General features: G+C 51.8%; 3 protein-coding genes and 1 long non-coding RNA gene across 5 annotated transcripts; 2 read left to right on the top strand and 2 right to left on the bottom strand.

The window, feature by feature from the left end:
- Positions 1-3,455: 3,455 nt before the first annotated feature.
- On the bottom strand, positions 3,456-21,959 carry Pmm2 (phosphomannomutase 2). 2 transcript variants are annotated; one of them, XM_027940492.2, is made up of 8 exons: positions 21,794-21,959; positions 18,660-18,771; positions 16,767-16,843; positions 15,266-15,357; positions 11,653-11,752; positions 11,458-11,533; positions 9,816-9,931; positions 3,456-4,609 (listed from the first exon to the last, which is right to left on the bottom strand). In XM_027940492.2, the coding sequence occupies exons 1-8, from the start codon at positions 21,857-21,859 to the stop codon at positions 4,508-4,510; spliced, it is 741 nt and encodes a 246-aa protein (XP_027796293.2). In that variant the 5' UTR covers positions 21,860-21,959; the 3' UTR covers positions 3,456-4,507. The 2 variants fall into 2 exon arrangements, with proteins under 2 accessions (XP_027796293.2, XP_027796294.2); XM_027940493.2 differs by lacking the exons at positions 16,767-16,843; positions 18,660-18,771.
- Positions 21,960-22,102: 143 nt separating this feature from the next.
- Positions 22,103-26,440, top strand: Tmem186 (transmembrane protein 186). The gene is made up of 2 exons (XM_027940953.2): positions 22,103-22,130; positions 24,089-26,440. Exons 1-2 carry the CDS (start codon positions 22,128-22,130, stop codon positions 24,725-24,727), a joined length of 642 nt encoding a protein of 213 aa, XP_027796754.2. The 5' UTR covers positions 22,103-22,127; the 3' UTR covers positions 24,728-26,440.
- Positions 26,441-31,201: 4,761 nt separating this feature from the next.
- Positions 31,202-111,083, bottom strand: Abat (4-aminobutyrate aminotransferase). The gene is made up of 16 exons (XM_027940726.2): positions 111,001-111,083; positions 68,065-68,176; positions 61,897-61,994; positions 60,408-60,437; positions 58,878-58,995; positions 52,922-52,971; positions 47,685-47,765; positions 46,997-47,089; positions 46,482-46,544; positions 44,226-44,289; positions 43,579-43,727; positions 42,079-42,216; positions 41,095-41,262; positions 39,654-39,800; positions 35,345-35,456; positions 31,202-34,308 (listed from the first exon to the last, which is right to left on the bottom strand). The coding sequence occupies exons 2-16, from the start codon at positions 68,132-68,134 to the stop codon at positions 34,187-34,189; spliced, it is 1,503 nt and encodes a 500-aa protein (XP_027796527.1). The 5' UTR covers positions 68,135-68,176; positions 111,001-111,083; the 3' UTR covers positions 31,202-34,186.
- LOC114097005 (uncharacterized) lies at positions 62,995-71,737 on the top strand. The gene is made up of 4 exons (XR_003583531.2): positions 62,995-63,121; positions 64,768-64,873; positions 64,954-65,033; positions 70,856-71,737. It is a non-coding gene; the product is annotated as an uncharacterized lncRNA (long non-coding RNA).
- Positions 111,084-123,665: the final 12,582 nt, after the last annotated feature.

Genomic DNA, 123,665 nt, shown 5'->3' with positions numbered 1-123,665 from the left:
CTTCTAGTCAAGCAGTCCCCATTGCAGCCGTTTCCCAGCCTGTCATTATGGGGGTGATTGGAGGGGCTGATGGGGGTGGAAGATGCCTTAGAGAGGGGAGGGTCTTTATTTAAAAACAGAACTTTTCCTGGGCAGGCATGGTGACCACGCCTGTAATCCTCGTGACTCAGGAGGCCAAGGCAGGAGGATTAGAAGTGTGAGGCCAGCCTGGGTAACTTAGTGAGGCCCTGTCTCGAAATAAAAAAATAAAAGGGTTGGGGAGGTGGCTCAGTTGTAGAGCACTCTGGGTTCCTTCCCCAGTATGAGAAAACAACAACTCCAAAACAGAACTTCCCCCAGGTCCATCCAGAGAGTGGAGAGCTTGCTTCCTGACGGCCTGGGAAAGTCCGAAGTTACAGGTGGAAATGCACATAGCTGAGAGGTGCTTAGGGACGGTCTTCAGCAGCTGAGGTTGCCCACCGGGCCTGCCCCGTTTCTGATGATGTGGCACCTTGGGTAGGGACTTCCAGTAAACGCACCCTTAGGACCTTCTTTCAGTACTTTGGTTTGGCTCTGGTTGTGATTTGAAAGTAGAAGCAGTTGAGTAGGACCTTTGGAAGTGCACGGCCTCTGTGTAGTCGGGTGTTTGCTTGTTGGTGCCGGACTGAGGGGCCCAGGACCCCACTGCAGACGAGAGGGAAGACCAGTCCATGTGGGAAGCAGCCAGGACTTCATCACAGGCCTTAAATCTGGACTGGGGGTTACATTTTGACTCTTCCAGCCGAAGAATGCTTCCTTTGAGAGGGGATGGAGGGCTAGAACTATTTGCTGGTGACCAGTGGAGTTTTTTTTTTTTAAAAGGCAGGTAAGCCCAGCACAGTGGCGTGCACCTGAGATCCCAGCCACTTTGGAGGCTGAGGCAGGAGGATCAGCAAGTTCGAGGCCAGTCTGGGCAACTTAGCAAGACCCTGTTTCAAAATAAAAAATTAAAAGAAAAAGCTGGAACTGTGGCTTGGTGGTAGAGTACCCTGGGTTCAATTCCCAGTACTGCAGAAAGGCAAAGGTGGTGTTGATCAGGTGTGTGCTGTGACATGCATGTGGCTCCATCCCTGTTAGGGTGACCTCCTTTGTTGCTTGCTGTGCCCTTGTAGGGTCCTTCCACTCTTGCCTGTCCTCTGCTGGGTAGAGGGGCTTTTTCCCTCCAAGTCTTGGCTTGTTTTCCAGGTTGCTCCCCTGGGTTGTGTGTTGGGCGCAGACCAGGTTTCCAAAGCCACTTGCTTCCTCTCAAGCGACTCTGGCTCTGCCCTCAGCTTGGTGGCCAGCTGGGACTTGGTGTCCTCCCACGTGCTGGCGCCCAGCGGCTGTGCCCACAGTAGCCTGGGAGCTGCTTTCTGCTGTCAGTGGACTTTGGATTCTCTCGCTTGGCAGAACCCTTTGTAAACGGTGCTTCCTGTGTGACCACATTGTTCAGTTGATGAGCATTCTAGAACCGAGGGATATCAGAGCTGGAAGTGACCCCTCTCCACTCAGACACAGAGTCTCAATTTGCAGATGGGGAGGGACGCAGCTGGGAATAGAATGCAGAATTCCCAAGAAGGGATCTTGCCTCCCTAAAGCCTGCTGGTGCGAGGCGGTGTACACGGGGTCTGGCGCATGGAAGCCCAGGGTCAGAGGCCGGAACCCTGCCCCCCCGCAGTCGGTTCTGTGGAAAATGGAGCTCTGATCCTCATTCTCCTGAGCGGGAGAGCTGTGCTGTAGATGTGGCCTCATGAGGTCACAACACATGTCGTTGGCTTGGTTGGCGGTGGATAAAGCTCTGTGGCCGTGTTTTGGGGTTGTGTGAGCGGGAGGGAGCTCTCATTCTCATTGTCCCCCTGCGGATAAGAGAATGGTCTCAGGGTTCCTGCTGCGGACACCTGATGGGGCTTGAAGTTCTCCAGATGCCAACGGGGTGGGGGGCTGGGAACAGATGAGGCCAGCCTCATCTTGGAGGCCGGGGCTCAGGAGAGAGTGCTAGAATAGATCTTCTAAGTCTTGGTGGTCACATTGGTGGAGAGCAGCAGGTCACTTGTGGGACAGTTGTGGGGAGGCAGCCAGATTCAGAGGGTGCAGGGACTGAGGTGGGCAGGGTGGCAATCCCGGGTGACAGGGCAGGGGCAGCTTGGGGAGGGACTTTGTGCCTGGCCGGGTGGGTTTCACTCTGCCTAGTGTTCCCCAAGGAGGTGGATGATGATCTGATGCGGATGGGTATTTGTATTAATATGATTTTTGAAGTGTTTTGGGGAAATTAGAACTAGTCCCTCCATCCAGTGTGTTCAGAAAGAGGTTGGAGTTGGCCTAAGCTCAGAACCAACCGTGAGCGAGTTGCCTTTTTACACCAAGGGAGTGTTCTGTGCAGGTGCCTGGGGGAGGGAGGGCTGGAAGCTGCAGCTGGGTCAGGAGCAGGCCGCCTGGGAGGCTGTGAAGGTCAGCGAGTTAGGGCTGTGCAGGTGGGAAGAGCCTGGGGCTGGCTGCTCACTGGGCTGTGATGGGCCCAGCCTGGGCTGGGCCTGGGCTGGGGGAGCCTGGGAGTGGGGAGGAAGAGGAAGTGATTCAGGGCTCCGCAGGCCTGGGCTGCGCCTGGGTCTGGTGCCATTGCCCAGCTCTGGCAGTGGGGTGGGAGGGAGCCCTCCAGCCACCCCCTCCCCCATCAGCTGCAGGACCTCCCGGAGGCCTGACACAGAGCCTGCCTGCCTGCCTGCGGACCTCCTGAGGCTGCTTAGACCCAGGTAACCTGGAGTCCAGGGCCAGCAGTGTCTTCAGATTTCTGAACAGACCCAGGCTGGCTTGGGCTTACTCGGTGCTTCCCTCTTGCTCAACTCCTACTGTATTTAAATGTCTTGGGTTGGTGACTTTATCCTGCCAACTCCCCAGGGCCAAGGGAATGACTGTGCTGCCCCCGGGCTGCTGGGAGGCATCCAGAGTTGGGACTGCTCACACAGGGCAGGCCTACTAGACTGCCATCAGCTCCTTCAGTGTACCCCGCACCATGTGGCAGGGGCCATCTCATTTGGCAGATGACACAGCTGGTCAGCAGAACCAGCCTCACACCTGGGCAGTCTGCGCCCACTTGGCCTCACAGACCCTGCCGTTCCTGGGCTTGCTCCATCACAGCCGACACCGTGACCACTTACTCCCACTGTACCCTGGGAGGGTCAGACTGGGGTTCCATGGGACACAGAGACCACAGGAAGAAAGGGGAAGGTAGGAACCCCAGGTCCATTTCATGCAGGAGGGTCTGAGGCAGCCGCCTGCCCAGGAAGGTTTACCAGTGAATTCTGGACCTCACCCCAGAGCCACCTGGTGTGGGAGCCACTGGAGAGAAGCACGGAGCAGAGTGGTCTCAGAGCTAAGGTGGGCTTCTTCCCGGAATATGGGGTGCAGCTGCCAATCCCTCTTCACCACCCACTGACAATCAGGAGGAACAAGCATCAGAATGAGAAACAGGAAACGTCACTTTAGTGTGCTCCACTGTGTTTTGAAAGGTCGTTACAGTACAATTTCAAAATTCAACAAGGGCAGGTGACAAGATGGCTGGTCCTGACAGCTGCTCAGAACCTGCCTGTGTGGGACAAAGGGCAGGCCTACAGCTGCTGCTGGCCCTCACCCCCATGCAGCCGGGCAGTTGGGCTGACTGGGTGGTAAGCCTCGGGGTGGAGATGGCCAGATGCTGGAAAGTGGCACAGGAACCCGTTCTCGGAGGGCTCTTCCCAGTGCTCCGGGGGCTGGGGGCGTGGAGCTCCCTCAGTCCACAGGGAAGGGTGGGCAGGAGCAGACTGTGTGGACGCCTGAGGAACCAGGTCCCAATAGGAGGGCCCTCTTGGGGAAGTCTGATGACATCCCTGGGAGCTGCTCTGGTGCAGGGGAAGGGCTGCCGCCAGTGTCTTAGCAGAGTCTGTCCTCCCAAGAGCAGCTAGGCTGTTCATAGTGAACGCAGGGCCGCCCGAGCACTGGGCCTACCCAGTGCAGACGCCAGGGGTCACTTGGTACCAGGCCAGCAATCTGTCTGGCAGGCCACAAACAGGAAGCAGGCTGGAAAACTGCGCATCCCAGCAACTCCCCCCCACCCCCTGGCTCAACTTGGGACGGGGCTTCAGGAGGGAGGGGAGCCCAGCTGTGTTCCAGGGTCATGCAGAGGCTGTCGCCCTTTCTGGTAGCTACGCCAGGGTCCAAACACTAACAGCAGTTGTATTTGAGACCCTTGAAGAGGGCGAGCCTCGGCACATTTGTTCTTTCTGAATCCTCCTTGAATGAGTTTCCAGAGCCCATGTTAGGGTGAAAACGTGCCAGTGCGAGGCAGGTCTGAGGCTGGGGATGGGGTCTCATCCCCTCCCTGGATCCTTCTGGCACTGCAAGAGGAGCATGACCTGCTGGGGGTGGAGGCTGATCCTGCTGCCCAGTGTGGTGGTGTCCACACCGTGCACAGCTGGGAGTGGGTGTGTGTGAGGAGGGGCCGTGGCTTTGGCCAGGGACCCCCTCCCCACCCTCGTTACGAGAAGAGCTCTTCACAGATCCTGCGTGTGTCCTCGGGTGCTGTCACAGTGTAGCCCACGGTTCTCGGGTCTGTGAAGATCTCGTGGTCATTGCCGCCCTGCAGAGACACAAGGCCCAGATGTGTTAGGCTCTGCTGCCCAGGGTGCGGCTGCGCGACCCTGGCACTGAAGGCCGACAGAAGTGAGGGACCAACACCTCACCAGGGCAGGGAGACTTCCAGTTACTTCTTAGTTTGCAGGGGAGGAACGCCGCGGGCACTCTTGGGAAGGATTTTAACCTCCTGTTGAACCCCAACTGGGCTTGGAACATGTAATTATCCTTGTGAAGGAAATCACGATGCTCTTGTGAAGATCTAAGGCTTATTTTGCTATAAAGCAAGTGTAGGAGTGACAGCAGCCTCATAGCCATCAACTCGTCTTACCTATCTATGCCCAAGCTTCTCCATCACAAGGATGGGGCAGGGTAGACAGCCTGGGCAGCTAGCTGTGACAATGTGCACAGTTGTCTCAGTGCTGACCATAGCCACATGGGGTCACTGGGCACTTAAAGTGTAGGTAGGGCCACAAGGAGCCGAGTTTGATTTTGATCACATTTAGATGGCCCCATGCAGCTGGTGGCTGGCTAAGGGTATGGCCTTTGCAGCGGGTGGCCTGGGTTGGACCTTGGTTCTGACTGAATGAGGGTGTGGCTACAGAAGGCTCTTCTGCCCAGAATGGGGTAATGGTGGGACCTGCCCAAGGCCAGGTCCGGGAGACGTCAGGTGAAGCACAGCTCTGGTCTTGTTCCTCACCTGGTGTGCCTTCCTGCAAGTCTCACCCTGGCCGGGATCAGGAAACAGCCTAAAAAAGGTGGCGGTCTGAGGAAGCTGGGCACACACTGCGATGGGGTGTGTCCAGTGGCTGGAGTAAGGGCCTCCACAGCCCTGCTGGCCTTGGGCTTCTGAGTCAGGCTACCTGCTGCCCCAGAACCCCCAGGACCCTGGCATCCAGCCATGTGCCCTGCAGCTCTGCTGGCTGCCAGGGCATCTTCCTCCCAAGCACCTTCCCAGCCACCCCAGGCCTTCCTTTCTCCACCAAGGGACCCTCTTCCTTCCAAGTCAGTTTCAGGGCAGGGGGCTCCTTCCCAGGCGCCTGAAGTCTGCAGCTCAGACAGAACCAAGCCCTGAGCTCCTCAGAGGAAGGCGTCTAGAATAAGGCTTCAGGGAATCGGAAATTTCAAATGCTCGATTTGCATATGCACCAAAGGCTAGGGTTCCATTAGGGGAGGCTCCAAGAATAAAAAGCCTGTTCCCTGAGGAAAGGGGGAGGAGGGGAGAAAGAGCAGCATATTTCTGTGGCAATCTGTTACAGGCCCAAAGGAGGGGAAGTTCGCCCCTTAACACTCAAATCCCTAGAGGCCCAGGGTTCCGTGTTCAGTTCCTGGGGGCTGGCACTCCCCACCCCATCTGCACAGGCTGCTGCTGAGCCCCACAGTCAAGTGGTGAACCCTGGAGACCCTCTGACTCGAGGGCCAGCGGGGAGCGTAGACGAGAGCCTGGAGTCGGTGAGGACCTGTCTCCTGGGACCTGGCAGGTCCCAATCTCTGAGACCTCAGTAACGGGGGGAGGGGGGGGGGAGAGAGGCTCTTGCAGCCCTAAGGGGTGCTCCACCAGTGAACCTCGTCCCAGACCTTTCGGACACAGCTTTGCCACGTGGCTGGGATTCCAGGCCCGGCCCAGCTTTTCCAGTGTCTCCTAAAGGAAGCACAGCTGGCTGCAGAGCAGTCCTCTGGTGGGAGAGGGCACACCCTGACCCCCCCTCTGAGCCAGGGGCTTGTTACCCCTCTCAGGACCTCACTGTGTCCAGGTACGGCTGATTCACAGGGGAACTGAACCTCAGAGAGACGGAGGCTTGTGTGTAGTTACTGCAGGGGCAGGCGGCAGGGCCACATCCATCTTTTTTGGTTTACAAATCTCTTGACCCATGCTCTCAATTTTTTTGGGGGGGGGCAGTGCTGGGGATGGAACCCAGGGCCTTGTACAGGGGAGGAGGCACTCCACCAACTGAGCTGATCCCCAGCCCGCAATCCAATATTAAAGACAGGTGGTCTTGTTCACGTTTCAGGAGAGTAAAATGCTGCACATTTAGTGGGAAGGGGAGGAAGCCGCTGGCTTGCAGAGGTGGTGAGGTGAAGGGCAAGATGGGAACTGAGGGGCCCGGCTGTCGGCCGAGAGCCCAGCAGGGCCCACGCCTCCCCCGCGTCCTGCTCAGGTCTGAACTGAGAGGTGCCCGAAAACTGCTGCTTCCCCTCTCAATCTGATATTTTCAAAGTCTACTTTCAACAGATAGAACATTCTGGGATGTGGCTGTAGTTCAGTGGTAGAGCACTTGCCCAGCTTGTGTGAGACCCTGAGTTCAAGTCCAGGCACGACGACAAAAAATCCTCAGAAAACAAACAAGATCCCCATATTCACATAGTTCAAAACGAAGAGGGGTCTCCTGGTGCTTCCACAGGCTGCACCTCAGACTGCCCAGAGAACGGCGGCCAGGGGACACAGCTGCATCCATCTGAATCTCCCAGACCTCGGCCTGGGGTGTGCCTGGAGCCAGGTGACTTGCGGGAAAAGCGTCTAAAGAGGACAAGAGCTTGGTGGCCAGTCTCCAGGCCCCTGCTCGCCCCTCTGGTACCTGCTGAGTGTTTCTTTACCTTTCAGGCTCCCTTCACACAGCGCAAGCTGAGGTGAGAGATTATTTCCCCCACTTTAGACAAAGACGTAGCACTTTACTTATATGGTCCTGCACTTTGCTTCAGGCACTAAGGAAACTGCAGAGATGTGTCCCCAGGACCACTGTGTAAGGGCTGGTCTCCTCAGTTCCCAGGCGCACACATGCCAGGACACCCAGAGCTCAGCTGCCCAAGGTGGAGCGCGGGGCAGTCACCATGAAGTGTTTTCACATTTCTAATGCCTGAAAGCCACGGTGCTGCTCGCAAGCAGCTTTCAACAAACCAGGGTTCTGGGAGAAGCCAGAGTGGCTGGGGGACTCAGCAGGTGGACCAGGCTGGGTGTGTCCCTAGGCTCTCTCCCCGAAGGCACAGGTGGGCGTAGGCGGGCCCAGGCCCGTCAGCTGAACTCAGAGCCAGGTCTGAGTGCGGCTGCTGGGGAGGAAGAGGGGTTTCTTGGAAAAGCAAGCACCGGCCTTCAGTGCCTGCAGGGAAATAGCTCTTTACTGACAAAGAGCTCGGGCTCCTTGCCTGGGAGCCAGCAAAACTCATGGCTCAGCAGGAACACAAGCAGCCTTCTGGGCGGTCACAGTATGGAAGGGTGACACCAGGAGCTGGAAGTTCTGAGCCTGAAGTCACAACTGCTTTCAGAGAACATTCACTAATATGGAGAAAACATACACATTAGGGGACAGAAGCTAAAGATGAAGTGGCCACGCTGCAGGGAGCCGCCTTTGGAACCGCAGCAGGGAGAAGAGGCTGGGGGTGGGGCTCAGCCGACGAGGGGGATGACAGGTGACCCCCTTTCTTCTTCACTCTGCTTCTCATTTTCTTTTTCAACCCCCAGTGCTCATTTTTGGCACTGGGGGTTGAACCCAGAAATCCTGCCACTTGTGACAGCACAGGTGAACTGGGGGACAATATGCAAGTTAATAGATCAGTTACAGAGGACACACGTGCATGATTCCACTCAGTCAGTACATTTTAAATGGTCAGACCAACAGAAGCAGAGTGGAGGAGTGGTCCCCGGGCTGGGAGGTGGCAAAGGGCAGCAGTTGTTCAGTGGGCACACAGGGTTTGTCAGCTTAGTTGAGGGAGTTCTAGAGACCAGTGACAACATGGGCCTCCAGTTAACAAGGTACAGTACAACTTTTTTTTTTTTTTAAATTTTGGCAGTAGTGGAGGTTGAACCCAGAGGCGCTCTACCACGGAATCCTTATTTTGAGACAGGGTCTAAGTTGCTGAGCATCTTGCTAAATTGCCAAGGCTAGCCTTGAACTTGAGATCCTCCTGTCTCAGCCTCCTGAGTAGCCGGGATTACAGGTCTGAGCCAACATGACTGGCTTCTATAAACTTAAAATTCTTTTGAGAGGGCAGATATCACATTAAGTGTTATAAAACAACCACCACAACCACTAAACCCACCCCGAGAATCTCCCCAAACCAAAGGCACAAAGATTTCCAAACTTATCAAGCTGCATATGTTACATGTGTGCAGATTTTCTGTGTCAATTATACCCCAATGAAGTCATTTAAAACAAAAAAAGCAGACAGGCATGTTCTGGTGCCACTGGCTCTGCCATTAGCTATGTGACCACGGGTAAGTCAGTCACCTCTCCAATTCCCAATTTTATCACTTAAAAAGCAAGAAGTGGGTCTGGACTCCCCTGCACTCCCCTTCATGAAGTGAGGACCTTGATGCAAGGCAGGCCCATCACAGGGTGGATCACGGCGGAGCAGCAAGGTTGTGGAGTGGAACAGAGATGAGAGGAATGAGTGATTCTGTACTTGCAGCATTTATGATGCACCTGCTGGGTGCACAATGTCTTAACAGACTAATGGGGACTGGGAAGTTGAGGTCATAAGACACCTGGGGCACCGTGTGGGAGGGAAGCAGAGGGGTAGGAACGAGAGGGATTTAAAGAGACACAGCCCCTCAGATATGGAGCCCCAGGACAGGAGTGGACAGATGATGCTGAGGCTCTTGGGCCCTTGATAGTGGCAAGGGAATTCTCCAGTCTGGGGCAAGCCTGGCCCCGATGCCAAAGTGGCTCTGGGGAAACTGCTGGCACTGGCCTTCACCACTGGGCTACCCTCCAGTTTCCAATTCAGATCTGGTACCAGGCTTGGGATTTCTGATACCCACCTCACTGACAGCCTGAGTGTGATACCCAGGACCCACTCCTACCTCCCAACTGTCCCTGATGCTCTGAGTCTCAGGCAATTCCTTGTCCTTCCAAGGCTTACGATGCCTCAGTGTATAATGTACACCTCAACGTACAATGTGGGGAGGATACAGTAGAATAAGATAAAAATGATAAGGGCTTTGAAATCCAGAGCATTTCACATTAGCCCCAGAGGCCCTGTTCTGAAAGGGCAATATTTAATTCAAAAGCCAGTTGAAAAGGATTGACTGACAGGCAGCTGATCCTCTCCTCCACTGGGGCACTGGGTGTCTGAGCTCGGAGGCTCGCTCACGTCCTCCAGGACAGAAGCCATCCCTCAAACTGAGCTGGGCCAGTGGGGAGAAGACAGCTGGTCACTGCCCTTCCCCTTCAAGCCCAAACTGAAAGTGAAGTTGCAAAAAACACCTTCATACTTACTGGCATGGTTTTGTCTCCAAAGAAATAAATGGTTTTATAACCGTCATTTTCCACGTGTCTCAGGCAATACCTCTTGTCCCATCCATCAGGAAAGACGTCAAAGCTGATCTGGCCTCCTGCCAGGGGACACACACACACAAATTAACAATGATGCCGGGTGTGGTGGTGCATGCCCGTAATGCCAGCAACTGAGGAGGCTGAGGCAGGAGGGTCATTAGTTCTAAGCCAGCTTCAGCAACTTAGCAAGGCCATAAACAACTTAGTGAGATCCTGTTTCAAAATACAAAATAAAAAGGGCTTGGGTTGTGGCTCAGTGGTTAAGTACCCCTGGGTGTTCAAACTCCAGTGCTCGCGCGCGCGCGCGCGCACACACACACACACACACACACACACAAGTTAAAGGGGAAAAGGGGCTAAGGAGGGTTGAGGTGTGGCTCGGGGGCAGAGCACTTGCCTGGCATGTGGAGGCTCTGGGCTCCAGACTTCATTCCCCCAAAAGAAAGAGGCTAATATGTCACTGAAGAAGATTTATAACTCATTCTTTGTCAGCAACTAGATCGCCAAGGCTGTTTGATACCCTAATCTGCAACTTATACCACTTTAAGGACGGGTGCTAGAAATTAATCTACGTGATGTTTTTTCCAACATTATTTCACCTGGGTCTAAACATAAGGTTTAGAACGCCAGCTCACGGTGAGGAATCTGTTAAGCACATGGGTGCAAACAAAGCCCACCTGGGAGAGCCTGAGGAGAAGCCTGGCAGTGGCTCCTTCAGATGCACTTCCCTGCACTTCCCAGTGCCCCTGGTAGGAGATGCCGGGGAGCAGGCTGCATCCAGTGTGTCTTGCAGGAAGTATGAAAATCACGTAGAAGGTGACTGGTTCATAGGCAGCTTCTCCCATGCCACAGAGACCCTTTCAAAGCTCTGTCAGAAACCTGTCCATCTCAGTGTCTAGGAACACGCATGTCTTACACCAAATCCCTTGGCGTCTAAACTTCCTACAATCTATTCATCATCCATCCATTGATTTACAATAAGTAATTGCTTATTGTGCTTTACCATTGAGCTACATCCTCCATCCTTTTTATTCTGAGGAAGGATCTCACTAAATTGCCTAGGCTGGCTTTGAACCTGTGATCCTCCTGCTGCAGCCTCCCAAGTAGCTGGGATCACAGGTGCGTGCCACCACGTCCAGCTCAGGCCTTGGTTTCTTGCTCTGCAAAAATGACCCAGTTGACGGTGACAGTCCCTTACTGGTGATACACTGAACCACGTTTCCAAGACATCTTGGTGTAATGCATCTCAGAGGCTCACAGCCCCTCCCTCTCTTTTGGAGTTCTCTGCAGAGCGCCTCTCCTGTCCAAAGGCATGAGGGCAACTTCTCACTCTTCCAGCATCAAGAAACTCCTTGTGACCACGAGAAGTGCAGGCAGGAAGAATCCCCAGTGAGGACTCAGAACCAGACCTGACAGTCTGGAAGCCATTTCCTGGGCAAGTCCTGCTACAGCCAATTGTGCAGGAGAGAGTGGCTACTTTCCTTACAGCCTGGACTGCCCATGTCATCCCCCACCCAGCTCAGCAGCCCATACCCAACTCCTGGCAAATGGGTAGCCACGTCTTGAACGTTTGGATATACAATACCTATGGAGAACGTGAGGCCTCTGCCTGCAAACTCCTTCTGCAGATCTGCTACGAAGTTTTGTCTTATATTTTCTTTCTGGCAAAAAACAACAAAAACCTGTCCATTGTACTGCTTTGTAGAGGAGCACTTTAAGTCCTGGCCACAAAGTGCATGTCTACCTGATTTCCATCCCCCACGGCCAGTTCAGGACTCACTTTATCCAGTTCGTAGAATTCAATGCGTTCTTCTTGGCTGCAGCTTCTTCCAATAGGGGACACATTCAACATCCCGTTTCGGAATTCAATGAAAGTACCCCTAGGGAGGAAAAGGGACCGAGGTCCCCCAAATGTCCTTATTTATTTGGGCAACATCGGTAGGTAAATAGACTAAAAGGTTGAGTGGTTTTATGAAGTAGAGGGGATGTAATCCATATTTCATTTTGTTTTTTTCTTCTTTTTTTGTGGTGGTGGGGATTGAACCTAAGAGCATTCTGCTACTGACTACATCTCCTTTCATTATTAATTTTTTTTTGATATTTATTTTTTGATTTTTAGTGGGTACAATATCTTTATTTTATGTGGTGCTGAGGATTGAACCCAGTGCCTCACAGGTGCTAGGCGAGCACTCTACCACTTGAGCCACAACCCCAGCCCCTCATTATTAATGTCTTAAAAAATTTGAGACAAGGTCTCACTAAATTGCCCAGCTGGTGTTGAACCTGTGCTCCTCCTGCCTCAGTCCCTCAAGTAGCTGGCATTGTGGAGGTGCGCGCCTCCCCTGGCCAGCGGTCCATGTTTCTCAGAGCTGTGCTGTGCAACACAGTAGGCCAGGAACCACAGGGGGCCATTGGGCCCTGAAATGCTGCTACTCCAGAATGAGATCAGATTTGAAATTTAGTATTAAAAAGGAACATGATTACCTTTGTAATGTTTTATAAGGACTACTTGTTAAAGCAGTTCTGATACATTGGGTTGAAAAAAATTTAAAGCTACATTTGTGGCTCAAGTTATATTTCTATTGGACATTGTGGCTGCTTGGCAGAGAATTTTAGAGTTAATGAAGAGCTGTGAAGATGTCTCCAGCACCACAAGAGCAATCCATTCCTCCCTACGGAGCTGGAAAACACTTCCAGACACCTATGTTGCTTGTGAACTCTCAGAGATTGACTTCCCCAAGCAGAGATACACAGAAGGGTTCTGAGAACTGCTCAGAGCCCAGTAACAACCGAGGAAACTCAATTTACCCTGTGGCAGACATTCCTAAGGATTTGACTTGATCACAGAAAATAAGAACGGCCCAACGAACGCCACCTCAGTGACTTAAATGAAGATGTTTAAAAACATTTTTTTTCCAGGAATGGGGATGTAGCTCAGTGGTTGAGTGCTTGCCTAGCATGTTTGAGGTCTTAGTTTTATCCCCAGAACCTGCCCCAACAGAACCACCACCAACAACCAACCAACCCCATTTGTGCCCACCATGTTTGCACTTTCAGTCTCAGAATAGTTTCTTAAAAGCTGAGATAATTTGGAAGATAGACATTCATCTTGACAAATTAAATTTCAATATTTTGTGACAAACATGCACTGACACATCTTCCAGCTCTCAAAGGCGGCACTTGTGAACCTACGGAACATTTTCCCCGTCTCTTTCCATTATTTAATTACACAGCGTTGATCTCCAGCCACCTGCCATGGTAGATACTGAGAGGCCACCTGCCAGGTGCAGAGTGTGGATGCGATTCAAGGCCAGCTGGCCTCTTACTATGCTGTCTGACTCTGGGCACCTCTCCAGGCCTCTGTTTGTTCACCTACAGAGAGAAGCTAATGGCACTTGCTCTGGCTGCCTCCAAAGGGTCTAGTGAAAAGCAAACAGACAGTTTATGTAAAGGTACTTTGTAAATTGGGAATGAACAAGTACTTATCAAGTAAAATAGAAATATCCAAGTCTCTAGCAGATGGATCTGGGCCCCTGCTATGCACGACTCATGGAGAACACAGCAAATGATACAGGAAGTGTGAACACCTAAGAAATGTTTCTAAAAATCCCATGTTTGGAGGTCAGGGGTGTGGCTCAGCGGGTGGAGTATTTGCCTAGCATATATGAGGTCCAGGGTTCAATCCCACTGCTGAAAAAAATAAAAAACCCAAAGACTCCATGTCCAGGTTGTCCTGAAACGGACAGAGACCTAGCCCTGTCCCTGTTGATACGGGGTTGGGGGGTGAGGGTGGGGACTGATTCCCAGGGCTGACCCTAGGGCCATGGGGTAAGCTATCAGAAACAGAGCTCAGCTATTTCCTCTCAACTCAGACATTGTACTTATTCCCAATACACAGAGGAAGCTGACACATTTCAGAAAGTCTCTCAAAAACAGGGATTAGGCTGGGCATGGTGGCATAAACCTGTAATTCCAGTGACTCAAGGGACTGAAGCAGGAGATCAAAAGTTTGAGGTCAGCCTAAAACTCTGTCTTAAAATAAAAAATAAAAAGGGCTAGGAGTGTTGGGCTGTGGCTGTAGTTCAGTGGTAGAGTGTTAGCCTACCACATTCAAGGCCCTGGGTTCGATCATTAGCCACATATAAATATAAATATATAAATAAAATAAAGGTATTGTGTCCAACTACAACTAAAAAATAAATATTAAAAAAAAAAAAAGGGCTGGGGGTGTAATTCAGTGGCAAAGCACCCCTCGGTTCAATCTCTAGTACCCCTCAAAAAACAGGGATTAGGGTGGTTTATCAATACTCAGTTCTCTTGTGAAGACTGGGCCGTGTAGGTCTTATGGCCTCTGCCTGAACTAGGCCGAGCACACAGTACTGATGCAAAATGTGGAAAAGCTGATCAACTGGGTCTCAGTTCTGGTTTCTTTCAGTGTTCTGGAACTATAGCTCTGTACTCCATTCTGCCTCACTAGATGATAAACTCTTTGAGGATGGGATCATGTCTCATTTTTTTAAAAAAAATCATGCTTAGCCGATAGTAATGAGGTGATGGACTTGGGACATGGGTGTCTGACTTTTTACTATGGGGAACTTAAACTTAGAAGCAAGCAGAATAGGAGAAGGAGCCCTAGGTATACAGCACCAGCAGCAGCAGCACCAGACCAGCCCGTTTCACCCATAGCCTCTCTGGGGGAAGGGACCTGCATGGGCTGGAGGTGCGGCTGCTCTGTGGATCCCAACAGGCTGGAGCAGCCTCTGGAGTGCAGCCCTGAGACCCAGCTGCCCCTTAAAGATGCAACTCCCCCATGACAGTGAAGGTCTACCCAGGAAGTCCTGAAAACCGGAAAGAATCAGCAACCTCACCATCAGCCCCCGTCAGCATCTGGATCCACTGCCTGCCCATCTTTGTATTGGGGGCACTGAGACTGGAGTAAGTGCTCTAGGGTGGGGTGGGGCAGGGCAGCCCCGTGGGACCCAGAACAGCCAGGGCCTGATTTGCCACAAAGTCAGAATCCAGATGTTTCAAAATCAGAAAACCAAATGTGAAATGATGGCAATGAGTGTGGTTTTATTTAACACTGTGGGCCAGCCACACTTGGCTCTGGGCAGGCTCCGCAGGCCTCCATTACATGTCCAGGTCTGGAGCCTCCCTTGCTCTTTGTACACGCCCTCTAACAGGTGCTCCCTTTCACGACAGCCTTGGAAGGTGTATGGTGTTCAGTGGCTGCACGAATGGCCTTCATGTGGACAGGCCATTTGCGTCACCATCCTACACTGTTGGCCTCACACACCGTTTCCAAGTGCTGGGCTTTGCATGTAAATGAGCACTCACCCCACAAGACATCGTTCCCTACTGCAGTAGCGCCTCTTTGCTGAAGGCAAACCTACCTTTTCTTGGGAAGTTTAATTTTTGCAATGTAGCTCAGACAGTAGTTGATCAAGTCTTGGATCAGAGCCTCACCCAGGTGACCTTGAATATTCTAGGTGAACAAAGTAGTGGAGTTACTTGGTTTAGCAGGAAGCATTTTCAAGACAGCTTTCCAGCAAGCCCCATCTTCAGCCACTCCTGCTGGGAAGCTGCGAGGCTGAGGCAGCAGGGCAGGGCCACGGTCCCTGCCGTTTACTTCTTTCCCTTTTCCTCTGGCTGAAGACATGGGGCAAGCCACAAAAGCACCAGCCAAAAGCATTTTCTCCTCACTGCTTAGAGATCTGTGTTCATTATCTTTCAAACACTTCCTGGAAGTCCAAAGAGTTTAATGCTCTAGCTTTTATTCAATTAAGATATCTACAGTGATGGACCAAAACACACTCCTCTTCTGTCTGAACAGAATGATCCTAGACTCTTAAGAGCTATGTACTACCTTTTTTTTTTTTTTCCCTTTTAAATTGATCTCAGGGATGCTCTACCACTGAACAATAACCCCAGCCCTTTTTATTTTGAGACAGGGTCTCACTACGTTGCTGAGGCTGGCCTTGAACCTGTGGTCCTCGTGCCTCAGCCTCCCAGGTGTCTAGGATTATAGGTGTGTGCCACCACACCAGTTTATACAGTACTTTCTAAGATGCTTATGCTGAGGCAGTCTGCCTAGTTTTTGCTATCATAATAGAAATATTAGATATAAGTATTCTTTTTTTAAAATAGCTTTTCTTCTTTTAATATTTTTTAGTTGTTGATGGACCTTTATTTTATTTGTTTGTATGTGGTGCTGAGAATTGAACCCAGTGCCTCATGTGTGCTACGCAAGCGCGCTACCACTGAGCCACAACCTCAGCCCATAATTTAAAATTTAGTTGTAGTTGGACACAATACCTTTATTTCACTTTTTTATTTTTATGTGCAAGGTGAGCGCCCTACCACTGAGTCACAACCCCAGCCCTAAGTATTCTTTTTTTTTTTAGTTGTAGTTGGACACAACACCTTTATTTCACTTGTTTATTTTTGTATGTGGTGCTGAGGATCGAACCCAGAGTTTTGCACATGCGAGATGAGTGCTCTACTGCTGAGCCACAACCCCAGCCCTCTTTTTTTAAAGAAAAAATATTTTTTGTTGTCTATGGACATAATACCTTTATTTTATTTATTTATTTTTATGTGGTGCTGAGGATTGAACCTAGTGCCTCACACATGTAGGCAAGTGCTCCGACACTGAGCTACAACCCAGGCCAGATATAAGTAGTCTTAAAAACCAATTATAAAAACTTAAATATTACTTTGTAATATTTAACAGTCATATGTTTCAACATTCAAAACTTAATGAAGAATGGAGTAAAGATTCATTTCCCCCATTAATCAGCTCCCAGTGTCCCGCCCCAGAGGCATTCAGCTTCAAATGCCCTTTAGACATCATTTTAAAAGTGTTATGTAGTTGTTCACATACTCAGAACCTACCTGTTTACATAATAGTTTCCCATCTTTGTATGCTACCAAGCCATTTTCTGGAAACACATAATCATATCTTTCAACCACTACAACCAAACCGAAACAAAAGAAAATTCAGAATGAATGAATTAAAATCTGTTTCTACTTCTTGACTAACATGCACCACCAATAAAACTACTGACCTCCAGTAAGAACCATGGAAGAACTTCATCCTAACCAAGCTCCCCAAACGAGGAGAGCAAGAAAGAAAGGCTCTTTGGTTATATTTAATGACAGCAGGCCTGGAGCCGGCCACAGGTCCTGTTCTGTACTTGCCTTCATCCCCTTGGTCTGGCCCAGTGGGCTCCCGAACTTGCCATGAGCCAGCATCACTGGGGCAGCAGGTGATGTAGGTTTCTAAACTCTGACTTTGGGCTTTCTAATCATTAAGTGACAGGCTAAACATAAGATTTTTTTTTTTTTTAAAGAAAAAGCTGTTTAGGTAATTCTTATAACCAGTCAGATTTGAACACTACCACACAGCCTTAATGAAGGGATTCTCAAACTTTAGGCACTTGTTCAAATGCAGACCCCAGGCCCAGCGCCCCTTGTCCATATCACCACGTGCTGAAAGAGACCCTCGCACCTGTAGTTTAACATGGTGACTGTGACAGAGGTGGGTTTAACTTTCTTCTAGTTTGTGTATCGATTCTTGCTGCACATTCTGACTATGCAGACCCCTCCTGTACCTCTTGTACCAGGAACAGGAGAGAGGGCAATCCCAACCAGGCAACAGGGTTTCCAGGCTAAAAGTGCCCTGTTGTGCTGTTTAGAGCATTTCTAAACAAAGCATCTACAAGGAGAATTAAACATAAGTGGAGTACAGACTCTTAAAGGAATCGTGTACATTATTCTTCCAGTAATGATAACCCAATAAATACGGCCTACACGGATTTGGAGGGTAAGATATGATATATGGAACAGGAGTTCCAAACAGGGGTGCCGCCACCAGGGGGTATTTGGCAATGTCTGGTGACATTTTGGTTGTCAAAATTCTGTGTGTGTTTGTGTGTGTGAACTCTGCTGACATCTAGTGGGAAAAGGCCAGGGAAATTGCTAAACATCTTCTAATGCACAGGAGGCCCCTATAATATAGAATTATGTGGCTCAAAATGTCAACAGTCAACAGTGCCAAGATTGAAAAGCCTTGCTCTATCAGAGCTGGTTCCAAGATGTGGGGACTCTGGGGAAAACAGGGGTTAAAGAAACAATTTATTCATCATTTCTCCACCCACTATTTCTCATAGGCCAGGCACCCCAGAGGCCCTGGGAGCACAGAGATAAACAATGACCGGTTCTGGTCTTCAAGGCAGATTCCAAAACTAACAGAGCACTACACTGGCAGGGCTTTGCTGCATCATCCCACAGAACTACTGAGTCAGAATCTCCAGGAAAGGAGTCAATATGGTTCTCCAGCTTCCAGGGTTCTGTGCTGGAGACTCTGGATGGGGGACAGGGAGAGCCTGTGACTCTCCTGAGTAGGGAACACTGATGAAGGCACTGGGGAGGAGGCACCAGCCCACGGGGCACTTCCACACCTGGGCGAGGAGTCAGAGCTGGGGCCTGGGCTAAGGCTAGAAGGCAGTGAGCAAGAACAGGCACGCGCTCGAGGCAGAAAGGTTTCTAAGTGCAGAGATGTGGACACCCACCTTTTTATGACAATCTACCTACACATCGAGTAAAGTACTTTCATCAGTCAACTCTAGAACTTTATGGACAGGATTAAAAGCACAGGAAAAATAAAGGAAGAGAAAATGTTTCCTCAAAGAAGGAAGCAGAAAGCTGACAACAGGTGGCTATAGTTTCCAATGCATCACGAGAAGCTCATCTTTGACCAAGCATAATCGGCAATGCGTTAGTTACCATCATTTCCCAGTTGCTCCTGCACTTTTTCAAAGTCTGACCCGCCTACCACTCCAATTTTGATCTTCTGCCTCAATTTCTGTAGAAAGTCATCCATTTCTTTGGTAATTTTCTGCATTTCAAGAAGAAAAACACATGTCAGGAGCCACAAAATAATCAACAGACTAAAATTGTAAGAAAAAGTAATTCTTATTTTTATACATGCTTACTCAGTTACTAGTCTGTAGATAAGTTCAAATGTTTTAGTTGTAATTTTAGGTGATATTTTATCAGAATAAACCTATTGACTTTTACTTACATTTACCAAAATTTATTCACATAAGCAATTTATGAAAAGCCGTATGTATTGTTACAGCTATTTTACTATGAATTTACTAGATATAAACATGTAAAAATAGTCTATTTTTTTCTTTCAGTACTGAGGATTAAACCCAGGCGTTCTTTATCACTGCACTATATTCATAGTCCAGATTTTTACTTTTTATTTTGAGACACAGTCTTGCAAAGTTGCTGAGGAGAGCCTGAAACTTGCAATCCTCCTGCTTCAGCCTCCTGAGTTGCTGGGATTACAAGCATGTAACACTTTGCCCAGCTGGCTAAATTGATTTTAAAATGAAAGACTACAATGAAATTAAATAGGAAGTTTAGAACTGATTTATTATAGTTATATAAAACAAAGAGCTAGGCTAGGAATGTGGCTCAGTGGTTAAGTTTGTGCTTGGCATAAGTGAGATCCTGGGTTTGAACCAGGATCTCAAAAAACCAAAAAACCACCCCCCAACAAAGGATAACATTAGAATTTGTTAGTCTTGGGGGCTGGGGTTGTGGCTCAGTGGTAGAGCTGAGAATTGCACTCAGTGCCTCACATATTCTAGGCAATTTATATAAATAAATCAATAAAATAAAGGTCCATCAACAACTAAAAAAAAAAAAAAAAAAGAATTTGCTAGTCTTTTTTTTTTTTTAAAAGAAAAGCTCCTGTCTATAAATAGTGATCTTACTGGTATAATTCTAAGCTCAATTCCAAATTGTATCATCATTCAAAATAAATCATAAACTACGATGAAAAGAAAAGATATAACATCTACAGTTCAATGCTTTGTTCTTCCTCCTGCCCTGCCCCACACCCACACTGGGACTGAACACAGCGGCACCTTACCACTGAGCTTCATCCCCATTCCTTCTTTATTCTGAGACAGGGTCTTACCAAATTGCTCTCGCTGGCCAAGAACTTGGGAGTCTCCTGACTTAACCTCCAGAGTTCCTGGGATTATAGGTATTGGCACAACCCTTTTTTCTTTAAAACACGTTTTTTAGATAAATACATTCATATTATTAATAAAACCTCACAGAGGAGCTTATAAAGAGTGAGATCTTCTCTACCTCTTACAGCAGAATCTTGACATATTGGGCAAAATCCAGAACTGCACGAGTGGCCTCTGAGTCAGTGAGAATGTGAAAACCTGTCCCCAGAGTCCCCAAATGGTTTGCTTAGACCTGACATCAGCATGGGAGGAAGTGGGAAGACTGTTGCAAAATATTAGAAGAACAATACTGACCAACAATGGCAGCAATACTTCCAGCTTCAAAGCCTAAGAAAGCGTAAGGGTACAACTTATTCCACTAAACCCTGTGCACACTGATGAGCTAAGTGGTACCGCGGTCAGCCACTGTGACATGTCTTGCAATGTGAATGGGGTATAAAAGATCACTCTTTGCTTCCAGGTGGCAGCAAATACTTTCAGAGAGGAAACAGGATCCACATGCTGTAACCACAGCTGAGCATTTACACTACACTCTGATGCAGAAGAAATCTTCAGAGTGAAGCAAGTGCACAGCAGAATTATTTCAGTGTTCCTAAATAAACCTGTGCTCATGATTATACATTGCCCCACACAAAATGAAATAGAGGAAGATTCAAAAACTTAAAATTAAGATGGAAAAAAGTTTAAAAACTCTGAAAAAGTTTAAAAACTTAAAAAAAAAAGTTTAGAAACTCTGAAAAAAATTTATAGAAGATTTTTGGGGGAGATGTTTAAGGAAATTTTACTACAGATATGAGGTGGAGCCAGCAAATGAGAGCCTGTGGGCCAGAATCAGGTCCACTGCCTGTTTGTGTAATCACTGGAACACAGCCCCATCCGTTGTGTGCAAGCTGCTTCTGTGCTAACACAATTGGGCAGTTGGAACAGAGACCTCATGGCCTGCAAAGCCTCAAATATTTCCAATCTGTCCATCTACAGATTGAACCCAAGGGTACTTTACCACTGAACTACACCCTCAACACTTTTTAATTTTTGAGACAGAGTCTCACTAAGTTGCCTATGCAGGCCTCAAATTTGTGATCCTCCTGCCTGGGACTGAGATTACAGGCATGCGCCCACACAATCAGATACAAGCCTGATCCTAACTGAAACTTATCTGTGCCCAGAGCAGCAATAATCTGGTAGTGGGGAGCAAGTTTGCAGGACCCAAGTAACTCTCAGCAGCAGCCTAAAGTGATCCAGGGTTCTTGCGTCACCAAGGTCCATTGCAGGGGCAGGCGGAAGTGTTTAATGTTTTGATATCCACTGTATGCAAGATACTCTAATAATTCTATCAGATCCTCACAAATACCATTTGGAACAGGTAATGTCCCTATTTAAGCTGTAGACGTTGAGACTCAAAGAAGTTAACTGACTGGCCCCAGGTCACACAGCTGTCAAGAGAGGAGCAGAGAATCCACTAAGTGTCTGACTTGGAAGCCTGTCTTTACTATCATGCACACAGCACAGCCCTTTGGCCACAGGACTGAGACGGTCACATGGCTGCAAGGGGTCCTGAGCTGGGGTTGAACCCCGGGTCAATCAGTGCCCAGGGCGCGCGGGCAAGTCCACAACGGTACTTCCCCGCCCAATGCACGTTTCCTGCTCTTAAGGTTCGTCGCCGCCTCACGTCTCTGAGCACCCGAGGTTCTGGAGAGCTGGTCAGACCCTGGTCTCATTCCTCCACGGCGCCCAGAACACAGCTCAGTCCCCGGGAGGAAGAAAGGTCCTAAGTTGCCCTTCGGCGCCCACCCTGGGTGGCCATTAGCCAGGTGTGCGAGAGGCGGGGTCCCCGCACCGGCAGCCACTAGCCTGCCGGGCGCCGCCTACCTGCCGCGGGGCCGTCAGGGTCCCATCCACATCGAAGAGGCACAGCACTGGGCCAGACGCCGCCATGGCTGCAGTTTCCGAGCGCACCCGATAGGACGCGCTGGCACCTGAGTTGGCACCAGGTACTCGACCCGGAACTTCCGGGTCCGGCACCCGCGCCGCAGGGCACGCCGGGAAGAGAACCATCCGGGTTCCCGTGTTGCCCGGGACGCGCTTCAGCCCCGTCCCAAGACCACGACTCCCGAGATGCAACGCGCGCCTCGTGAGTCTGAGCATGCGCTCTCAGAGTTTCCGGGGCCTGTGGCATTTACTTCCGGCAGCAGGGGATCCGCTCATGGTGAGGAGGCGGAGGGTGGTGGTGAGGAGGAGGAGGGTGGTGGTGAGGAGGAGGAGGAGGAGGGCGGTGAGGAGGAGGACGGGGAGGAGGAGGAGGGCGGGGAGGAGGAGGAGGGCGGGGAGGACGCGGGACGTACCGCACTTGGGGCCGAGGTAGGCGCGCCTGGGTTTCTGACTTGGGGCGTCCGCGTGAGGAGGCTGCGGCTCCCCTGGGTCACGTGGACCCGCCGGGTAGGAGCCAACCTCGGATCGCGGGCCGGGCGCAGGTACCCGGTGGAGGGTCGTGTCGTGTAGTCTTTGTTCCGCATCCCGAGTCTCCCTTTCAAAAGGTGAAGGACCGGCTGGGTGGTGCGGTGTCCCACGCCTGCCATCCCAGCTGCCTGGGAGGCTGGGGCAGGAGGATCGCAGGTTCGAGGCCAGCCCGGCAACTTAGTGAGCCCCTGCCTTAAGGTTAAAAAAGGGGCTCCGGCTGTGGCTGAGTTTTAGAGCGCCTCTTGTTGGAAGGACGGAAGAGGCAAGGCTCCAAGAGAGCTGCAGCCAGGTTTGGGGGAATAGCTTTTGCTGTAATCAGACAATCCCCTGAAGCCCGAGTTCAGGGAGTTTCAGAGTTCTATACCCATCATGTAAGGGGAGGGGCTCAGAAGTTCACAGTCTGCAGAAGTTCACACAAAAGCAGCTTTTTCTTTCACTGTTCTGGGCACGTTAACCCTTCAAGGACAGCACCTGGGAAGGGGAGAGCTTCTTCTCCCCCTTCTTTCCTCCCCCACCAGCTGATACCATGGAGCCCAGTTGGCAACTTCTGTTTTCCTAGAAATGTAGACACCTCTGTGAAGCCCAGCTCAAGGCCAGAGGCCTTGTTAAATTTCTTTTTTTTTTTTTTAAATCACATTTTGCATTTGCGAACACACTTCTACAACTACTATACTGAATAAGTGTTTGTGAAAAACAAGTAAAGGGGCGTCCAGCACCTGGAATGCTGCTTTCTTCCAGGCCAGTGACCAAGTAATAGAGCAACAGGAAAGTAGGGTGTTTACCTACATTGAACTCTTTTGTAGATACTCTTTTGCTGATTGTCCTAAAATCAATGATGGTGAAGATTTCTGGAGAAACTTAGTTAAGATTTTTCTGTTGAGGAAGGGATGCCACTACACTCTGGGTTCAGGCCCCAGTACCACAAAGTAAACCAATCAATAAACCAGTTAATGAAAATAATAGATAAAAGTGAAGAAACTGAGGCACCGAGAGGAGGAGTAACCTGCCTGGGCACTCACAGCTAGTGACGGGGCCAGGATTGGAACCCACATGTGCTCCAGAGCTTTTCGACTGCACTACTTACCCACTAACGATCTCTGCCACGTGTTGGGGCCTCACTGCATCACTCTGCTACAAAGCCTGCTTAGTAGAAAATGGCAGTTTCCTCTGCCACCAAGATAACGCATAAACCAGGTGGAAAACTGGAAGATTACTGTTGTAAATATAGATTTGTTACCTGAGTTTCCTCCTAGGACATGATTAGTTTACTCCTTGGTAATCACACATTAGTCACATGGCCTTATGGATCCAGTGTCCAGTGGTGGCTCTCCCTAGCTGTTTGTTGAATGAAAGAAGCCTTCTTTTCTATTTTTACTTGGAACTTTCTGGGGGAAAGAGGACCAGTTTGAGAATCAGACACCTCCCCATCCCTATATTCATTCCACTGTGTGACTTTGGATAAATTTCTCAACCTCTCTGGGGTTAGTTTCCTTACTGGTAAAAAAAGAAGTAGTAGTACTCATCCCGACTAGCATTTGTGCAGTTCCCATGAAGTAAAGCATCTGGCTTTGCCATTCTCTCTCCTTTGGCAGTACTGGTGACATTGCAGGATTGGTGGGAGCCTCCTTGTGTGATGTTTTACAGATGTACACTGTGTGATTGGCATTGTTGAATTCCATGAGAAAATATCTCCTGTTTCCCTTCCAGGCTGCCCTCCTCCGAGCTGTGCCAAGGTTGCAGGGGCCAGCTGCTTGGGGAAGGCCTCTCTATGGGCTATGGTTTTGCAGTGGGCAGGAGGATCCCAAGAGGTGGGTGGGGAACAGGTCACCCACCTTGAAGGAGAAACCACCAAGTGAAGAGAATGAGAAATTCCAGATGGTCTACCGCTTTAATGCCATCAGAGCCTTTGGGTACGTGTCTCGGCTGAAGGTGGCACAGACGGCTCTGACAGTGGTGGCCCTGCCACCAGGCTTCTACTGGTACTCCCAGGGCCTCATGACTTTCAACTCACTGTGCCTCCTAAGTGGGATAGCTGGCTTTGCCCTGGTCATGCTGTGCTGGATGAGCTATTTCTTCCGGAGGCTGGTGGGCATCCTGTATGTGAATGAGTCAGGTACCGTACTGCGGGTGGCCCATCTCACCTTCTGGGGCTGGCGGCAGGACACATACTGTCCTGTGGCTGATGTGATGCCCCTGACAGAAACCAAGGACCGGCCCCAAGATCTGTTCGTACGGATCCAGCAGTACAGTGGAAAGCAGACCTTCTATCTCACCCTGCGCCATGGACGTGTCGTGGACAGAGAGCGTTTTACGCAGGTGTTCGGGACACTGGACAGACTCAAGTGAACAGCTTGGAGCTGATCTGGGTAGCCCGTGGCCACCTGGATCTCTGACAAGAAAGCTGAGGGTGTGGGAGCAGCTGAAGCAGGGAATCTCCAGGACCCTGGGAACTTGTTTTTTTGGATGAAGAAATTTATGAAGTGGAAGTAGTAACCAGGTTTACGAAAAAGGCCTTCAGAGCAGAATCTTCCTATACCTGTATATGACACTCATTCAGATAATGGCTAGAATTTCTGTTAGGAGGCAGCTGTTGGAGGAAGCTGGGCGGGGTCACTTAGCCTCAGCTATGAAACTGGAAGACCAAGAGGCATGGCAAGGGGCACAGGATCTGGAGTTAAAAGGCTTGGGTGCCACCAGTTCTCCGCTCTCAGCCTGGGCAGAGTAGTGTGTCTAAGTTCACATCTGTAAAATGGATGGGACTCTTTGTCTCATGGGTAAATGTGAGAATAACTAAATGTGGGCTGGGGGTCAAGCTCAGAGGTAGAGCATTTGTTCAGCATGTGTGAAGCCCTGGCTTCAGTCTGTAAAACAAATATATAAAGAAACCAATAATTGCCAAGTACTTTGCAAACTCAGTAGCCCAGAGCAAATATGAAGCCTTTGGTCAAAGATATACAGTGGCATCCCATGGAGCTTCAAAGCTTTTAAAAAACAAGTTATACTATACTTGAAGTTGGTCTTTGCTTCATGTTATGAGAGTATCTCAGTTATGTATATTTATTTTAAAATATTCAGGAATTGCAAAGTATTACAGTGAGTGAATGTAGCAGGTCCTTTTAACCTTTACTGTTATGTTTGTCAGGTTTTCATTGCTGTGACCAAAATACCTGGCAAGAACAATTAGAGGAGGAAAAATTCACTGTGGCTCACAGTTTCAGAATTTCAGTCCTTGCCCAGCAAACTCCATTATTCTGGACCCGAGGTGAGGTGGAAGGGTGTGGTGGAGAAGAGCTTCTCAGTCCCTGGTGGCTGGGAAGCAGGGAGCCAGGGGTAATAGAAACCCCCCTAAGGTGTGCCCCCCCACCTACAGGTGCCACATGGTCAGTCCTTTCAAATTACTGACCCATCAGATGGGACTGATCCATTGATTAGGTTACAGCTCTCATAATTTAATCACCTACATTGTTAACAGGAGCTTTTAGTGGGGGGCACCTCATATCTAAACCATAACTAGATCATTCCCAATTTTTTTTTTTTTTTTTATGGTGCTGGGGATTGAACCCATTGCCTTGTGCATGCAAGGCAAGTGCTCTACCAACTGAGCTATATCCCCAGCCCCCCAATTTTTGAGTAATAATAAGAATGTAAGCTGAAAATGATGTTTTGAAAAAACTGTTTTTTTTTTTTTTTTTTTTTTTTTCATATATTGCAGTGCTGTGGCTTAAACCCAGGGCCTTGAATGGGCTGGGCAGGCGACCTGCCACTGTGCTGCATTGCCAGCTCAAAATGACCTTTTCTTTTTAACCCATGGGCACTCTCCCCCTGAGCTATAACCTCAACCCTTATTTTTTATTTTGAGGTGGTCTCACTAAGTTGCCTAGGTTAGCCTTGAACTTGTGATCTTCCTGCTTCAGCCTCCCAAGTCACTGGGATTATAGGTGTATGCCACCACATTGGGCCCCAAAATGACTTAAAACAAAAATCAGTTAACAAAAGAAGTTAGGTGTTTTTGTTGTTAATTTTTTCATTTCAGAAAAGCAAATAAAACAATTCAAAAGAGTTTGCTCCTGCAGGCTTTCAAATGTCATTCATTCCACCTAAACTTTACCAGTGTCTGTCTTGTGCCAGTTACTGGCTAATTCAAGATTTTCACCTTTGTGGAGCTTGCAGTAGGGTGTCTGGTACTTGTGGCTGTTAAACAAATGAATGTATATCATTACAGTTGGTGACAAGTGTGAAGAAAGGGTCAGATGGTCTGAGGCAGGACTGCGTGGTGGGAGGGCCTTAGCCCTGGACTTGAAGCGGAAGCAGGAGGCAGGCACAGAGGGAGCAGCAGGCCTGTGCTTCTGCACTGGACAGGTTGAGAGCAGTTGCCAAAGGGAGGAGCCTGACTTTCCTGCTGATGACCGTGGAATTGGGTCCATCTGGTTTTTCTACACAGGGCTGTGGGTGCCGGGCACGTTCTTGGTGTGCAGATTCTGTAGGTGTGACCCAGATCCTGGTATTGGGTCTTGCTGGGCCTGGAGGCCCTCAAACCCATTTGGAAGTGCCAGCTCTTCAGGGTAAATGGCATGTGATTCCATTGACTTAATTGTATGATGGCTTTCAAAGCAGCACCCAGCCCATGACCTGGCATCACTATCTGTAAGTTTCCCCAGGTGATCCTAACGTCAGGGTTCATGCCAACCCTGAAGGATCTTGTACTGTTAAGCCTGCTAGGGACTTGGCCTGGAAGGTGAGAGCCAGTTCCCATCAGCTTGGTGCTGCATGCGTGGCCGGCCCAGGCAGCACCAGCAGAGGGCACACGGAGCAAATGCGCTCTGAGCTAAGACCTCAGTTCCTGATGTGGGAGTGTAGAGTGAGTCGTCTTCTGGAACACCCAATGGGAGAGTGCCTGGGAGCTGTTAAAACCCCAAATGAACAAGAACAGATAACACCATGTTCAACCTTGTAGAGTTTGCTAGACCGTTTCTGTGCTCCCCACGTAATTCCAGTGCACCCCAATTTTGGGGAATTACCCAAAATGGGTGGGAATGCAGCTCTCCAAACGCAGAAATGGTCTTCTATGCAGGTGGGGCATGTGTCCCCCTTAAAAAAACAAAAATAATAATTGCCTTAGTTTCTTTGGGCTGCTGTGACAAACTACCACAGCCTGGGTGGCTCAAAATAACACACTTATTTCTCAGAGTTCTGGAGCCCAGGAAGTCCAATCAGGCTGACCCTGTGTCTGGTGGGGGTCCATTTCCTGGTTCATGGCTGCCATCCCTTGGCTGTGTTCTCATGTGGGGGAAAGGGTGAGGGAGCCTTCCCGATGTCCTTTATCAAGGCACCAATACCTTTCATGACCTAATCAGCTTCCAAAGTCCCCACCTCCAAATACCATTGCACTGGAGATGAAGTTCCAACATGAATTTCTGGGGACAGGGAGGGCAGAGATTCACTGTAGAGTAGTAATCTTCACACAAGAATGTGAAGATGTTCACTGAAATATTTCTAATAGCAAAAAAAAAGTCTCAAGTTTCCCTTAGTAGGGAACATAGTTAAACAATTGTTGGGTCCATACTGTGGCATTCATGTGGCCCTTAAAAAAGGGTGAGGTTGACCTACATCTGTAGGCAAGATGACTGTGGGGTGGCATGAAATGAAGAAAGCAAAACAGAACAACATGGTTGGCGGTGGTCACCCCTGGGGAGGGTGTTGGTGGATGAGACCGGAAGTCTTACGTTTTCAACTGGATACCCCTGCTAAGGTTTGAGTTTTCATCATGAGCCTGTCACTGCCCATAACACATGAAGGATGCTGTGGTGTACACAGTCCCTGCCCAACTTTCTAAACGGGAGAAGTTTTCCAGCTATGAATTCCGATTCTGAACTCAGTGGCTGGGCACAGGAAACCCACGGTCAGTGGAAAGCATTTGTGACGTGACTGTGCTGGTCCCTTGTAGAGCGGCTTTCCTTCCTGTCTGGACGTGGCAATCCGCTTCCACTCTGCACGTGCTGTGGCTGTGTATCATTTAGATATGGAGGACAGGGTGGTCTGTGCCTTGTTGGTTTCCACATGGTCGTCACTTGAACTGGGGACAATGCTTCTGGTTTGCACATCAGGTAGCACATGGAACTTGAAACTGGTCACAGCTGTTGATCTTCCTACTGTTAACAAACCTGAGACTCACCTTGTCCCAGGGCCAGGTGTCTACCCACCTCCCAGCCTCTCATTCAGTCTCCATGTTGAATGCGCTTCCAGATGGATCAATGGGCACTGCTCCTCGCAGGGGACAGCCTGGGTGACTGCCCAATCACTCCAGTTGGCACTTGCCTCCAGCTGCTGTTTCATGACTTCCTTAATGGAAAGCAACAGGGTCCAATCAAGCCCCAGGCAGAGTCCAACTTTTATGGCCTTGTTTTGATCCTGTGGCTTTCAACCATAGAATCTTGCCTGATTAGAACTAATCAGGCAGGGCTGATACCATCTGGCCATGTTGGTACCAACTGGAGGGACAAAATATTCTTTTTACTGATCTACAGTTGGAGTATTCCAGCATCAGGTCTGTACCTGTGTTGGGAAATAGATGTAATATTTACGAGTAGAAATGCTGCTCTATGAGGTTGGTAGTGTCCTATGTGAGATACACTCAGCTATTCATGAAGAAGCAGCATCAAAAGGAATGTTAAGCACCTACTGCGTGCTGATGATTTTTCCATGATTTTATTTAATTTTGCCAGTAGCCGTTTGAGTTGGAGAACCCCAGGGAGGCGATAGAATGCAGGGCAAAGCACAAGGCTTCTGAAGCTGAGTTTCTTCTCTGTGTGAATCTCAGCCCTGCTGGGACCTTGGACCAGTTGTATAACCGCACTTTGTGCCTTGGTTTCTTCATTTGTGAAGTGAAGATAATAACAGTATATCACTGGGAGGACTAAATGACCTACTATAGGAAAAGCACTGAAAATAATGGTGGTTAGGCCAGGGAAGTGCTCAGGAAATATTAGTATTTACTATAATCACCCACATTTGGCAGGCGAGGCTCAGAGAGGTAAAGTGCCTTGCTCTGTGTCACCCAGGTAGAAAGTAGCAGAGCTGGGTCATTCTACCGACCTGTCCTGCCTCACCAGATGGGAGGGAGGGACAGAATATAGAAAACATTGACCTATTTTAAAAGTGTATTTGATCTTGAAGTTCTGGTATCTTTAATCCAGCTGCCTTAGAAATGTGCATTTTGGAGCTCACACTAATGCTGACCAGTTCTTGTTGACTTTCAAGGACTGCCTATTTGGGTGGCGCACACCTATAATCCCAGCAACTCAGGAAGCAGAGGCAGGAGGATCACAAGTTTGAGGACAGCCTCAGCAACATAGGGAGGCCCTAAGAAACTTAGTGAGACCCCACTCAAAATAAAAAACAGAGGCTGGGGATGTGGCTTAGTGGTAAGCGCCCCTGGAATCAATCCCTGGTAGCAAAGCCAGGCTGGCTGAAGGAAAGCGCCCTGAGTGCTCGACAGTCCCATCCTCAGCCAGTCCTTCATCAGCTGCATGCACGGGTCCACAGTGATCTTTCTTTCACAGGTTGTATAGATCACATCCTGGCCTCCAAGTGGCAAGGTTTTGGGCAGGCGCGCCTAGCTTCGGTTTCCTTGTCTTAAACATAGGTCTACAAAATAAACACCTTGTAGTTTCATTGTGAGAATTTTAAAGCACCATCAGAAAAGGAGGCTTGCCGTGAATGTTCAAAATGACGATCAGCACTATTTACCGGGATTATTGTTTAAAAGTACGTCTTATAGTAAATACTGCCTTCCAGGCTAAATGGTTCATAGACTTGTTGGATGTCCAATTTGGAAGGACCCTGGAAAGATGTGATCCAAACAGTACATTTTACAGTTAAGGAAAATAAGGACCTTGAGAACCACAGCTGCTGCTCGGACAGAGGTGGCTCCAGCTCAGGACACCAGAGGGGTCAGAGAGCTGACCATTTCCACAGTGTCTCAAAGCGTCCCTGTGCCTTCCCCTATTGCTTCTGCTCCTAGTTTATTCCGTTGTCAACCACCAGGGAATCTAACTTGGTTTGGAGTGATTTTAGGATTTTTTAAAAAACTCTTTAGGGTGAATCCTAATACATCTGTTGTTGAGAATGACTGTCCTGTTTGGCCTTTGCTTTTCTTTCTTCTCCAACCTGTCTCACTGTCTCCTCTCCAGGCCACAGGCCAGCTTCCTAACTGCTCTCGGGACTCCCTGTTCCTTGTGGAGAACCCTCAGGAGTCTTTCTAAAACATGCCCTGGATGACTCCCTGCTCCAGACCTTTGGCCACATGTCCCACATGGAAGGCTCATATTGCTCAGCATGGCAGAGAAGGTCCCAGGAGACTGAGCCCTGCCTTCTTGCTTGACCTGGTCACAGCCTCATCTTGTCTCCCTGTTTGTGATCTAGCGATAAGGATCTCAGAGCCGCCAGTCCGGCCCTGCCTTCCTGCCTCTGTCTGGCTGTAATCCTCCTCTGAAACGTCCCCCATTGCTGGAGCACCCCTTCACCTTGGAGGTAGCCTTGTGCATCTGCAGCATGCAGTGTCTGTCTCGTCCCTACACTAGGTGGTCATGACCTTTCCCGCCAGAACGTGGGCTGAGAGAAGGGTGGTGCCTCATCCACCCTGACATCTCTGTCACATGATATGAATGTAGCGAAGATGGCCTTATAGCACTTCTGAGCCCAGGGTGGCTTACGCAGGTAGGGCTTCCCCAAGACGTCTCTACCGGGTGTACGATAGGTGCTTCCTAAGTGCTTATCAAATAATTATGTAACAAAACCATTTCTAACTCAGAAAGTCCACGTTCACGCTGTTGTTTCCATTATAAATTTTTTTTTTAATTTAAGAATACTGATCAACACAGGAAACATTTAATTCATGGAATTGTGCATGTGGTCATCAGTTACATTGTGGCATGTTAATTTCCTTATCATTTATTGGCACTGTCAACAGAATACTGTAAACAAGATCACTTTGTATGCATAAGTCTGCGATGCTCCCTAGCTATGGTTTCTACCATGAGCTGATATATAGAGATAGGATAGATATATAGATATGTTAATGTGGAGCACAATTTTGCATGGTTACTGAGAGTCAGTAAAAATTATAAAAAAACACCCATTTATAATAAAAGGGAGGATGTGCTAAGACTTGCTAGTACTGGACTTGGTTTTCTGTAAAAGTGACAAGACAGGCTAGAGACATTCACCAGACTTGATGGTACTAATGGGTGATGGGTTCATCTCCAGACCCCCACAGAAGCACTTCCTCCTGGGCTCTGCCATGGACAGCAGCTGTCCATTGGCTTACAGTGTCTTCTCCAGACTCTTCTCAGTTTCTGCCATCTTGAGCTCTGCCAAAAATTCTTTTCCTTGGATTTCCTCTAGCTCACCCCCACCCCACAAAAGAGGACATCTCAGGAGCTCATCATGCCCCAAGTTGACAAGGACTTGGTAAATGGCTTAAACACTTTACAAGTAACTTCCCTTGGTAAGGAGTGAATGATAAGTTCAGAAATGACTTTCCAGATAAAATGATCTCATTCCTCCGTCAGTGCCCCGTGGGGAGAGAACAGAATACTGGAGCCATGCTCTCCAATGAAGAGAGCCAAGTTTCCCAGTGTTCCCAGGCTTAGAATCCTCAGGACTCCAAGAATCTTATTGAATATTTGCACCCGGTGCTAAAGTTCTCAGGAGAAAGCATACATAATCCCATATATGCATCATGGTTGGGTTTGCATTTTTCTTGTTTGTTAAGTAAGGCTTGAACCTTGGGATATTGCCTGTGGAATCTGGCTCCCCAGTTAAAGGAATGAGACTGTGAACTTCTGTATGCCGTTCCCTTTCTGGAACGTTCTTCCGTGCCCTGTCTGCTTGGTGAACTTGCTCATTCTGCAAAGTCCTGCTCAAACGTTACTTTCTCCTTGAAAGTTCCTCTACACTTCAGGCAGATTGGGGTCCTCCCTCTGACTTACTGTGCTCCTCATGCATCTCTGTCATTGCACTTGCCATTCTGATATATTTGGTTTTAGAGTCGGTTGTTCCCCATGGATAGTGAGTCCTTTGAGAGCAGGGACCACATTTTATTTCCCATGTGTCTTCCAGATGCTTAGCACAGGGCCTGGGGTGGCACAGGTATTTCATGATAGTTTGATGAGTGAGTGAAGATTGATGTATTAAAAAAAGCATACAAATGGGTGAGAGGGAGGCATGCCTCCTCACGTAGTTAGCAGGGCAAACATGACCTTAGACGTAGTAAAACTCCTTAGGAAAAGCAGCAGATTTGCTGCAGACTGCAGGAATGCAAAGTGACCCAGGACTTGTGGATCCGTCCAGCTCTGTTAACATTTCATCTCAACAAAAAAGGCTGATGATCAAGCATGAGGAAGAGTGGGAGCTGAATCTTTGGATGATTAGTTATTAAAAGGACAAAATGCTGAATTGGGAATCTTGACACGTCCATCTTCCAAAACAGTCCACCAAGGCACCAGAGGCGCAGAGGTTTCCCTCTGGTCACAGAATACAAGCCAGACTCTCTGTCTACCCAGTGGACTATGCGTTGAGGCTGCAGGATTCTCAAGGGCTCTTTTTAGGAGCATCTGAGGTCAGATAAGTTCCGAGAAGGTCTCGCCTCTGGCAGAGATGCTGGGCCTTGTCCACAACCTGCTCAGCCACATAAGAATCATCTACCTGTGATCTCCAGCTCCAGCATCTCAGGCAAAGCAGAGTTCAGGGGCAAGTATAAGGAAGCAACCAATAGGTTGCTTTTCATGTGCAGGGCTCTGGTGTCTAATTCACAACACTTCCCTCAAGAAGAAAGCTAGTCCAGCAGTGGCTCCCGCTGATGGGTCAGCTCTGCTCAGAAGCAGAGTGAAGGCAGATGAATGAAAGCTGAGAAGGAGCCTCCCAGGAGGGAGGGTCAAGGGTCAGACCTCAAGGGGCCCCGGGAGATGGGATGAAGTGGCTCTGGGCTTGTGCTCCTGGGTGGACAGACTCGTGCTTCTGACCTTCCAGCTCTTGTGTGTCCCCTGCATGCTCAGGTCACACTTTAGGCTGCACATACAACAGGGAGGATGGTGTGGGGATAGAGGGTGTCAGTAAGAACCATCCTCGATCTGCCTAGAGATCCTCCAAGGACAGAGGCCCATCATGGGTGGAACTGAGAGTTTAGAGGACCCCAGGAGCACTGAGAGGAGAGGTCCTAGTCTCAGGGGCCAGAGGTCCCCCTTCCCCAAGCTCAGTCCTCCTGTGCCTGCTTTGTTGGTTCCTGGGAACCATCCAGTCCGGCACGGAATCATGCATGGGGTGTTCAGAGCTCCAGGTGCTGGGGAAGGAAGGGAAAGCGTGTTTGTTGCATAGGGTGAGGGGAAGCCAGCCATCTTTGATTATAGGACAGGGCATTTGAGATAGCCTGGAACCCAAGAGCCCTGGCCACCAGCCTCAGGAGCAGGTGGGACTCCCTTGACTGGCTTCTAAAGAAATTGTCAGGGTTGGGTGGGCTGAAATATGGCCAGGACCCACATGGCCCTCTCCAAGACCATGTGCAGGACTCCACCAGAAATTCTGGGCTGAAACCAACTGGTACCATTGGCTCTGCTAGGAGGAAAATCAAAGCCAGCCCCGTACTCCCTTCCCCTCTCCCACAACCACCAAAACATCCCCTCTCCACAAATAACCCTTCAGTTTATGCATTCGCCTCTGACGCTTTTAAGTGGAAACATGAATTAGGCAAACTAATCAATTGACAACTGTTGAGATCGGGCTTCTCTGAGTGTAGTGGAAATGGCTTTTCTACTTGAAATCTGCTAAGATGTCGCTGAAAATATTGAGGAACAGGTGAGCATGGTGATCCCTGAAGACCAGTGTGGGACGGAAACGGATGGACTTGTCGCCGCAGCCCCCCAACACCACACCTGGGGGAAGAGGCAGGAGGTGGTTAGGCAGGGGGCCCCGGTGGGTGTGCCAGGAGGGCTGGGAGGACAGTGACGCTCACCCACCATATGGTCCTCCTGGCCAGGCTCCCTCCTGACCTGCCCGTCCATTCCCCCACCCACCTCAGCCCTCCTCCGCTTCTTTCCCGCCACCTGATTCTGAATGCCTGCTTTCCTTGCCCTCCAGAGGCTCGTTATGTGCTGGGGAAGAAAACTCAGGCCATGCAGGCATGAGCTGTCCTGGCGGAGGGACTCTATGGCTGGTGCTCAAGGGCAGCTTTCCATCTGCAGCGGGGCTTGCTCCCACCTCCCCTTCCCCGTTGGGGAGGGAACCAGGGGCTGCACATACTAGACAAGGACCCGATCCCCCAGCCCCTGGTTTTCTCATTTTAAAAAGGAGGCCGATTATCCCTGCCTTGCAGGGCTGCTGCAGGGATTCCACAAGAAGGCATGAGAAAAAGATATGACTTTGTACCTGACACATAGTAGGTGCTCTGATCACATCATAATCCCCCCTCGCCCACTTAAAACAATTCTGAGGCTTCCCTGAGCTCCTAGAGTCTGGCATCTGGAGCCTGATGTGGGCCCGCATCCCACCCCTGCTGCACTCCGCCAATCCCTGTCTGTCCCCACCTCCCTCCGCTCTTTCTGCTTCTCCACCTGTTAGCTCCACCTGCCTCAGGTGTGCCTGCGTGCTTTCCTTGCCCAGGATGTTCTTCCTCTCCTTCCCCACCTGGCCAAGCCCTGTTCCTTTTTCAAGGCCGGGGTAAAATGCCACCTCCTTAAAGCAGCTTTTGCTGACTTCTGGCCCCCACTATTTCCCCACCTGATCTCTCCACCCCTCCATCTCACCCTTTCCCCTTCCCCAGGATTTGTAATCGTAGTAGATTACAAAATGCTGTGCTTACTGCTCCCCTCCCTGTGAGATTGCACCTCCCTGAAGGAAGGACTCTGAGGGTTTCTTCACAGTGACTCTGGACATTGATGAAACTCAAATGTCCATTCTGGGTCTCCTTACCTTTGTTTCTGGCAATTAAAATGAGTTTGTTCCTTATGGATTCATCTGGAGTGTCGAAGGAGCAAAAGGTGCCTCGTCCTCTCACCCTGCTGATGTACTGGGGGTACCGGGCCTGCAATGGGGTGACAAAGAGGGTGTCAAAGCCATCTCCTGGGCACCAGCTGGGCTCCATGGCTGTGCTTTCTCAGATGCCTCTCCTGGTCCAGTCCTTGGGGCTCTGCTGGACTGGTAGGACCACTGTTGGGTTAAGAGCTCTGGTTCTGGAGACATCCAGGCCTGGGTTTAGAACTCAGCTGTGTCCTTCACATCGTGTAACCTTGGGTGGATCATCTAAGTGGCCCACACCTGATTCCTCTTCCGTAAACCAAAGGTGCAAATGCCACTGACCCTAATAACCTGTGCAAAGATTGTAATGGGATAGGGTTTATGTGCCAAGTCCTATGCCCAGGGCCTGGCACTTAGTAGGTGCTCTTTATATGTTAGCCATCTCTATTATTAGCTATTCTAGAAGCTACTATTCCTTCTAGAAGGAATGCTCCTTCTCATTGAAGGCTTTGGGGTTGGGAGAGGCACTGGGTTGAGTGGTGCCTGGTCGCACCATTTGGAACCTGTGCAAATGACCTTGTTCGGAATAGGGACTTTGCAGAGGTAGTTAGTATGAGTCCTACTGGACAGAGGTGGGTTCGATCCAATGACAGGTGTCACAACGGATAAGATGGGCATTTGGACACAAGCACAGTGGGGAGGAGGCCAGGGGATGGTGGAAGCAGAGACTGGAGGACACATGCACGAGCCAAGGACCAGCAGCCCCCAGAAGCTGGGCGAGGCAGAACCTCCTGCAGGAACAAACCCTTCCAGGACCGTGTGAGAATAAATTCTTATTTTAAGCCACCCAGTTTTCAGCCATCTGGGAGACACAAAGGCCCTGGACCAGAGGGTCCATCCCTCCTTGCTCTACACTGTCCACATGCAGGGCAGCGGGTGAGGCCTAGGTAATCCTGAATCCTCTCAGGCACTGGGAGGGGCATTGTTGAAGCAGCTCTTCTCTCACAACAGGTCCCTGGTGGAAACTGCAGACCCAGTCGTGCTCTGGTGGTGATGGAACCCCCTCCCACACCAGCAAGCAGTTTCTTGGGAGGCAGGGATCCAGGTCTGTTCCATTTGGACATAACTTAGGGCCCTTGTGACACACACACACACTCTTAATGGCTATCGACTGAATGAGTGCAGGGCAGCAGGAACGACAGCCCCTGCTCCAGGCCGGGCTCTGATGGCCTGTGGTCTGCACATGTGCATCTGCGTAGGCCTCTCCCTCTTAGTCACCCATTCCCCCCTAATTATTTTAGGGCATTCCTATAATCTCAACTCCTTGCCTATAGCTTTCTGAGATTCCAACAGGGACCCAGAACCCCTCCCACCCCTCTAAATTAGCCCCCATGCAGGTTCTCAAAAGCAGGATGCCAGGGAGTTCCCCAGAACACTTTTTGGCGCATCTTCACCTGGGCTTGCTTTCACTGGGGAGGCTGGAGGGTCAGGAGGACAATGCTTCTCTCCATTCCCCTGTGCAGCACCGAGACCTCGGGTCTGACTGCCTGTCCCGTTGTTCTCTGTCCCACTGGCCTATTTGGGGTCATCGTGGACTGTTCTGAACTTCTCTTGTCTTTTCTCTCCTGGTGCCTTTTCTTTGTGTTCCCATTCACGTCCCCACCAGGCCATGTGCTCTGCCTGTCCCTTTTTATCTCCAGAGTCTGCAAGCTGCCCCATGATGATATCTCATGAGGAGGGCAGCCTTGGGTCCACGTGGACCTTTCAGGAAGGGAACTCAGCTCAGGACAAGGGGCAGCCCCAGGACACCAAGATCCCTGTCTGGTCTGGACCCAACATGATGTCCCACAATTGACTAAGATGACCCTGAGCAGGGCCCAGATGCCTCCTGGGGCAATAAGTGTCACCTGTCACTTCTGCCCATGCCATTTCCCAGTGTTGAGGCTCTTAGCAGGAAAGGTTCAGCCCTGTTTGGATGATTTCCCTCTTTCCCTGCCCCTCTGCCACCCTCAGTTTAAATTCTAACTCAGTTCAAGAGGAATCCATCCAGAACACACCCACTGGGGGTCTCAGCTATCTCCTTAGCGAAACTAACCCCTTCAGAGTCTTCACAGTCAGGCAGACCTAGCTTTAAAGCTTGGCTCCCTCACTGCTGCCTGGGCCTAGGCAAAGGACACATCTCCCCAAACCTCCATCTTCTCATCCAGAAAATAAGGATAGTTATATTTTCCTAATCTCAAGTCATTCTGAGTTAAGGTTTTCAAGTAAAACATAGGATGTCAAACTAAATTTGAATTTCAGGTAAACAACAAACAATTTTATAAAGTATAAATGTATCCTAACTATTGCATGCCTGGGATATGCTTCTGCTAAAAAAAGAGAAAATCAGTTGCTGTTTCTCAAACAACTGGACATCTTCTAATGTAATTTGCTAAATCTGGCCACCCTGCATGGGGATGGAGCTGGAGCCCCTGACTCCTCTTGTATCCAAATCCAAGTTCTGGACCTTGGATTTCTGAGACTTAAATTTAATGTTGGTCCTGTCTTTTCCTCATTAAATATTATAACTCTATTCTAAACATTAAATGAGATAAAGCCTTTAACACAAGATCTGGCATACCAAGTTCTCAATAAACAGAAGTTATCATCATTAGGTCCTTATCATGACAGAGAGGTAAACATCAGCAAAGAACACAGACCATCAGTGTCACTACCATCGCCACCACCATCACCATCATACCACTGTCAATATACCAAACATACCATCACCTTCACTACCATTACCACACCAGTATCATCAACATCATCACCATCACCATCGCCTTCACCACCATCACTATTATCACCAACATTATCACCATCTGCTGGGAGCCATTAGCCAAGTAGGTATGACAATTTCCTTGCCAGCGTACCCCATGTTGCTTAGTGGAAGGACTCGTGGAAATAGGACATTTTGCAGTGACATTGCATGTAGGTGACCTTGCTCAAGGACCAGGGCGGATTAGGGTGTTCCCGGTTTAGGATAATCGGGTTTAGGGCGTTCCCGGTTTAGGTTCCAGGTTTAAGGTTTAAGATTATTCCTGCTGGGAATAGGGCGTATCCTGCTGCCTGAGTTCCCCTTGAGTTCTCACGGGATTCAGACAGTATTTTTTGGGAGACAGAAGCCCAGTGGAGGTGGATTTGGGCAGAGAACGTGGATTTCCCCAGAACGTGATTGTAGACGGCTGGTGTGAGTTCGGGAATAAAGAGTTGCTGTTTGAATCTACAAGCTGTGTGGTGGCTCGTGATTGTGTGCCCAGCCAGACTGCGGCATTTGTGCCCAGCCAGACTGCGGCAACCATCACCTTCACTACCCTTACCATCACTATTATCACCAACATTATCACCATACCATCACCATTACCACTATCATCATCACTATCACCACCTTAGTGAGCTTCTGCTCATGTCACTGCTGGCTGGATGTTTCAAATACCAGGGGAGGGACCCTTTGAGATCAGCCACCCAGAGAAAGGCACCTCTCCTTCCCACTCCTGGGTTCTTCTGGCTGGTCCTGAGAACACTGGTTCTCTTCCAGCCACCTCCCACCTTGACCCTGAGTCTAGGAGAGGGCACTTGTGTGTGTTGGACAAAAAGCTCTAATGCAGAGCTGTCCTTCCTAATGGCTGCTGAAACGTGATGAGTCCAAACTGAAATATGCTCCAAGTTTAAAATATATACCCGATTTTAAAAGCTAGGTATGAGAAAAATAATCTGAAATAGCACATTGTTTGTTTTCTATATTGATGACCTGTTGAATTGATAATCTTTTTGATATAATGTGTGAAGCAAAATATATTCTTAAAATTAATTTTACTTCCTCCTATCTACTTTTCATGTGGCTTCTAGAACATTTAACATTACCTACAGCTGGCTGCAGATCACGGTGGACAGGCCTGCTAAGCTTGAGAATATGCAGAAGGCAGAACAGAAGAGGGAATGAGGAGCACGCTGTGGGGCAGGAGGGAGTGTGGGGCAGGAGGGAGTGTGCGCCAGCCTCTCCAAGGAGGGATGTCTGAGATCACATCAGAGGGTGAGCAGGAGTCAGGAGCGGGGGGGGGGGGGGGCGGCGGCGGTGCGGAGGAGTAGGGGGGCGCGTTCTCTGTGGGGAGCCTGGAGCAGCATGGCCCGCTCAGGACCTCTGAACAGCAGGTGCAGTGCCATGTGAGGGTCCGGCTGCAGCCCTGGGGGTGCAGGCGCCTGGATGGTGGGTCTGAGTGGGTACCTGGAGGTCCAGCAGCCCCGTGAGCAGGGCCTTCCCGGCACGGGCCGCGTTATCCAGCAGGTCCTCCCGCTTGATGACATTGATGACCTCGGCCAGCAACAAGTTCTTAGACGGGTCCCCCAGCCAGGTGTTGAAGATCCGGTAAGGCTGGAAGGAGGTGGAGTGTCAGGAGGGCTCACGTGGCCACTCCCTGCAGGGCCCCCACCTCTGACACACCTTCTTCTCCAGAGGACACCTGCCAAAGGCCAGGAGGGTAGCAGCCCTGTTCCCCCAGAGTCCTCCCAAGTCCGCCCTTCAGGCATGCACACTGTGGGGAGACCCAGATGCCGGCTCCCTGGAGATGCCTCAGGCCTGGGGAGGTCAGGACAGTGGGGCCTCCACTCGGGGTTTGCACTGAGTATCAAGAGACGCGTCCCCAGGTGGTTTTGTGACCGTGAGGACATCACAGAGTGAGCGTACACAAACTAAGGCAGTGGAGACGCTGCTAGGTCATAGGTGGTGCGATCTTGGGGGCCACCACGATACATGAGGTGTGTTGTTGAGCGAAACCTCAGCCTGGGGTGCATGACTGGCCTGTGACCCTCACTTCACAGGGCAGGGAGCTGAGGTTCTGAGAGGGGAGGGTCTTGCCCATGGCAAATGCAGCTAAGGAGGGGGAGCTGACTGGGCTGTGGGCACTCTGCCCCTGATAGGTCCCCCACTTCACCCACCCTCAGCCGTTCAGGGAATAGGCAGGGCTGTGGCCAACGGAAGCACACACTTCCCGGCCTCTGTGTCTTGAGGACTGGCCGGGTGACCTGGCCTTCTGGAGTGTGGAAGCGTCCTGAGGGATTTCTCAGGCTTCTGAAGACAGGAAGGGGCTCCTTTCCATCCCTTCTTTCCTTTCCCACTGCGTAGAACTGAGGTCTGACTCCTGGAGTTCCAGCAGCCATTTCAGATCACAGTGACCTCGAGGGTAGGAATGATGGGAGGAGGATTCCGGGCCCGATGTTGCACACTCATCGGTATGTACACACAGCAGTATACTGTAGTGGTTTGGGGCATTTGAATCCTGGCTTTGTCACTTACAGGCCGTGTGACCTTGGACAACTTACTTCTCTGTGCCTGTTTCCCCATTAGTAAAATGGGAATAACAATAACACCCATGGGTTAGACTGTTGTGAGGACTAAGAGAACCTGTGAAGTGCTCCGCACACAGCACTGGTTCCGTCTGCCGTAGCAGATCTTACTGATCTTACTGAGAAAGTCTGAAGATGGACAGTGGACGGCTGTGCAGATGGCTTGCAGAGGAGCTGGAGCTGGGGTAACCATGACCATCGACTAAAGTGACAAGTGGGGTCTTCCAACACCTCAGGGACATACCAGGTGCCCCGAGTCCTGTGTGAGAGGCCTGGTTCTGGGGATGGCACGCCCTCGCCTGCGGCCTGCCGGGCCCACTCACCGCGCTGGGCCTGAACTCCTCCTTGTGGAAGAAGCCCCCAGTCATCATCTTCTTGCTGAAGGTCATCACGTCTGCAGGGTCATCCAGGCCCCAGTGCTCGTGGGCCCAGAACTTGCCTGTGCAGCCTCCTCCCGTCTGGACCTCATCCACCAAGAAGGCACAGCCATGCTGCCCCAGACAGGAGACAGGAGGGAGAAATCAACACCTGGCGAGGCCAGCGGCCCCCACCCTGCACAGTGACCTGCCATTGAACCCAGAACCCAGCCACAGCTCCTGCTGGCTCAGCTGCAGAGCAAACCAACGTTCTTGGGCTTTGAAAATCAAAACCAAACCCTCCAGCAGAGGAGCAGCTCCAGCCTGAGCTGTGCTGAGTGCTGCGCATGTCCTGAGACTGCCCAGCTGGGGTCAGCAGGGGCCTGAGAGCTGCACCAAGCCTGTTTGGTTTGGCCCTAGTCCCGGGATTGACCCTGGCAGGAGTAAATGTGTCCTCAGTGGGGAGGGGACGTCACCTCCTACACTCAGTTTCCACATTCTGCCTATCGCCATGCCCATTGCTAACACGGTACTGTGTCTAAACCAACTCACGACTTGCAGCATTTATCTGTGGACTCACTAGTTGACGTGTGAGTCATACACGCACAACCCGTTAAAACAGACACAGGATCTTAACAGTTTGTCCATTGGGGCCCCATCGAGTATGGACTACAACTGACTGAAAGATGGGATGAGGGTCTCCAGAAAGGAAAGGGAGGAGGCTGAGGCCTTCCCAGGAGCCGCTTAATTATTGAGAAAGCTCCAAATGAAAGCAGCAGGTTGGTGGCTGATTTTGCAATAACATTTTAAAGAAGCACCCCCCACCCCCCACCTCCTCTATCCATGATGTGACCCCTGCTGCACATCGGGATGTTCCACGGGTTCCAGAGCTCACTCTTTGCTCCTGGAACCCAACCCAAAAACCTCTGTGGCCTTGCCATGTTCTCTGACCTTCCTAGCAATGTCTCTCAGCTTCCGGAAGAAGTCATCCGAGGCGTGGTTGTCTCCACCCTCGGACTGGATGGGCTCCACGATGACCCCAGCCACCGTCTTCTTCTTTTTCCGATATTTCACGATCAGGTCCTCCACCTGGAAACCATGGAAAAGTGACAGCAGCTTGCAAAGGTGACAATGCCTCAGGGACGCTCCTGAGCTGCGTCCATGGAGGGATGTCTGGGGCTCCATGAGCCCCTTGGAATGGTACTGAGAGTGCTGTGCCACTTTGGGGACCAGCATGGGTCCCTTAGGAGCAATGCATCTGACCTGAGGTTGGCGCTGGTGCTGGTGGGGAGGCAAGCCGAGCCCTGGGCCAAGTGACTGCACTTGGGAAGCCCCGTCCTGACCCACAAGGCAGCTGTGGTTGGCTCAGAGAAGCTACCGGCAGGGAGAGCCCCACTGCCACCGCTGCACCTCGTCACCCTTACATTCTTGTTGCTCTCATCGTAGGTGTGAGCATCTTTTGGCAGAATCTGAGATGGCTCCTCTCTAAAACACTGTTGTGAAGCTCATCTGCAGACAGCGACCCCACCAGGGCAGTGTGGAGTGAGGTCAGGGGAACACTCGGCATCGTGCTTGGTCCAAATTGAGTTGAGCTCTAAGTATAAAATACACACAGTGTCCCAGACTCAATGTGGAAAGTTAAAATGTCTCTCTGATCATTTAAAAATACTAATGACATACTGACATAGTAGGTTCAACAAAATGCTGTTAAAGTTAATGTCTTTTTAATTTCAAAAACCACGATGTTTGTACAATGGCGAACACCTGTAATCCCAGTGGCTCAGGAAGCTGAGGCAGGAGGATCCCAAGTTCAAAGCCAGCCTCAGCAACTTAGCAAGTCCCCAAGCAACATAGTAAGACCCTGTCTCAAAATAAAAAACAAAAAGGAAAATAGGGCTGGGGATGTGATTCAGTGGTAGAGCACCCCTGGGCTCAATCCTCACCCCTCAAAAAAAGATGAAATTAATTTTAATAGCACTTTACTGAACTTAATCTATCCAAACTATTATGTCAATATGTAATGAATATTTAAAATTTACTAGTGAGATTTTTTTCATATTAAGCCCTTAAAATACTGGGTATATTTCATTTTTTATTTCAATTTGGACCACGCACACCAAGTGCTCCCCAATCCCACCTCCACAGAGCCCTGATAGGATCACTGTCACTACAGATGAGCTTCACATGTTATTAAAATGAGGAGTGACCTCAGGTTCTGTCCCCAAAGAAGCGTGAGTGATAGAGAAGCTGGTACCAGAAGTGGAGGATGAGTGTGGTGGCAGAAAGAGGGTCTCACCACCCTTCCAGACACGGAACACGTGAGGCATGAGGTCTCTCTGTCCCCACCTCCTTTCTAGGGACCACGACCCTCATCCCAGATGAGGCGTCTGTCCTCTGGGCCAGGCAGGCAGGGAGGAGAAGGGATGGGGAGGTGAAGGGAGGGGGCGGTACCTCCTCCAGGCAGCGCGCCTCCTCTTGCTCGTTCTCCTTCACAAACTCTTCCAGAGGATATTTCAGCCGCGGGAACGGTGCGATGGGCCAGTCGAAGGAAGGGATGTCGATCTTGTGAATTGCTTTGGAGTGCGTGGTTGCCAGACAACCTGAGCCCAGCGAGACAGAAGAGCACATGCTTGGCTGGGGCAGTGGCATGACAGTCTTTGAAGGGGACGTGATTTCAGCCCCAGACCTGAAATGGCCAGGGAGTCTCTGGCCTGCAGATCCCAGCTCTTGTAACATCCTGAAGAGCCCACAAATGGGTGTGTGTGTGTGTGTGTGTGCGCGCGCGCGTGTGTGCACGCACGTGCACGTGCACGTGTGCTTTATGATTTGCCACTCATTACACACAAGCTCTAAAGATGAGACACAAGGGTTTAAATCCCAGCCTCTGCCACTGAATGGCCTTGGCAAGTTCCTTCTCTTGCTGACCCTCAATTTCTACATCTGCAAAGTGGACATAACGGTGCCCCTCTTGGGGGAATCGTCTGGAATCTACGAGAATTGTGTAAATCTCCAGCGCCAGACCAAAGGCAGTGGCGCTACTGCTGTTGCTGTTGCCATCACTGTAAATGCCACCCTGGGACCACATCCATCCTCCTTACCCATGGTCCTCCCGTGGAAAGCACCCATGAAGGAGAGGATGCTGTAGTCGGGGCACCCAGGGGCCTAGAACCAAGAAAGATCAGTGTCAGTCATCCTTGTGAGGACTGGGAACCAGTGTGACCCTGCCAAATAGAGGAGGAAAGTCTATCAGAAGAACCATGTCCTTCCAGGCAGAGAAGTTGTAAGTGGGTCCCTGAAGTCCCTACCCAGCCCCCATATGTTCTGTTCTGTTCATGCACTTAAAGAATTAAGAAAAAAAGTTATCAAATTTAAGACCAATTTCACATATATCTGAATTTCTGACTTCCCATGAGTTCTGCACAGGTGGGACATTTTTCTCCCTCGCAGGTGGCCACAGTGCTCATGCTGTGCTCCTCTCAGCTGGGGTCTCTGAACTCAGACCCTGTTCTACCATCTCTGCCAGCTCGGCCCACACCCTGCCCTCCACAGCTCTTAGGGGGTCCCACGCTGCAGGATGTGCTGTGAACTGGTCCGTGGGGGACACCCACCTTTCCCACTCCCCTGCCCCCCCTGCAGCTGCCCTTGGGTGTGAGGGTCAGGAAGCCAATGCAAGAGTTCCCAACCTCTGCCTGGCCCCAAGGAAAGGATGCAGCTGCCCCTGCTGGCATGGGTTTCTGGTCCTCCACGGGGAGTCCAGACACTTGCAGCTCACTCTAGAGAACTGTTGGGCAGCCTCAGAGGCCACCTGCACCAGTCTCTTGGAGATCCATGCGGCATTTTCCCTGAGACCACTGGTAAAACTCCAAGACCTCTTCCCACAAATTCCAAAATACCCTCTTGCCAATTTTTTTCTTTGTCTCCAGTTTACAAATATAATATGTACACATTCTTATGCATATCTAAATTCAGCAACTAAAAATGATGGATGGAAATCTAAAAATGCCCATCGGAAGGACATGCCTGGATTTCAGGTGAGGGAAGCTCAGTCAGGGAGGGAGGTGGGAGAAGGGCCCTTAAGAAAACGGTCTGAAAAGAAGAAAGAAAGTAAATCTGAAGTGGAAGCAGTTTCCTGTGAATACGAGGAAGGTGTGGATGCCTTCACTAGCAGGAGGTGAGATTAGGAAAAATGCATATGGAGAAAGCCTAAGGAAAAGGATCAGAGCCGGCCACCGCCAACCCGCCAGCAGGACCTTCCTGCACACGAATTCACACGGCGGAGAGCAGTGTCCTGTCCGTGTGGTTTACATTCTGCTGTTTCCACTGAGTTCCAGCACCTGTCCAGGCCCAGAGATAGCCTTCCTAATTATAATTATTTCAGCTGAAGAATATTGTGAACGCAGACAGAAGCTGATCAGGAGTGGGTTCTTTGTTTGCAGTGCTGGGACGGGTTCTTTTTTTGCAGGGCCTTGCACATGCTACACCCCCAGGCCCCCCCTTTTTAAAGCAGCACTTATATTTGAACTTCACACAAAATGAAGACAAGCCTGCTGTGGTTGGAGGTGGGTGGGAATCTTGCCTTCCTGCCGTCTTTGTCCCCAAGGGCTCTGGTGTTGAAGGCTGGGTCCCTTGCCTGTGGTGCTACAGGGAGGGGTGGAAGCTTTAGGAGGTGGGGCTTAGAGGGAGGAAGTTAGGTCACTGGGGCATGTCCTTGAAGGGGATATTGAGACCGGGGCTCTTCTCTTTCTCTTCCCAGCCACCAAGAGGTGGGAGCCTCCTCTTGGCTGTGCCCCCACCATGATGAGTAGTCACTACAGGACCTGCGCAAGAAGGGCTGAAACCTCTGAAACTTTGAGCCAAAATAAACTTTTCCTCCCTCAAATTGTTGGTGCCAGGTATTTTGTGATAGTGACAGGAAGCTACTGATGCAGCCACCAATCTTATTTCCCTGGAATAATCCCCAGCCCCCGCCATCGCCCCAGCAGTGCCCGCCTTGGTGTCTCTGTGAACAATGAGGGTTTGGTTTGCAACTCCTAGTTACCCAGTCCTTCCTGTGTACCTAGGTAGTTTCCAGTCCTTTCTGGCTAGTGCCACCAACAGAACACTGTGTACACATCCATGCTGGTGCTTTGCATTATTCTAGAGAGTACATCGATGGCCTTTTAGGATCTGTCAGATTCAGTCAGTTCTGGGAAACTGGCGAAGGCTGGTCAGGAAGAACTCTACTCCATCTTGATCCCCAGGGAGTGGACTCAAGAGTGAGGAGGCTTGAAAAGGGCAGGCTGGCTCAGCCTGTGTCAGCCGAGGGGCTGGGGCGGCTCCCCGCAGATGGGTGACAAGGAGCCCACCGCACTTACCTGGTTAATCATGCAGGTGTCCAGCTCCTCTTTGGAGAAGCTCCTTTGTCCTCTTTCCTTGCTCTGCCAAAACAGAACAGGACAAAACCTGAGACACTGAAGACGGGGCATCTACCTGGCTCCTAAACTCTTTCTTTAGTCCAGTCGACCAGGGGGTGCTTTCTGGGGAGCTGGTCTCCTGTATTGATCATGGTATGTCTCCATGGGCCCCAGACTGTTCATTGTGCTTGCAGTGAAATAGAGGACCGTGCACCGCGCATCGCGATACGTTACTATTCTCCACGTAACACCTGTGACTGGGGAGGGCGTGTGTCCCGCAGTAGAAGTAGTGCCGTCACACTGGGTGGGTTTGACACCAAGACCTTTCCACCACCCACACCAGGACGCTGGAAGCTGCGTCCAGGCCCTCCCTGGAGTTCCACCTTGGCCACTGCAGCTAATACTCTGGCCCGTCGGGATAACCGTCAGGCCGGGTGGGCGTGTGGTGGAATCCGCGTGTCTGTGCCCAGCCTCACCCGGTACCACATGAAGATGGTCTTGAAGGCGTTTTCGTTGGAGCAGGAGCCACAGGCCATAGTGATGAGCTGGGTCATCCCTTTGGGAGCCACCTGCAGTGAGGGAGCCAGCTGTGAGCCCAGGCCCGGGGACCCCAGCTGCATCTGTGAGGGGGCTGTGCCCTGGCTCCATCACCCCGTCACTCAGAGGCCAAGGACGGGAGGGATGCCCGGAGGAGCTGGGTTGGGAGGGTGGACTCAGGCTTCTCCAGAGGCAGAGGAGAAGCCCAGGGGGCCTGAGGCCAGCAGAGGGGACAGACGGCCAGGGAAGCCCAATCTGCACCTTCTGATACAGCTGCCACCCACAGACACGGCACCCTCCAGGTGGGAAGTCAGGGTCCCCGTGACTTCAATCCTTGTAGCAACTGAAACTGAAAACCCAGGAGGACAGGAGACCTAGGGCCGCGCTCCTAACCAGGGACAAATATCACACTGCCTGGTTCCCTTGGTCTTGCCCACAAAAACTCTTTCTTTCCTTCAAGAGGAAAATTGGAAATGATCTTTATGGAAGAACAAGATTTTGGAAGCAGCTCCCCATCCTCCATTGCAATCCTTGCTGCCCCTGACGGGACCACCCAGGACAGCAGGGCGGAAGGCAGAGGTGGGGCTGCACAGTGACAGGATTGTCCCCCCACCCCACCCCACTCACGGAGAGCAAGGACTCCCGGAGCTTCTCCACGAAGTTCTCTGGAGGCAGGATGCCCAGCGCAGGTCTGTTGATGAAGGTGCTCTGCAAAAGACCAGGGACAAATGGTTACTGTGTCCCTTTCCACCTTTCCACAGGTGATGGGTTCAGTGGGCTCCACAGGGCACTGTGGGCTGCTGCTGTTCTGTCCGGGCAATGACACATTTCCCTGCACTTCAGAGTTCACGAGGCTGCTCTGGATTTGAAGAGGGCGTTCCTTGGCTGTGCTCTCCGTTATAAGATGCTGCATGGTCGGGGTCTGGGTGAAAGGTAATGGGATCTCTTTGTACTATTTTTCGCAACTTCCTGTAGCTGTATTATTTTAAAAACGCCATCAGAATGGGAAGAAGGAGAGTGACAGGTGCCATCCAGGATGCAGAGCCCTGAAACTCCCGTTCCCAGCTGGAGGGCGAAATGGTGCAGCTACCTGGGAAAGCAGCGTGCTGGCTTCCTGTGATGTCCCAGGGCATCGTCCTGTGGCCCAGCAACCCGCCCCAGGTGTTTACCCAGGAGAAGAGGAAGCGCACACCCACATGGAGACAGGTGTGTGCACCTTGTGGTGGCTTTTATTTCCATTTACCCCTAATTGGAAACTATTCAAATGTCTCTCCGCTGGGAAGAGGGGAACAGCTGTGGCTCGTGCCCACCACGGAGGACGACCCAGCACCATCAAGAACAATGCACGGGTTCGGGCGACCACGTGGAGAAAGCTCAGAGCCGGATGCCGAGTTAGAGGTAGAAGCAAAGGGCTGTGCGGTCTGTTTCCATTCGCATGACATTCTGGAAAAGGCAGGCCACGGGGAACAGGACAGCCATTGGGGGGCTGACCCAGCTGGGAGGGGATGTCTGGGGCAGGGCACTGCTCTGTCTGGAGTTTTTAAAAGATCGGCGTAAAGCCGGGCGTGATGGTGCGTGCCTGTAAGCCCAGCAGCTCGGGATGCTGAGGCAGGAGATTGCGAGTTCTACTTGGAATTTCCGAGTAGAATAGGGGTCTGATGTGGGGGTCTCAGCCTCAGCAACAGGGAGGTCCTAAGCAACTCAGTAAGACCCTGTCTCTAAATAAAATACAAAATAGGGCTGGAGATGGGGCTCAGTGACCGAGTGCCCCTGAGTTCAATCCCCGGTAACCCTCCCACCAAAAAAAAAAAAAAAGGGAAGAAAGTGGCCTGCACTGCTTGCTTGTCAGGTTGGGAGGACACCCCCAGTGGCTCTCTCTGCAGCAGCACCAGGCCAGGTGGGGCTGTTCTCCTTCCCAGGGAGGCAGGATGGGCCCGGACCGAGTGGACAGTGAGCCCTGGGGAGAAGCGTCACTGCACCGTGGGGCTCACACCTGGCCGTGTGGGCAGGGCTTTATGCATCCCTAGCTGACCCTGTCACTTGTGCTGACCAGAAGCACGCGCTGTGCCCTGGAGGAGAGCGATGCTGCAGAGCGAGGGGCAGTGTGTGCTGAGCCAGCGGACTCACAGTCCAGCTAGGCAAGCTGCAGGTGGCGGCTGCAGGGGCTACTCTAGGGGCCCAGGAGGGGCCTGAGCCAGGGACACACAGCAGGGGGCCCACCAGGAGCCAAGCCCTGCATTTCCTGGGGAAGTGGAGTCGGGACAGTCTTGGGGGTCCCCAGCTCCCCTGGCAAGCACGGGAGGAATCCGGGAGGGCTTTAGTTTAGATGGACAGACTTATTCTAAAATACGGACGTTTAATTACAAAAGCAGGGTTGTCCTGGGATTTGGGGACTTCCTAGGTACCTCTCTCTCTCCCTGACATAATCAGTGTAATAAGCTCAATGCAAATCCAAACAGTGACATCACTGTGTGGGGGAGGCTCAGGGACAGGGAGGCTCCAGAGGTCATTGTCCTGGTGGCTTTGGGTCACTAGAATTGTGGCAGATTCATACCTCTGTTGCTTTTTCTGCTCTGTGACTATCCAAGTGGGTCTCAGATAATTCCTGGGGGAAAATAAGCTTCCCCATTGTAGAGTTAGCAAAACTGAGGACCAGAGAGGTCAAGCAACTTGTCGTAAGATGCACTGATAGAAAGGGACAGAACCATGACACAGACCCAGGTTTGCTCGTTTCAGGTGCCACTCCCTGTCAGACATGCCAGGCAGCCTCACCTGGCGATATTAATAGTTCTGGGTACAAGTTGGCTTGGCACAACTGGAGACCTGGGCTTGCTTAGGGTCCTTCAGGGAATGTTTCCCCCTAGTTCGAGCTGTTCATAGGGCTCCTAAGAAATCTGGTGCATCATGAGAGTAGGGTGGAAGCAAATTGCCCTCACCGTCACAGGCTGCAGGGGACGAGGCTCCCAGAGGGCAACAGGCAGGCTGGCAGCTTGACTGCCTACTGCCTATCTGGGCCCAGGAAAGCTGTGGGGGTGGTGTTCTTGTTCAGCAAAGCGTAGCATTACGAGCAGAAGGTATCTGGGACATCAGGTCTCAGAATCAAATGAGGGCAGGTGTCTGCAAGCCTCACTATCAGCTCAGCAGTCTTAAAGTGCAGCATGGAGAGAATGGGCTTTGGTTTAAGTGGCTCTGCAACCCCAGGCAAGTCACTTAACCTCGCTGAGCTTCCGGGTCTTCATCTGCCCAAATGGGGTCAAGGTGTTTTTAAGGAGCTATGAAGTGGCATTCAGAGAATGCTCAGTCTCAAACAACTGTGCAAATGGGAAGGCCTGGCAGTCACAGGTCTGTGTCCATGGTACCTGGCCAGGGACCCTATGCTACGTTCATCCCCTGCGCAGAGAAGTCAGATTGCAGCTGTCATTCACTGCACTGTGACTGTGCACATACAAAGCCCAACAACCCTTGCCCAGCTTGTGGGCAACACAATAAGATGGCCCTGGTGACATAAAAAATTGTAGCAGGGACCCACATTTTAGATCCAGGGAATGTGGTGTCATTTTTGCAGTCACCTGACTTCATTACGTTGGAGTCTCAGGGCGGTGCTCGGGGGTGCAAAAGGGCTGCTGAGCTCCTTCGCACCTGAGCTCCTGATGGCCTGGCAGGAAACTGTCATGAAATACTGTAACCTGAGTGCGTCTCCACTGGAGAACTGTCAGTGGGCAGCCTCCCAGCCTGACGCCTGCGTGCCCCGCGGCGTGTCGCTGTTCGGAGTGGCGGTCAGCTAGTACTGCTTTAAGACTTGCTGGGGCTCCTCTCAGTGAGCTCCACTCAGGTGCCCTGCAGAGCAACTGCTGAGCTGGGATAGAGGCAGCTCTCACAGGAGACCAGCGCTGGCAGGAGCAGGACTCCGGGTCACTGTGAGGTGCCCGTGTCAAGGAGCAAGGCCCAGGGAGAGAGCAGAAGCCGGTCACCAAGGGCTCTGCCCTGGAAGCAGAGGCCTCTGGTGGCATGTGAAGGTGGGGACCCTGGGAAGGGTTTGTGTGCACACCCGAAGCTCAGCTCGCAGCACAGGGTGCTTGTCGGAGAGAGAACAGAGGTGGGAGGGGCTGCTGGGGACAGGAGGGGCAGGAGCAGCCCTGGACAGGGGAGGGTGGAGGGGGTGGGCTGGGGAGCCTCCTGGCGGGGACAGGGCAGTCCTCCGTGAATCGGCCTCCCTGGGCCTGGATGTCAGGCGATAGTGGGGAAGATCCTTCCTCCACAGGCAGCTGACATGGAAATGTGTTTGACTTGTTTGTTGACGTGCTTCTCTGAGCACCAACTGCCGGCGCAGCTGGGGTTTGCACAACACGGGGAAACAGAGCCCGCTCGACCGTAAACAGCCCAGCCTGCCCCGCGCCCAGCAGACACCGTCCCTGGGACCCTCCTTCCTCGGCAGCAGCCCTGCCCCTGTCTGCTAACTGGAGGCAAGGTGTCCCCAGGTCCCCCCCCCCCCCCCGCTCCCTGCCAGGCAGGGCCACCATTTATAAGGAGGGAAGGTGCTTCTTTTTGACGGTCTTCAGTTTTGTCCTTGGAAAGGGAAGAACTTGTAAGACTCAGGTCCCGTGAGGGTTGGGCTGAGGTCCTCCCGGCCTGCCTTGGATTTATTTTGGGGACTCAAGCTGTTTGTCATGTGTGGAAGAGGATGTCCCTCTCTGGGGCAAATGAAAACCCCAACGACACTCCGTGTTGGCAAAGGAATGGGGGACAGCATCCCTCCCACGCTGCTGGTGGGAGTGGAGATGGGAGCAACCAGCTGGGAAAACGGGCAGGATTTGCTGAAGCTCCACCCAGACACCACCCAGGCCAGCGACTCCAGGCCTGCGCGGTAGCCCGCAGACCTGGGAGGTGTGCCCACCCGCAGGCAGACCGAGAGCCCAGTCTGGAGCCCACCACGTGCCACCAACAGCAGGATGGATAATCGACTGCAGAGTATTCAAAGTGAGATTACAGCCAGGAGGATGGACAGTCTTGGCCACACAGGACACCCCCAAGATGAGTCGCTCAGACGTGGCTTTGAGTGGTATAAGACCACACTCCTGGCCACGGAAGCTGAGATGGTCCAGGGGTGTGGCTTTAAGCCAGCTAGGTCGGGGTCATTTGTCATGGTAGTGACGGAAACAGGACATTTCCCCAACCTCAGGATGGGGAAGAACTGGGAAAACAATGGGTGGGTCGTGTTCGTAGGCGCAGATGGCTTTCTAGCCATTCCCAGGGCAGACGAGCCCTCTACTTCATGGGCTCTCAGCCAGGTAGGTGTGCCTGCTGCGGGCCCCGGCCATGTCTGCAGACACTTTGGGTCAGGGAGGCACTGAACACCCTCCAACACACAGCTGTCCCCACAACACAGAACGTTTGTCTCCCAAGGTCGCAGGTGCTGAATTGAGAGCCCTGCTGTAGGAGGTGCCTGAAGACCACGTGGCTTCCCTCAGGCCCTGGGTGTCACCAGGGGGTTGGGTGCTTGCTCACCAAGTCATTCCCAGTGCCTCAGATGAGCTCAATAAGTTTTTTTTTTCTTTTTTTTGGTACTGGGTGGGGATCTAAGCCAGGGGAATTTAACCACTGAGCTCCACCCCCAGCTCTTTCCATTTTTTATTTTAAGACAGGGTCTTGCTTGGGGACTTGCTAAGTTGTTGAGGCTGGCCTTGAACTTGTGATCCTCCTGTCTCAGCCTCCTGAGCCTCTGGGATTACAGGCGTGCACCACCGCGCCCAGCTCAATAAATTTTTATGGAATGACAAATGAATGAAGAGACTATTTCTAAAGACACCAGTATGGCGAATGGCCACACACAGCTGGTCTTTACTCAGCGCAACAGGGAGACATACCACATTTTGAGGCTGCTGGATGAGCTTCACCAGGGCCGGATGGCTGTAACCTGGGGAGACAAGGGCACCGTTAGGGATGAGCAGCCTGTGGGAGACTCCCCAGGACCCTCCCCCCCTTCCCCTACCTGGCCTTCAGCCCTGTGACCTCTTCCCATGTCAAAGGAAGACGAGAAGATTCCCAGAGCCCTGACCACTGACTCTGAATTGCTTGGCTGAGAAATCTCCCACACCTTCCCCAGGCCTAGATTCCGATGCTCATGCAGGTGTGAGACCCACCCACTGAACCAGACAAACTTCAGAGGAAGTGAATGCAAGGTCAGGGCAAATCTCAAGACTGGGCCAGGAGAGGTTCAACAGGACAGACGGCCCCGCCATTTCCCCAGGGCCCCCTGGCTGGGGTGGCGCTCAAGGTGGTGCTCTGCTAGGGACCCAAGTGAAGCAAAGGCAATCTGTGGGCTTGTTTCCTGTCCAGAGAGGACTGAGGATATCAACAAGGCCCAGGGTGCTCTGGGATCCAGCGAATGCTCTCCTGAGAATTTATCCTCCATATCTGGATCTTAGATGGGACCCTCTATATCTCAGGACTTGAAAGCAACCTAACATCCATCGATAGCAGACCAGGGAAATAAACCACCACTCATTCATGGGATGAATGGCTTCCAGTGTGCCCAGGCTATTACAGAAAAGCGTGAGTTACCTGTGCTGAGTCAGAATAACCTGAGGTCTCCTGCCAAGAGCAAAATAGGAGGCAGGACACAGGTGTGCTCATGCACTTCTCGCTAGAAGAAACCAGTGATAATGGGAAAGAAATAAGGGACGGGCTCAGACTTGGGAAAGACACTCCCTCAAGTAAAATTTTAAAATAAAAATATTTATTTATTTAAATGAAAAAAGTTGAGACAGGTTCTCATGAAGTTGTTAGGCCCTCTCCAAGTTGCTGAGGCTGGTCTTGAATATGTGATCCTTCTGCCTCAGCCTCCTGAGTCATAAAAACACAAAAAATTTTAAAAAATATTTATTTCTCTCTTTTTTTTTAGTTGTAGATGGACACAATATCTTTATTTTATTTATTTATTTTTATGTGGTGCTGAGGATCGAACCCAGGGCCCAGGGCATGTGCTAGGTGAGCGCTCTACTGCTGAGCCATGGCCCCAGCCCCACAAAAAGTTTTTTAAAGTTAGTCTAGAACTGTTGGTCGAATGAATGAAAGCACCTAAAACACAGGAATAACTGTGTGGCCATGTTAGACTTGAGTAAGGCTGCTTTGCTCAGGGGCCTTTAGAATGAAGACGTCTCCGGGGTGCTGCTGTGGTTTGGCCTTCCTCGGGGAGCTGAGCTGGGCTCTCTTTTTTGGCAAGGACCCTCTCTTCCGGCCGCCTGCCAGTCGGTACTGAGAGAGAGCACCCATCACACTGGAGCACCGGATGGCAGCAGGGTCTCTCAGGAAAAAGCACTCCACACCTGACGTCTTTTTTTTTTTTTGACATGTGTTTCTAAAAATCCCAGCCGTCAACCTGATGGACGTGTCCTCATGTTTGTGTGGCTTGAAGCCTGAGAAGTGGCAACAACACCCCTGAGACCCGTGGTGACACCCCTTCACCCTTCTGCCTCCTACAGATCCCCCTGACTGCAGCGATCCTGCTCCACCAGCCCCAGAATGCTTTGCGGTGACACCTGGACCCCATGGGTCAGAGGAGGGAGTCTTGGAGGAGCCCCACGGTTATCACACCCTGTTCTGCTACTGGGGCCACCAGGTCTTGACTGCACTCTTCTGGGGCTAGACTGTAAAGGACTGTGATGCGATGGGAGGAGGAGGGGTAGGGGCTTAGAACGGGTTCTGGGCAGCCCGGGGCCTTGTGCACCACCAGGCCAGGGAGGGTGAGGAGGGCCAGCCTATGCCCTGGTGTGAGCTCTCCACTCCCAGGTGGGCAGCTGTGCCCTGAACACGCCTTCTGCACACTTGGCTTGCACCGTCCTGTGGCCTGGGATGGCCCCCTTTCCCTCTTGCCTGAGGCCTAGGCGGGACCCCCTCCTAGGAAGCCCAGCTGACAGGCAGCCCGTGCCACTCTCCTCTTCCCACCGAGTTTTTTTTTTTTTTTTCCCACCAAGTTTGACACCTCCATGGTCAGCACTTGTCAAATGCTGCCTGAGAACAGCATCCCAGACCAACAGGATAAAGCCCCACGTCACACGGACATTTTGACAGAAGCAGAAAAGCATTTGCCAAAACCAATGTTTTATGATAAGACACTATCATAAATTTATGATAAACTGGGAATACAGATATGCTTGATCTCCCTGACACAGGGTCCCTCCCAGAGCCCACAGCCGCGTGGATGGTGAGAGGCTGCCTCCCCTCCCCCGCCCAGGTTCAAGGGCAAGACTCCCTCCTGCACTGCTGTTGGACATCACATCAGTCAGTGCACAGGCGAGAAAAGGAAACAGAGCATTCAGACTGGAGAGGAAGAGTAAAACTGTCTCTTTGCAGATGGATGGCATGATCTTGTGCAAAAAAATCCTGAGGAATCCACTAGAAACCTCAGTGCCAGCGAAGGCGCTCAGCACGGCTGGGGGAGGCAGGATTAGTGCATTTGAATCACGTGTTTTCAAACACTTGCCATGGACGATCAAGAATGAAATTAAGAAAATATGTGCTGCCTGGCATTGCAGTCCGACTTGTCTGCACAGAGTGGCGCTTCTTGAACACTGTTGGTCGAATGAATGAAAGCACCTAAAACACAGCTTGATCTGGCCCAATAACCTTGACAGACATTCTCAGAAACTTCAGGCTTTATGTATAAACTTATGGAATATTAAAAAGAAAACATATACATAATAATTCCCATTTATTGAGCACCAACTGTGTGCCAGGCTCTGTGCTACGTACTTCATATGCATGATCCTACCGAATCCCAAAGGGAGCCCGTGAGCAACATTGTCAGCTCAAAGATGCAGATGGAAGCAGAGAGACCCAGAGAGGGCAGCAGACGCCTGGCTCCTCGTCCAGAAGCAGGCTGTGGGCCCCGTGTTCTAGCTGTGTGGCACTATCTCCTCCTCCTCCCTTCACGGCCACCATATCCACCCTCCCTCCTTTCATGACAGCTTCTGTTAATGGAGCATCTACTATGTGCAGGGGGCTTTCTGTTCATTACTGCTAATCCTGGCAATAATCCTGGCAGGAAGGCCAGATCTGCAGGAGGAGGGAGGCACTGAGGTCTGCGGCGTGTTCAGGTCAATACACTTTAATTGAATGCATGAATCACAGAGAGGTCCAGGGACACAGGCCAGAGCTCACAACTACCTGCGTATGAGGAAAGACTACCCAGTGCCTCTTAGAGCAGGAGTAGACTTTGGAGAAATAATCCCTGGTCTGAAAGGATCACAATTTTTATTCCACATCCTGCTAGGGTCTGAAAGTATGCCCCCCGCCACTCTCAATTCCTATGCTGAAATCCTAACCCAAGGTGGTGTCAGGGGTGGGGGCCTCTGGGAGGGGACTGGGGGTGGGAGAGCCTTGCGAGGGGAGCAGTGTCCTTGTAAAGGAGGCTCATTTGTGGCCTTCCACAGTGTGGACGCAATGAGAGGTGCCGTCCAGGCATCAGGAAGTGGCCCTTGTTGTGCACCAACTCTTGAGTCTCTCGATCCCAGACATCCACCTTCCAAACCCTCAGAGATAACTTTTGGCCTTGTACCTGGCATTTTATCACGGCAGCCCCAATGGGCCAACACACAGGCCTTGTACCTATTTTCTTGAAATCAATTCACTTTTTAACTGAAATGCATTTGCTTTGAAAGGAGGCCTCCCATCACCTAGCTGCAGGCGGAATGCAGTGGGAACAATCTGTCCCACCCGGGCTCTGGGTCTAGGGCCTGTTGTCCTCCCTAATAGAGATCGGCAGGTGTTAAAGACCCGGCATCACCCTGGGGACACCTTCTCCTTGACAGAATGCAGAAGGGCCAGAGAGACTTGAAGAGCATCATGGTTTCCCTCTGCTGGCCGCGGAGATGGAAGTAGGGACAAGGGGACAGTCAACACCCTCCAGCCTCCTCCCTTCCCCACACGGAGGCTCCCGGGCCCGAGGCTGGACAGCGCACGCACTCAAGGACGGAACGCTCTCTGGGTTTTTCCAAATGTTTTGGCCAGAGGTCTTTAAGCTCCGAGTCCTCGCCCTGCCGCCGTGGGGTATTGACGGCTTTCTGCCTCAGTGGATAAGCTCGTTCCAGGTAAACCTCATCAAGCCCAGAAGCTGCTTGTCTGATTGACTCCTGCAGGAGGAAGAGCAGCAGAGCTGGCCCCTGGTTAGGGGTGTCCCACCCTGGGCCTCTAGCCACAGGGTGGCTGGGAGGTGGCTCCCAGCTGGCTAGGAGGTGGAGTTGTCAGGTCCTGTCCTGCCTCAGCCCTGGACTCTCTGTAAGGTACTGGACAGACCCTGTGTCCCCCTGAAACCTGGCAATGATGTAAGGTAGAAATGATGTTCAAAAACCCTGTGATAGGACGCTGTAGTCATTTAATGAGACAGCATTGGGTGCCTTAGCGATACACCCGGCAGACAGTGAACTCTCAATTAGTATTAGCTTGGAAAAAATCATCTCAAAGACCACAGGCACGGGAGGGAAGGTGGCTAGAGAGGGACCACTCAGGACCCTGGTCTTTCCATGAAAGCTGCAGACCTGATCCTATGCCCTGCACACACTATTGGCTGGGGTTTCAACCTGAGGGAGCGCTGGGGATGGGTCCCAGGGTCATGGTTAATAAATGAGCCAGGATTTGAACCCAGGATGAGTCCAGAGCCTACCTCTTGCACCCCAACACAAACAGGAGATGTGGTTTGGTGGGTCTTGGAATCTAAAATGTTTTCAAAGGCTGAGGCACCGTGAATGACAGATGTTCCCAAATAATGAGTCACCTGTCTACTGTCTGATCACATCTTCATGGGAAATAGAAAGGTTTGAGGAAACAGGTGGGGGAAGAGAAGGAGGTGGACACCCAAGGCTGGGTCTCGGGGGAGGAGGGGGAAAGGGCCGAGGAGCGCAGTACTTCCCCACCCCTCCTGCTGCAGACAAGCCAGCTTCCTCTGCAAAGGGACAGGCTTCATCAGACACAGTCCATGGGCCACTGAGCACCGTCGGGATCCATCAACCAAAGGAACATTACCCATCCAGGCTGCAGATAGCCGCCACTGCGTTGGCAAATTAGCCCTGTCTCCCCACAGCCGTGCTGTGCAGGCTGGGAGGGGAGTCTGGAGGCAGGTGCTGTGGGCATCCCACCGAGGTCCTCCCCTCCCAGCTGCTGTGTGTGCTGGCTGACAATGGCTCCAGCTGCCCCCTCCCCTGGAAGACTGCCCTGGCTCCATGGCAGCCGCTTTGCAAGGAGATTGCCCTCGTCCTCCCCCGGGCAGCTGATGGGCAACCGATTGGCACAGGGTACAGAAAGGCAGCCCTCTGGCTCCCGTCTGGGGTTCAATTGCTCAGAGTCCCCTGGAGTCAGGCTATAGGGTTTTACAGCAGAGAGCCCTCATTTTTAGCTTCCCCCTGCCCTACACCGTCCCCTTCCTCTCATTTCCCCTGAAGGCTGTCCCTTAGCAGATGACCGGAACACCACTCCTGCGTCTGGCTATTCCTCCAGGAATCCCAGACCAAGATACGGGTCTATGCACACCGGCCACAAACACAGACTTGGTTCACCGCCTAGCTGGGGTTCCTTTCCAAGCTGCCGCCTCTCCAAACTTTCTTTTCCTATCTGCAAAGTGGGGATGTTAATCCATACCTTTGGGGGTGTGGGGAGGGGTGGATGAGGAACGATGTGTCCATAACACGCCCTCAGCACACTACTGCCTCCTTGCTTTGAAGGATGGGCCTGCTGGGAGGAGTATCTAAAGCAAAGGGCTGAGGGCAAAGGAGGGAGGAAGGGAGGGAGAGAGGAAGGACATCAGAGGACCGATTCTCCAGCTCTTACCTATGGGGACAGAGGAGATCTGGGAATAAAGATCCAACATGCGGTTGCCGTCCACGTCCACCAGGTAGTTACCTCGGCTCTCTTCGTAGTTGCAGAAAAAATGCACAGCCTCTGCATTCTGGGGGAAAGAAGAGACTAACTCAGGCTCACAGCGACCCCCGAGGGCTTAGTCTTCAGAAACAAGCCCGAATCGGTAAAGTCAACTATGTTCTGCCCATCCTGTGGACATGCAAGGCGCTTCTGGGTGCTTCTAAGGCTGCATTTCTTGCTCTGGGAGTAACTACATGGGTGGCTTGCTGTAATAGTTTTTTAAAGTTGTGACTTTTGTATTTTGTGAATTTTTCTATATATGTTTCAGATACCACAATGAAAAAGGCTGAAATATAAATCTAACGCAGAATTCCAAGAAGTTAGGATATATGTAGTAAACCTTACAGCCGCCACTAAGAAAACTAGAAATAAATAGTGAACGTTAAAGAAATAAAAAGGTTATAGAGGAAAATATTCATTTGATGCATATCCCTGCTCTAAAGCAAAACCAACCCAACAAAAACCAGTGAAATAAAGATGGAGGAACAACAACAACAACAAAATACACCAGACACATGGAGAACAAAAAGTGAAATGGGAAGCGTAAATGCAATTATGGGTGAATAGATTAACTGTGAATAGATTAAACCAGAGGTCAGAGATCGCCAGACTGGGTGAAAAGAAGCAACGGCATGCTATTTAGAGGGGACATACTTTAGATTCCAGACTATAAATAGGTTGAAAGTGAAAGGATGGAAAAGATATATGATGCACACAGTAACCATAAGAAAGCCTGACGGGCTTATGTTGGAACCAGACAGAAACAGACTAGAAAACAACAAGAAAAAAGTCACTACAGAAAGACATTTTATAATGATAAAGGAATAATCCACTAAGAAGATACAACAATTATAAACATATTTGCACCAAACAACAGAGCCCCCAAACCCATGAAGAAAAAATGGACAGAGTTGAAGGGAAACAGTTCCCCTTTAAATAGTTGTGGACTTCAATACCTAACATCCAATAAGACTAGGACACCTAGGCAGAAAATGAGCAAGGAAATAGGAGACTTGAGCAACACTCTAAAAAAGCAGCTGTCCAACCAACGTCAGCAGGACACTGCACCCGGCAGCCCAGCAGATGGCACCTCCCCCTCAGGCTGGCAGGGAGACTTCTCCAGGACAGACCACATGCAGGGACACTTCTCCAGGGCACACCATGGCAGCTCATCCAAGACGTTCAACACATTTAAAAGGGTTGAAATTGCACCGAATGTTTCCCAACCACAAAGGAATTGAATGAATAACAAAAAATTGGGAAAGTCACAAAAATGTAGAAATTAAGCAGGATGTAAATAACCAATGGGTCAAAGGGGAAATCACAAGGGCAATTAGAAAACAGGTTTAGAACAGAGTCAAGTCCAGCACAGAGTAAGCTACGCCCCTCGGCTGAGAGGTGGTGGAGAAGCAGCAAGCCGCGTTACCTGGCCCCACTCACCTGAATGACGTTCAGCTGCTCCATCAACTTCTGCAGGGGAGAAGGACAAGGGCATCAGGCAAACACACTCTTGCCAGAACAGCTCGGAAATCTGTCCTGTTTTCCCCTCTCTTGCCAGTACTGTGGTAGTTTATTAGTTAGTCATCAATACTATAAATAATTTTAAATTACTTAATATAAATAGTTGGCAGGAAACCATTCCATTACCCAGTTAAATTACAACAGGTGAGATTTAGACACCTGGAATATAAAAGAAACTAAATATTTAACAAAAGAATTTAAGCTGAAGGAAGGTATTTATCTAGTGTCCACCAGAACATGGATTCCTTTTTTATTAAGAAGAAGAAGAAGAAGAAGAAGCCTTTCACACTTCATTAGGAATAGAAAATAAAATCAACTAAAGTATTATTTTGTCTATCAAATAACCATTTGTAATTATAATCCAAACATTCCAAAAACTCTACGTAGAAACTGGGAATTAGAAATTAGTTGCTTTGATATGACAAACATCTCAGTTCCAAAAGAAATTCAACATAAAACAAACTTCATCAATTAATGTTTTACAATTATATATTTCCATGCAAAAATATAAAATAATATTACTGACAAGAATATGAAAAATCATTCCAGTGCTTTGCTATTATGAAGTTAGGATCCATCTCCCAATAGAAATATGTATGATGAAGTCTCTCCTTTTGTTAGTAAGACTCTCTCCCAAATAACTAATCATTTATACTCATACAGAGATTTCTGAATCTATAAAAGAGTTGCAATGACAATAGGTATATAGACACTCCAAGAAAAATGACTGAAGAAAATCTGCAAAATCTACAAAGAAAAGATAAATTTGCATCACAAAGGGTTGTGCCATTGTTCTGTTGCCTCCTTCCTTATCCTTCAAGTTCAAGTTCAAGTTCAAGGCACTGAACCTCTAGGCCCCTTGCCTATATATTGCCTGTTGGTTGATGTCCTGTCCAGCCTTTGACTCCAGACCCAGAGCACAGAGTCAAAAGCTGGACAGGACATCAGGTGGAAGTACCCGTGAGCTTGGGAGGAGTCCAGGCCTCAGCCGACTGAGCACAGGGGACCAAGCCCAGTCCAGTCTGCTGGAGGGTGGGACACATGGCGCACAACCACACCACTGCAGTGACCCCAGGAGAGACTACCCTGCATCAGTCCCCGGTCTGGAGGGGAGTCAGCAGAGTTGACTGCCCAGCCCCCGCTCAGCCCCAAACACAGGAGCCGTCTGCCTGCTGTGTGCTCCTGGGCTCCTGCAGGTCTGCGTGCAGCATTATTGTGGCAGCAGATAGGGACGTGTCTCTTGGAGCCTTCCTTATCTCCTGTGTGGAGTGGCCTAGTTTATTTTAATACCCATCTCTCGTAAGGAACTGTCAGAAGGCAGCCAGCGAAGGCCCCTGAGCTCCTCCGTGTTCTTGCCTCCTGGGGGCTCCCTCCACCCCCACAAACCACTCAGATGTGCTGGACTCACCCGAGACCTTGGGCCTGGGACCTCTGTCTTCATCAGTGGCCCGTCATAATCAAAGTCAACGTCCACTTTGGCTGCAGCTTGACTGATGTATCTGGATCCTGCAGCAAACAAAGAAGAGACCCCTGGTGATGAGGGTCTGCCCCAGCAGATGCCCAAGGTCCCAACCGGACCTCAGCCTCAACCTGGCCAGCTGCCCCACAACGCTCAGTCAGGACAGAGCTGGGCACTGCAAGAGCACCCAGATGTCACAAATGGGAAAAGTCAGTGTCATTGAAATTACGCGCAAACAGGCAGCTCCTGCCCGAGTGCAGTGAGGGTGAGTGGACACCAGATCCTGTCCCTTAAGCAGCCATCCTCTAAAAGTATTCATAGAGTATTGTCTACAGACACAGTAAAGGGGCAACAACCTAAGCGTGCACGGCTGGAGGGCAGCTAAGTACAATCAACATAGCCAGCCACTGCATGCAATATTTATGCCCCTATTGTTTGAGATAGAAATTTTGAATACGAATGGACTCAGGAAGATGCCCAATAGTATTAGCACATGAAAGATCAAATTATAAAAATTACCTAGATTTTGTAAAAGTTTAGTCACCTTTTAATCTGCCTCGGCTCTACTTGGTTTGGGTAACTCTTTGCTATCCCATTTGGCACTGTAGGGTGCTCAGGGGCACCCTCGGCCACTGATCACTGCATGCAGGTGTCTCTGTCCTCAGCTGTGTCCCCAGCTGTGACGATCAAAACGACCCAGAAGGGAACCTGGGTGTAGTGGCTGCACCTGGAGTCCCAGCCAGTCAGGAGGCTGAGGCAGGAGGGCCACTTGAGCCCGGGAGTTCAAGACCAGCCTGGGCAACTAGTGAGACCCCCGTCTCAAAAAAGAAGAAAAGAAAGAAAGAAAGAAATCCACCAGGAGAGAATAATTAAGTTTCTAAATCAAGGTGGCCCCCAGGTAACAGATGTTTCCTGTTTTAAAAAAAGTCTTTGTCACAAGTCATTTGTCTGGAACCATTTCACATTTTTCGCGTACTGTAAACTCTCAGAGGGTGTTACGTTCCCGGGTGAGTCTCTGAGGTGCTTTGGCTCAGTGTGTGGCTGAAACACAGGGGGTGGCCTGAAGCCCGCCCTGCTCATCCCTGAGTGAAAGGCAACTGGGCTGGACCCGGATAAGGGCGGAAGGACTTGGAGTGGCCCTCAGATTCCGTTTCTCTCTTCACCTGCCTTCCTGGTATGTGCTTGCTAGTTGAGAAAGCCTAGCTCCTCTTCCTGGGGTAGCCTTTGTCACCATAATCATACCAGACGAGGGGATCAGCGGACACTTTCGATAAATCACCCGGGTGATGACATTTCTCCCATGAGCGTGCACATACGTGTAATAGCTCTATCTCTTCGTCTCCGCTACACAGAAGAGGAGACCAAGGTTCAGAGAGGTTTTAGGAAAACGTCTGGGGCTTGGATGGAGCTCAGTGGTGCAGAGCTTGCCTGGGTTTGGTCTCCAGCACTGAAAAGGGGGGAAAAACCCCTCCATGATTTCATGCACGCACACACACACTCACACCGATAGCGTGTCAAACCACACAGCGCCGCGATTTTTAGGAAACATTTAAATTCATTCTTCATTTTCTATGATTGCTTTGAATATCAAAGTTTCTGAATTAATTCCACAATATAATGCAGCCTTTTGAACATAAAGTCTAGTTAAAAAAACAGCACTGCACTGATTTAAGCATGAAGAAAACAGCCTTTATTTTCTTCTGTTTGATCTTAAAAAATGAAATTCCTGAAGAGTCTATTCTGCTAGAAGAGGGTTAAAGGTCGTGGGGTGCACGGATGATCTTTTTACATTAACTATGTCTCCTCCCTGGTGGAACTCGGGGTTGCCACAATGTGTCCCCGTAAAGCAGAGAGCGGTGTTTTGGTGAAGACAGCCATTCACCAGCGTTGAGCTGTTTCCTTTCTAACGAAGGGGACAGGTGAAGCATTCACAATGAACTACTGACCCCACGAGGACACAGAGTCCTTTATGTTCCCCAGAAACTGTCTTGGTGTCAGGTTGTAGCTCAGGCTTCTTGGGGCCCGGGGTGGGAATGTGGGGCAGAGGGTGAGGCAGGGTGCACCAGAGCTGCCCTGGGTGGGTCCTGGAAGAAGGGCCGGGGTGTGGAGCTGCAGACAGGGGGACCCGAGGCAGACAAGCAGGAAGCAGGGGAGCTGGGCAGAGCGGCTAGGACCAGCCAACGGGGCTCTGGGCTGCGGGATGCTGGGGCCCGGTGCAGCACGTTATGAATTATGGCGTCAGCTTCTGCCGCGGGCCGAGTCTTTGTGCGCAGAGGAAGGAGGAGGGCAGGGGACCGCCAGGCAGAGACGCTGAAAGTCAGAGCCTGATAATTTGTGGGCAACTGTGCAATCGGAGAAGGGGGAAACAGAGTCAGCCCTACTATGTGCTAGGCAGGCCCCACCCAGGCTATCTCCTGGGTGGGAGAATCCACAACTCCCTTGGGATGAGGACCAGAGTGATTAAGTGTCTTCTCAAAATCACCCAGCTAGTGAATAGCAGAGCCAGGTGGGAACCCCCAAATTGACAACCCCGGTATTTCTGCCCTTCCTTCTGTGTTTCATTTTGGCTTTTGATATGGAAAATGACCAAATGACACTATAATGAATGTTCTATAATAATGACAAAAACGCCACACCCCATAAGAGAACAGAACAAAGTTTGGAGCCTCATGGAAACCTTCCCTTGAACTCCCTCCATCAAGTCACACAAACAGATGTCCTGTGTGTATTATCCCATGGGGTGAATGTCCCAGGAATTATCCTAAGTGGGTGACGTGGACTATCCCTCTTCGCCCTCACGACCCTGTTCTCATGTCCTAGAAGGAGACACCAAGGCTCACAGAAGCTGACTAATTTGCTAAAATTTAGCTAGCAAGTGGCTGGGCTGGAGATGAGTCTGCTGCCCTCTTTCTTGGATACTGTGAAGGTAATGGATATTTTTTTGCCTCTTTCCTTTCTTTGACCTTTGAAGTGAAACATCTGCACAAAACAACCTACTTTTCCTAGGGGGAAATCATTTCAGAAGCACAGAGAAGCGACGAGAAGCAAATTTGCAGTAACATGGAATGATCTGGCTTCATTCATAAGTAAGAGCACACCGGGAAGGCAGAGGGGTGTTGTTGAGAAAGAAGACGGACACAGGTCAGCCCTCTGGGTCAGACAGTGAAGGTCATGGCCCTCTGTGGCCACACCAACCCAAAGAGTCGATTTTTAACTCCCACCCATAAAGCAGCCACTGAGCATTTTCAATGTCCTCTCAATTTTATAACTGAGAGAATGTCACTTTACCGAAAGGCAAAGATCCTACAGGTGAGTCTGGCCAAACCCAAGGTCAAGTCCAGCTGGAGCTGTTAGCTCTGCTTTTCTTTTTAAAAGCATCTTCTATGCCCCTTATATGCTCTCACGTGCTCGTTGAGGATACAATACTTTGAATTTTCTACCCAGACATGACCCCTGAGGCCTAGTCTCCCTGTCTCTGTACACTATTTATCAATACAAGGTCACAATTAAAAAAAATTTTTTTTCCACAAAATGATGGTATTGGGGACAGTCCCTTCAGCTGCTAGCCACCATCATGTTCCTGGCTTCACGGGGCCCCGAGGGTAGAGAGGCCACAGAGAAGCCTCCCACACCGTGAGGCCAGACAGCCTGTGGCTCCCACCCGGCGCCTCCCTTGCTCTGTAAGGCGGCCACCAGCTCGAGAGCTGTGCTAGATGTCTGAGCATCAAGGGCGGAGGGTAGCCTCCTGCTGGCAGCCCCCAGGGACTGAACCCAGCCCCTCGACTGTGAGCACAGGTCACCTCAGGCTGCTAAACCTGTGGCCATCGTCACGTGCACACAGGGCCTGGCACCCGACTGGCTCCCCCAAAGCCTGGCTCAGTCACTTGCTATCCCAGGGCAAGTCACCAAGTGTCTGCGTTCAGGTCCTTCTGCCGTGGGGGCTGCGATGGGGGCTGGAGGGTGAAAACTAAGCAGGAGTCCTGTGGGGTTTCCATCAGAGCCCCCGCCCGCCCGAGGTGCGTGAGGCACGCGGTCGGCTCTTTCCCAGGACTGTTCCAGCGTCTTACAGAGAACAACTCTGCGCTGCACATTAGGTAGGCCAAGTTGAAGGCCAAAAGGAAAGGCCAGTGTCTCGCTGTGTGGCTTTCTGAATCTGGCACCGTGCGCTCAGAAAGATGTGACTCCCCCAGGACACCCACAGGTAGAGCTGGGACTTGGCCATTTCCTCTCCGTGCTTGGGGCCTCGTCTCTGTGCTGCAAAGTGGGTGTTGGGCACCCCCCCCCAGGCAGACACACAGGAAGTGCTTTCACGGGAGCCGTTTCCTCCGAGGCCAGGCACCTGTGAGACAGGCAGCATCTCTGTGCCAGGAGAAAACAGGCTGGGGCTCGCACTCCAGGTCAGGCCCGCCCGGAACTGGGGCTCCTATGAGTCTTAACCCAGGACCCTTTCCACGTGCCCCTTTGGGTGGGCTCAGATGTCCTTGAGAATGACCTTGAGAGATGGTGCCACGCTGCCCTAGGCTGGAGCCCCAGAGGGGGTGCCCTCTGCAGCTGGCATGGCACGAGGCCTGCGGTCTATGCCCAGCAGTGTTGGGTAGGCGAATGGACGCCCTGCCGCGGCTCTCCCACTGGGACACACCGTGCCTGGCCCGCCTGTTCTTGGGTTGGGATTATTTTAACATACTATGGGTCAACATTAATATGCTTCTTTTGTAAATACATAAAACAAAAACTGCCTCAGAGCCGGCTAATGACTCCTCAAAACCATCAGGCTCGAGGAGAATCAGGAAAGACAGGAACATCGCAGACCAGCGAGGCCAGGCCCAGGGCTGGGTGTGAACACAGGTTGTCCTCGCCGAGGCACAGGTACCAGGAGCTCCGTCCCCAGGGATGCTATTGGGAGGCGGTGAACCTCTAAGAGTTGGGGCCGGGGGAGGTTCTAGGTCTCTGGGGTGCTTCCCAGGAGGAGTTGAGGCAGCTCTCTCTCGAGGGCTGTCAGAAAGGAGCAAGCTGGCCCCGTCCAGCTCCTTCTGCTGGCTGGCTTGTGATGTGACCGTTATCCTAAGGTACACTCTGCCACTGTCACCCACGGTCTTCCATTCACCATCCCCTACAGGGCCTTTGCTAGACTAGAGTCTGCACCATGCCATTGGGACATTCAGTCTCCAAAACTGTGAGCTAAATAGACCTCTGCACTTCATAAGTAGCCCCCACCAGATTTTTCGTCATAGTAACAAAAAGCTGGTCCCGATACCTGACAACTAGGGCAATGTGGGAAACTAGGCTGGCCCTGGGACAGAAAAAGGCATTAAAGAAGCACTGGTGGAATCTGAGCAGAAGTCTGGAGTTGGCCAGTGAAGTCAAGCCCTTGTCTTGGAGCACAGGAGCAGAGGCCCAGGCAGGAGAGGGCAGGCCCAGCAGCCAGGGCCACCGCAAGCCAGGTTGTGCACGCCTGTCCCATGGGGCAGGTGCAGACTCCTGCTTCAGACCTCCCTCAGCCCCCACTCCCTCAGCATCCAAGATCCACTGACTTCCACCTCTCAGGGGCAGGAAAACCGAAGTGGGGCAGACCCAAATGGAAATTAACATGAATTCTAAGCAGTAACGTTGATCCTTTCCAATCCTGACTAGCAGACATTCCAACCCAAACTGTCTCAGGTGACTCATTGCAGTGATGCAAAGCTGACGAATGTACTAACTACTGCCCATCATGGCCTGGCTCGGCTGGCGTTAAACACGCTCAGGACACTACCATCAGCCTGCAGGGGTGCCAAGGCCCCCAACGTGAAGCCTGTTTATAACCAAGTGTCGACTCCCCTGTGATCCATGGAATCCCGTACTGAAGGTGAGCAATGGGGTGGCTGTCTGGGCGCTCACCCAGGATGCACACGGCACAGAGCACGCGCGACCTGGAGAACCTGCACCGGGCTGAAATCAAGGGCCATGTGACAGGGATGCTACAGCCACAGGCCATCGATGGCTGCCACTGCCACCGCCCAGCTTCACTAGAGCCTGTCACACTGCATAGCACTCGATGGAGAAGAGAGCAAAGTTCAAATACGCAGTGTCCCCGCCCCAGGACCAGGTCTTGCCAACCTGCCCCCCACCAGGGCTTACCTGGCACTAGCAAGCGGTGCTTGTGCTGGGAGCTGCAGACCAGCCGCCGGGTGAACAGCATGAAGGCCATGACCCCTCCTTCCAGAACAGGGACCCCTCACTGGCTGCTGCCCTGAAAGAGACCACAAATCCAGATTGAGGCCCACAAAGAATTCATGCTGCGGGCTGTGGGTCTCACCTCCACCTCTCCCCAGCTGTGGAGAAGGTTCTGACCACCAACCCTTTGCTATTAAATATTCATCTTAATCCAAGCCAGTGCTGCGCTGCATAGACACTTTAACTCATTGCTTCTTCATTTGAGCTGTGCTACACTCCATGTCCCACATGTAGGGGTGACTGTGCCCATTTTCTGGATGGGAAAAGAAAGCAAGTGGACAGAGCTGGCTTGAGACCCCCTGTGGGTGAGGACAGGCCTGTGCTCTACAAGATGGACAGACTCAGAGCAGACATCCAGGCATCACAGTGTGGGGAGCAGACAGTCCTCACTGCCCTGCTCCCAGGTGATACTGGGCACCCAGTGAGCATCTGGTGGCCCATTTTGGAGGCTGAACAGCCCCAGCGTGACTAACTGTCCCAGTTTGCTTGGAACTGAGAGGTTCAGGATGTGAAGCTTTCCATTTGGATACCAGGACTGTCCTGGGCAAATTGGGATGGTCACCCCATCCCAGGTATCTCAAGGCCAAGGTCAAGTTGACCTTGGATGCAAGTGACAGTGTCTCTTCCACTGCAGGCCAGTAAAGCCAGCAGGGAGCTCAAGATAGTCCTCAGCAACAGTGTCCCCTCTGCAGGCGGAGGACTGGCCCCAGAACCAGCTGCGCTGTGCCCTGGAGACGCTGGCTCCTTCCTCCAGGGTGAAAGTGGACCCAGCCTGAGGCCTTTGGGTGAGGCGCTCTGCAGGGCACTGCCCACCTTCATCTGCCCCGCCCTCCATCACAGAGGCATCTCCAGGGCAGAAAAGGAACCGTCAGAGGGCTGATGGAGTGGGCCTCGGTCACGGGGCTGCCTGGGCTGCCGACCCCAAAGCCCTTGATTTCGCTCCTCGTATCAGTTAAGTTACTCTACCTGCAGCAGCTACGGGGCTGCAGGAGTAAAACTGCTGTCGTGCAGCGAATACATTTTCTTTCTTTTCACCAGAGAAAATTTTGGCAGGGAAAAGGTAGGCTAGGAAAGTGTGGCCATGAGCTAACCGAGAAATCACACTCCCCTCTTGACGATTTAATGGATTCTTAAAAATCTCTTCTGCTACATCCAGCTCAACGCCAGCCTGGCAATTTAGCAGCGTACACAGAAGGTGCACTTGCGCCTTCTCACCTCCAGCCCTTTGTCTCAAACGCCATTACTGAGGCTCCCCACAGTTCCATTTCTATTAAGTACATCTTTAAAAACTCCAGAATCTGGGGAGAATCTGAGCGTTAACATTTGAATATTCTGCACAAGCAAAAGCCACATCTGCACACTTGCAACTGCAGAATGTCATACTGGAAAACTTATCTTGGTGACATGTGACATTTTGGTGGCCTGAGGTTGAAACTGACCTTATAACAAAACGTGATCTCCATCAGACATTAATTCTTAACACAAAGTATTTCAAATCATAAGAAAAGCTGCTGTTGTCCACTCATTCTGTCACCCATTAATTCACTCATCAGTTAATTAGGCCCCTGTTAGAGGCATGGCCCTGTCATTTAGGTGCGGAGAATGGAGGTTGGAAAACACACTGCTCTCCTTCTGAAGCTCATAATTTAGTGGCAGGGGACTACACTGGGGGCGGGGGAAGTGGGAGAATTTAATGTACTAGGCTGCTTTATCCAGCCTGTCCTAAAATTCTTAAAATAACCTGGCAAGACACAAACATAAAAATTTTGCAGCTCTCTGTCAACGTGAGAGACAGAAAGGAATCCCCACGCTGGGCCCTGTGAACAGGGTGCTGAGGCAAGGTGGAGAGAGTCCCTGTGGCCAGGGTTAGGATACCAGGGAGGTGTCCCTGAGCTGTACCATGGACATTCCAGGGGTCGTAGGAGCAAACGCTCAGAGGTGTGAGGGTTCGGTGCAGAGAGGCAGGGGGATGTAAAGTCATGGGGGCAGAGGGAAGCTGGGGACAGGACTGGCTGGAATCCGATCTCCAGGAACAGAGCCAGTCCCACCTGTCAGTGGGCCCCAGGGAGGCCCTCTCCAGGGGAGGAGGGTCCCAGATGCTCTTGTCTTATCCCGAGGGTCTGTGCTCAGCCAGGCTCCCGGGTGGGACAGGGGATTCGCACTTGGCATGTCCATGAGATGCAGGGGTCACCGTGAGCTCAGGAGGTGGGTTGCTGGAGGGCGTGGGCTGGAATGGTGGGAGCTGGTGGGAGGGAAGAAGCCTGATGATGGTGATGAATCACACCCAGTGAGAGAATCCAGATGCTAAGGGCACACGTTGCCTGATTCCATTGACACGCAACTCCCAGAACAGTTTACAGGCCGCCAGAGGCTGGGGAGGGCAGATAGGGCAGGACTGCTGGATCCGTGGGGAACCCACTGGGGTGATGGAACATTCCGGAACTAGATAGAGATGATGGCTGGATGACATTGTGTCACCAAATTATCCATTTAAAGTGGTTTAATAGTTAAACTTGCTATATTTATCTCAACAAAAAATAAAAAGATGTGTGGAGTTGGCCCTCGGCTTTTGTAGCTGAGGAGAGCCAGCCGTGAGCAGGGCCTGTGGAGTAAGGACATTCTCTGATCACAAAGGTCGGAGCCCTTGTCTGTCTCAGAGACCAAAGACCCTACCTCTTCTGGTCTGTTTCCTCAGGTGTAAACGTGTGTGTTGGGCCACACTCTGGCCCTGAGAACCATCTGGAAGCATGTGGAGGACTCTCAGGACATTGCTCCCAGCCCTGCTCCTGTCCAGAGTGGCCTTAGTGTCTCCCCGTCCCTCCCACCAGGCCCTCTGCCATCCGATGACCTTGGATCTGCACATCTGGAAAATGGGGAGGGGGACCAGGAAGAGCCCAGTCTTAGGGGGTTGCTTTCAGGACCCTGGCACCCGGCGAAGCTGTGACTACGAGGTGATGGAGAAACCCCCAGATCTGAAAGGAAAGCAGGCTGGTTGCCCACTGTCCCCATCTGTGAAACTTCCCATCTCCCGCGTCCCCAGGCCTCTTCTTGACGCAGCACTCGACTTTTTCTCCGCGACTTGTGATCACTGAAAGTTTTTCTTAAAAATCAACTTGTTTTCTAAACAATTTTAATTGAGGTTCTTTTCTGATCCCGCCCTCCTCCTCCCCCACCCACTTTGGGGAAAGAACAGAAAATTGACTTAAAGGGACAGCATGGAGTCCCCGAGGTTCCGGCCCCGGCCTGGCCCTCTCCTCACGCAGCGCTGGGGATCAAGCCCAGGCCCTGAGCATGCGAGGCAAGCCTCTGCCACCAGCAGGTGTGAGGTGTCACAGACAGCCTGGCACCCAGTGGGGGCTTTTACCTCTAAGTGATCAGATCCGAAAGAGAACCCTAGGTCAATCCATACAGTAAACGGAACAGGATGGCCAGGGTCCAGGGCAAGCCAGGGTGATTTTGGTTCCGGCCGCGGCCGTGCACTGGATCTGCAGTAAGCTCTGTTTCTTCTGTGTGTCTCCAGCAAGACAAGTGGAAGACCCTGCTCGGGCAGATAGTGGACTCCCCAGTCCCACCCACCTCTCCCCACCCCCTTCCTTTAATTAAAATGCTAATTAGTTCTCCCTGCTTCCTCTTATCTGCCTAGTGCATAGGGAGCTGGGGGTGGGGTGGGGTGGGAGAGGAGGCGGAGTTCAAGGTCTAAATCAGTAAGATGAGAGGCCTGCGGGTGGAAGGGGAGAAGTCCACCCATTTTGCCTGGGAGAGCGATCAGCAGTAGTAAAGATGCCTGCTGCCATTTACTCTCACCTACCACAGGGGCCGCACCTGGCAGTAATTTCAGGCATTTGCAGGATTTGCCTTGAATGACAGGCTCAGAAGTTTAATGGGCTTGTCAAGGTCTGAGGGCTCACCGGCCAGAGCTTCACAGCCTGGACCACACCTGACCGTCACGTGGAGCTAGGCAGGGACTCCCACAGCACCCCAGCTTGAGTCTCACAGGCTTGAGCCCTGCCCCGGGAGGTTCTGGAGGGGAGAAGAACCATGGACCCATGGGCCCTCACATACCCACAGGCCTGTGTGACCGCAAGGCCCTAGAAGTGGTGGGGTTCTGACCTTGAAAAATCAAACAACTCAAGAAGCCGGGATGGCACACCGTGAGGGGCACTGGACATGAAGCGGCCTCTCTTCCTTTGCTTCCACCTGTCATCTTTCAAATGTTTGCATCCTTCAAAAGAAACACACCCCAGAGCAGCCTCTGCCGGCTCCGCATTTACCAGCGGCGTGACGTCAGGCATGTGAAGTCACCTCTGTGCCTCAGTCTCCTCTTCTGTAAAATGGGGATAATAACAATGAGCCCACTTCCTGAGCTAGCAGAGGTTGGAAGAGACCTGGGACTTGGGTGGGTGCTGTGTCCCCAGCCCTGAAGCAGTGCTGGACGCCTGACAAATGTGCTGTGCCCAGGGTGTCATGTTCCTGTGCGGCTTCCCAGGCCTGTGAGAGGGAAGTTCTGCATGCATCGTTGGCTAGAAGTGAGCCCCTGGGCCTCTCTGGGGCCCCAAAGTGCTCCCTCTCACGGCCCTACCTCGGCTTGAGACACAGCACTGGCAGGGTCTCAGGACATTCCTTCCCCGGCTGCAGCCCCAACAGTCAGCTTTCCTGCAGACTCAACGGGACACAAAGACACATTTGGCCAAGGGTGGCTCTGTTGTCAAGGCCAGGGGTTGCCATGACAACCAATAAAGCCGAGCCCTGGGCCTTTGCGGAAGGCTAACAGGGCCCCATTCATGGGCTCTGATGGATGGCCTTGGGACGGAGGCTTATCGCTGCCGGCTTCCCTCCCCACCCCTCCCCACCCCGTCCAGCAGCCTGTCCTGGTTTCTGTGCAGCGTGGGCGCCAGCCCACCCTCCCTGTCCACATGGTGCCCTGCTCCTGCCTCCTGGGGTGAGAGGCAGTCTTCAGCCCCTGGGGGCAGGAGAGAGGGGGACCGGTCCTGGAAACAGGCTGAAGGGGCAGCTGAGAGGAACAGGAGCCAGGAAGCGGGTCCAAGTCGCGGCTGGAATAGATCTTATCCTGGTGACTCTGGCGGTTGTTCTCCTCGGGGCTTGCGTTTCCTGCAGGATGGGAGGAAGGAAGCTGCCCACAAGCTCAGGAGGCACTCAGTTTGGGAAGGTCCAAGTGCAGAATGAACCCGGGAGCCGCAGGAAAAGTGCCCCGTGGGATTTCTGCTTCCAGGAGCTCTCTGGCCTGGGGGAGGCGTTTCCTCCATGGCCTGTCATGACGGGCACCCACAGTGGCCTGCTACGAGCCCGAAGGCCCAGGTCCATAGCGAAGCTGGTGAGCCCCGGCCTCCCACCCTCCTGCGGCCGTCTCGGGGTCCTCCTGGCCCAGGCTCCCTCGGCAGGACTTGGTGAGCTCACATCAGACACTCAGGAGAGGTCGCCTGGGGCGGGTAGTGACCCATCTGTGAACAGAAAGGCCAGGCGCAGTGGCAAGTGGAAGTCCTCGGCACGTCAGGGACATGGAGCCTAAACCCACGGGAAGGAGGTGCGTGGCCAGGTGGGGGCTGGATTTCAGGTCCCGTCTGGAAGCAGGAGAGCAGCACAGAACCTGGGCCAGCGAGGTGCCCCCCAGGTGCTGCGAGAGCCGCCCCGGCCCAACCCCAGAAGGTCCTGCTTCTCGAATCTGTTCGGTTCCCTAAATGCTCACCGAGCACCCACACCAAGCCCTGGTAACCCGGGGTGAGCCGGCACAGGCCGCGCTCTGTTCTCTGGGACCGCGGGCTCCATGGGAAGGACCAGCCACCCGCAAACAGAGTCGGTGTGGCGGGAGCAGCCACAGCTCCCTTCCAGAGAAAGGAGGCCACCTGCACAGACTCCAGGAACTGCCAAGTGCGCAAATCCCGTGACTGTCGCCAACAAGACCCTCCTCTTCAAGGACTGCACGGTGTGCGAGCTGGATAGGCTCTGTCGGTGACGCTGACGGGAGTCACTGCCTCACAGTGCTCCTTATGCCCTTGGAGAGATCCTCCCTCTGTAATTCGCAGGGTATTGTTTCACGTGCTCGTCTGCAGGAATCCGTTTGGATTTCACCAAGGCCTGCCACGTGGAGGCTTCTCACACACTGTCTCATCTACTCCTATTCCCATCTTTCAGGTAAGGAAATAGGCTCAGAGGGGTTCTGCTGTTTGCACGTGAACACACAGCCGGAGAGGGCGGAGCTAAGGTAGCGTCAAGGCTGCTGGGGTCTGAAGGCCACCATCTTGACCCAGACCAGGTTGGCAGCTTCAGTCCCCACTCAGAACAACACCAGGCAACTCAGACCAGAAAAAGGCACTTCAGCAGCACCACTCGAAATGGCTTCCTGAAGACCCGCTCTCTGGCCACACACTCCCCTGCCTCTGAGAAACCCCAACCTTAGCCCGCATCTGGCATTCCCTTACACCCCAATTCTTGGTCCTCTGCCCCTTCCAGGAAGCAGAGGCCCAAACTCCATCCCTCCCAATGGAATGTGAGGTCCTCACAACAGCCTGACGTGTCCCTCAAAATCCACAGGTTGCAACCTAATCCCAGGAAGGGCCCTGGGGAGGTGCTGAGGTCAGGAGGGCAGGGCTGGGTTGGACAGGACCAGAGCCCTGACAGAAGGGACTCCAGAGAGCTCCCTGCCCCTGCCACCCAGTGAGGACACCGGGAGAAGTGCGAGCAGAAAGGCGGCCCTCATCAGACGCAGAATCCGTTGTGCCTCAACATGGAAGTCCCAGGCTCCGGAACTACAAGGAGTAGCCTTTGGTACTAGGGATCGAACCCAGGGACGCTTTACTACTGAGCTACATCCCCGGTCCTTTTTTAAATTTTGAGACAGTGTTTTACTAAATTGCTTAGGGTCTCCCTAAGTTGCTGAGGCTGGCCTCAAACTTTCCATCTTCCTACCTCAGCCTATTCTCAACTTTTATGAGATCCAGTTCTGTGGATGCCACACAGAGTGAGATCACAAAGCACTTGTCTTTCTGTGCCAGGCTCATCCCACTTAATGTAATGCTCTCCAGTTCTATCTATTTCATCACGATGGACAGCATTTCATTCCTCTTCATGGCTAAATGGTATTCCACGTGCATATGTGCTACATCTTCTTTATCCCTTCATGAGCTGATGGAAACTCGGGTTCTTTCTAGGACTTGGTTATTTTGAATAGAGCTGTAGAAGCACAGACGTCTCTGTGACACACTGATTTCCTTTCTTCGGCTATAAACCCCAGTGGTGAGATGGCCAACGCTGGGGTTGTTCTCTATTAACTTTCTGGGGAGCCTCCAGGCTCTTTTCCATACCTGCTGTGCCAACTCACACCCCTGTCAACCCCGAATGAGGGCTCCCTTACTCCAGACCCTTGGGACCCTTGTTACCTTGGTCTTTTTGGTCAGGGCAGGGAGGTGAGACTCACGTGGTTTTCACTGACACTGCCCCGAGGTTACTGATGTTGGGCATTTTCTCAGATACCATTGGCCACTTGTAGGTCATCTTTTAAGAAGTGTCTATTGAGGTCTGTTTTCCATTTTTTAGTTGAATTTTATTTTTCTATTATTGAGTTATTCGAGTTCCTTATACATGGTGAGTATAAACCCCTTGTCAGGTGCATGGTCTGCGAATGTTCTCATGTGTTCTGCAGGCTGTCACTTCACTCCACCCGTGACTTCCCTTGCTCTGCGGAAGCTTTTTAGCTTGGTGTCATCCCGTTTGTCTATTTTTGCTTTTGTTTCCGATCCTTTTGGGGAGTCTTATAAAGAAAGTCCTTGCCTGTTCCAAGGTCCTGAGCGTTTCCCTACGTTTTCTTCTAGGAGTTTCCTATAATTTAGGTTGTGCATTTAAGTTTTCAATCCCTTTTGAGTTGGTGTGTGTGTGTTTAATATGGTGACGGGGGGGCGGGGGGGGAATAGCTTCATTCTTCTGCACGTGGACATCTCGTTTCCCCAAGAAGTGTTCTCAGGTCTCTGCTGAAGATCAGCTGACTGTAGGTCAGGGGTTCGCTTCTAAGCCCTGCATTTTGTTCCATTGATGTGTTTGTCTGTTTTTATGTCAGCACTGTGCTGTTTTCATTCCAGAGGTATGGTAACGCTTCACAGACACACACACACACACACACACACACACACACACGCCCCTGTAGCTGGGCTTCAGAATTGTACACACGAGCTCTACCACGGAGCCTCACCCCAGCCCTGTCTCACATTTTGAGGTCAGGTAATGTGATGCCTCCTGCTTTGTTCTTTAGTTCAAAATAGTTTTGTCTATTTGTGTGTGTGTGTGTGTGTGTTTCCATGTGAATTTTAGGATTGCTTTATCTATTTATGTGAAAACTGTCATTGGAATTTGATATGCATTTCACTGAATTTGCAGACCACTTTGGGGATTATGAACACTTTAACAACATTTATTTTTCCAAACATGGGGTGTCTTTCTGTCTTTCATGTGTCTTCTTTGATTTCTTTCATCAATGTTTTATGGTTTTAATTGTAGAGACATTTCAGCTCTTTGGTTAAATTTATTCCTAGGTATTTTATTTCATTTTTTTGGTAGTTATTATGAATGAAATTGCTGCCTTGACTTGTTTTGTAGGTGATCTGTATTGGAGTATAGAAAAGCCTTTGACCTCTGTTGGTGTCATATCCTGCAACTTCACTGAATTTGTTTTCTAGTTCTAGTTTTTGATAGTGTTTGGAGCTCACTGTGTATAAGACCATGTCATCTACAAACAGTGACAATCTGACCTGCTCTTTTCTAATCTGGATATGCTTTCTCTTTCTTCCTTTTGCCTGATTGTTTGGCCAGAACTTCCAGAAGTAGGTTAGGTAAGGATGGTGAACGTGCTCACCCTGGTTTTGATCCAAAACTTACAGAGAGAGCTCTCAGCTTCCCCACTCACTATCATGTCAGCTGAGAGATTGTTACTTAGAGCCCCTTCTTTCACTTTTAAAGAACTTTATTATATGGAGGTATCTTACTCCTATACCTAATTTTCTCAGAGCTTTTATCATGAAGAGATATTGAATTCCCCCTTCCTCGTCTTTTTTTTAACTGCTTTTGGCTTAAAGTCTATCTTACCTAGTACACATCCCTCTACCTCTACTTTCTTTTGGATCCCATTTGCATGGATTATCTTTTTCCATGGCTTCATTTTCAGTCTATGAATGTCCTTAGAGGTGAAATGAGTTCCCTGTGAGCAGCAAACAGTTGGGCCTTCGGGGGGGGGGGGGGAATCTATTCAGTTTCTCTGACTTTTAATTAGAGAATTTAATCCATTTACATCAATTATTGATAGGTAAGATCTTAGTACAGATATTTTGTGATTTGTTTTCTAGTCTTGTGGTTATTACTTTCTTTATTTCTCCCTCTCTTATATCTTCCTTTGTGGCTAAGTTCTGTTTCTCTAGTAGTGGGTTTTGATTTTGGGGTTATTATTTTTGGTTTGTCTATTAGAGATTTTTGCTTTGTGGTTTCTAGGAGGCTTACAAAAAAATCTTCTGACAAGCTATTTTGAAGTGATAGTAACTGTTGTAAAGATAGGAAAAGAAACAACAACAACGACGACAAAAAACCCGGCTTGCACTCTATTCCTCTCCACATTTTGAATTTTTGCTATTCTATTTTACATTTTTGACATTGTCTCTTATCTATCTCTTATCATATTAATTTAGTTATTACTATTTATACTTAATTTGTTCTTTAGCACTGAAGCTAGACCAGAGACCCTACACCTAATAGAAAAAAAAGTAGGCCCAAATCTTCATGTTGGATTAGGCCCCGACTTCCTTAACAAAACGCCTATAGTGCAAGAAATAAAATCAAGAATCAATAAATGGGATGGATTCAAACTGAAAAGCTTCTTCTCAGAAAAAGAAATAATCAGTTAGGTGATGAGAGAGCATACAGAATGGGAGCAATTTTTTACCCTTCACACATCAGATAGAGCACTAATCTCTAGGATATATAAAGAACTCAAAAAACTTAACGCCCAAAACCCAAATAATCCAATCAATAAATGGGCCAAGGAATTGAACAGACACTTCTCAGAAGAAGGTGTACATTCGACCAACAAATATACAAAAAAAAAAATGTTCAACGTCTCTAGCAATTAGAGAAATGCAAATCAAAACTTACTCTAAGATTTCATCTCACTCTAGTCAGAATGGCAGTTATCAAGAATACAGACAACAATAAGTGTTGGTGAGGATGTGGGGAAAAGGCACACTCACACATTGCTGGTGGGACTGCAAATTGATGCAACCAATCTGGAAAGCAGTATGGAGATTCCTTAGAAAACTTGGAATGGAGCCACCATTTGACCCAGCTATCCCACTCCTTGGTCTATACCCATAGGACTTAAAATCAGCATACTGCAGGGACACAGCCACATCAATGTTTATAGCAGCTCAATTCACAATAGCTAAAATGTGAAACCAACCGATATGCCCTTCAATAGATGGATGAATAAAGAAACTTTGGTATATATACACAATAGAATATTACTCAGCATTAAAAGAGAACAAAATCATGGCATTTGCAGGTAAATGGATGGAGGTGGAGAATATCATGCTAAGCAAAGTAAGCCAATCCCCAAAAACCAAAGGCCGAATGTTCCTTCTGATAAGTGGATGCTGACCCATAATGGGGAGGGGGAGGCGTTGGAAAAATGGAGGAACTTTGACTAGGCAAAGGGGAGGGAGGGGAGTGAGGGTGCATGGGGGCAGGAAAGATGGTGGAATGAGATGGACATCATTATTCCAGGTACATGTGGGACTGCACATATGGTGTGACGCTACATCATGTAAACCATAGAAATGTAAAGTTGTGCTGCAATTGTGTACAATGAATCAAAATGCATTCTGCTGTAAGATATACCTAATTAAAATAAATAAATTTATTTTAAAAAAGAGATGGCATTTGGTTACATAATGGCCTATACGTCCTATGACCTCTAAAGTCAAATGGAAATAATGTATTTTTCAAAAATAACCTTCAGAGTAAATATACAAATAAAAGAAAAATGCAATTGAAATCTTAGTCTCCATTGAGTTACTTTAGAAATAAATGTTGGTGAAGGAACTGGTACAATATTAGAAGCTGCTGGTCTGCACATGCAAAGCAAATAATTATTATATTAAAATTACAGTTTTAAAAACATTTATTTCTCATCTGGCATCAAATAAAGTTTAATTGCAAGTTGTTTTTCGTGATTTTCTTTTGGGGATATATTTTCAAAAAGATATACAGGAAGTTCATCTCATTATTTCTAAGTAGAATTCATGTTTGAGCTTGATTATGATATGTCTTGGGGTAGACTTCATTGAATTGAATCTGACTAGTCACCTTTGACCTTTCTGTACCTGAATATTGTAACTTTCTCTGGATTTGGGAAGCTTTCTACCCTTTGGCATTCTTAAGTCCCTTTTGAATCCCAATACATGAATATTTACTCTTTTGATGCTATACCAAATTACTATAAGCTTTATTTCTCTTCAGTCTTTTTACATTTTTCTCCTCCAACTAAATTTCCAAATAGCCAACTTTCAAGGTCACTGATTCTTCTGGTCTATTCTGCCACTAATGCCTTCTATAATGTCTTCCACTTCATGTAGTGTGCTTTTCAACTCAAAGGTTTTTAAAAATTACTTCAATGTTTCTGTTAAGTCTCTCTGATAAAGTATTGGATCATTTCTCTTTTCTTGCAGTCCACTGAGTGTTCTTTTTTTTTTTTTTTTTTTAAACTTTTTTTTTTTTTTTTAATTTTTAATATTTATTTTTTAGTTATGGGCGGGCACAACATCTTTGTATGTGGTGCTGAGGATCGAACCCGGGCCGCACGCATGCCAGGCGAGCGCTCTACCGCTTTAGCCACATCCCCAGCCCCCCACTGAGTGTTCTTACGTCAGCTATTTTAAATCCTCTGAGAGGACATCCACATCAAGTGGTTTGTGGTGAATTGTGGGTGCCTTATTTTGTCCTTTAGGTGAGATCATGGTTCTCGGAAAGCTCTTGATGCGTGTTGGCATGTGATGACGTGTATACACTGGAGGGTTAGGGGCAGGAAAGATGGCGGTTCATTCATGCCTGCGCTTGCACATTCCCAGGCTCCCAGCTACCCAAGGCTAGAGCCCAGGTGTTGGCTGGACACGCAGCACCCTCCACCTTCCTGGCTGTGCCTCCTGAGGGGTGTCCTCTTGTCCGCGCGTCCTTTCTGCCTCGCCTCCGGCCGACATTCCCTGAACTCCCTGCACCTCTTCATGGTGCCTCAAGTTATGTCCTCCGAGAAGCCTTCTTGACCCTCGATTCAGAGTCAGAGGTCACTCTTCTGAATTTCTCAAGTAACTGATCACTTTTTGTTGTTATGAAAATTTTCAGGTACAGGTGAGCTGAAAGAACTGGGCTACGCTCACCACCAAGTTTCAGCAGTTACCGTGGTTGGGGTTTCCATGGTTTAGATACACAATCTCACAGTTTACCGTGGTCACATCCCTGCTTCTCCTTTGTCCTAAGAACGCTCTTCCTCCCTCCCTCCCTCCCTCCCTTGTTAGGCACTGGTATCTCCTCACCACCGCAGGCCCAGGTGGCAGGGAGGTGGGACCACACAGGGAATCTCTTCCTTCCCTCGCAGCACAAGAGCCAGAACACAAACAAGTGAACACGTGAGATAACTGCACAACCTGAAGAGGGTGGTCAGCATAACAAGACACAGTGACCCGTCCCTCTGCACAGTCCCAGCCTGTGTCACACCCAGCGGAGGTCATCACATTTGCTGTGCTCCAGAGGACTGAGTGTTCCCAGCGCGGGGCCCACTGTGACAGCCTGGGTTTTGTGGCCACTGCGGCAGGAGTCCTTTCCTTCCTGGCTCCTTGGGGGAGGACCAGGACCACCCCTCTGCCTGCTGGTCAGGACTGCGGCCACCCTCCTTCCGTGCCCACTCTCAGGATGGCTTTTTGAATGTGTGAACACCTGGTTCCCAGAACCAAAGAGCCAGGGATGGATCTGCAGACACCGTATCTAGGTTGCGCCTCGCAGCTCCGAGGAGCTGAAATGCCAGGGAGGATAACCCGAGCCTGCTCCAGCCCCTGAGTCTGGGTGTACGCGGATCCACCGAACAGAGGCCCTCGGTTCAGTGGAGTCTCCGTCATGGAGGTGGGAACCCGGAGGGCAGTGCTGCCCTGGACGGAGGCCGAGGAGGAGGACTCTCACCTCTGTGTCCAAACGGAGACCCCAGGAGGCCACCATTTAGGAACTGGCCACTCAGAGGCAGGGGCTGGCCCGGGAGGCCTTGGAGGCGGTTCTGGAAAGCGCACACCTGGAGGGGCACATTCCCAGGGCCAGAATGGGGCGTGGCAACAGCGGGTGCTCAGGACACCGTGGGGTCCCGTGACGGACCCGCCAGCGTTCTCATGGCCACGGAGCTCGCCACTGGAGAGCCGTCTGGCGGTTCTCAGGCTGCTCTTCAGGGCCGGCGCCCTGCGGGTTCTTTGTAAGGCCATGGACGTGCTGCGTGTCTGCCTCTCTGCACGTGGTCTACGGACACGGGAGCAAGGTTCCTTCCTCCCCACAAGACCGCGTTCGTTCTCCTGGGTCAACATGGATCCCGTCTCGAACACAGGGATCAAGGGCACAGCCCCCACGTGCCGGTTGCTGGGCTGGCACTCTGTCTGCTTCAGCTGAGCCTGTCCTTGCAAAGGTGTGACACGCCAGGCGCTGGAGTCCAGAGAGGGTAGTGACTGTCCCATGTCCCTGAGCTTGTCAGTGCCAACGTCGGCTTCAAGCCCTGGACTGTGAGGCTCTGATGCCTGCGCCTCTCGGCACTGAGAGTGGAGCAGGGCCCAGGGTGGGTCTGGGATTTTAACTGGATCCCCCAGTTAGTCCTCCCGATTCCCACTTCAGAGTTCCTCCCGTCGCCGGCTGCCTGTGAACATCCTCAGGCCATCGGGGGCTCTCAGGAAGGAGAGGGAGAGGACAGCAGGCACCGGGGGACAGAGCCTGCTGACGGGGAGACTCGGGTCAGGCCTGAGCGCCAGGGCTGCAGCGTGTCACCTGCTGTCTGGTTCAGGTCAGAGCCAGGATGAAGTCACAGGGACACTGGTCTGCGGCGGGGCTGCCCACCAGAAATGCAGCGCAGGTGTCTGATGCATGCCTCGGAGGAAGCTTCCCATCTTCTGGTCCCCACGGCCTGAGCCGTTCTAATGGGGCATCTGATTTAACCCGAGGTTCCCAAAACACAACAATCCAACCCAATCCCCATCAGTACTAACAAGAGGGTATTTTACGTTTTTTAAAATACTAAGTCTTCAAAGTGACACGGGCATCTCAGTTGGGATCAGCCTCACCTCAAGTGCGCCATAGCCGGCCTGGACACAGGTGGCCACTGTCCTGAACCCTGGGTGCTGAGGCTCAGGCCGGGGCTGGTCTATGGGCTCGGGCCTGCCTGAAGCCATGCTGCAGGGACAGGTGGCGCAGCCTGACTGCTGCCATCAACGGGGCCACATAAGGAGGGTGACACAGGACTTGCTGAGTGATTGGTGGGACCCGTGCAAAACAGATATTCCAGGCCCCTCGCCAAACAAGTGACTGAGAACATCAAGCCGGTGACAGCAGAGCAATATTCCAAGCACAGGCTCTTCTGAGTGTGGGACCCGTACTGTCCACAGGCTGCAGACCCAGGAAGCCCTGGGGACAGAGGAGGCCCCTCCAGGTTTGTCCCGGGGGGGGGGGACTAGGGTTCCAATGACAGCAGTGACTATAGGAGTGACAGCAACGACAGCAGCCGTGGGTCAATGAGCACTTACCCATGACGTTCTGAGGACCAAACCCTGCTCTAAGTATCACACAGAATGCCCTTAACAATTCACACCAACTCTCCAAAGTAGATGTAGGGATTATCGACTCTTACAAAAAGAAAGGAAGGAAGGAAGTTAGGAAGGAAGGAAGGAAGGAAGGAAGGAAGGAAGGAAGGAAGGAAGAAAGGCCAGAGAAGTCAAGTGACCTGCCCAACATCACACAGCTGTTAAGTTCGCTAGTCAGGCTATGAACCCCGGCTGGCAGCAGATCCAGCGCCCTCACCCTCTATCATGTGGCAAAGCCCTAAATTCAGACCCCAGGTACTTCTTGGACAGGTACAGGACTGCTGAGCTACCTGGAGTCACTTCCCAATAATCAGAGGTAGGGGTATAATGTGGTCTTGCCTTGGGCTTCAATCTGGCCCTGCCTCTGTTTGCCCACCTGGAACATGGGTACGGTGGGCCCCAGCCCAGCTGCTCTGGGTATTGAGATCATCTGTGGATAAAGCCGGGCAGTGTGCCTAGCACGTAGTGGCTGCACAGCAAATTTTGAGCCTACAGAAAAGTCACAAGTGCACTCAACAGGCACTGGATGTCCCCAAACACCAAGGGTTCGTGCCTGGCCAGGTCCACACCACTCTGGCTATCCATGGGCCATTTGAGAGCTAGTCACGGCCACTGTGATATTCACCCCTCCAGCCTTCAGCTGGTTCCCCAAAGAGCAAGGACACTTCCCTGTGCAACCTCAGCAGGAGCCACCTGAGACACAAAGCATTTCACTCTCAAGAAATGTGTCACTGATAAAGCACCCATATGGACATTCAAGCTCCCCACGTGGCCCGGAGTGTCCTTTGTTCCCCTGATTCAGGCCTTGCCCAGGATCCCACGCTGGGCTTGGGTCTGTGGCCCTTGAATCTCTTTTAAGCCAGAACCCTTTCCCAGCCATTTTGTCTTTTGGGACGTGAACGTGTTAAGAGCCCAGGGCACCGACTCTGCCTGTGTTAGTCTTAATGTTTTAATTTAATTCTCTGCAAATCAACGGAAGCTCATGAGCAAATGTGGGAAAGGAGGCTGCGGACACAGGAGCCAGAGGTCACTGTGGAGGGGGCCCAGGAGGATGGTGGACAGTACTGGGGGTACTTGGTGGAGGGTAGAGCTCTCCTGGGAGCAACAGAGAGGAAGTGGAAAGGTAGTTAGGGCTGTGGCAGGTGGGCAAGAGTGGCCACGGCCGCCAGAGGCCAGGGCAGGGGAGGAAGACGGCCCTGGGAAGAAACGCTAGGCAGCCGTGCTTCCGTGTGGCCCCGGAGGGATCGGGTCTGTCTCCACTGGGAGCAGAAACTTCCTGAGGTTGGCGCTTGGGTCTGGCTCTCTCCTCTCTCCCTGGTGCCCAAGCCACCATCAGTATTCACCCAGAGCAATGGCTTTCAAGTCTCCTGGGGGCCCGGGGACAGGCCACACACAAAGGATTCCCTTCTGGGTGACCTGGCGGCCAGCTCGCACACACCTCCAGGATTCCTGCACCTTGCCCTGCCAATGAGATTCTGTTTGTAAAATTTCTTTCCTCTGCTGCCTATTGGGACACGGACTGCTTCCGTGTAAAATTCCAAAATGAATTTTTGAATCTTGTCCACAAGCTGCGAGGGGAGCCGCCGTCCTTCCTCCCACCCCCTCTGGGCGTGAGTCCTGCCGGTTGTCAATTGAGATTCTCCCTGCAAACTCCTTCCATCTGGTGGAGGGAAGGAGGCGGGATGCCCGCTGACAGCGCCTCCTGATCTGCCGGCCTCGCTCGCTCGGCTTCAAGGAGAAAGGGATGCGAGTGCTGTTTCAGCCCCGAGAACGGGAGAGAGGGATTTATTTTAGGGCTTGAGTCAAAATGCTTTTCAAGGCGACCCTTGTTGCATTTCCGGGGACCAGATGCACGCAGACTTTTCTGCAAGCCTCCGGGGGAAAGCAAATTGCTTACTTATCATCTTTGTATCTATCTTTATTTAGTTGCTGGTTCAAAGAGGCTTAAGAGAACATCCTTGAAAAATCTGTCATGTACGTCTGTGTGTCCTTCACACAGAAAGCCTCACATAGGTGTGTCTGCACACATACATGTACGCGGGCACACCCACACGAACTTGCATATCCCAGCACTGCATTGAGACACCTCCACATATCAGCACACACGCCTGCACTCACGTGCCTGGCAGTCAGGGTCCTGCAGCCTGTTCTGCTTAAAGCACTCCCTCTATGTCATGCTGCAGAGCCCCAGACGCGCGGCTCACTGGGCTCATCCTCAGAGCTGCTGCCGGGTACCAGCTCCCACGGTGGGAGGGTGCTCCGGACCTCCAGGTAGTCGCCAGAACATGGGGTCAGGTTCAGGAGGGAGAAGAGGGCCCCTGGAAGCAAGCAGTTTTGGGAACAGGATGCGCTCAGCTGGAATCCAGCGAGTGCTCAGGGAGAGGACGAAGGTGGAGGAGGAGGAGGAGGAGGGAAGAGCCAGGGACTGCAGAGGGCTTGGAGAGAGGGGAAGAGTCACAAGAGACAAGGGGAACCAGGGACAGGAAGGGAGAGAGAAACAGGGAAAACGGAACACAGTTGTTTTTTTTTTTTTTAACATGTTTTGAGCCCCGTTGGTTTAAGCCAGAAAGATGAGCGGCATCTTCTCAGACCTTCAGAAACCAGCCGTCCTCACCCCTCCCCTCCCAGGCCTCTTCCTAGACTCCTAAATGGCTCCCCCAGGACGCCCCCCGTGTGGGCTGCTCAGCAGAGCCAGGCTCAGCAGAAAGGGGCTGAGCCAGGAGGGGTGCCAAGCCACTTCCAAGACCCCGCAGGGAGGGCTGTTCTGGCTTTAGGGTCCTCCGACCCCCTCCCGGGGACTTGGGGTAACCTGGGGATCAATCACTATCCCCCACAGCCTTCGCTGGGGTCAACGCCTGTCCAAGAGGGGCCCCGAGGAGGAAGTGGGGATGATCACGGGACGGGGAGGGGGAAGGAGGGTGACACAGAGCTTTCGGTCATGTGCAGCTCATCGGTTGCCATGACAACGGCAAGGGGTGGGGGCACCCAGACTGTAGGCTGCCGGAGACATGTTGGCTCTAAATCACCGCGACAGCACTTCAGTTGAGCTATTACGCCGTTGCCCGGGCAACCAATGGGATCAAATCGCAGAGGAAATCTATAATTATTACAAGGCAGATACCGGGTACTCGGCGCAGTGATCAGCACATTAGGGCCATTGCACCTGATTTCTGGGAGGGAGAAAGGCGGACCCCTGCCCTCCAAATCTGGGGAGAACAGGCCAAAGGAGATTGTAGCAAGGCAGGTCTGTTGATGTCACCGATTGGGAACCCGGAAGGAACTCTTGGCAAAGGAGAAATAAATATTGGGTGGAACTACATGAAATTGCCAATAATTACCATTGGGAAACATTTCCCAGGGATTTGTCATGGAAATTTCCATCGTATGGGAGAGTTGAAAGAATCTCACCGTGAGCACCTACAAGCCCAACGCATGGCTCCCACCATCCACATTCCCGGCCTTGCTTCACCACTCGTCTACCCTCCATCCGCTCTCAATCCTGTTTTTCCATGCATTTCAAAATAAACTGCAGACATCAGCACCCTTGCTCTAAAATACTTTGGCCTACATAAAACAAAGATTTGATCATCTAAATAAAATTTTTATAGTTGTAGGCGGACTACATACCTTTATTTTACTTATTTTCATGTGGTGCTGAGGATCGCACCCAGGGCCTCACACTTGCTAGGTAAGCACTGTACCACTGAGCCCCAGCCCCAATCCCAAGATCTGATCATTTTTGAACAACAAAAATATCAATTTCAGGGGCTGGGGTTGTGGCTCAGCGGTGGAGCACTCACCTAGCAAGTGCAAGGCCCTGGGTGTGATCCTCAGCACCACATAAAAATAAATAAAAGTATTGTGTCCAACTACAACTAAAAATAGATATTAAAGAAAAATAGCAATTTCATATGGCTCAATCTAAACAGAATAAAATCTAGGTTTCTGTCTGTCTACTTATACATCTATCCTTCTCTTCTCCCATCCACCTGTCCATCTTTCTGTCCATCCATCCATCCATCCATATTTTCTTCTATCCATCCAGACCCTCTTGGATTCATCTTCTCATCTATGCGCCCATCCATCTATCCATCTTCTCTTCCATCCATCCATCATCCATCTTCTCTCCCACCCACCAGTCCATCCATCCATCCTTCCATCCACTCACCTTCTCTTCCACCCATCCACCCCTCTTCTATCATCCATCCATCTCTCCAGCAACTCTCCCATCTCTGCAAGACCTCGGGCACACTCCTGGTTTTCACCGTGCCCCAACAGGAGACCCTGCACACCAAGCTCAGCGCAGCCTCAGCCGCAGCACGGCCTTTCCCTTCCTGCACCCGTTCCCTTGCTGTGTGCAGCATCTCAGTGAACAACCACTAGGTGCAAGCCACAGCCTCGAGGGACCCTTGGTTCCTCACCCCCTCCACTCACCCCCACGCCCTGGGCATGGACTTCCACAGGAACCCTGGGCTCCGACTCCGCTGCTCTTTCTCTTGTCCCTGCTCTCAGCTGCCCAGCCTCCTGACTGGCCTCCCAGCTGCCCTCTCGCTCCCTCTCTGCGTTCTCCACATTGGCTTGTTATCATGAAGTATCTGGCCACGTGGATCGTGTGGGGCTTTTCATACACTGCTGGTGGGAAGGCAATGTCTGCAAACATTTCAGGGAGCAGTTTATCTAAATCTACAACATTTTAAACACACAGACCATTTTCTCCAGCATAAATCTACTTGCAGGAATTTGTCTCATTGACATAAACTGAAAAGAACCTAAGTGTCCATCTGTGGAAACTATCTTAATAAATTTTGGCACACCCGGGATATAGAATAGCATGCATCCAGTAAAAAGAGTGAGGGGGTGCTCTCCGTGCTGCTGTGGGAAAGTGCTGCTTCACATACTAAGTTAAAACGAGTTGTAAATGAGCAGGTGTGGGGTGCCCCCCAGGCCTGGCAGCTCCTTATCCTTGGCCCCTACATTGGTTTGAGGTAGAAGTGGGTACTGATTTGTCCAGGAAACATGTCGCAGGTGTTGAGACGGCTTTCCACCCGGTTGGAAAACAAGAGTGGAGCACAGGAGTGGCATCTCTGCCCGCAGGTCACCCTAGGAAACAACAGCACGGCACCAGCAGGAGAGTCAGCCTCGCCAGCTGCTGGGCTCTACTACAGGCTGGTTTTCTCTCCTGTTCTGGGGAGCGCTACGGGAGCTATTTAATGGGAGGGCGAAGGAAACACAGAAACGCACCTTGGAGGCTTGGAAAGTTCTGAAAGAGTCCGGGAAGGTTGGCAGAAGAAGGCCTGGGGCTAGCTCCTGCTCAGACCTGGAGGTGCTCCTGAGCCTCAGGTTCCTCATCTCCACGAGGAGCTGCCCAGCCTCCCGAGTTGCTCTGAGGGACAGCAGTGGGGAGGTGAAAAGGCACGCCACAGTCCAGCTCGCTGGACAAAGGAGAGTCACTTGGTTCCTCACCCCCTCCACTCACGCCCACGCCCTGGGCATGGACTTCCACAGGAACCCTGGGCTCCGTTCACCCCGGAACGTACTCAGCCCATTCTGCACACCCAGTCCCAATCCATGCCTTCGCAGATGTTGGCAGAGGCCCGCCCAGGTTAGGTGTCGCCCCTGCCAGCTTCCCGAGAGTGCTGCGCCCAGGGCAGGCCGGGGCGTCCTGACTGCAAAGTTCATGCCCTTCCTCCTCACTGCCTCCTCCTCCTCCCCACTTCCTCCTCCTCCTCACTGCCTCCTCCTCCTCCCCACTTCCTCCTCCTCCTCCTTCTTTTGGCACTGGGGATTGAACCCCGGGGCGCTCTACCACTGAGCCACACCCCCAGCCCATTTTTATTTTTCATTTTGAGACAGAGTCTCACTAAGTTGCTTAGGACCTTGCTAGATTGCTGAGGCTGACCTCCAACTCGCAATCCTCCTGCCTCAGCCTCCTGGGTCACTGGGGTTACAGGCAATGTGCCACTGGCCCACCTCATCCCTACTTCTTAAATCATGCCTTTGGACCAATGCTCTTGAAAAGATGGGTATATGTGAGTCATGTGTGCAAGTTCAGGTTTTCTAGTAGTCACATTAAAAAGAAACAGATGGAATTAACGTTGTATAATCTATGTAACCTACATATAATGTATACCCTATGTATAATGTATAATCTACTTAACCAATGTATGTGTAATATATAAAAAACATTATATGTAATGTATAATATATAATATGTATAACACCCTGTTTAACCTGTGTATAGTGTTATATATTCCATTTAATGTATATTTTATGTGTGATGTATATAATTTTATGTATAATTTATAACATATAATGTAAAATATATATAATGCATAATATATACTATATATGATAACTGATGTAAATGTTGTTTGTTCTTTTTAACCTAGGTCCAACATATCATTTCAACATATAATCAATATAAAAACCACTTAATGAAATTTTTATGTGATTTTTGGCAAACTAAGTCTCCAAAATCAGGCGTGTATTTTATGCTTCTAGCACATCTGAATTCAGCCTACCCACATCTCGGGTACCGTGGCCACGTGTGGCTCACTGGAGAATGTAGCCTAGGTGGGAGGGCTGGGACAATCTGGAAGGAGGTGAACCCTTAGCTAGTGACCAGCACTGGCTGATCCCCTGGTACCTCTTCTCCTGCCCTGTGACACAGGGGCTCTCGAAAGCTACAGAGGAGAAAAATGAGCTCATGTAGTGGAGGAATACATCCACCATCTTGGAGCCCATCTGAGGAGCTGGAGTTCAAACCAAGGTTAATTGAAAGCCCTGGTCTCATGTCGCTGCCGACTAATAATAAATGTTCTAGAATGCTCTGTACATCTTGCCAGTCACACGTCTGGAAACATGAAACTCCAGAGAAAAGCACTTGCCTTGTAGCACTTGATTTTAAACAATCTGATGAATCAATAGGTCAGATCATTTAAAAGTTCGAAGGCATGTGACCGACCTGAACTTCTCACCCGCGGAGACCTTGGGAACCCACCAGGTGATCCGTGCCACCCACGCTCTTCTTCTGTCTCCATGGGACTGAGATCAGGTTCAGTTCCGAGTCCCTCGGGGCAGGTCCCCTGGGAACACAGAGCTGCTGGCTTCTTTCTGTCCTGGACTGGAGGGTTGTGGGAGGCTCTCTCCCCCAGCCAAGCCCTTAGTAATTTTCACTAAGACACGTGAGTCAGGCAATGTCCCTGTGGGGACGGTCATGGCGGTAATGACTTTATGACGGGTCCTGGTTCTGGGGTGACTCTGGGCTAGTCCAGAGGCTGGGCGAAATGTGACCTGGGGTGGGCATCATTCTGGAGTGCTGGTGAGGTCACGCAGGGTGGGGTCCCGCCAGCTCCCCTGGTCTCACAGTGTGGCCACGTTTAGAAACACCCTCGTGAAACGCCGCGGCGGTCAGCCCTGACTTCTGCGACTGAACCAGGACCACTCGAAGTGGAACTCAAATTTGCCTCTGAGGTGTCTCCAATCCATCTGCTGGTCTCCCCAGTCCCACCCCTCCTCCTGGCCACCGTGGTCATTGGTGATGGCTCAGCAGAGCCATGCAGGGATACGAGGTCCCCGAGGGCACATGGCAGGACGTGCAATATTTGTGGAATAAATTCTTTCATTCCCATTTTACAGGTGGGGGCGATGAGGGCTCAGAAAAAAAGTTACAAATGTATGAAACGTCTATCCTAAGATCCTACTGTGCGCAGTGCTACTCAAGGGCACACAGGCGGGACCGGGACGTGGGCAAGTGGCTGGTATACTGAGTCACACTCACTCCTCGGCATCACTCACTGCAAAGGGACCATGAAATGTGCCCTCTCGCTTAACCGCTTTGTAAAACCGAGGGTGCGTCAGGTGTGGCGCCCACAAACCAACCAACCAGCCAACTCCCTGAGAGCGGAGCCTCTGTACCTCTGGCCCTCAGGGCTGAGGGTTCGAGCGTCACCCCCAGCTCCCTGTCCAGATAGACACTCGTGGGGGCTACCCGAGTCTAACCCTTACGGAAAACAATGGGGCCACAGGGAGAATGGGATATTAAAACTTTTAATGTCAAAGAATCCCAACTCTAGAAATTGAGCCAATGCAAATAAACCTGGATGAGGGAACAGCTGTGTTCAGAGATGTCGCGCGCGGCGTCATGCAGAAGAGCGCGCGACCAAAACCCCCGTGAACACCAACAGCAGAGGACTGTTGGGGTAGAACAAAGACTTGATCCTACGGAATTTACTGGAAACTAAGTAAAAGATAGGCAAATGATTTCTGAATCAATGTAATGAGAGAAGGAAAAAAATCACATAGAATTTCCTGCGCAGCCTGGCTGTAATTTTGTAGAGGTGCGAAAACAAGGTCATAAACCGATACCTGCTGAAGGAAGTCTGGAAAGAAATGGGCTTTCTGTTTGACAGTGTTTTGTCTTGGATACGAGGCTGTTTGTTCCCCTACATTTTTGCAGTTTCTGATTCTTTGTGAATGATCTGTATGATCGGTTTTATCCAGCGTTTGGGGGAGAGGGAGCCTCCTTACCGTTCTCAAATAATCCAGAGAAACCTTAACAGGGCATGAGGGGAACGTCAGGGGACGGCAGCAAATGTGTCTAGACATTTAATTATGGGACAACAGCTACCGAATAACTCGACATGGCTTTAACAGAGAGCCCCAGAGGCACCTGAAAATTGATCTGTGTTCCGTTTGGATTCTGAAGGTGTGGAAAGAGGAGACGAACCTCCAAATGCACTATAAAAAGGACATTAGTTTTCTGGCATTGAACCAGGTCAAACTGTCTTCCAGTTCCCAGGTGGAAATGCTTAGAGCTGGAAGTGGGTCGCCAAATCAGGGAGTTTAGCGCATTTGTTTCACAGGGAAGCCAATCCCAGGACAGTGGAAGCCAGGGAAGCTCAGAATTCAGCTTGGAATTCCTTGAAGGCCAGGAACAAGGATATCTGGGGGCTAGGCTGCCCTGGGATCCCACTCTAGACCGGGGTCTGCAAACCAGGGCTATGGGCCCGATTTTGTTAATAAAGTTTTATTGTAACCCGGCTACACCCAGAGAGAGTGCTCTTGAAGCTGGGAGAGAAACCGTGGGACCCCCCCACCCCCCAGGCTGAACATATCCTTTACAGGAAAAGTCTGCCCGCCCCTGCTCCAGGCATTCCGAGCCTTCAAGCCACAGGTCTGTCCTACTTCCTGACAACCAAGTTCAAGTTTAGAGAAATCTCGCAGACCCACTTTGGCAGGGTCTCTTTGGCTCTTTTTTTCCCCTGACACATCAGCATACAAAGAGCATTTATCCAAAGCCCATGCTGATTTTTTTTTTTCCCGTGTTCACCGCCATTTATAAGACTTTTCCTTGAAACGATCTTGCTTTCTAGGGCAGGGGAGGTGGCTCAGTGGTAGAGCACTGGCCTGCAGTGTGAAGCCCTGAGTTCCATCCCCAGCACCCCAAAAGAAAAAAAGAAAGTTCTCTTGTGTTTTTAACAACAATGCGGGCAGGGGAAGCCTTCCCATCACCATTATGCCTGGAAGGCCAGTATTGTTTCTATAAATAGAAGGTGACACCGTGACCACAGAGTTGTTCTTCAACTGCACCTGAACGCTGCTCCACCCTCCAGAGCCCTCTCTGATCCCGAGGTGCACCTTACAGACAGATCCAGATCGCTCCCCTTCTTCACCCCACCGCACCCCTCCACCACCCCCTTCGCCAGCAAACTGCTCACTCTGTGTCCAATCCACACAGAAGCCTGAGGCATTTTTTGCAAAAGTTTGGTCAGATCTCCTCAGTCCTCCCTCTGGTCAAAGTCCTCCAATGGTCCCCATTCCACGGAAGAGACCTCCAGGAGGCCCGCTTGTCCTCCGCCCCGCTCCCCTCTTCTCCCGGCACCCCTCGCTGTCTCTCCAATCCCAAAGCTCGGCTCCCACCCTCTCCCCTTCCCCCGAGGCCCAGGTGGCTCCCTCTCTGCCCTCCTCAGGTCTGCGCTGTCCAGTTCCCGGCACCCTGCCCTCGCTGGCCCTTCCCCCTTCCCTGCTTAACGTGGATCTTGTTTGACTCCTGTCTCCCACATCCCCAGAGAGATGCGGGCTCAGGGCTGCAGCGTCCCGCCTGCCGCCGTCCCCGCGAAGCTGCAGCTTCTCTTTCCACCATTTCAGTTACCTGAGGTCGACCAGGGTCCGAAACGGTTGGTGCGAAGTTCCAGAAACCACCGAGTCACACGTTTTAAACCGCACAGTGTGCTGAGAGTCATGGTGGAGCCTTGCAGGGTCCCGCTCTGTCCTGCCCAGATGTGAATCGTCCCTGGGAGCAGCTGCACACGTCAACCACCCATTGGCCTCTCTGTAGCGGCCTCAGTAATCAGAGGGACTGTCACAGGGTCACAGTGCTTGTGTTCAAGGAACCCCTATTTTTACTTAATAATGGCCCCAGGTGCAAGAGTATCGAAGCCAAGGAGTCCCCAGGCATAAACCACGGAGGACAGATGAACCCCAGGACTGTGTGGCCAGGCTGCCAGGCATCCAGGAGAATTTGCAGTACATCCAGGGTCTGATGTCACCTGCTGTTTCAGGCATCCCTGGGGGTGTTGGGATGTATCCCCTGCAGAAAAGCGGGGGACTACTGTATTTTGATCACTGAGAGATGTGGCATGATGCACTATTATATTTTAATTTTACAAAAGGGTAAACTGAGGCACAGAGTCACACCTGTCCAGAGTCACATTGGAATTCCATCTTTGCAAACCTTTGAAACTGTGAGCCAAAATGAATCTTTCCTCCTTTAAGTTGTTTATCTCAGGTATTGCGTCATAGCAGCAGAAAGTGAACAAACATGGGGAGAGGGAAAGGGAGTTATTTTTCAATGGTTGCAGAGTTTCTTTTTAGAAGTTTTGAAAACAGTGGTGATCGTTGCACAACAGTGTGACGGCAACCGAAGCCACTGAATTGTACACTTAAAATGGCTGAGACAACAACAATTAAATCACTGAGTGTACACTTTAAGCAGGCAAACTGTGTAGCAGGTGAATTATATCAAAACAGCTGTTGTAAAAAAACAATGTAGATCAACAAATATATGAAAACATGTTCAATGTCTCTAGCAATTAGAGAAATGCAAATCAGAACTACACTGAAATTCCATCTCACTCCAGTCAGAATGGCAGCTATCAAGAATACAAGCAACAATGAATGTTGGCGAGGATGTGGGAAAAAGGCACACTCATACATTGCTGGTGGGACTGCAAATTGGTGCAACCACTATGGAAAGCAGTATGGAGATTCCTCAGAAAACTTGGAATGGAAGCACCATTTGATCCAGCTTTCCCACTCCTCAGTTTATACCCAAAGCATATTACAGTGATATAGTCACATCAATGTTTACAGCAGCTCAATTCACAATGGTGAACTACAGAACCAACCTAGGTACCTTTCACAGATGAATGGATAGAGAAAATGTGCTACATATACACAATGGACTATTACTCAGCCTTAAAGAAGAATGAAAATATGGCATTTGCCAGTAAATGGAGGAGCTGGAAAACATCATGCAAAGTGAAGCAAGCCAATCCCCAAGAGCAGGCTGACTGTTTTCTCTGATATGAGGATGCTAATCCCCAATAAGGGAGTGGAGGTTAGGGAAGAAGAGAGGTACTTTGGATCAGACAGAGGGGCGTGAAGGGAGGGGAGGGTGTCTGGGGGTGGAAGGACAGTGGAATGGATCGGACATGACTACGTGTGCGGTGTGATCCTGCATCATGTGCAACCAGAAGAACGAGAAGTTATACTCCACTTGCGTGTGAGGCGTTGAAGTGTGACTAGTCAGGACGCCACCACCGCGTGGCAGAAGCAATGCCGGGCCAGCTCCTGGCACTGCTTACCAGGGTCGGCACTGCCCACTTCCTGCCCTTGGAGGCTGGCCTCCATGAGAAGGGAACTGCTCTGAGACTGCTGAGCCAGGAGAAGTCCGAGCCACATGGAGAGCCAGGAGCATGAGACCTGTGCACAGAGAGAAGCAGCCGCCGTGGACTCCAGCCCCAGATGGAAGTGGCCCTAACTGCACCACAAACCCCAATCCAGGCCGCCCCTTGAGCCCCTGGGGCGAGAGACGGTGACGGATTGCTGCGAGGCACAGAGTTCACGCCACGGAGGGACAGCCCCCGCGAGGAGCCTCGCACAGGAGGGCTCTGCACCGAGGGCGGTGCCGCCGCTCAAACACGGGCGCTTCCCGCCACCTCCTATCCGTCTGGCAGGTGGCCTGACCTCTCTAAACCTCAGCGTCCTTGAAATGGGGTCACACCTCCTTTATCCGTGGGTCTAAGGAGGTGACACCTGGCGGGACACTGCCCCATTTTGCCCACCTGTCTGTCAGCCCTCGAGGTCTCTGGTCCATCTCCTCCTGTCTGCAGGGAGCCGTGGGACAGGGGTGGCCTTCAGGAGCCATGGGACAGGGGTGAGAAAGCAGTTGCTGGATAGGAACCGTGAGCTCAGGGGCTCTCGATTCTTCCTCTGGCCCCGACGAGCCTGGAAGCCTCCGGCCCTCAGGGAGCGCAGGGCCCTGTGGACACCTTGACCTCGAATCTCTGGTCTCCATAAGTATAAGACAATGTATTTCTGTTGTTTTGAGGGACCCAGCTTGTGGTGATTTGTTACAGCAACTCCAGGGAATGACGGCACAGCTGTTCCCCTGTATTCATGGGGGCTTGTCCCGGGACCCCCTCAGCCACCAAGATCCATGGATGCTCAGCCCCTTATATGAAATGGCACAGTATTTGCATATAACCTATATGCATCATCCTCTTTATTTATTGGTACTGTGGATCGAACTCAGGGGTGCTCTACCACTGAGCTACACCCCCAGTCTTTTTATTCTATTTTGAAACAGAGCCTCACTAATTTGCCCAGGCTAACCTTGAACTGTAATCCTCCTGCCTCGGCCTCCCCCATAGCTAGGATCCCAGGCGTGGCCCCCCTGTGTCCAGTTCTCCCATGTACTTTAAGTCATCTCTAGATTACTTTTAATACCTCACGCAATGAAGCTAAGTAAACAGTTGTTCTATGATAAAGTTTAAGGAATAGGAACAAGAAGAAAGTCTGGACGTGTTCAGATGAAGTTTGTTTTTCTGAATATTTCCGATCTGTGGTTGGCCACCATGCCAGACAGGTGCTTATCACCATCTCAATCTACAAACCTTCATCTGCTGCAATTGACAATCTACACACCAGGAAAGGAATGCAGGTTCCCACACCCAGCGCAGGCACGGGACGCGGGAAGCACCAGGCCCTGACCGCACTCTCCTGGACTCTGTCCAGCAGCGTCTGGGTTCTCTCTGTCCAGAGAAAGTTTTCAAGTCACTTTCTCTTCCTGTCCCCACCTGGACCCAAACCTCCCCCTGGGTGACTGCAGGAGCCTCCCGGGTTCTCTGCCTTCGATCCAGTTCGCGTGGAGCAGCTCACGGGGTTATTTTAAAGCGAAGCCCATCATGGAAGCCACCGCAGCCCTCTGACCACCAAGAGAATAGAACCAGCCTTCCAACGAAAACCTCAAGTCCTGGGGGCCGGGGCTGCGCTCAGTGGTAGAGCGCTTGCCTCGCATGTGTGAGGCGCTGGGTTTGATCCTCAGCACCGCATAAAAATAAATGAATAAGATAGAGGTCCATCAACAACTAAAAAAATATTAAAAAAAAAAAAAAACATTTCAAGTGCCCCTGTGACATGAGGACAGGGCCCTGCTGCGGCCCTGCCTGGAATGAGCTTCTCTGAGGCCTCTGGCACTAGTGCCATGACTTCAGGCCACCAGATTTTATTTCTGTTGGAGTTTTTTATTCCTCATTTTCTCGTTCCTGATTGACAGCTTGATTGACACCACACAAACTCCTCCCTCCCCTCTCTCCTCTCACAGTGGATGTGAGATGGAGTGTCAAGGTGAGTGTTGACAAGCTCCTGGGTTGCACTCGCCCCTGGGGACGGGAGCCGTAGGCCGACTACAGGCGTCGGCTCCACCGAGGCGCGTCCCCCCCAGGGATGTGAACGGCGACTCTCAGCGTGGACAGGCTTGTCCACATGGGCCTGCCTAGGTCTGCCCCTTACAGTGCCTGGCTGCTGGAACACTCCCTGTTAACCTGTCCACGTCAAGGACCACAGTCAGACAGCCGACGACCCTCAACTTCCAGAGGGCTCCTGGCCGAGGCAGCCGCCTTCCCTGTGAGCGCCCCACGGCCACGGGCGCACTGGCTCTTCCTGAACCCTGCGTGTGCCCCACCCTGTGAGTCCTGGGCAGAGGGGGAGGCAAAAGGAACCTGGATTACAGAGGAAATGGGGCCCAGGGGTCACGGGCGTGAGCCGCGCAGCCAGACCTGGTTCTGCTCTGGCCGCCATCTTCCATAAGCTGTGAAAAGGGAAAGAAGTAACCAGAAGGCAGATTTTGGCTCAAAAACTCTTTTGCTTGACAGGGGATCACCTCCAGAGGCACACGGGAGGGGCTTTAAGCGGCTGGTGAAGGGACTTGGTTTGGAGTTGATGGCTCAGAGATTCCCGGTGTCCAGCCCTGAGGTTCTGTGCACTGCCTGCCTGCCCAGGCCCTGGGGTTAGTGCTCAGTCCTGAGGAATGGCAGGTATCAGGGCAAACCCATCTCTACAGTTACCACCAATAACTGCTCTCTCTACAGACGGCAGATGCTCTTCATTTGAAGACTTAGCCTCTCCCCATCACAGGGCAAATGTCTCCCACATGGCAGATGAGAAAACTGAAGCAAAGAAAGCCACAGGGCCCTTTGGTGGGCCAGGCTTTATCTACACTCGCCCTGTGCAGATGGATTTCCAAACACCACCACCGATGGATGCTCTTAAACATCTTGCAAAGCCACGGTGGTCCGGGCTGGGGTTGTGGCTCAGTGGTAGAGCGCTCACCTAGCATGCACGAGGCCGTGGGTTCGATCCTCAACGCCACATAAAAATAAATAAACAAAATAAAGGTATTGTGTACAATTAAAAAATAAATATTTTTAAAAAGCCGTGGTGGTCTGATTTTTTTGCCCGTGAGTTCACTGAGGCTCAGAGAAGGTTAAACAAAACGTGCCCCTGTTCTTGCAGCAAGAGGGTGGCAGTCAGGACTGGAACCCAGTTCTGTCTGGCTGCCTGGTTTTTCTGCAGAAACCGAGCCTGATGCCTACGGTGATTCTGCAGAGGCAGAGAAATGCAATCTTTACCATCATTTGCTTCCTGCAGCAAATTAAAACTACAGCAAGGTGCCCGCTTCTTATCACAACCACCAGGAGCCATCTGCTTCTCACTCCAGTCTTTTAACAGAAATCTCTGAGGGCTTCTCCTCTCTCTCCGCGAAGCCAACTCATGTGGCGCGATGTCTTGGAGACTCAGCAACTTTTCCCTGAAGCCATGTGGCATCAGCGTGATGCTCTTACTCCTAAAGGACGTCCCCGGACAAACCTGGGCTCTTCATCTCAGACTTGAGGAGCCCAGAACAAAGAACGGAGCTCACAGAGATGCAGGTGTGGGGCAGACAAGGACAGACGTCAGTGTCCCCAGATAACAACCCTCTGGGCCCCAAGTTGGAGCCAAAGTGTCAGGATGCAGGGATCTACTGGGTTTCCCTGTTTTCCTCTCTGCCCATGAACTCCCGCCTGGACCTAGCCCAGCACAGACAGCTGAGGTACTCCAGGGGCACCTCAGCCTCCAGAATGCGCCTGTCACAGCCAAGCCATCATTCCACCGGCATGCAAGCCCCTCTTTTAGCAAAGGAGATGTGACAAGTGGAAATTTCAAATCAAGAACTCTTTCATAATTGCTTACAAACCTCATGGAGATCTTGCCCAACTGTCCCACATAACAGTGAAAAAAAAACAAGGCTCAGAGAAGACAAGCAATCTGTCTGATGCCACAGAGCAGGCTCATGCCAGGGAAGGGTTTCTGGAGGGCTCACTACATTCCCATGATACTTCCTTCGGAGGTTGCTTTACCACGCCCATCCTCCAAACAGGGAGGCAAAGGCTCAGAGTCACAGGAGTTGCCCGACACACAAGAAGGCACCCCCAAGTTGACCTAGATTCCTGGTGATGGGATGCATTTCCCAAGAGAAAATAACAGATGACACATTTATCTCAATGGCAATGTTTTCCTTTTAATTGCATTAAGATTAAAGAAAGAGAGGAGAGACCTGACCTGCACAGATCTAACTGCTTAAGGTGAAGCTCAGTAAACACAGCCGACCAATTTGATTTAAAGAAACAGCGAGCGAGCGCCAAGAAAAATGCTGACGTTCACTGAGCAACTTCCAAGCGCCAGGCCCCTCCTGCAGGCTTCCCCTGGGCTCCTCCTTCAGCCCCACAGTGAACATGGGGTCCCTGAGCTAGTCACACCCCCTTAGAGACTCGACACCCAGTGCAGACCAAGCTGCCTAAGTCTTCACTCCTGGGAAGCAGCCCAGCTGGGATTCGAACCCAGAAACAAGGGTTCAGGCCGTGCTCGGCGAAGACAAAACTCTGGAACGAGGGATGAGAAGGACTGAGCCTCAGAAATCAGTGAGCTGTAAGCGGGGTGTTTCCTGGATGGCACCCTAAGTTCTCTCACAGCCCGTGGTCTACGCCCCTCTCCGTCTCCCTGCTGCTGTTTGAGGGGTCTGTCCTCACACGCCTTCCTCTTCCTCACTCTTCAGGCTTCAGATGATTCTTTCGGAGCCCACTCTCCAGGGCCCCACTCTCAGGCAACGGGGCCCTGCAGGGCTGTCCCCCTCGCCACCCGCGGCCTCCACCTGCCAGCACCACCTCCAAGCCTCTCGGAGTCAGGCTCTGAGTCACCCAAGACGGAGACTGCTGCCTTCAGGTGTTAGCCGGCCCCCTGTGAGACCGGCAGTTGTTCAAACGTGTGCAGGGGGGGCGGGGGGCAGCTCAGCAGAAGAGCATGTGCCGGGTGTGCACCAGGCCCTGGTCTGATCCCCAGCAAAACCAAACAGCTCCCACCCTCCAAAAGTGCAAAGGAATGCACGTAAAACTGAAGAAACCCCAATAAGACAGGTGGATGGTGTCCATGCTGGTGTGTCCAGGCCAGCAAGATGGTGTCACTGGGATACGCCGCAGAAAGGGCGCCCGGGATCTCTCGGTATTACTTCTTACCACTGGGTGAGAGTCTACAGGGATCCCGAAGCAAAGGGCTCGTTGAAGAGAAAGGCCAAGCAAATTCAGGACCTAAACAGGCACCAAACCTGCTCAAGAACTTCTCGGAAAGTTGACCTAACGACATAGTCGCAGTCACTCAACAACTGCTGACCTCACGTTCCCTTGGTACCAGGTCCCAGGACAATGCCGGGGCCCCAGGAAGGACACAGTTGAGTTTGAGGGACTTACCAGAGTTCTGGAGACGGTGAATGAGCTGAGAATTTCAACAGCGTGATAAACTCACGCGAGAAGGCGGCCAGGGGAGAGTGGCTTCCCCAAGAGAGGTGGGGGACCCGGCTTGGGCACCGGGAAGGCTTGAACGACAGGGGACCTGTCCTAGGCCAGAGGGGGCTGCCTCTCTGGACAGATGCCCTTGACCAATTCTCTCTCTCCTTTACTTTTTTTTTTGCGGTGCTGGGGATGGAACCCAGGGCCTCGCACATTCCAGGCAAGTGCTCTACCACGGGGCCCTGCTCCAGCCCTGGCCCTAGCAATCCAAACACAGCAAGGTGTATACCCTTGGAGGTAAGCTCCTTCACTTCTCTGTGCCTCTATTTCCTTGTTTATAAAATGTTGCCGAGTTCAGAACTACCTTGAAGGGTCCTGAGGGTTAAATGATAATGCAGGCGAGGTGCTCTTAACAGAAGGCAGGGCAAGGGCCCTTTGGTCCCCTGTTAAAAGCCGAGCCCCACACAACCTTCGATTCATTAGCTTGTTCATGGCTCTCAGGGTGGCCAGCTTCACCTGAGGGCCTCCCCGCACCTGCAGCCAGGCGACAAGTTGCAGAGGGGCTGCCCGCTGCCCTCCACTAAGCCTTTGCAGAGACGGAGCCTGCTCGGATTTACAACCTCCTAGGTTAAAGATCATCTTGGTGAAATTCAGTTGCAACCTATTATCACCTAGGAAATACCTCTGGACCCTTCAAAGGTCTGAGCTAAGCAAATCTCCCGTGAAATGTGCTGGGGAAGTGCTCATCCCCCAGGTAGCAAAGGGCAGGGACCTCTACGTTGGCCTGTCCTTCGAGATGGACGTGCAGAGTCCACCTGGGCAAATGTAGTGACCTCTGTCATCCCGCACTCAGCTGCAGTGGGCTGATGACATGAACGTGCTCCGTTCCCATAAGAAGGAACAGAGAGCAATGCGCAATGGCGAGAGTTTCAGGCCCTTCTGGGGGGGGACCTCCCTCTCAACCCCGCCCTGACACAGATGTGAATCTGCAGTACTGGAGACCTCTTGGGATACCGCTTCCAAGAGCCAAATGTCACCAGTTCCACTGCCTCAGGCCTCTCAGGGACGCTAGCTGGGAGTCCTCTGCCACCCGTCCCACAGACGAGGAAAGGGAGGTCTGCAGAGAGGAGTCTCGGGGAACGGGCAGCACTGCTGGCTCCCAACAGAGCCCTTCTTCCTGGACCTACAGGGTCCGCACGGGGACAGATGGGTCGATGGCAGGCTGCCGTGGGGAGGGTGCACTCAGCCCAAACATCAGCCACTGCCCAGCTTCAGAAAAGGCCAGAACAGGGGGACGAAGACCAGAGCTCCTGTCCGCGGGTGGGTGGACGGATGGCTGACCACTCTGGGCAAACTTTGCCTCTAACTGTCTGTCCCCACCTCAGGGTCCCTTTTCCCCACTCTCTCCTGGGACCCACTACCCAATCCTCTTAAGAGAGAAACCAAAGTGACCAAAATGGCTCCCCCAAAACCAGAGCATGGCTTCCTACCCATCCTTCAACAGCCACCCTTCAATGCCAAACCCTGGACAGGAAGCAAGTGTCCCTGTCTCTGAAAGGCCCTTGTACCCCACTCCTTGTCGCCGGGGCTTTGGAGCATGTCCACTGCTTTCTCCACAATCGCTGCTTCTATTCAGCATTTTGGACTCTCCCTTTGAATTTGCTGTGGCAGCAGCCCCCCCCCACCCCTGCTGTGACCAAAGCAAAAGACATTGCTGCTCCACGGAGGCGGGGGACAAGCACGCGGGGGCCACAGGCAGCACCAGCACACCAGAGGCCTCCCTGGGCTCAGAGTCTTCAAGCCTGGCTACCCTTCTCCACGCAGCCGGTCATCCTCGCGGGTCACCTCGAGCTGCTTTTCCCATCTCTGAAATCTGACCGTCTCGCCTCATCAGGTCGCTGTGAGCAGCCAGACGCGCAAGCACCTGCCGGGCTCTGAGCACACCCTCCCTGCCCGCTCAGCGGCCAGTGTTGGCGGGTCACTGTCATCACGATGGAACTCAGTCCAGTCCTCTCAACGTTCCTCGACTGAGCGTGACCCGGCCTGGAACCTGTCCCTAGGTCAGAACGTCCACGCTCTGCTCTGTGTGGCTCTTCTCCGGGCCCTGCCTCGGGCGCCCTGGAGGACAGCGGCACCGAGGCAGGGCTGGGTGCCAGGCATGCAAATCGGCAGCGGGCAGTGATTTGCACGAATGTTCCTGGGTCTGCTCATTTCCAGCCTGTCCCCGGACACGCTCAGCCTGCAAAGCCGGCAGGGAGCTATTTGCAGCTCTGGACAGGGAGAGGGGGCCAGGCTTGTTCCCCCCGGGGACAGCCCTGCAGACTCGGCGCTTTGCTCTTTTGGCTGCTGTTCAGGAGCCTTGCCCCGAAGGAGCTGTAAGGCCTTAAAAGCGTTTGCTGAATGGCCAGCAGCCTGCCTCTGGGATTGGCTGGCTTCCCTCATGGAACCTGGGCCCAACGGGGGGGAGAAGGTGTTTGTCCGCTGTCTGCCCAGCTTCCAGAAGGATCTCTCTCAAGTGCTAATAAAATAGCATCATCACCTTGCTTAAAACTCCGCCACGGCTCCCCTTGGGTCTCTGAGCCAAGTCCAAACCACGGCGGTGGGGCACCGGGCTGGTCACGACGGGGCCCTTCCTGCAGCCTCCCCTCCATCCTGTGTCCTGCTGAAGGCCTCCCTGTCCTCTGGACACTGGTTTCATAGGGAGAAAAAAGCCAGGTGCCAACAGAAAATTATGCCCGGTCTACGTGCCGCACGAGCCCTTGGCTTCTCTGATTTTTAGCTCTGCTCATGATGTGGAGACCGTGTTCCTCTGAAACCCCTTTGTAAGTTGTAGGAAAATTTTAGACAAAGCAGATTCTGCCTTGTCCGACCAGTCTGCCTCCATTTGCAACGCATGTCCACCTTTTTTTTTTTTTTAAACTCTGTACCCATCTGAGCTTTATTTAGCTTTCCCTCTGAACTGGTTGTAACATCTGCTTAGAATCAATAGCCAGGGTTCGTTTCCTGTTTGTAAGAGAGTCGTGACTTCACCCTGAAGGTTTTCTTATCGCAGCTCATGAATGCTTCAGGCCTGTGCCTGGTGCTGCTCTCTGCCCAGAAGGACTTTCCATCTTTTCTGACCTTTCCTCCTGCAGTTTCTTCCCCAGCATCCCAGGGACAGGCACCCTCCTTGCACCTTGAGCTCTCATGTTTCCTGACCCTGAGGACAAGGCAGGTCCACTGTTTGAGGGCCTCTGTACCCCAGAGAGCCCAGGATGCTCTGGGCATTCTCTGTCCCCAGGACACACACACACACACACTCACGCCCACTTGCTCCTTGTACTGACTGTACACAGCACACAGAAACCACGCAATAAACGAACACAGTCGTTAAGGACTAAAGTTCAGACGTACTTCAGCCCCACTGATAAGGCACTGAGAAGGAGCCTTGTTCTCCTGTTCAATACTCCACTCCATTGGCTCTAAGAACCCAATGCACACTTGCCAAATAAATGAGAGAAGCCACATCAGGTCCTGGTCTTTTGTACACTTGGAGGTCACCTCCCATCTCCCCACTTTTGGAGAACAAAGCTAATGGCTTCACAGTCCCCCTCCACATTTTCCCACATCACTGCTGTGGACGGCAACCCCTTCTCTCTCACTCCCCCTTAGGGAATGGATGGCAGTCTCTCCTCTACCTCATGGTCATCGTGTGACCTTGAGCAAGACACTGCCCCCCGGGACGTTCTCCATGGAGACAGCAAGGCCAGCTCAGGCCTTCCACGAGGTCGAGCATGTCGGGTAAAGACACGGTGGCCAGTATGCCTTAGGGACGCTCCAGCCCACACTGGGAGAGACGCTGTCCGCGGGACTCGTCAGCAAGGCTGGTCGGTCCTAGCCCTGAGCGTGAGAGTTGTGGGAACGTCCAAGGGCAGGTTTCCAACTCCAGGGTGCCCAGGAAACATGCCAAGAATAGTTGTCAAATGCTGATTCAGCTCTGCAGGCCTGGGTGGGGCCCGAACTTCAGCCTTTTCCCCCAGCTCCCGGATGACACAATGTTGCTGGTCACCGTCACCAAAGCACAGTGCGCCCAGCCTTGAGGACATCAGCACAGCTGAGGGGCAGATCTGCAGCATGTGCCCACAGTTAAGGCAACAGACATTAGCACCTGCATGGATTAGGACCTCCGAGAGCCGACAGGTTGGCAGGGTGGAGGTTCTCAAGGAACAAGGGCACTGGGCTGAGAGCCTTTGCCAGGTGGGTGATTCTACTGAACCATCGGTTCTGGCTCGGATCATCAATCTGAGTTTTAGTGAGCCCTCCAGGGGTTCTGATGCAAGTTAAGGACCACCATGCTGAACAGAGAAAGGGTAGAATATTGCAGTTGGAAAAACAGGAGAGTTGTAGGCACATTCCAGAACTTACAAGTTGCATCGATTTGTTCATGTATCCATTCACACACTCATCTATCATCTATCCAACTGATGATGGGGTTGTCTGTCCATCCATCCACCCAGCCACCCACCCACCCTTCCATCCATCCCACCACTGATCCATCTACCCACCAATCCATCCATCCATCCATCTACCCATCTATCCAACATTCAATAGGTCCTGAATACCCAGTGCGTACCTGTTAGGCACAAGAGATCTCACTGAAGTTGTAAATATTCATGCCTGTTTCAGTCTCTAACAGTGATTCTCATCACGGATGATTTTGCGCCGCAAGGGACGTTTGGCAATGTCTGAAGACATTTTGGTTGTCTCAACCTGGGGGGAGGTTCCTAGTGACATCTCATGAGCAGAGGCCACGGATGCTTCCAAACACCTCATGAAGCACAGGACGCCCCTCCTGCCGCCCCCTACTGTGAAGTCAACAGTGTTGGGGCTGAGAAACTGCTTCAGACATGGGCACAAACAGTGCTGGGGTCACCTGGGTATCCCACGGTCACAAAACAGACCTTGACCCACAGGAGCTGAGCTAGAGTTTAGATGGACAAGGAACTGGAGCTACCGAAGCACACTTGTGTGTGTAAAGAACTGACTCCACCAGCAAGAGCAGCCCATCAAGCATGAGTGAAGGCTCGAGCAGATGCTTCCCCAAAGGTGGCTCCAGAAGGCAGCAAAGTCCCTAGAGGGTGATCGACATCACTGGCTGTTTGGGAAATGCAAGTCAAAACCATCTCGCACTCGCCGGAAAGGCTACGATGATAATAGTGAAGCAGAAAATAACAAATGTTGGTGAGAATGTAGACGAGCGGGAGCTCCCCACACTGCTGGAGAGGGTGAGTGTGTTGCTATTGAGGACTGCGGTCAGGGAGTCCCCCCAAAGGACAAACAGAAGGAGTTACCACGTGACTCATCAGTTCTACTCCTGGGCATGTTCCCCACAGAACCTCAGACAGGTCTTCCCATCACAACTCGTACATGCATGTTCACAGTCTCAAAGACGTGAAACCAACCCAAGTGGGCATCAACTGACAGATGGATAAACCAGTTGTGCTCTCTCCATACAACAGAATATTACCCAGCCGTCAAAAGGAACCAAGTATGGATACATGCAAAATCATGGAGAAATGACACAAAAGGCCATTTATTGCATGATTCTATTTATGTGAAATATGCAGGCTAGGCACATCCACAGAGGTAGGAGGCCACTGTGGTTGTCGAGGACTAGGGAATGGGGACCGCACATGAAGTTTTGAGGTGATAAAATATTTTGGGACTTGATAGTGGCAATGGACGCAGGACATTTGAATGTACTCCATGTCCTTGGGCTGTGTACTTTAAATTGGTTACAGTGGCCTATTAGTGGGCATGGCGGTGCACACCTGCATGTCCAGCTACCCAGGAGGCCGAGGCACTGGATGGCAACTTCAAGGCCAACCTGGGCATCTTAGTGAGACTGTCTCAAAACAAAATAAAAAGGCTGGGGGTGTGGCTGAGTGGCAGAGCACTTGCCTAGCATGTGCGAGGCCCAGGGTTTAACCCCCAGTACCACAAAAACAAAAGAGGTCAATTTTATGTTCTGCAAGTTTTCCCACCAAAAAAAAAAAATGCATTCAATAAATGCTCCCTGACTATCTGTCACACGGCAGAAACTGTGATGTGCATCTGGGACAAGGGACGGCCGCAGCAGGTGTGATCTCTGCTTGCCAGGTATACAGAAGGAAGGAAACCCTGTACCACTGATGGACCACGGAAGGCTGGGTGTGGGCAGAGTTCAGAGGCTGCGGTAGGAAGGGGAGGGACATGTTCCTATGAAGGACTGAAGGTCTGAAGGGGAATCTGCCGTTGGAAAGTCGTCTTATGGAGGGAACTTGTAATTAGAGGTCACACCCTGTCACCTGTTCCTGCAATGCGCGAGCATCTGGAGAAGGCACAGAGAGCTAGACAGGAGGGAGGGGGAACCGGAGCACAGCTCCCCTGGGAACCCGCCCCAGCCCTACTGCCCCCAACTGCTCCCTCCTGGAGGCGCAGGGGACAAGATGGAGGGGGGGGGGACCTTGATTCAACCCAGTGAGCTTTCTCAGAGGCCCCAGGCTCCCCAACTGTCACTTAGGAAGCTTTTGTTCTCTGCCTCCTGACAGGGGGCAGGCAAGGGGCAGGGGGGCACTGGACAGATGCAGAGAGATCAGGGCTCACGTTAATTAAGTACCGACTGTGTACCAGGGGCCTGAACACAAGGTTCCATTTAATCCTCACAATAACCCGGGGAGACAGGTCCTGAGAGTGGCTAGGCTGAGGCTGTCACACCTGGGGAGCAATCGGGCCAGTCTCACAGCAGCTGCACCTCCACAGGGCTGGAAGGAGGTCCCCCACTGCAAGGGAGCAGGCTCCTCCTCCTGGGGCCTCAGGTCCTGTCTCTCCAGCCCCAGCCTCTCCGGAGGCTCAGAGGCCCCGGTCTCTGCCGCTGGCAACTTCTGGTGCCGGCAAGCCCCCGAGACCTCTTTGGGCTGTACTTTGGTGGCCGGGGCAGGGACAGCTATCCAGGGCGTTCCTTTCTTTATTCTTCCCTCAAAAACGCATTCACATAATATATGTGTCTCTTCTTTGCCCCCCAGTTCCCTACCGATCCATTTTCATGTGTACTTACAAATTATCTTTTCTTTTCCAGTCTACACAGATGATCCTGTAGGTATTGATCCCGTGACTTTACTGTTTTCACTAAATTGTGTCAGCAACATCGATCTACCTCATTCTTCTAGAAACACTGTCCATTTCCCACGTGGATGCACCGAACATGAACCCTTCCCAGAGGGGTGTGACCAAGCCCTGCACTGGACACTCCCAGGTCATCTGTGTGAGCATCCCACAGCAGATTCCTCGAAGCAGGGCTGCTGGGCCAAGGACCCGCAGCAGGTTCAGGTTCTGGGAGAGTCTGCCAATTATCTCCCTAGGAAGGCACCGAGCGCTCACGTTTCTAAAGCTCCTTTGGCCTGGGCAGTTTCTCACCCTCTAAAGCAGGGAGGCCAGATGCCCTCAGGCAAGTCTTTAAACCTCAGTTAAAAGCCTTGGTTTCCTGGTCTGTAAAATCGCAAATCTAGTGTAGCAGACCTAAAGGCGTCTGGAAACCAGCAAGTGCTATTTTAAATGTGATGGACTACAGTTGTGATGTGATGGACTACTACACTGGGAGGCGCAGCAGCTGGACAACTGCCCACCTCCCCCCCCCAACCCCCAGTCAAGCAGAAACCAGAGCCAGGAACTTCTGCAAAGAGGGGAAGCGGTCTTGGCTCCGCACAGGCTGTGTTCCACCCACCCATCAGGCCAGTGGTTCTCCCTGGTGAGGAGGGGACATCCAATCACACGTGGAGACATTTTCTATCAACAGAGGTGGTGTTGTGGACACCTCGCCTGTAGAGGGCCAGGAGGACGACCAACATCCCACCATGCACAGGAAGGAAGAGCTCACCCCAAGTGTCAGCCTGGGAGGGTGAGACTCCTGATCTAGACCCCTCTCTTATCAGATGACCACCTACAACAGACCTCTTTCAGAGATGCAGAGCTGGGGCTCAGAGAAGGGAAGGGCTTGCTCCAGGTGCCCCAGGGAGCAGCTGCGGGGTTCCTCTCAGCTTTATCTGACTTTGGAGTCCAGGTCAAGCCCACACCCTGCACTGCCTCTCAGGGAAGAGATGGCTGTGTCCACTGGCAAGATTATGTACAGCAAAGTTCTGAGTTCTGGAAGCGGAGCTACCCCCACCCACTGGCTTTAAAGGTTTATGACTTTGCACTTGAAATCGTAATCATGGCTTCTCCCCATTAGCTGTGAGCTATTAACTCATTTAACCCTGAGGATGATAACAGAGAGGTGAAAGATTTTCCTAGGACCACACACCACGCGGCAGATTGGAGATCCAAGGACCTCTACCCTCATCTCTGAACTTTCACCTTGAACTTGGTTCTCAGCTCTTAGTTGAAGCATGATCACGACCCTTTCCCTTGGGAGCTGGGCAGAGGTAGGAATGAGGAGAGCTGCTACCCCTGACTCTCTCATCGGTAGGAACCAGGTTGCTGCTACCTGGCTGGGTGGTCCTAGAGATCTGCAGACAGAGTTTCCCCCTTGGTGCCGCAGGAAAGGATGCAGGGATCTGAGCAGGAATGAGACTCCTGCAGGGAGCAGGGAACCAGAGGGACTGGGCGGTTATCTAGAGGGAAGGGATGTGACTTCCTCCGGACCCTCTGGAGTTCCTGGGGCAGCAGTGCCCCTGCAGTGGCAGCAGTGCCCCAGCACATGGCCACCGATGCGCTCTGCTCTTCTGGGCCAGTTTGGAGTCTGGCAAGCCTGGATTCCACAGAGGGCTCAATGAGACCTCCAGACGGGTGAGCACTGGATGCAGACACCCATGAGCACTGGATGCAGACACCCACGAGGGGCTCCTCCAGGTGCTGGCTGGGGGTGGCTCTGAGTTCCAGTTCTGCCCATTCCTAGCTGCATGACTTTTACAGATCCTTGGTGCTTCCTCTGACAAGTGGGGACAAGGTGAGGACTGCAGCTAGCATGGGGACCCTGTGGCCCTGTAGGAGCGGTGGCTGGCTCTGTCACTTACTGGCTGGGTGACCTTGAACGAGTCTCTTCCTCTCTTTGTGCCTCAGTTTGTCCAACTGTCAGAGGAAGGGTCGGAGTCCTTCATCAGAATCCCTTTTAGGTCTTAGGATGCTAGACTGGCTGTTTGCCTCTCCCCGGGGCCGACCTTTGGCCTCGAGGAAGCACATTCTCTATACTTCATGCTGTGGTGCCAGCTCCAAAGAACAAGGCAAAACTCATTTGCTTTCCCTCCCTTGCCCAACCAACCTGGTCTACCTGAGAGCTGTCCCCAAGCCCCCCTTAGGTCACAGAATCCTGCCTTAGTCCAGCCTCACCAAAAGAGCAAAGCCAGTTTTGTCCCTAGACAAATGTATGGGCCCAGCAGCATCCATCTCTCTTGGCCGAGTGCCCAGGGAATTCCGCTAGGCAATGCCCACAGGAGATCTGAGGGGCAGACCCAGGGAGCAAGTGGGGGTTTCTTGGAAGAGGGCCAGCAGCCCCTCTCTGCCCTGACACCGCTTCTCTAGGAGGAGGAAGGACAGCCTCAGAGGAGGTGTGTATGTGTTGGTAGAGGTGGGGGGGGTCCTCACTGGCCCAGCTGCCTGAGGCCATCTCCATTGTTAGAAGGGTCTCCAGGCCTAGGGTCACAGTGCCCAGGGCTTCAGGTCCTCTCCGGCTCCCTGAGTGAGGGAACTGGGGTGGGATTATCAGTGGGGCTGTGAGGTCGGGGAGGGAGAGCTTGAGAGAGGTGGGAGGGTGGGTGTGGGGTCTTAGGGTGGGATTTGGGTGAAAGGGTTAGGAAGAGGTGGAGAATTCAGGGATTATGGCCAGACCGCGGCCTTGTTCCTGGGTGTGAAAGGCTCTCCTCAAACATCCCCATTCCAGGGGGAAGGGGGACAGCCCCAGGTGCCTTAGTGGAGTGGAGGGGGCAGCTTCCCCTCTCTTAGGGGTGGGGAAGGGCAGGGAATCATCCATTTCCAGAGTCTGGTTTCCAGAGTCTGGTTTCTGAGGTGGGGATGCAGGGAGATGCGTATGGGGTTGGAAGGTGACTTGCAGAGTCTCTGTCCCAGGATGTCCTTGTCCTATTGAGGGGCTTATTTCCCAGGACCTCCATATTTTCCACGGGTGGGGGAGGGAGAGGACACTGTTATCTACGAGCTAAGAAGACGCTCATCATTGTGAAGGGGATGAGAGGAGAAGGAAGAGATTCAAACTTAGTTTATTTGGGATAGGGAAGGGGCGTCATCTCCAAAGAGGGCTCTGATACCCAGGAGGTTCCTGGATCCCACTTTGTAGGGGTAACCTTCTATTCCAAAGGGTAAATCCGGGAGGGCAATCCTATTTCAGAGCTGGGCCATGAGGAGGGAAAACGGAGCTATTTTGAAAGGAGAGGAAAACGGAGCTATTTTGCTCAGTGGAGGGTGAGAGACCCTTTCTTTCTCCGCGTCCTGGGAGGATGGAGGGCCCGTTTCTGGGAGAAGATGCTCCGTTTTTGTAGTCTGGGGGCAGAGCAGAAGTACCCCATCTCGGCTCTCCTCGCAAGAGCCCGCCCCCCCCCCGCGACCAGGCGCCTGGTCCTTACCTCCAGGCCCGGGCTCGAATCCGCTGGGCTCCGACTTGCGGGGTCCACGATCTGCGCTCCGGCTGCGCCTAGTGTCTGCTCGGCTTCCCCCAGCGACTCGCCGGGCTCCCAGGCTCCGCCGAGCCGCCGCGGCCAATCAGCGCTGCCGGCCCTGGCCCTCGCTCGCGCCGCAGCCAATGGGCGCGCCCGCCACGGGCCACCGCCCCCGGGGGGAGGAGGAAGGCGGGGCGGGGGCAGAGTCCGGCCTCAGCGGGTGGAGGAGACTAGGGCTCCCGCGGGAGGCACCAGGGGTCCCGGAGGAGGGAGCGCGAGGGCCGGGAGTGGGACTGGGACTGGAGAAGAGACGCCGAGGACCCCCATCAAGTTGGATGGGGGAGGGGATCTGAGGTTGGTTTAAGGGAGGGGGCGGCTCTGGAGGTTGATTTAACTGGATCTCAATTACAACCCCTCGCCCTCCTGCTTTAGACCTTCCCGCGGAGGGCGAGTTTAGCTGCCCCAGCCCCGCCTCGTGCCTCGAATCTGGTGTCGGGTGTCCTGGAGTCCCAGTCAGATGGTTCCATATGAAATGGGGTGGGGGGAGCTTCGTGCCTCCCCAGGATCACGGCTGCAGCGCTCTCCCGGGCCTCCCAGATGCGCTCTCCACCGTCTGGCCATCGGATCAGGAAGACCAGTAGCTTGTGCATGGCAGGGCAACGCGAGAGCCCTGGACTAGGAGTCAGACCACCGTTCCTCCTGCAAGATCCAGGGCAGGTCACTTCGCTGCCCTGATCCTCAATGGGCAGAATGATTGCACCTCCTTTATGGGTGCAAACGACACCCAGATGTCTTGAAGATGCCTTCATACAATTAAAATTGCGGCGTGAAAACTAGTTAATACTACCGTGGGGATGACTGATAACCCCCTAACGTTCTAAAGGTCACGATCATTCAGTGGTAAAATCAAAGACACAAAAATCGCCCACCAGCACAACGTACAGTCAAGTGCTCATGATGAATGGCTGAATGAAGATGCCAGACCTTCAAGGGCCAAGGAAGAATACATCTTGGCTCTTGCCACTCCACCTTACCACAAGTAACTGTTTCTCTGGTTGGCTGGGGTCTGGCAGATCCTTCTTGCTGTCCGGGAATCTAGGTGGCTTTATATCTGATTAGACAAGAAGGGTTGTATCCTAGGAGTAAAGGAATTCAGATGAATTTAAGTCAACAAGTAGATAAATTCACAAACCACCAAACAACCACCTCCTAGGGTGACCCATGATTGTAGGAACCCCAAAGAAATAATAAATAAGGATAATTCAAAAGGACAGAGAACTTAATGGACCCTCAGTCTGTTGAAATAGAGAGGGCTTTGCTAATCTCTTCGGCATGTTAATCCTGTCACCTTGCTTGAAGAACTTAAAGGACTTAAAGAAGGGGCAGGTGTTGAAATCTAGCAAGTTTTCCTTAAAACCTAAGCCACACAGATGGCCTCCCTTTACTGGCCAAAGACCCGCCCAAAGAAATCAAATGGTTGGCAAACACCGGAGAAAACGCTTTGTCAAGGAGAGTCAAGTTAAAACAAAGAGATGGAAATTTTTCATCTACAAAAATTGCCTTGTTACTATAATTGCTATTGTTTGTGGAGGTTTCAAGAAATTGCAGTTCCATGTATTATTGATAGCAGTATGATCACTGTCTTTCTGGAAAGAAACTGGGCGTTCCTATTTTTAAAAAACTCCTAAACATGGGCTTACCCTTTGACCTGGCTGTCAAACCTTTAATTTACCTCAAAACAATGAAGGGTGCAAAGGTTTGAGGATAAAGTGCTTTGCTGTCATTGTGTCTATTAGAATCCCAAACTGGAAACAAATGTGCAGCAGGAACCCAGAGGGGAAATCCATTGCATGAAATCGAACAATACACACAGGTGCTGAAAAATGAGTAGTCCAGAAGGTCACTCTAACATAGTAGGTGAACACAGGTACTCAGAAAAGCAGTGCATTGGGTATTGTCATATTTTTTATTGAATCCATATAAGTTGATACAAACCGATCAGTGCTATCTAGTAGAACTTTCTAGGATGGTAGAAATGTTCTGTTCTGGGATATCCAACCTTGGATCCACTGTCACACGTACGCACTGAGTTCTTGAAATGAATAGTGGACCTAGAAACTAAATCCTTACTTGTATCTGATTTTAATGGTCACATATGAAGTGGCTAGGTAAGGGACAGGTAAGGAACAGGGTTAGACTAGTGAGAACCTACGTGCCCATTGGAAGTAGTGATTTCTGTGTTCAAATTAGGAGTGGTTCTAATTTTATTTTAATTAATTAATTTGCAATTTGCAGATTTCTTTTGAGTGATTTTTGTTTTCAGTGCTGGGGATTGAACCCAGGGCCCCATATATGTCAGGCCATAGTTCTACCACTGAACCACATCCCTCGCCTACAATTTACAAATGATCTCTAATTGTTCTGTAATGAATACCTATTATTCCTATACTAAGAAAAAAAATTATGCCTAAGTTTGGCAAACTATTAACTCATACAAACTATAGCAAAGGCAGCCTGACACATTTGTTTCTATGTGAACCATGAGCTAAGAATGTTTTTTTTTTTTTACATTTTAAATGGTTGGAAAAAAAATCAAAGACCTAAATTCTTTGAAATGAATGAAAATTATTGGAAATACAATAAGTGTGTGCATAAATAAAGTTTTATTGGAACACAGCGGTCGGATTCATTTTTGCATCAGCCATGGCACTGCAATGGCAGAGCAGAGTAGCTGCCATAGGCCCCTTTGGAAGTCTGCCTCCTCCTGAGCTACGGCCATCAAAAGAGTGCGCAGCTGTCTCCTCTGGTCATTCATCCACCCAACCGTGTCCCGAGCGCCACTGTGGGTCAGGCCTGGTTCAGGACTTCAAGTGGGGGCTGGGAAGGAGATGCCGTTTCTGGGTAAAGAGGCCCGTGAGAGGGGTATTTACAGCAGGTGCTTTGCAAGCTGAGTCTCTAATAGCTTCCCTGTGACACTTGTGAAGAAAACTGTCAGCAGGCGGGGAAGCCCTTGCACACCAGCCAGCTTGCCTTTCCTCAGAACTGTGGCTTTAACTTCCAGGGGGGCTGGGAGTGCTTTCCAGAGGAGGCCAAGGGGGGTGATGAGACCTCACTCACAGTCGGGGCCTGGGATGAAGCTCCTTCCGGAAGAAAAGTCCTGGCCAGCAGGGCTCCCACTGCACACCTGAAAGGGGATGTCAGACAAAGGCAGTGGGCCGTGAGGCTCAAGGGAAGCCAGGAATGACCCTTAGAGACCAGCAGCTCCCGTACAGGAAAGAAAACTAGGATCAGAGAGGAGGAAGAAGTTGTCCAGAGCCACATGAGCATGTCCATCTGATTTCCTGGGCCTGTGGGGAGGGCGTGGGAAGGGGACCAGCTTGGGAGTCAAATCTGGTATTGAATTCCCCCAGTCCCACCTCTCAGCTATGGTGGCCTTTGGACAAGACGTGTGCTGCCTCTCAGGCTTGTGTTCTTACCTCTAACTGGCTAATCAAAGTACCCACCATGATTTCCACGTGTAGAGGAATGAAGTCAGACCCTTACCTCACACCATAAACAGAAATTAACTTGCAATGGGTCAAAGACCTAAATATAAGACCTAGAATTATAAAATTCTTAGAAGAAAACAGTAGGGTGAATCTTCATGACTCTGGATTTGGTTCCTTAAATATGACACCAAGAACACAAGCGACAGAAGAAAGTATGGATAAATTAGAATTCATCAAAATTAAAAATGTGTGCATCAAGGGGCGCTACGAAGAGAGGGAAAAGGTGACACACAGAAAGGGAGAAAGTTCTCGCAAATCATCCCTGTTAAGAGTCTAAAACACAGATGCGCTTACAGTTCAGAGCAAAAAGATAATCCCATTCTAAAGTGGGGAAAGGATCCGAACAGACATTTCTCCAGGGATACACAAAGGGCGATGAACACGTGAAAACATCACTGATCACCAGAGAAATGCAAATCAAGACTGCAATGAGTCGCCCCTTCATAGTCACTAGGATGGCCAGAGTCAAAAAGTAGAAAATCCTGGGTGCATTTGACCCATCTATCCCACTTCTCGGTTTATACGCAGAGTATGTAAAAACAGCATACTACAGTGATGCCTCCACATCAATGTTTATAGCAGGTCAATTCACAACAGCTAAACTGTGGAACCAACCTAGGTACCCTTCAGCAGATGAATGGATAAAGAAAGTGTGGTATATATATATACACAATGGAGTATTACTCAGCCAGAAGGAAGAATGAAGTCATGGCATTTACCAGTAAATGGGGGGAGCTGGAGAATACCATGCTAAGTGAAATAAGCCAATCCCCCAAAACAAAGGCCAAATGTTCTGATATGCGGATGCTGACTCATAATGGGGGGTAGGGGGAGGGGAGGCTCACCAGACTGAACATGGGGGAGTGGGGGAAAGGGAGGGGGATGGGGGAACAGTGGAATGAGTGGGACGTAACTTTCCTGAGTTCATCTATGAATACACGACCATTGTAACCCCACACCATGGACAATCAAAAGAACAGGAATTTCCTCCATGAATGTATGATATGTCCAAATACATTCTGCTGTCATATATAACTAAAATGAACAAATAAAAAGTTAAAAAAAAATGGTGCGGACGTGCAGATGCTGGAATTTCCACACATTGCTGAGAGTGGAGTGGAGGGATACAAATGGTCCCACTATTGTCAAACACAGTGTGACAGTTCCTCAGTAAGTGAAACATAGGATTACATCATGATCCACAATCCCATTCCTAGGCACATACCCCAAAGGAGTGAAAACAGGTGTTCAAATGAAAACTTGTACTTGAGTGTTCACAGAAGCACTTTATGTAACTGTCTCAAGGTGGAGATGACCCAATATTCAGCTGATGAGTAGAACATAGATCATGGTCTATCCCTACCACAGAATATTATGCAGCCGTGAAAAGGAATGCAGTCTTGACATATGCTGCAACATGGAAGAATCTTGAAAACAAAGTCTCCGTTTATATGAAATACCCAGAACAGGAAAATCCACAGAAACAGAAAGCAGATTAGCGGTTGCCAGAGGATAGGGTTGGTGGGTAATGGGAATGCCAGCTTAATGCATATGGGTCTGTTGGGGTGGTGAAAAAGTCCTGGACTTAGGTGGTGGCAATGGTTGTACAACATTGTGAATGCACCTAATGACACTCAATTGTACACTTTTAAATGCATAAAATGTTAAATTTGTGTTTTACTTTAATACCACAAAAAAACAAACAAACAAAACCAGAAAAGAAAAACCTGTTCCAGTGGTCACTGGGCAAACGAGAGCCGTCCACTCCTGGCCCCTGGTGGACATCCCTGCACGGGCAGCTGATGCTTCTGCTGGTCCCGCCCACTTCCCTGCTGGGTGGAGGGGGACGACCACAGCGCAGTCACTCACTCCCGTAGTAATCTCCCATTCATTCATCTCGTCAGCCAAGGTGCACCCAGCACCTACTGGGTGCCGGGTGCTGAGCTCCTGTGGGCATCAGGGACTCGTGGTCCTGCCAGGAGGGCCCATTCAGAGGCTGAAGACGGTCTAGGAAGAGACGAGTGGGAAGCTCAGAGGCTGGTTTCTGACAGCTCTTGGAAGGAAAGGAAGGGGTCCTGCCCGGGCTGGGGGGGGGGCATCCGTCGTGATGGTCCTCATGGTCGGGGCTCCTCATTTTCTCTGAGGCCTGAAGGAGGCTAAGAGGAGGCTCCTCGAGCCCTGGGCTGCCTGGACCCTCATCACAAGGAACAGCCTGGGGACTGAGCCATGCCCTGCTGTGGAAGCTGCGTGGCTTCTGACGGGACTGTTACAGCTTTCCTCCACGGTCACCGCGATGCCTGGGACCTTTGGAGCTGCCAGCTCGACAGAGACACAACCGCACAGTCCCTTCCCCTCGCCCCAGCTCAGGGCACATGGAATGACAGGGCCACTGTGTCATCCCCTCTTCCTAACTTGTCACCAGCGGCAGAAAATGGAAGGACAGCCCTGAACGTGATCCCACTCCAACTGCCGGTGGCACCGGGGCTGAGGCTGCAATGGCACTGTGTTCAGAGTTCTAAGACCTGGGAGGAGGTCACAGCCTGGACCCCGTCCTCCTGTGGCCACAGGTGCCCTGCGTATTCCCCCTGATTCTTGTCAACACAGATGTCCCCGACTCACGATGACTCAACTTACAGACTCTCGTTTGATGATGGAGTCAGAGCCCGGAGGCATTCAGTAGGCACCATGCTTTTGAATTCTGACCTTTGGGGGGTGGGGCTCACATGGTACAATACCCTGGAGGTGCCGGGCAGCAGCAGAGATCCACAGCACGCAGCCAGGAACTGACGACCCGTGGCGGGGGCAGCCCTGTCATGCGGCCAGTTAACCTGAGTTCCATGCAACGTTCTCCAGGCCGGTGTGCCCTTGGCTGTGGGCGTCAGTGGTCAGCGCCCAAGTCACCATCTGCTGTTCACCTTCAGCTGAGTGTCCGACACTTGACTATAAAACAGGCTCGTGTTGGATGACCTTGCCCACCTGCAGGCTGATGTCCGCCTGTGAGCACGGTGGGGCGACTTACTGTCCACTCGAGCTACGTTCACCTCACCCTGGGCTCATCATGGCCAAGCACCTCCACTGGGATTGGAGGGACATCTGATGGCCTGAGCACCACAGGGTCAGCTGGAGTGTGGCTGGAGGCCGGGGTGCGGCTCAGTGGCACGGTGCTTGCTTAGCATGCGCCAGGCCCTGGGCTCCATCCCCAGAGGGGAAAGTAAAAAGGGAAAACAGCCGACCTGCATGTCCCTCCTGAGGCCTTCAAGGGCCTTGCTCCTGACAGTGTCCAGCATGCAGTAGGTGCTCTACTGATACTTAACGATTTCCCTGCCTGACTCCTCTCGCCCCTCCTTGGGGCACTCTTGGTCCCCAAGGAGCTGTCGAGTCACTCCCTGCTGAACTCCCAGAGGAGAAAACCCAGACAGAGGGGACCCTTCCCCCACGCCCAGTAAACCCAGTGTCCTTCCTCTCCTTGTCCTGTCTACACACAGTGGAAGACAAACCGAGGGACAGTGGTTACGTCCTCAAGCTCCGGAGTCAGAGCTGCAGACAGCTCATATCTGTGTGACTTTACACAGCTCATCTGTGACCGAGTCCTGTCCTCACCTACAGAACGGGATGACGATGTCGTGCCTGTGTGACAGGCTCTCACCAGGGCTCCAGGGCGCAGTGGTCCGAGTTCACAGCACGAGTACGAGTGGTTGACCCTATGAATGTGCTACTGGTACCCCCCATCACCACCATCAGTCTCGCCGTTTGGCTCCTCAGGAAACAGATGACCAGAGAGGAGGATTTGAGTGCTTTATTGGGGAGGTGACACCAGGAGACACTTGTGAGTAGATAATAAACTTCGGGCTTCCTAGCACAGGACGGTGGCGGGCAGCTGCAGCTCTGTCCCCCTCCACCTGGGGATGCCGGGTGTGGCACAGAGGCTCCCTTCAGGGTCATCCCCCAAGGAGCAGGGAGCTGGGGTGTTTAGACACCAGCGACGGCCAGCCATTGGTCCCCAGCTGCTGGCCCAGGTGCCCACTCTCCAGCAAGTCTAACCTGTTCCTCTCAGGTTGAGTGGCTCAGGTGACACAGGCTCAGGCTGCAGCGTCTGAGAGGAAGTGTGGGAAGGCGGGTGAGCGTGCAGGGAATCAGGAGCCTGGGCAGGCCGGGTCTCTTTCTCCTCCGTCATGGTGGCTGTTGTCACCACCACCGTCATCATCACGGTCGTCATGTCCCCTGGTGGCTGCGAGGGTTTTAGATGCCTCTCTACGGGGCCTGCAGAGTCCGTGTCCACTCGGTCACACCACTTACCAACTTCCTGATTCAGCCTTTCCGCCACTAGTTCTCCAATGGATCCAGGTCCTCATGTATTCATCCACTTTCTGGCTCGTTCCTTCCGTGGGGGGCGGAATTCTGGCAGGGCTCCCCTGTGTGTGGGGCAGGCTCTTCAGTCACCAGGGGTGACTCCACCTGGCCAGGCAGCTCCCTGGGGACAGGCCCCAGCTGCAACTCACCGCCCCAGGCCTGGTATTCAGCGTGGCACCAGGCACACAGCAGGGCTCAGGACACGTTTGGCTCAGCTGGAGAGAATGACAAGAGAAGGATTTTTGTTTGCTTTTATTTTCTGAACTGAGCACAAGGGCCAGGGGCCGTGGACAATGGGTGCGGACGTAGCTGGCGTTTCCAGGGCCTTCCTGTGGGAGAGCCTCCGTGGACGTGAATCTCGGAGGTCGGGCTCGTCAGGTGTGGAGGGTGTGCCGTGCTCGCTCTCCTCCCACACCCAGAGGGTCCCGGGCCTTGGGCCGCTCCCAGGGGCGGCTCCCGTGTGGCTTCACCAGGGCTCCAGGCCAGCGCTGCTGTGGCCTCCCCTCTGTCTGACTCTCTCTGAGCCTCGGCCTCTGAACAGGTGATGGTTTCTTGGGCTGGTGCTAAGCGGAGAAAGCCCCATCTCTGAGGAAGCTGAGGCCCAACCATCAAAGCTGCTTCAGACGTACCCAGAGGAAGGAGAAGACACCCTGCTCCATGCCTCCGTCCTGGGTCCCTGAGGGACTCAGGAGCCTGGCATCTGCCATCGTGGGTGCCCGTCGGCTGGGCCTTGGCCCCTATCAAGTCTGTGATAGAGCACAGAGAGCTGAGTGGGCACGCTGTGTGGGCCAGTAGGGGCCTTAGGGTCTGCTTTGGGATGGGGACCCTCGGGGACCACAGTGGAGACAGGTAGGTCTGTGCTCCCGTTTCCCCCTCTGGGACCCTCGGTTTCCTTGACCTTAAAGAAGCTGCTGCCCTGAGGTGGGTCTACCAGCAAGCAGGTACGGCGGGCGAGCTGGGGGTCTCCTGAGCACCTGGCTGCACCCTGGCTCCTGACAAGGACCTTGGTGTGAGAGTCTTGTCATGTGACCACAGGCTGGAGCACTGTATGAGAGGAGAGGGCTGTCAGCTGGGGACCTCTAGCCTGGTGGGTTTTGGTCGTCACCCTGTGGTGTGGCAGGAAGGTGCTCCAGGCTTGTGGGCGGACTTACGACTTATCCTCCAGGGCCTGGGACGGCCCCCTCACCAGAGAATCAAGATGCCCCACACCCTAACAGCACAGAGGTGGAGAAAGCCTGCCCTTGCGGGGGTCCTCTAGTCTGACCAATAAAACCCCAAGAGGCCCCAGTTCACCCAGTGTGTGTTCAGCAGGTTGGGACCTCTCTGAGCCTCAGTGTCTTCATCGGTAGAAGCAGGGTAAGAATAACAGTACCCAGCCTGTGGGCCGTGGGGGTTGGAGACGCCGCGTGACGCCGGCCAGCTGCAACAGTCAGTCTCTAAGCATAGCCAGAAACACAGAGGGGGAGGACACCCCCTCCCCCCACTTCCTGATTTCAGTTCTGAACTCGTCCCCACGGGGCTCCCCTCCCACCAGAACCTCCAGGTGTGTGTTGTCATAGAAACCTTTCAGGCCTAGTGCACTTAAGAGCTCGGCTGATTTTTTTTTCTCCCCAAAATAACCCACCTGTCAGTCAAGCAGCGCTCAGGTGACGTGGTTAGACAAGTGACATTGTCTCACCATCCTTAACTGCTGAGGGAGGAACCTACCTGGGGAATTTCCATCCCTCCTGAGGCCGGCAGTTAGGAGCAGTGTGACAGCAGACAATAGTAATAATGGCAGTGACGATGGCCGCTGTTTCTTGAACTTCCCCGGCCCGGCCACGTGCCGGGCGTTTCACACGCACTTCCAAGTGCAACCTGGAGAAGTGAGCACTAGGCTCGTGCCGTCGCACAGGCTGGGCGTCGAGGCTCGGGAGGCCCAGGGTCCGGCTGGTGTGGGTTCAGAGGCCAGGTGCCGCGGCCTAACCTCCAAACTCTCTTGCCTCCAGGCGAGCGCCAGAGGAAGGGGCGTGGGGCCAAGCTGCCTTCCCTGGCGCCCTAACTCAACTTCCGCCCCTTCTCTTGGGCATCTCTGAAGCTGGAATGCCACTCCCTGCTCACGGAGACCATTTTGAAGCTGCTCCTTCCTGGTCCACGTGCCCACCCAGGAGTGGCTCCTGGGTGGGCTGCAGAGCCTGAGGCTGTGGGCACGGCTCCGCCTGGCGGCAGAGCTTTCCGTCCACCCCAGGACAGCGGCCCGGGGGTCTCCTGACTCCTGCTGACAAACACCACCCTCCTGGCAGGCGGAACAGAGCACGGCGTTCTCCTGCAAGGGCTCCACGGGGCAGACACACCCTGCCACTTCTGGGCCTTGAGAGTCCTCACACAGGAGCTCGCAGCCTCAGCTCCTCTCTCTCTAACACGGGAAAGTGTTGTCGGCAGAGAGGTCAGATCCATGGTAAGGGCTTGAGAACTGCGGCTTGCTCTCCATCAGGGCATGAGGTCAGCTGGGTGCTGGAGGATCTCAGAACTAATACTGGGTCACTCTATGATGTCCAGAGCTTAGCGAGGGTCCCCCACGGCCGCTGGGGACCGTCACTATGGAGTGGCAGCCACTGGCCTTGGAGGCTGTGACTTCCATGAGGCCTTTCACCTGGCCCTGCTGATTCATGAGGCTGGGGTGCCACCGCGTGGTGGAAGTCAGCCAGGAGCCGGTGGGGACGCCTGGTGGAGAAGGTGGCCTTTGGCTCCTTGGGAGGCAGAAGCTGGCTGGGGCGGGGGTGGGGGGTGGGGGGTGCATCTCCATTCTTCCATTCGGATGCGCCACTCCTCTGCCCCCACTCTGCCCCGCTCAGCTCAGCTCCCTGACACCCCCGCACGCACTTGGCTCTCTGGCCCCAGAGAGCTTATCTCTCCCTGGCATTTGTCAACAGGGCCAGCATTGTGATCCTCAAACCATGAAACAGCCCTCTTAAAATCGATGGCATGCAGGTGTCAAAGTCTTATTTACTTTGCTAATGAGATCTGTGCAGGAGGACAAAAGAACACAGAGACCCAGACTTCCTGGCAGGGAACAGCAATCAGATCCAACTGCCGTGAGACACAGATTTGGCTAATGTCCTACCAGGCAAAAGCACGGACCCTCGGTGTCTCACAGGTGGACCGAAAAGCAAACGCCCACACGGCTTTGGCTTTCAGGAGCTGTGACATGCTGCGCCCTGATTGGTGGTGGACGCGGTTCTCCACAAGTGCTTCCGTCTGTGGTCACCTTTTCGCCTTACTTCTAGTTTGGGGTCACTGTGCCTTCCCCCACGTCACAGGTATGTGTACCCGATCCACTGAGCTTTGCAACTTAGCAACAGTGCGCTGTGGCGCACATCGCGGCCCAGGAGGGGGGTCAGAGCTGGAGGGTCACTCCCTTCCTGACCTCCCCACCACCTAGTGACTACCCGGCACCTGGGAGGGGCTTGGAAAATGTTTACAGGAGGCCTGCCACTTAGGCTGCCAGTCCTGCGTCATGGAACTCAGCCCAGGAGGGGACCGACAGCCACCACGGCAGGTTTGAAAAGACCTGTGATGTGGGAAGGCTCTGTGGATGGTTTTGGGGGTGGGGTGCGTCCAGGCACACAGTGGCAGCAGGGGCCACTCCGTTAAGGTGGGCAGGTGGGTGAGAAGGGCGGCAGGGTGCAGACCTTGGAGGGCCTGTGGAGGGCCGGGGGTCACACCATGGCTCCTCACGGCCATGTCCACAGTGCAGCCTTGACACCCCCGCTGACACACCAGCCTGGAAAAGCAAGCCCCCACCGGAAAGGTGGGGTCAGTCCACGGCAGGAGGCTCTCCTGTCACAGTCACGGGCTGTGGAGTAAGTGAAGGCCTCACACGTCCTCCTGGGGCGTCCTTCTGACCCGCACCAACTGCACCTGTGGGCTCCGAGCACCCGGGGTCCACCTGGCCTTCCCAGACCCAGCAAACTCTCCGCTGCGCCCAGCCCTGGGGTCTGAACTGGAGACCTCTTCCTCCCCTTCTGGCCTCCTGCAGCTGCAAAAGGTTTGCACACACCCCACAGCCCCCCTGCATGGCTGAGTGCGCCCTTTAGGTCCTCTGTGATTTTCCTGTTGCACAAACCAGGGGATTTAAAACAGCAGAAATCTGCTCGTGTTTTTCCTCAAGTCCAGAGTCAAGGTGCTGGCAGAACCCCACTCTCTCTGGACCCTCTGGGGGTCCCCCTTCGTCTTCCAGCTGCCGGGGTCTCCAGGTGCTCTGCCACTGGACCTTCCTTCCTGTCTCACGTCTCCCTCTTGTTTCTCCTAAGTGGACATCGGTCACTGGATTTAAGGTTCACTTGGAACCCAGGATGACTCCCCGAATGAGGCCCCATTCCCAGGTCCTGGGGGTTAGAACGGGAACATGGGGCGGGCACTGGTCAACCTGCTACCATTTGTAAAGGCGGAGACACCAGTTTTCTTTTGTTTCTCAGGAATGACTGAAGTCATCTGGAGCTCAAAGTGTAGAAAGGAGCCAGGTTTCACGGAGGAGGGGTCTTCCTGCCTTGGTAAAGAGGGGCAGGAGAAAGAAGGGACCGCAGCGTCTCTCCTGCTCCAGCCCCGTCACCTCCTTCACGACACTTGCTGAAGCTGCTTCCCACGCGTATTATATTGACTTAATAGTGTCTAGAAAGTCTTTAAAAATCATCAACTGAGCCTCAACCAGGCAATGTCCTTCCTGTCTCGGGTTTGCAACCCCTAGGTAGGTCC

The sequence above is a fragment of the Marmota flaviventris genome, chromosome 19 (assembly GCF_047511675.1).
Source record: "Marmota flaviventris isolate mMarFla1 chromosome 19, mMarFla1.hap1, whole genome shotgun sequence".
In the NCBI taxonomy this organism is placed as follows: Eukaryota; Metazoa; Chordata; class Mammalia; order Rodentia; family Sciuridae; genus Marmota; species Marmota flaviventris.
The sequence above is the reverse complement of the archived record's forward strand: the minus strand, read 5'-3'. Positions and strand labels throughout refer to the sequence as shown.

Excerpts from the sequence above, each read along its gene's own strand:
- Pmm2 (XM_027940492.2), bottom strand. The coding sequence starts at position 21,859 with ATGGCGGCGTCTGGCCCAGTGCTGTGCCTCTTCGATGTGGATGGGACC. Across the intron at positions 18,772-21,793 it reads CCCTGACGGCCCCGCGGCAG|AAAATTACCAAAGAAATGGA; the intron begins GTAGGCGGCGCC and ends CTTGAAATGCAG. Across the intron at positions 16,844-18,659 it reads GGAGCAACTGGGAAATGATG|TGGTTGAAAGATATGATTAT; the intron begins GTAACTAACGCA and ends GTTTGGTTGTAG.
- Abat (XM_027940726.2), bottom strand. The coding sequence starts at position 68,134 with ATGGCCTTCATGCTGTTCACCCGGCGGCTGGTCTGCAGCTCCCAGCAC. Across the intron at positions 52,972-58,877 it reads GATCTCCTCTGTCCCCATAG|GTTACAGCCATCCGGCCCTG; the intron begins GTAAGAGCTGGA and ends TTGTCTCCCCAG. Across the intron at positions 43,728-44,225 it reads TTTCCACGGGAGGACCATGG|GTTGTCTGGCAACCACGCAC; the intron begins GTAAGGAGGATG and ends CGCTGGGCTCAG.